We start from the raw sequence: 144,179 nt of genomic DNA, 5'->3' as shown, positions 1-144,179 counted from the left end.
TCTAGTAAGCAATATCTTAGAGCTAGGTAGATCGGAACATGGAGAGGGAAAGTTACAACACAGGGCAGCATACAATGCAAGACGAAGACTACCACCAGTTGAGATAATATAGGCCTGAATTTATGATGGTTTATAGATGTACACAACAAAGCCACTGATGCCCCTCATTTTACAAAAGCAAAAAGAACAGATGATGCACGGAATTATGAACAATGTATACATTAAACCCCAGTCACAAAGACTGGGTTTAATCCATCGTTTATTTGCTTTCCACACCACCCCAGTTTGGACCAAGCCATATGCAAACAGTCCAGCCCAAACTGCCAAGCCATGTCCTCCCTGGACCATGAACAAGCATCCTGGGACTGGTTTCAGGGTAACACCCCTCATCAGCCTGACTAGCTTGGATTCAGTGGAACAGTGAGCAAGGGACCCACGTCTGGGCATACCCATTCCACTTAGGATGAAAAATGCTGCGGCAACAAATGAGGATTGGAATGCTGAATGAATCAAACATTCACCCCCGTCAAGTTAAATCCATCATTCTTTTGCTCACAATGCCACCCCAGTTTAGACTCAACCATATGTAAATCAGTCTTGACCCTGTTCCTCCTGGGAACAGTCCAGCCCGAACTGCCAAGCCAGGCTCTCCCTAAACCAGATTAAAAGCATCCAGGGACTGTTTTCGGGGCATCACCCCTCATAAGCAACGCTAGCTTGAATCCAGTGGCACAGTGAGCACGGAACCCACGTTGGGCATACCCTTCCCGCTTAGGGCGACAAAAGCAAAAAGAACAGATGATGGATAGAATGCTGACCAATTCATACATTCACCCCCAGTCACAAAGATCTGTGTTTAATCCATCGTTCTTTTGCTCACCACACCAACCCAGTTTGGACCCAGCCATTTGCAGATCACTTGAACCTGTTCCTCATGGGAACAGTCCAAGCCAAACTGCCATGTCAGGTCCTCACTGGACCAGAAACAAACTTCCTGGAACCGGTTTTGGTGCATCGCCCCTCATCAGCCAGGCTAGTTTGAATCCAGTGGTGCAGTAAGCACGGGACCCACGTCTGGGCATACCCTGCCAACTTAGGGACGGCAGTCCAGGAAAAGTGAAAAAACAACATTACGATGATTTGCCCATTCCTTGATGAGTTGTTCCAGTTACACCCAGCAGTCATTTTCAGGGATCATGCATATCGCGCCAAGAAGCTGAAAGTCTTTTGTGGACCACACTGTCCTCAGTGTATCAAAGGCAAATGCCTTGCTGATGGCAGCCTGAGGCGTAGTACCGAATCTTCCCACATAGACAAAGGGGCCAAATTTCTAAGGAGCTTTGGAAATAAATAATACCCATAAAACTGTTTATCAACAAGACAAGCTATCCTCATTGCATTTGTGATATGCAATGGTCTGTGAAGCACAATATGGACTGATATGTGTCCTTCTTGCCACCAATGTCGAAGAGAACGATATGATCAATCAGGAAAAACACTTGATGGATCAAAGTCTACTGATGTTCATTTATCTCAATGTCACAGCTTCCGGATGATGAAGAACAGCCTTCCCTTGCATTGGTCAGTGTCTATCCTTAGACTTGAAACTGGACGCCCAGGCTGAAGTCATTGATTTGCACTTCAGTGGGAAGACTTTATCGCATCCCCTAATAAGTGAGCTTACTTTCAAGGCTAAGACACATTTTAATCCGAGGCATTGGCCGGCGCCTTTTCTTCTGCCAAGAAAGAGTGACTCGAAAATCGCCTGAAAGATGGAGCCAACTTTTTTAAATCTGCATGTATGAGACTTGGCAAGTGAATTATTATTTATTTATTTTTTTAAAAAATGTTCAAGAATCTGCTTAGCTTGCTGATGTAGGCAGGTAATATAGTCCTGCGTAATAAAATGTTCCTAAGTTTACAGAGGTTGCCAAATAGACTGGAGAGTTCAGAAAGAAAACTTATCTCAAAATAATTATTTTCAAGACAGTGCTAATGTTAAAGACAATCAACAACGTCACTTTTATTGGTATTGTGTTAGTAAAACTTTGGACCAACAAACAAGGTCAGATAATGAAAATTGACAGTAATGCAGGCACTATCAGCAAACTTTATCTTAGGGGCACCAGGGAATTATTTTTATATTAAAAGTCTCTTGTAAGATTGTAACAACCAGCTCGCCGCATTCCTCGAAACCAACAAATCCCTCGACTCCTCACAATCCGGCTTTCGAGCCAAGCACAGCACGGAAACCGCCCTCATCGCAGCAACAGACGACATTCGAACTCTACTGGATAATGGAGACACAGTCGCCCTCATCCTCCTCGACCTCTCCGCAGCCTTCGACACGGTCTGTCATAGCACCCTTTTACAACGCCTCAGAAACGTCGGAATCCATGGAAAAGCACTGGAATGGATCACCTCGTTCCTCACCGGAAGAACCCAGAGAGTCCGCCTCCCACCATTCAAGTCAGAGGCCACTGAAGTCTTCTGCGGCGTACCCCAAGGGTCCTCACTCAGCCCCACCCTCTTTACCGTATACATGAGCCCCCTCGCGGCCATCGCACGCCAACACAACCTCAACATCATATCCTACGCCGACGACACTCGACTGATCCTATCACTCACCAAAGACCCGAACACAGCCAAAACCAACCTGCATGAAGGAATGAAAGAAGTAGCCGAATGGATGAAGCACAGCCGTCTAAAACTGAACTCAGACAAAACAGAAGTCCTCATCCTAGGCACCTCCCCCTCCGCCTGGGATAACTCCTGGTGGCCAGAGGCCCTTGGAACAGCACCTATCCCGACGGACCACGGACGCAACCTGGGCGTCATCCTGGACTCCTCACTATCGATGAACAGACAAGTCAACGCCGTTTCTTCATCTTGCTTCAACATTCTTCGCATACTCAAGAAAACATTCCGCTGGATCCCCACCGAAACTAGAAAAACTGTCACTCACGCTCTGGTCACGAGCCGACTGGACTACGGAAACACCCTCTACGCCGGTACCACCGCAAAAATCCAGAAAAAACTCCAACGCATCCAGAACGCTTCAGCCAGGCTCATATTAGACATACCGCGTAAAGAACACATCTCTGGCCACCTGAAAAACCTCCACTGGCTCCCCGTCAATAAGAGGATTACTTTCCGGCTCCTAACCCACGCACACAAAGCACTCTACGAAATCGGACCCGAATGCCTCAACACACGACTGTCCTTCTACACCCCCTCCCGCCAGCTACGATCCTCCAACCAAGCCCTTGCCACTGTACCTCGCATCAACAAAACCACCATGGGAGGTAGATCCTTCTCCTACCTGGCAGTCAAAACCTGGAACTCACTTCCCACTCATCTTCGCCTTACTCAGAACCACCTAGCATTCAGAAAGCAACTTAAAACGTGGTTATTCGACAAGTAATTCCCCTCCCTTCTTCAAGCGCCTTGAGACCCTCTGGGTATGTAGCGCGCTATATAAATTTATTTACTTGACTTATTGACTTGACTAAATGTAAGAAATATTAGTATAAATCAGATTAAAGACCTAAGTTTGGGAAGTAGTTGCACTACATTTTGCTCAACAGTCTGTAATTTGAAAAAACAAAATTTTTCATTAATGTTTACAGATCTGGTGTATGTTTTCATGTTTGAAAATTTGTTCTCAGCACATCTAAGAAAAATGAAACAGCATGGAAGATGAATTCGCAAGTGAACCCCATGCGTTGGCTCTGTAGATCGTGTTAAAAGCCGTCGTCTTTCTGCATGTTGGCAGCTGGCTGGCTATAGTTGCTCCCATTTGAAACACAATTTTGAGTAAGAAGGGATTTGAATGTTAAATGAAGATTTGATTTTAAATACTGTTTAATTGTGGCCTCAAATAACATTGCAATTGAAAAATTTATTAAGGCAGGCCCAAAAACATTCAATTGTTGATTTATTTTAAATTTGGCCAGGGGTAATAATAAGACATATAACGTTTATAAGGTTGTTCAACCAAACACAATAATACATTATTCTAAATTGAAAATTATGGGGCTTATTTACAATCCCGTTTCACCGCCAGTGCGTCACGGTCCGTGACGCACCTGCGGCGCAACCTACTGCGTGATATTTACAAGCACGCGTAAAACCACCCTGCATGCCTTTATGTGTGCTTGTAAATATCGCACCTTTTCAGGCAAAACTTAGGGGCGTGACATGGGCGTTGCTGTGGGTGTTCCCATGCAACACCCATGTCCACTGATGTATTTCCAGATTTTTGAGCAATCGTAAGCCTGGAAATGCGTTGGAATGCTACGAAGCGGGGTGCAACGAGGAGAAATGTTTTCATTTCTCCTAGTTTTTTCCTCTTTCAATGCATGCTGCATTCTACAGCACGCATTGGAAGAGGAAATCACCTCAATTGATTGCTTTTGTGCAGGAAAAGTGCGAGGACGAGATGATAGGGTCTTGCTTCTCTTGCATGATTTCATACTGGACCTTGGTATATTGAATTATAAACAGTCATGTTATGATTAGTTCTGCTGTGCTGCAATATTGCCCTCTCTTAGTCTCGGTGGTCCTCTCTTGTTAGGCCGCTTCTACTGTTGCCTGTATGCTTATTAAGAATGCACCTGGGATGACCCCTATGCCTTATTTGTTTGTGTCTATTAGGACAGTCATAAAAACAGTGCTTCATGTTTTGAGCTGGTGGTTATGGCAGGTGAACAATGTTCATTGCAGTAAGTTTGGCAAATTCATCATGACCTGACAATCATCATGTATTAAGTGACAACAAGAACCTGCGAATAATAGAGAAAAGTTGATTCAGGAAACTTGTCTTATTACTGTTATGTGAATAAAATGCCACAGTGCAACCTGATATTTACCATGTCCCACTCCAAGGCTAGCATCCCAGTGGATCTTACCAGTAGATGTTCGTTTCCTTGGTGAAGAGCAACCACAAAGACCAGTAGCGGGGCTGGCATGGCTCGCGGTGGGGTCGCGTAGAAAGGGATTGTAGCGCAGTGGGGAAATCATAATTTAAATAAATATATATATATATACACCTTTCCGCTGGGTCCTGTGTCTTCACTGCTCCTGCTCTCCTTCCTCCAACAGGAACAGGAAGCAGGCAGCCAGGCTCCCTCCCCTAAGGTAATCACAATGCTGCATGCGCTCATCCAGGGGTCATTTTTTCCAAGTGGATTTTACCTTCGATCAAATATGGGAGTCCTCCCATCCCTGGGCACAATGCAATATATTCCTCAGGCTGGAGCTTAGCTGACCTTGAAACCACTACGGCTCTAAACATTGCTTTTTTCTAGGGGTGGCTGAGCAATACTCCGCCCGCACGCGGAACTCTGCAGAATTCAGCAGCATTTTTCTGTAACTCCAAGGAATTCCGTGAAGTGAAACTCCACGAGCTCCGCTCAGGCCAACTCATTATGCTTTCTCCCTTAAACATGATGAAATTGGCTTATATCTAATTGATACATTTAATGTACTTGTAAGTCCCTAGTAAAGAGGTACTACATATTCCCAGGGCCTGTAAATTAAATGCTACTAGTGGGCCTGCAGCACTCATACTTCCACCCACTAAGTAGCCAACATGTCTCAGGCGTAAACATTTCTTTTTAATACACATACTTCAACCAACAAGACCTCTTTTCTGACCTATATTTCTTTAATATGACATCTTAAGTTCGAACATGCCAACAACCCAACATGACAATACAACAAATCAGGAATTACGAGAGAAAATTGTATTAGTCAGTATATTGCATCTCTGTCAATTATTCATTATATTGCATTTTTATCCATTTTTATTTCATATATACATTAAATATATATATATTTTTATGTGTTATTTTTCTCTCTTTTTTTGTGTAAAAATATACTATGAAAATACATACATATGGCATTATCTGAACATTTAATTGATTTAGCTTTTTTTTAATAGTACAGTATACAATTTATTAAAGAAAACATGTGTATCACCCCACAAAAAATTGTCAACAGAATCAAGCTCACCAGTCACACTACTCTCATACACTCTCATTCATAGTTAAAAGAAGAAGAGATTCAACCCTATGAGGAGTTCCCCAAATGCTTAACTACTGGAAGATCTGAAACATCAGTTGTTTGTGATGACATTGCCTCTCAGGGGCCGTTCCTCATGGGTAATGTGTTGGTCTACACGCGTTTCAGTGCCAGACCCACCTTCCTCAGGACCAATATTTGTTATAAAATGAATCTCAAACAACAAACCAATGGGTTGTTCTGTAGCTATCAAGCCAGTGGGTAGATAGTTTCAAGTTCGGCAATTCAGACGTGTAGTCTCTAGCAATGCCTCTAGGTATTTGAACAGCGCACTGCCTGTGCAGGGAAGCGAATTATTATCCTATATCAGGCCTCATCAGGTTGAATCTCTTCTTCTTTTAACTAAAAATGAGAGTGTATTAGAGTAGAGTGACTGGTGAGCATGATTCTGTTGACAATTTTGTGTGGGGTGATACATATGTTTTCTTTAATTAATTGTATATACTGTACTATTCAAAAAGGCTAAAGCAATCAAATGTACAGATAATGCCATATGTATATATGTATGTATTTTCATAGTAAATGTTTACACACAAAAAGAGAGAAAAATAACACATATCAAAATATATATATATGTATTTTTTATGTATATATGAAAGAAAAATTGAGAAAAATGCAATATAATGAATAATTGACAGAGATGCTCTATAATGAATAATATCATTTTCTCTGGTAATTCCTGATTTTTTGTATTGTCATGTTGGGTTGTTGGCATGTCAGAACCTAAGAGGTTATATTAAAGAAATATAGGTCAGTTAAGAGGTTTTGTTGGTTGCTAGCTCTTGTTTCCCCCCTCCCTTTGGACCTAGAAGCAATTTAGGGGGGGCCTGTTTGTCTCTTTAGAATACACATAAGTCACCCATAGGGTAGGGCCTAAACAGCCCATGGGGCAGTGTGCATTATAATTAAAAATGTGAACATGTACTTTTAAGTTTTAGGCATCCTAATAATGAAAAACTCTCAAATTCATTTTTCACAATTGCAAGGCATACCTCTCCCTTAGGATAACATTGGTGTTACCTTATTACATTTAACAAGCTATGATTTCTAAATGTTAGCAGGTAACCAGTGTATGTTTGTTGTCTTTGGAACTGAAATAAAAAATCTTCTCTCATGGTGTAGTCAGATTTTAAATTACAATTTTGAAAATGCCACTTTTAGAAATTTGGCATATTCCTGCATTAGTCTTTTTATGCCTGCAGTGTGTCTCTGGTTAATATGACTTGGTTTCGCTGACATTTTGGCTTTGTAAATTACTCCCAGACAGCATCACAATGGAGGGTCTGGTTGTTGGCAGGATGGGCCATCTCTAACTTGATAGGGGCGGGCTGTCACCTACCACACTTGCACTTCAAAGAGACTGGCTCAGCTCACACACAAAGGCCTATTGTGCCCACAGACAGACTGGGACAAGGGCAGGGAGACAGGAAATTCCAAACACCTCTGTTGGGGGAAACTCAAGAGGCTTACTTCAAGCTGGCACCAGGTATAAATATTGGACCATCAGACCCAGTTCTTCAGATTACTTCTGGACTGTGGAAGTCTCAGAAGAAGGACTGCTCTTTTTGCCTGCTGCTCAGCTGCAAGAAGTACTGCCCAGTTGCTCTGCTGCTCCTCTGTCCTGATGCTCTGCTGCAAGAAGGACTGCCTAGCTATTCTGATACCACGCTGCTCAGTTGTAAGTAGGGGTGCTCTGCTGCCCTTCTGCCTGAGGAAGAAGGACCGTAATCTATAACTTGAACCCAGGACCACCAGAGTGTTCCCAAAGCTAGTTAACTGACCTCCTGTTCTGAGCTACAGGCACATAACAGGCTTCTCTGCACCAACGAAACCTGACGCATCTCGACCCAGCATCACAGCTCCAGTACAGCGGACTCACCTAGCATGATGCATCTCGACACCAACACCTGGCCCAGCTCAATGCAGCTTGGCCTAGGACCACGCATCGCAGCTTCTGATCAGGAGCTTTGCAAGCACCGTCCCAGCACGATGCATCTTAACACAGACAGCCAGCCTGCTAGATTCATTTTGGTTCAGTACTGATGCATCTTGATGCAGGTCCTTTCAGCAACAGGGGCTTCATCGACCTAGATACAGCGCATCCCAGCACCAGACTCTGCATCACTATCTCCCATTGTTTGCTCCCTCAACCTTGACTCAGTGTGATGCATATTGATGCAAGATCTCACATCGCAGCTCCCGTCAATGGATCCTCAATTCCAGCACCCAGCAAGCCATTGCGAGGACTTCGCATCTCAACCCACCAGGACACTAGGTACTTTTAATAGCAGATTGAAAGCAGTCCTATGTCCGGCACACGCTTCATTGCCATCGGCATGACTTTGTGACTTGGACACAGTCTACCGTAACCAGATAAGTACAATTGGAGCTTCTTGCTCTAAGTGCTATTTTTGTTCGAAGTCTTTAAAATTACAAATCTGCGGTACTACTAATTCGATTTTTGTCATTTAGGTTTCAAATAACTTGTTACATTTTACTCCATTTTTCTAAATTGGTGTGGGATTTTTTCTTGTTTTGTGTTTTCACTTTACTACTGCTTAAGTGTTGCAGAAATACTTTTCACATTGCCTCTAAGTTAAGCCTGTCTGCTTTTGTGCTACGCTAATTTGAGGGTTAAGCACAGGTTATTTTAATGATTTTTTTGCTCACCCTGACAAGGACTGTGGCTGTTGCTTGAGTAGCAGGGCACAAGTAGAGGGTACACTTGGGTGGATGGCATCTTCCCACTCTTTTCACAGGGTAGACATCGTCTCCCCTGCCAAGAAGTTGGGCCTCACAGAAATATGCTGAACTTGTCCCAGTATAATTTTGAGACACAGTACACATTAAGCAGCAAATGCATGTTGTCTGCTTTCATTTAGAGCAGCAAAGTGCAGGTGGCAAGAGGACTTTGTTATTTCAAATTCTAGCTGAGCCCAAAACAAAGGCCGAAGTTTAGGATCCATCAGGACTCCTTTTGACTGCGTATCCTGGCTGTGAGCCATTTGAAACATCACACCTAGCTTCAAATGCAATGGAGGGGAGACAAAGGCTCACAGCTTGTTGTTATTTCTCAGGAACTTAAGAGACACATACTTTTGACTTTGTTCAGTCCTGTATATAAGACATATGCATGCACTGTAAGAGGGTCACATGTATTGTTCTGTTCCAGTATTTACACAAATAACAATTTAAATATTACTATTTTGATTTATTTCTTTTATAGCGCTGCTCATCTCAATTCAGGATGTCGGAGCACTTTACATCACACATACACATATATATTGACAACAGATCATATGTGTCTAATTCAATGTACAGAATGATTACATAAGACAGTGAGGGTCACATGGTGTAGGCATCAGATGTCCTTGTTATGTTAATTTTCCTTATTGAATAAAAACGTATCACCCTGGGCAGCATCTCTAGGAGTTATTGCAGCTCAACAGGTCCTTGGTCTGCGGTATAAAATAGATATATGAATCTAGTGAAGATTACAAAACCAGGTTTTGAGAGATTTTTAAAATTGTTTAAAATCAGGGCAAGCCTGTAGATGTAGATTGCAGTGCTGTGCGCCTAAGTATGAAAAAGACCAGCCCACGTATCTGGATGCGCTGAGGATGTAACAGAAGTTTCCTACTGGATCTGAGTCTCTGGATGGAGTTTTCTCTGCAGATAGAGAGGCTCATTTACATGCACGGATTTATGTACCAGACAAAAAAGTTTAAACAACGGTGCATTTTTATAGGCAGCCAATGAAGGGTTCTGAGAATGGGTTCTGAGGGCGATCGAGGTGGGAGGTGAAAAATTAGATGTGACGCAGTATTTTAAACCACCTCGAGTTTGGAGAACAGTCCTTCATTCATGGCGACCATTTGTGCAATGCAATAGTCCAAGTGACTGACTATAAGGGACTGGACTAGGGATTTTCTTGACTGAAGCAGTAACCACTGGAATGCTTTCCTGAGAAGGTGCATGATTCCAAAGTAGGAGCCCGAGATGGCATTCACATGTTCCCTCATGGGGAGATTATTCTTCCTTGATTCCCAGGTTTCTAACTACTGCTTTCGGGTGAGAACCAGACCCAGACCCTGGGGCCACCACTCCTCAGACCATACAGAGTGGGTTTTTCCAAAGAGCACAATCTCTGTTTTGCCCATTGTTTGACATGGGCCTTCTTAGGGGGATTTCACTAAAATGTTTTGCTTTTTGTCCTCCTGGTTTTGCCAACTCTCTTTTCCTGACCTTAGGGCTATGGGCACTTTCCCACTGTACTGCAGCAGGAAAGTGAGTGTGCCCTTCCTGCACATGTCAGAATAGGGGGCGTACTTGATTTGGTTAGGTGTTGCACTTGTGCAATGTAAAAAGATACACTACATACCCAGGGCAGCTGCGACTTTGGCTAATAGGGGGATGCCACACTGATTGTGTCGCCTACCTGAATAGCCTATCAAAAATATCTCTAAAGCAGGCTGTCCGGTCTCACTCCAGAGCCTACCCTGATGAGGCTGATCACCAGCACCAAACTGGGGTAGATGAGTGACCAGGTAGGTCCATCCGTACGTTTTTTGCCTGGGTAGGGATGACCCCCCCCCCCCATGTGGGGCTTCCCTACCTAGGGGGTCGGCTCTCCCTATGAGATACTTCCTGGGTGTGTCTGATTCTCTTGTTAAGGCCTTAAGGCCTGGGGCACTTTCCCACTGTAAGTGAGTGTGAAAGCGCATGCGACTTTCCTACACATGTAAGAAAATGGTGCTCACATAAGGTTTCTACAAAATGTCGGTCAGGTCTACCATGGCTGGCCAGTGAGAGCCCACTCGCAACTATTATGTTTTAAGACCTGGGTCCAGCCTGCCATTGCAGGCTGGTGTGAGCACTGGTCCGATGGTGTCTTTGAATGCTTGTCCAGCCTGCCAATTCAGGCTCGCAAGCTCTTAGCGCCAAGGGTGTACAAAGCATGGGTCCAGCCTGATATGGCATGCTGGTGAGTGCAACAAACAATGTTATCCCGAGCACTCTTTTAAAGTATGTTCATCTGGTTTAGAAAAGAATCAAGGTAGGTGCCCTCGTCGTCGCACGTAGCCTGAACGTGCCTTTGCAAAACAATCAAGTGTTGAGGTTAGAATCACTAGCCTCTAGACTGGGCGCCAAATTCACAACGAAAACAACGTTTTCTCTTTGAAGATCATGAATATGTATTCAGTTCATCAGTATTTTAAATCACTTCGTCTCAGCAACATTATATTGTCTTGCTTGCCGACATAATCATCTTCTTATGTCGCACTGTGTTTAGTACAATAATCCACTTAATGATAACACCCAATGCATTTCGGGTCGAACAAAACCATGACCCTTTGTCAGGGGTCTGTAAATGGAAATCAAACAGGACCAAATTAGTCACCCTCTATAATAAACAGCTGTTACAAGCTCTGTGTCATAATCTCACAAGCAACTACTCGGAAAAGAAAAAGGAAAAAACAGTCGTGCTGATTAGACAGTTTCCAACGCACCAACAGAAACAAGTATCACAACGCGCCGTTTGGTTAAATTAAATAAATGAGCAGAAGAGTGCTCCACCATCATGATCAGTGAACCCGGTATGCCATTAACTTCCCACCCAACTGTGTTGCTAGTCAATATCACACGAGCCGACAAAAAAACAACTTACGGGCATTCGCACGCATTCGCGCTTCCGTGGATTCTGAAGTTTTCAACATACTAGCTACCGTGATCCTAATAGGAAGGAGGCTGAGTCACGTGACCGCGACCGCAACCAATGGGGTTGTGGTGCCCCGGTCATGTGAGGCGGGTACTGTGGCTTCACAACAGCGTTACGCATGGGGATGAAATCTCACGTCAAAACACAACAATAACAATGCAAAAATAATGAAATAGGCGGCGCATTACGAGATACTTATGAAGGCAGATAATACAAGAACGTAAATACACCATATGCAGTAATAACAATGAATATAATGCTGGTGAGTGCCCCAGCAGCTATGATGCTCCTGAATCCGTATCCAGCCTGCCATTGCAGGCTGGTGTGCACTCTCACACCGATGGTGCTCCTAAATACATGGCCAGCCTGTCATTGTAGACTGGTGTGCACACTTGCACCGATGGTTCTCCTAAATATGTGGTCAGCCTGCCATTGAAGGCTGGTGTGCGCAATCACACTGATAGGGTTCTTAAAGCATGTGTCCAGCCTGCTATTGCAGGTGGGTGTGTGCACTCACACCGATGGTGCTCCTAAATATGTGTCCAGCCTGCCATTACAAGCTGGTATGTGCTTTGCACCGATGGTGCTCCTAACAACATGTCCAGTGTTCTTTACACCTGTGGTGTTCTTAAAAACATTTCCAGCCTGCTATTGCAGGCTGATACGCACAATTGCACATTTTCTCAGACTGGCTTACTTAAGTCACTAGCCATCCTGAGATGACCTTTCACTTCCACCTAAGTATCCCAAGAGTATGTCCTAAGGGGTGATGTAAGTGGTAGGTGAAAGACAGGGCAGGCCAGGTGTGTCCCTGCCTTGGTAGTAAGGAACAACCATATGTGTTTTCGCTACCTATGAGGTTTGGTCTTTCCATAAGCCAACATGGAGAAATGGTTGCTATTACTACAGGCTGCAATGGTGGATTGCAGTGGAGCAGTCTCATGATGTTTCCTCTCATTGGATTTGCAACGACAACCCCATGCCAATTGTCAAGGTGCCTTTGTCATTATTTGCATAGAAATGCCACTACTGAAAAGTGCTTTTTCTATGCTCTAAAATTCTTTATGTACCATGTGGAAACACGTCTTGGAAACCACTAGACCAGTTAGTGACCCAAATCTTAACCTGGCCATTGAAAACTTGAATCTATAGATTCTAGGCTCCCTGGATGCAGTACTCCCCAAGAAACCAACCCACAAAATCAGCAGGAATAATACCGCTCCCTGGTTCTCACCCAAGCTAAGAGAACTAAAACAAGTGTAGGCTCAATGGTTAGAGCGGCAGACCCTGATGCAGAGTTCTGGCCCGGGACCAGGGTTCAATTCCCGCCTTGGCGGGGTCTCGGGCTCAATTTCCTCGGACCTGACAATTCTCGCCTCGGTGCCTATTCTATTCATGGGTCCAACTCTGCAAATCTGGGCAATAGCTTGCTTAACCTCCACACCGGCCCCAACAGCGCTAGGATGCCTGGCTTCACCCTGGGGGTGTCCAGGAGTGGACACTTCACAGGGAAAGCCAGGAAGGGTGCCACAGCGGTATGAGTAATAGCACGAGGAAACGGCTTGGTGGCAGTGCGCTCTACAAATACCTTGACATTTACATTTTATTTACATTTACAATCCTGCAGAAGGCTTGATAGGAGATGGAGACGGGATTATACAGACCTTAGCAAATTAGAATATAGGAAAGCAATTAGGTCCTGCATACTTTAAATCAAAGTTGCCCAAGCTGCTTTTTATTAAGATAAGTCCCCTAAAGAAATCTTTTGTATCGCTAAGACCCTCACCAAACTGTCCTCAAAACAGCCTTCGTCTGACGGTGCTCTTGCACGCTGCAATAACTTGCCAGAATTCTTTCTACAGAAAATTCAAAACATGTATTTGTCTTTTCCGATCTCACAGAATAATCATATTATGTCACCTATGCCAGAATCACAACATGGATCCCAAATTTAACTAGAGCAATTTCCCCCCATTGATTCTGTGTTGCTGGGCCCAATTATGACTAAACCGGCTCTCCAGCAGACTCTCCCCCCCCCCCCCCCCCCCAGATCCTCATAATAGCCACGGATATCATCTGTCCTGCTATCCTTAACCTCGTGAATTCCTCCGTCTCATCTGGTACAGTTCCTCCGGCCTCGAAATGCGCTATGGTCAAAGCCCTTCTTAAGAAACCCAATCTCAATCAGGATGACTTTGCCAACTATCGCCCCATTTCTCTCCTTCCCTGGGTGAGTAAGATTCTTGAGAAACACAAACACAATTATGGGGTTTTTCTGGAATCTAATGATTTACTCCATCCCTCTCAGACTGGCTTTCCTCCCCAATTTGGGACTGAAACCGCCCTCCTCGCAGCAACTGAGGGGGCAAGGAGGACCCTGGATCAAGGGGGTACTGCAGCGATTATCCTCCTCGACTTCAGTGCATTTTTGACACTTTCAATCACAACACTCTGATCCTCAGACTCAAAAATCTGGGAGTATTGCGCATTGCATTAACTTGGTTTTAGTCCTTTCTGAGTGAGCGCTCCTTCAAGGTCTTCGAAGGAGATATTGTTTCCAATCAGTTGCCTCTCAGCTGTGGGGTTCCTCAGGGCTCCTCCCTGAGTCCCACGCTGTTTAATTTGTACATGAGAACCCTGGAGGAGATTGTCCATCCAGTTGGCATAAAAATCATCACCTATGCAGATGACACGCAGCTCGTGGTGGCATTAAACCACCGAAAGGTCATATAGCACCCTAGGCTCTTGCCTAGAGGAGGTTGCCAGATGGATGGAACTCCTGTGCCTCAAACTCAATGGGGACAAGACGGAGCATATGCTCCTGGTAAACTCCCCCTCCTTTAACTCTGACTTGCTTTGGCCTAACTGTCTTGGGCCTGCCCCAGTCCCTAAAGACCAGATTAAGAGTCTTGGCATCTGGCTCGATCGTTCCCTCACCTTCAATCATCAAGCAGCGAAACTCTCAGCTACTTGTTTTGGCTTGCTTAGGATGCTTCATGAGATCCTTTCCCTCCTCCCTTTTCAAGCTAGAAGGGTCATGTTCCAGGCCCTTATCCTTTCCCTCCTGGACAATGGGAACATCCTCTATCTGGGAGCCCCACAATACACCATCAATAAGCTCCAGATTATCCCAAATTGTGCTGCCCGCCTGCTTCTACAGATCCCTCGCCGGCAGTCTGCAAAGCCAGCACTGGAGACCTTTCATTGGCTGCCGATCAGGGATAAGATCCAGTTTAAAGTCATGTGTCTGGCCCACAAATCTTTTTGGAAGAACGGCCCAGCTGTTATCCAATCCCTGGCTACCCCTTACCATCCTAGGGGAGACCTCCGTTCAACGGCCGCCTTTCTCTCTTTACCCCCAGAATAAGGAGAGTCAGACGTGGCGGCGGGCTTTTTCCTATAACGCTGCTATTCTCTGGAACGCTCTTCCACTTCACCTTTGAAATGAGCCCAACCTGTTGGCCTTCTGAAAGCTTCTAAAAACATGGCTCTTTAGGAACTGTATCTAACTCTCACCTGCTTGGTCCTCTGTTGTGTCGTCTGCAGCGCTGGGAGGCCTCAGGGTACTGATAAATAAACAAGGAGAATCCTACTTCCAGTGTGCACCACGAGGATGGGGAAACACTCAGTGTTGTGTAAAATACCCCTCACACACCAACAGGCCCCTTGGTGTCATGCTTCATCATCGGGGTCTTCGCATCCCGCTAAGGGGATGCGGCACGCTGCGACCTGCGACTACGCGGGAGCGTTGACTAGAATAGACTATGTGTGGTGTGTGTTGAGTGCAAGTGAGGGGATTAATGTGAGTGAAGGGTGTAGTGAAAAGTTAAAAAGTACCTGGCTAGTGGGTGGTGTGAAAAAACTTTATTCCTTACCCCTAGCTGGTGCTATTAAAAAGATGTGCAAAAAGGCGAGGTTAGTTGTCTTAATTAGGGACAAAACCTCTGGTGTGCGTCGACATGTTTCGGAACTGGTGTTCCTTCTTCAGGACGGGGCACAACTTCCCACCCCTACTCACGTATTTCTATAAAAAAGTGTTATCTTAATTTTCTTTTTACTAAAAAGTGATAACAATCTCACGAAGGCTAACAATGTGCCTACAGCGGTATTTTAGGTTCATGCAAATGCATGCCTCATAGTCACTGTTGTATATTGCATCATGAGCATATCCAGAACATCAAGGTAGGTAGGTGGATCCACAATGAAATCCGCCTAAATTGGCCTCCTTCGTGGTAGAAGGAGGCCAATTTAGGCGGATTTCATTGTGGATCCACCTACCTACCTTGATGTTCTGGATATGCTCATGATGCAATATACAACAGTGACTATGAGGCATGCATTTGCATGAACCTAAAATACCGCTGTAGGCACATTGTTAGCCTTCGTGAGATTGTTATCACTTTTTAGTAAAAAGAAAATTAAGATAACACTTTTTTATAGAAATACGTGAGTAGGGGTGGGAAGTTGTGCCCCGTCCTGAAGAAGGAACACCAGTTCCGAAACATGTCGACGCACACCAGAGGTTTTGTCCCTAATTAAGACAACTAACCTCGCCTTTTTGCACATCTTTTTAATAGCACCAGCTAGGGGTAAGGAATAAAGTTTTTTCACACCACCCACTAGCCAGGTACTTTTTAACTTTTCACTACACCCTTCACTCACATTAATCCCCTCACTTGCACTCAACACACACCACACATAGTCTATTCTAGTCAACGCTCCCGCGTAGTCGCAGGTCGCAGCGTGCCGCATCCCCTTAGCGGGATGCGAAGACCCCGATGATGAAGCATGACACCAAGGGGCCTGTTGGTGTGTGAGGGGTATTTTACACAACACTGAGTGTTTCCCCATCCTCGTGGTGCACACTGGAAGTAGGATTCTCCTTGTTTATTTATCAGTGCCTGTGGAGTAGGAATCCTATCTTTTTACTCTACCTCCCTTCGTTGGTATTGCAGGCCTCAGGGTAGCCATTGCGCTCTATAAATGTAATTTTATTCATGGTGCTTGGCTCCAGTCCATGCTGGATATCTGGGCATTCCTCAGCAGCAAATTTAAAACACTGGGGAATCAATTGCAATGACAGACTTCTGCCATTTGTGGGCCTGGTGGCAAAGGTTGTGGGAGATTTTGACACTTTCCCTCCGGAGCCAGACATGGCCCCTCTAAAGATTAAGATCTGCATTCCAAGGCCTCATGGCAGACAGGATTTAAATTTAGGTGAGACATCTGTGGTTCGAAGGGAGACCCTTTGAACGACCCCCAAGTTCGAAGGCACACTTCAGTATAACTATTGGTGCCATTCTGCAGCACAATTGTGGGGACGTGGGACCATAGAACGTGGAACTGCCTTGTGCACATTGCCAGAGTATTCTGTTGTGCACAATGAGGATTACTACCACTAAAAGGGACAGCACGCCCTTCCTGAAGAGTGGCTGGCCTGGGCAGACTACCTGCTGCTGTGTGGCACCTTGAAGTGTGCTCTCCAAGAGCTTGGTGAGCTTTCTCCCTGTTCTTTTGGAGGCCTCAGGTATATCAATGATCTCCAACGAGGGACAAATACTGTCTAGCTATGACTTCTGAAGCATGATGCCCTCTCAAGTGCCCACATCATCTGCTGGATTCCAGCTGGTAGTGCTGCGTGGGCGTGGATCTAAGACTTGTAGCTGGAGACCGGGTCGCATTGTGCAGAGCCCCCAAAGTATGACCTGCATCTAAGGTGTATGGTCCCTGCATCATGGGGACCTTGGCATTCATAAGCATCTAGTTGGTGGTGAGCGGATTCATCATTTATGGGACCCAGAATGGCCCGCTTGGTCAATCGTGCTGCATGTCTCTCATGTGACAGGCCCACCTCATGCTCATTGTGTCCAGTGTCAGATTTACAGGTTGTGACTCTCAGAGATTGGGGCTGTACCTGTAGTAGTTCCTCATTCCACCTCGTGAGGCATTGCTGAACTTGCACCTGTGTGTGTGTGTGTGTGTGGTGTGACCAATATTGACTTGCACCAGACGTGCCTCATTTCCAGGGAGGTACATATTATACAACTCTTCATTGTGTGTGTGACCGGAACGGTCTGGGTGCCACCTGTATCAGTGTATACCTGACTTTGTGCCCGGTTGCCTTGGTGTGACTTTGATCAACATGGACCTGCCAGCGTTGCTCCTCCTTCAGAGAGGCCCCCCTTGCGTCATTCTCCATACATCTACTGTTCCCTTGCTTGGACCTCAGCGTGGCGAGCCAACTGCCCTCTCCTCACCTGAGCTAACCCGATGACATCATGTTGCCAGATGGTATTGCCTGGCTTGGGCCTGGGAGGTGAGAGTGACTGGCTGGGCTGGAGGAACACTTCCAAGAAAGATCGGAAGCAGAGACTGTGTGAACCCCTGGGCTTCAAAGAACTGGGATGGTGCCAGAAGGCCTTGGGGACCTCTTTGGTGTGACCATCTATTGCCCACGGCCTGTGTCTGCTCTGCATCCTGCGGGTGAACTTTTGAGGGGCTGCCAAACTCCTTTTACCGACTGCCTCCAAATTGACCTTGTTGACTATCCCCACCTGCTTCCTGAGACCTTGACTAAGAGTGACTCAGCTGCATGCAGCCTAGTGTCCGGGGGAGGATGGGGGTATCTCCAATCTGTGGGTGTAGGATAGTCAGTGTGAGTTGGAGGGCTTTGGGAGGCTTGGGGCCACGTGGTCTGCAGGGTGTAACCAATTGACCCGCTGGGTAGCAATTGCTCTTCATTAGTGTGCAGTGTGTGTAGGTGTGTAAGTGCTTCCTTACAAACTTATCTGATGTCCATTGCACTGCATAGCGGTGCGGAGTGTGTGTGTGTGTGTGTGTGGGAGTGACAGTGGGGAACCACCCGTGAATCACACCACTGGACGGTGGTTGGCCCAATACGTTGATTCCCTGCCATAAAAGTATTACATTTGACATTGGTTTGACCCACATGGCCTCAACCTGCGGTGCTGCTAAAGAGGGTTTTAATTTGATGTATGTACCTAGGTCTGATATCGATGTGACCTAGGGTGCACCCTATAACTGTGTGGTATTGAATTATAAGAATTGCTAGGGTGGACCTGGTGCGGACAACGTTTTGCACCACCAAAGGGATGAATAGATCTGGATCTTTCCCAAGCGTGCGTATTATTGATGTCCTTTAAACACGGCTGGGCCTAGAACTGCTAGTAATAGTTCCAAACGTGATTTATGCCCAGAAATAAATGATGTTCATGTTGTGTTTGGTAATATGTGTGTTCAATAAAAACTTTATTTACATACATCACATGTGGTCTCCTTCGTGATGCTCAGTGCATTTATCATGAGTGAGTGCTGTGCCAATGCTTTACGCATTGCTTCAGTGCCAAGCTACACAAGGGTGAGCACAGGTTAAACAGTGTGTGAAATCACCCGCCCCTGACGGGAGTGGTAGGTTCTGTCTGGCTGGGGCATCGCCTTAGCCAACCAGAAAGTGCCTGTTCAAAAATCCATATTCAGTTGAAGACAAATGCGCTGCATCCAAGCGGCAATCTTTCCCATACAGTCACTGAATCTTTCTTTAGTAGAGTCCGGATCAAGTCCCATTGTGATGACAAGTTGTCCTGCATATCTCACTGGGCTATATGCATTACAATTCATGAACTGGAGTAACAAAAGAATATTTGTGTTAAAAGCAGTAACCCACTTACCCATCCTACATAAAATAAAAATTAGTCATCTGTGTGTCGCATGATGTGCTTTGCAGGGGACATATTATCCTTCTATGTTACTTTGATTCAAAACTGGCACTAGACAAACACAGACCTCTCTAGCACGTGCATTAACCTCCATAGTTATCTTACCTTTATTATTGTTCCCTGAGATTTACTGGGCACACAAAGATCTATGCAGCAGCTGCCTTAGCTCCATTGGATATTTTAAAATACAGACTTTGCAACCAATTAAGCTGAACAGATTTACAGCCATCTTTCTCCTTGTTGCCAATTTCTTTGAGGCAGACTTTTTACAAATAAATGTATAAATTGAGGCCCAGATTTTGCTTTGGTCTTGTATCACTTTTTTGGTACAACTGGGACACAAAATCTCATTGCTTAAGTATTGTAATATGCTCAAATGTACTCATTATAGACCTGCTAAACATATGTGTGAGGTATTAAGATCTGATGTCACTTCTTGCAATATCACTTCCTTTAAGGACATAGGATGTGATGCCACTTCCTGTGATGCCACATGCATTGTTACAATCTGTGATGTAACGCACAGTGATGTCACGCGCATACTGCCTCACTTGGTTAGTCGCCTGCTTCTTTTTTTTAGGACTTGTACCCTGTTCAGTAGGGTTTACCCCCCTCCACCAACAACCCGTAATACCTCACCCTCCATGCTCAGCCACCCAACATCCGCAGGACACTCAATCCCCCTCCTCTTCCCCCTCCTCCAACCACCTCACCTCCCTTAACACCAAGCTACGACAGCCTCCTACAGCAATCACCCCCACGCCAGCAGGCTGCCTTCAGATAACGAGCCACTTCCCCTCTAGTCTCCCTACATCCCTCAATCCACCCCTGTCCAAGCACCCCCCTGTCCTCCTCCCTTCCTCCCCCCTGTCTAAACCCCCGCCGGACCCTCCCCTGAACACCTCCCCCGTCCTTCACCCTATCTCCCAACCCACCCCGAACACCCCCCCGTCCTTCACCCTGACCCCTATCTCCCAACCCATTCAGAACACCCCCCCGTCCTTCTCCCTGACCCCTATCCCCCAACCCACCCTCTCGAACCCTAGCACTCTCGGACCCACCGCGGATGCCCACATCCCCTTCCTTGAGGCCATATCAAAACGGCTCGCAGCCCTGGAAAACCAGGTCAACACTATCACCCATGGTCTTTCAGAAATCATCTCTAACCTTGGAATAGTCTGTAATCCCTACAAACTCTCCCCCCGGACCTCCCCCCACGTCAAAACGTCCTCTACTTCCTCTCCCACTCCAATGGGCTCAAATCACCCGACCGCCAGGTCCCTTAGATCAGAAGCTCCTATGTCAGACAGGGAAGCAGCCTTACTTGCCGCCACCTATGACTCCTCCCCTACGGAGTCACCCAAATCTAAAATTCAAGTCATCACAGGTCACCGGAAAGACCGACCCATCGTCAATACACAGAGATTACCAGTCCTCACCGCTATACCTAGAGAGACTAAAGAGGGAACCACCAGTAATCAGGAGAAATTCACCAACTGCCTCCTAATCAACTGCAGATCGGCTTCTCTACACGCAACTGACCTAGCCGAAGCCATCCTCACCCATGACATTGACGTTGCGTTCCTCACGGAGACTTGGCTTAATAAGACATCCCCTCCCTGCCTAGACATGCTGGTTCCACCCGGCTTCTCCCTCATCTCCAAAGATAGGATTGAACAACGAGGAGGTGGGGTCGCTATCATCCACAAGGACAGCTGGAGCATCACAGAAACCGCCTCCTTCGAGTATGACTCCTTTGAATGCCTATCCACTGTCATCAAGACAAAAGACAATGACTCTCTACTGTGCCACCTACTCTATCACCCCCCGGGCAGAAATAACGAGTTCGGAGACCAATTATCAAACCTGATTGCACAAGACACACTGGGCGACTCCAAAAACTTAATTCTTGGCGACCTGAACATACGGTGGAATGAGACCCACAACCCTCTAATCAAATCGCTATCTAGCCTCCTTGATGAGAACAACCTCACCCAACATTGTACCGAGGAGACTCACTACAAAGGAGCCACACTGGACGCCATCATTGCCCAAAAGAATTCTATCACGGTCAACCACATACTACCAGTTGACTGGTCAGATCACCACATGATCTTATTCCACATCAATCACCCCATCTTCTCGCTTAAACCTCCGCAAGACCCGCCTAAATGGTCGAGAAACCTCTCCCAAGTACCCCAAGACATCTTGGAAGGTCAACTAAGCGCTCTTCTTTCAAATAACACTATGCACCTCTCGACCAACGACCTCGTCGACCACTATAACTCGGGGGTAGTCGCCATACTTGACAATCTAGCTCCTCTTAAACTCAAAAGAAGCCGAGCCACTCCATCCAGAACCTGGTTCACTGCGGACCTCAACGCAGAAAGAAGAAACCTGAGAACCAAAGAAAGAAAGTGGAGAAACAACCCAACCGCCACTCTCCGCCTTCAACTAAAATCAGCCCGTAGGAAGTACAACAACCATATCAAAAACAAGAAATCCAGCTTCTTCCGTGAGGCATTGGCCAAATCCAAAAACAGACCCAAAGAACTCTACAACATAATCAGACAACAAACAACAAAGCCCCTGCCCTCAACCCTACAGGCTTCCAAAGAACTCTGTGACAACTTTGCCAACTTCTTCAACGTCAAAGTCCAAAAAATCGAACTATCTCTAGACATCAACAACCCACACCTCCAGAAGAGCTACTCGACCTCCCCAGTGTCACTCCCATCCGACTCCATTCCCTCCCCCTGGCTAAGCTTTCGCCCCGTCCAGGAAACTGAGATAATCGCGCTGATCTCGACCTCCAAACCTTCAGCACACATCTCAGACCCCATCCCCCCATCTTTAATCAAACAAATGAAGCTTACCTTAGCGCCTATCTGGGGAAGAATCATAAACAGCTCCTTACAAAGCGGTGTGGTCCCCGATTGTCTAAAAATGGGACAAGTCACTCCCCTCCTGAAAAAACCCGATCTCGACTCAACTGACCTGAACAATTTCAGACCAATATCTAACCTCCCTTTACTCTCGAAAACACTTGAACGCTGTGTACTCCTGCAACTGACGCAACACCTGGACAACATCAATCTCCTGGACCCCCTCCAATCTGGCTTCAGACAAGGCCGCAGCACTGAAACCGCGATGTTGAACATCATAGATGACATCCATGGATCTCTTGACGCTGACAAGTGCTGCCTCCTCATACTCCTTGATCTCTCAGCAGCGTTCGACACGGTGGACCACAAGCTCCTCATCACGACTCTCCAAGAAAGAGCCGGCCTTGGCGAGGTAGTTCTCAAGTGGTTTTCCTCCTTTTTACACAACCGTTCGCAACTAATAAAAATCAAGAACTTCACCTCCGATACCCAGCAAGTCAACAAGGGTGTCCCTCAAGGATCGGTGCTCTCCCCCCAGCTCTCTAACATCTACATGGAGCCACTCGCTAAGTTACTCAGGAACGCCAACATCAACTTCCACCTCTACGCGGACGACACGCAGATTTACCTGGAAATCTCCTCTCTTAAAGACATCCAGAGACTCAACGATATCCTAAATGAAGTTCAAGACTGGCTGACAAAGAATCACCTGAAACTCAACCCCGATAAGACAGAAACACTCCTCATCTCAAACAAAGAAGATAACCCTCAAATCACCGAGTGGCTAAAGTCGATCGATGCTCTCAAGGGTAACCTCACGCTAGCCGACTCCGTTAAATCCCTGGGCTTCACCTTAGACCCTAAACTAACCCTGACAAATCACATTAAGAACTCGGCGAAAAGCGCATTCTTCAACCTCAGACTTTTGAACAAAATTAAACCTTACATTCCCAACAAGGACCTCAAACTAGCCACGCAATCTCTAGTTCTATCAAGACTGGACTATGGGAACTCAATCCTAACAGGCATCCCCAAATCCCACCTGGCTCCACTAAAAACAACACTTCACGCGGCAGCAAGAATGATCACAGGCTGCAAAAAATATGATCGCATCTCCCCGGCTCTTAAAGAACTCGAATGGCTCCCTGTGGAAATGCAAAGTACCTTCAGAACGGCCTGCCTAACCCACAAGGCCCTCCACACCGGCAAACCGGAATACCTAGCTAACAAGCTCAAAAAAGCAGGCCAAGCCAGAAATTTGAGAAGCTCTAATTCCCTACTGCTCATCCTACCAAAAACCAGAAGGAAGAGAACTGCGGACTGCTCTTTCTCAGGAAATGCCCCCAAAATATGGAACGCCATCCGCCCGCACATCAGAACTCTACCGTCCTATGCAGAATTCAAGAGCCAACTTAAATCCTTGTGCCTGATCCGCTCCCTTGGTTATGGATAACTTGGAGCTGCAAACGTCTCAGAATCCATGCGGTATTGTTGAATCCAGTACTGAGAAGCCCTGCTGTCCGAACTTTTCTTCTTTCCAAATTGTCTGTCGCCGATTGCTTTTATTGGGTTTGTTTCATGTTGTTCTCTTTTTCATGCCCACTACTGTGAAGCGCTCTGATACCTTCGGGTCTTGTTAGCGCTATAGAAAACTTCTAAATAATAATAATAAATAAATCAAAGAGTTGCTAAGTGTTCTTGGATTTGCAAGTAGTGATTGGCTTAGAATGGTCATTCAGGCACATCATTTGGGAGTTCACTTTTATTTAAGAGTTCCATAACAGTGCAAATTCTTCTAAGTTCGTGGATGAGTCATCAAATCCAAAGCTTGTGGAGAGATGGGCTGATTACCAGATGCTCTAACCAGAATCTAACCAGGTCAGGTGATCTGAGCACCTACAGAGCGGGCCTAGTTTTCCGCAGGATGCTATGAGAACAAAGAGTGTGCACCACGGTTCCTATGTGGGGATCTAGGTCTTATAATGTGGTGAATCAAAGGGAGTGCTGCTTTTTGGAGCAAGGGCCCTCACACATCCTGTGGGTGTCATGCTTCATCATCGGGCAGCTCCTCATTGGGCCGGCGCTGCAATGCCCACCGGGTCCCTGGAGGGGGCTCTTTACCAGAATTATTTTCTTTTTTGCCTATGTGGAGTGTGAGGGTGAGTGAACGGATGTGAGTAGAATGGGTAAAGTTGTGTATTAAAAGTGACTAAGGGATCCAAAGATAATTTAATTGTTTAGTCCCTTTGGTTAAAAATGTGAGTGGAGTATATAATGGATGTAATTATCTATTTTAGCTACAGTAAGTGTAAGTCAAAAGGTCAACATGTTTCATGCCTATTATTGTCCCAGATGACCATGGCACTTCCTCAGGACCAAAAATACCTTATTCTACACCAACAGGGATAGACATGTAAAGTATGTATGTCACATCAAATCCCCTTCCCACGCCCCTCCCCGACGTCCCACGCTAAGGAGGGGGCGTCCAGACAACAGGGAAATGCAATGCCCCGATTTTGCTGCGGCTGGGCCACGGTGCCTGTGGAAAGAGGCAACTAGTTATTCTCACCTCACCTCGGTCTGCAAATATTCCCGGACCGATTCTCCTGCGCTTTACATACAGGCATCAGGAGTGAATTAATGATACAAAGTAAACATATGACGTAAGCCCCACATATGGGCGACGGGATAAACAGATGGCGCAAAGGGGGCATGAGACGCAGAACGTTTCCCGGGCGGGTCCAATTCCACAGGCTTCGTGTTGGTCTCCGTGTTTTTCTCTCGTTTTGCCACATAAAATTTCGAGCTTTGCTCTGCCGTAAACCCCCTCTCTGACTTTCAACAAACCTGAAATGTACACAGTGCGGATTCCTTCACTTAAGCGCCCCCTAGTGGCATATCGTTCGTGTTTTCTTGATGTGTCTAGAATCAAACTTCTCTACATCGCACGAGGTACCAAGCAGCAAGCAGCAAGCTGCAATCCCCAAAAGCAAATTGAACTGACAGGTTTATGTTTTTTTGCAATTTTATGTAGCGCAATCTCCACCGAAAGCATTGCATCACTTTACACGAACAACACTTAAATTACACGACATATTATTTTTTTGATAGGCACGGGACTACGTGGTTTGCCTAGAATCACAGATTTTGAGCTGACGTCAGGACTGGAACGTGGCTCCCCCGTGCCAAAGTTGGCAGTTCTGACCGTTACGCCACCTCCTCTCCCCTCCAACAACCATCTCTCCCCTCTGCCTCCTCTCAGTTTTTCGCTGTGTCAGCGACCAGGCGATACATCAACATTATGTTCGTGATGGCCTCATCGGCAGCGCACGGTGACTTGGAATAACGGCTTCCAGGGAAGGCGGGAAATTCATCTGCCCTCGTCTCTGCACCATAGGCGTGAAGAGTGATGGGCCCTTCACTGATGAGGAAAGGTTTTTGGCGAACACGAATAGTGCTGAACTAATGGACAGGCCCCGTTCTTCATCCGTGTGATGTGTAAGCGCCCCATGCATTTTAGTCAGAAGCTGCTAGCGACATTCAATGCTGTGTCTGCAGTGGCGCCAAGATTCGTTCTCAAGGACACTGTGCCTGAAGCACGCCTTGTGATTAGTTTGAATGTAAATGACTCGCCTGAATACAATTGACAAAATGGCCGCCCCCACGAGGCCCGGGCCTAATTGATGCAATATGTTTCGTGTCATGTCAGGTGATGATGGGACGATTAGTCCCTTGTCTGTGACGGGTGATTATTGTGTTCAGTGTTCTTGGCTTGCAGCCCCCCCTCCCGTTAGTCTCAAAGACGGTGGGGGGCGTTTCACCTCTTCCTTTATGATGAGCAATGACAAAGGAGCCCTTCTCGTCATTGGGGTCACCTGACAGCGCTTCCTCTGCAGAAATCTCTTCCCAGAATCCCGCTGTGACAAGCCTCCCCTGCTCGGAACGCGTTAATTTGCCCTGAAGGATAATTTTCCATGCGGAACCAGAGACACCTCTCTCCTGGGGAGAAAGAAATACTGTGTTTGCTAATGCAGCAGAATACCACGTAAGGGCATTTTAAAAAGTCTTGGGGTTGGGGAGGGGGCGGAGCTTTAGGAACTTTCCTCACTGTCACGAGGGAGAGGGGTATAGACATTATGAAATATTTCATGTTATGTTATCTGTGTTTGTAAAGCTCACCGGTGCTTAAATTGAGCTGGTGGGTTCCGGTGCACAGCACTGGCACTTGATTGGTTTCTGGTGCTCGCACCTACACTTAATTGCAAACACCGCACTTAGGACAGTCTGCCACATGGTGGCGCTGCTCATCTAATTGCAGAACAATGGTTGTTTATGAAGCAATATACATTAAAAATGACTAATACTGGTCTCTCCAGGCCTTCCTTTAGCTTTGGGGACCTGGAATAATCTGAAGTGTCGCCCTTGGAGACGAGAGAGGTGGTTAGTGGTTGTTTTAGCAGCGATGACGGGGGCAAAGGGTGGTGCAAGCTGCAGTGGTCTCCTGGTCAGGAGCCCGGCACCTATTATTTTACAAATTAAGCACTGAAGCGCACCTCAAGGGCATCCTGGCGCTGAGAAGGTGCATGTGATTACCCCTGCCTATGGCAGATTAGTTAATTGAAAAGCCAGGACTTCAGTTTCTTGCAGAATTCAAGGACAGAGGAGGAGGCTTTGGTGTGGAGTGGGAGGCGTTCCGCGTGTTAAAAAGGGTTCCAAAGACAACCGGTAACCAAAGACCCTTTTATGTTGCCCGGCGGTATCGCCTCTATGACCCACCAATATTAATCAATGAAGAAGCAGGCGCTGGAGACTGGAAGGCGGGAAACGAGGATTTTATTCTCTCCGGAGGAGAACACATCAATTCAGACAGCAAGTATCGTCACGAGGTGCTCTAACCACATCTCTGAGGCCGGGCCTCTTATACTAGAGTTTACAACCTTTATTGCACATAACACATTCTCGTAATATTTTAATACTTGAAAGAACATCCTCGGAATCTCCCCTTCAGATCCGTTCCCACATACATTTACAGTTGGATTCCCCACCCCGGTCACAACAGGTGATGTTTGTCGCACAGCAGGGCATTCCGCCGATTCACGGAATGCATGGGGTTTGGTCGGATCTCATGGGGTGGGGGCTTTGATCGGTTCGGGGGTCTTTTGATGGGGAGGGGAAACTTCCTACTGTACGAGGTAATAAACAGTATCCGCAGGGTCAGGTGGCAGCCTGGGAACGAGGAAGACAAACGGGGACACAGGAAAAGGGGGTTTGCATCAAAAGGGATTGAGGCCATGAAAGGAATGAGGGGAGGTGTCGCGCTGGGAACAGGATGGGATTCAGTGGTGGAGCTGCGCTGAAGAGGGGTTTATGACCCAAGGCATGAGAGAGCGGGGGTTGTCAGCGTGCGGGGGAATGCTTGCGAGGTTAAGAGAGAGAGAGAGATGCGCTGGCTATTAGCGAGGGGCAGGGAGGCCATGGTGCTCAAAATGGCTGCCGCTTACGTGCACGAATGGGCCTGGAAAGGGGCAAGATGGCGCAGATAATGTTCACTAAGTTTGTATTTATTTTCTACAGTCCTCCCTTTAACATTTCCAAGACATCTTGCTGGCCTATTTCCTATCTACATCTATATGCAGCGATCATAAGTAAGGGAGAGGGGACTTAGGCGAAGGAATTGTACATAAACATCACATTATAAACATCAGATTGAAAAATCTCATCATTTAGTAGGCGGGTTCATTGTTAAGTTGGTTGCAGGAAAAAGTCATCGTAATGCAATATCAGACTAGAATTATGTAGCGAGGGTGTTGGGTACAGATCATAGAATAAGAACTGGTAAGTTATCATATAAGTAAGTCCTTTTTGTATACGGCGGGTGCATAGTCAGTCCAATGGTGATTGGGAGAGAAAGGAGAGATAGAAAAAAATATCAGAGTTCTCGTTGTCTTTTGTCGTCTTCTGTTGGCACTGTTAAGCACCTGGATTACAATTCGGTCTGTCAACAGGAATGTTCATGTGGATTGAGTCGTTGGAGGTCTGCGGGCAGGGGCTTGTTTCGCCAGGCCTCATAGGAGCAATGCGTTACTGTTTTGGAGCAGATGCATCTTCTTCCGTAATGCAGAGCATAGATTTGCAATAAAAATGCGATTGTTCCTGAATTGTGAGATCTGTTTGTTTCTTGAGTCTCTGTGGTGGGCATTTCCTGTCGCTTCCATCATCTTCGAGGCGTTCAGCAGCGGGTAGAACCACATACTTCGTTCATCTTTTCTTTGGAGGCGACCCTTGGTGGAGTTCTAGGTCACCGTTCTAAGATTAGCATAGTTCGTGGTCTACTTAGTCGGAGCTCCCTCCCTTCTGACGTAGGGAGTACTCTTCTCTAGGTAGCTCAGTAGGATTTGGAGGAACTTGGGAGTTCGGGTGGAAAGGTGCGGGTGTGAACAGTCCTTATGGTAGGTCGGAGGAAGAGGGGATGGAGCAAGGCCAAGTCGGGAACAGATCAGGGGGAGGCGGAGAGTTTTGCGTCAGGCGAGTCCGAGACCATGTTCAGAGAGCGGGGGCTTTTTGGCACACGTTGATCATAGAGCAGGGGCTTCAGGTCAGCCCTTTCCTTAGCTTTGTTTGAAACAGTGCCCCGTCCGGCGTCTCCTTACTGCTGGGGTCTCGCCTCGGCCTCCTTCGCTGATGTTCCACAATCCGCAGTCAGGCCACGTGCTCCCACATCCGGTCTCTTTCTCCTCCGACAGTGGTACCCTTAAATGAGTTTGAAAAGACAGTCTTTAGAGATTTTGCAGAAGAAGGTAATTACATAAATCTATTTCTCTCCCAACACCAAGCAGCAGGGGTAAGCACTCGCTACATTTGAGATTTTTGCGGCTTACGTATAAACAATTGATGATGGGTTTGCTGGATTCCTTGCACTTCCTTTTGTTGGCTAATTCTTTGACGCTTTGATGATTATTACGTTCATTTGTCATATGTCTATTATAGTAGATGTCAGTTCTTCTGGCAGAGACCCATTTCCCTAGTACGAGTCTTACAAGGCTAGGCTAGTCTTCAGGGCCTTGTATTTTACAAAAAGTGCAACGTGCTATTCACCATAGTCTGATAAGCATCCTTCTGAGGGATGAACATAGGCTAAACGAGTCTGCATTACATAAAAACATCTTATTTTCAACCATGCCTATTGCAACAAGTTCTTTCGTTTTTCAATCTAATTTTCAACTTTGCACACATCCTTCTAACTTTCTATATAAATCCTCGCAACCTGGTTACTACAAAAACTCGGGAGGGGTGGTTTGCAATAATTATTAAACTTATCCTCGGGGAAGGTGGGATCTTATGAAAAACGATCAGGAACGTAGTGAATCGGAGCAATGTGCGTTTTTCAAGTTCTCGTTCAGGGCGGCTGATACCAAACTGGGGGCATTTTGGGTAGATGGGGGTGTCTCGATCATTTCTTACAGCTTGGGGTACGGAGACAATTTGCAATGGGGATGGTCGTATTACTACAGACATATTTTATCATAGAAGCCACTGACAAATAGTTCCCTGAGAGTGGGTCAAATTTAGGGAACCTTAGTCGTCTTACCTGTCCCTTTCCTATCGGCCAATTTAAATTTCATCCATATTTTAGTAGAAAAGGAGAGGTAGTAACGTGGTACCAATACAATTTTATTTAGGACAGATTTGCACAAATACTTGTGGTATTTGGGGCCAATCAGGAGGTGCACCAGGTTCGCCAATTAGGTGCCAGTTGCTAGGAAGAGGGAAAGTGTGGAGGGGTGGAAGAGTGAGTGAGAGAAAGAGAGAGAGAGAGAGAGAGAGAGAATAGGCCGAACAGTACACGTGTGATATAGAGAATGACCGTGTATTGTTTGGGCTATTCAGTGCGTTACCCAACGTTAGACGTTTCGGGTCTGTGTTAGGAGGTGGGAAGCATGCAGTTTTGGGACAGAAAAGCGTTAGATTTGGTAAAAAGGTCGTGAGAGCGTCCTTGTTGTGCCATTTTGTAGCGCTAGTCCGTCTTCATGCATCGGGCGTGACGAGGTTCCAGATCCCTTATGATACTCTAATCGGGATTCTAATGTAACCTGCAGAGGGAAAAAAGGGGGGGAAAAAGGGGAGGTAGGGGGACAACATTCGAACACATCAAATGTAAGGGCACGAAAATCCTTTACTTACCACATACTCGTACTTGTCTCTTCGGGATATAATCCCTTAGGGTTCTGGTTTCTTAAAGTCATGGGGGCAGGCAATGTGATAGGTGGTTCATGGGGAGGTTCGAGGATGGCGTTAAGGATCGTGTGTAGTGAAAAACGCTAAAAAGAGGAATCAGAGGTGCCCAGCGCGAGGTACCCGGTTTCGTAGATGTATCCGGTCGTCGGGGTCCCAAAATCATTCCCAAAGCTGTGATGTTCTTAAGGCATACCAGTTCTTCGTTCAACCCTGTACCTTAGTACCTTCGACCACCATATCCTTATAGCAATTTATCAATCACACCATTTTACTTTACCCATTCTCTGAAGTCGAGGTCCTTCTTCATAAGCAGCGTATCATACCTTCGTTTTGACCATCAACCCAGGGCCGAACAACCATTTCTCGGATAACCTTAAAAAGAGAGCAGAACAGTTGCGCACAGAAAAACCCTCCCACCGATACCCGTATTTACAAAAGTACGCGGAGCCTATCCATAGCTTCTAAGACTTTTATTTGTAGAGTTATTCAGTACGTAAAAGGTGAGAGCGCAATTCATATTTTGGCCTGACATGTCGTCGATGGAAGCACATACAGTAGGGGGTTATTTTGTAGTACAAGAACATGTAAAAAGGTCTAATTATTTGTAAGTAACCAAAAACATTTCATTGCGTGACGAAGGAATCAGGGGCATTTCAGTTCATAGATGGAAACACAGTCAAGCTCATCGTAATCACATTTCCTAAATGCAAAACCGCGGGCGTGCATCATGAGCGACGTTATGTATCAGTTACAACAAATATCAAAAATAAATTGTTCATTGGAATCAACATTTTATGGAACCCTTCTTAAATGTTCGCCAAGTGAACCCTCCTCCCTTTAACATCGAGTGCGCAATGGTTCGTATATATATATATGTATATCTTAGTACATCAAGTTTCATTAGTTAAGGAACACCACGAGGCATTCATTAGTTTCCATTGGTACCAGCGCCATTTTGGGCGAGGTCGGTTTAGTCCGGAAGTAGCATCAGGGGCAAAAAAATATCCCCGGCAATTGGCGGTTGGACCAGAGTCCCTTTCGGCAGTTCAAAAGAAAACTGTGCTAACAGAGGGGCTGGTGGTGCGGACCATCAATCAAGAGAGGGAGGGGGTAAAGTCTCTCTTACCGGGTCATGTTGATGTTCAGCCGGAACTTGTTCAAGTTCGTTAGCCCATAATGTTCCTGGGTGGTTCAGACGGAAGCTGATGCAGACACGAGGGCACCGCCATCTTGTTGCTGTGCCGTGGTTATTTCATTTGAGATCAATGCAACTGTTCCTCACCGGAAGCCTGAAGGGGCCGAGGGCTCTTGGGACTTTGGTAGAATCTTCAAAGTCGAGGGGATGTTTGTCGATGGTGGGGGCTTGCGCCCAGGTGGACAAGCGCCCGAGTTGCAATTTCGGACAAAGTTACTCCAGCGGCCTAGACCCGCCTTTCAAGGGCCCAGACGCCATTTTGAGGCCCTGCAGCAACCTTTGCCGTATCCATCAGGAGCAGAGGAAAACTTCTTGTGATGGCGAAAAACAGAGCATCATGCGGTTGGAGCAGGACATTTTGGTTCGGGGCGCCAGGGTGCAGCAGTGGAGCCTTCATCTGGGGAGGTGAGGGAGGCTCACCGTGCCGTCTTCCTCTCCCGGTGCATCCTACGCCGTCTCTTGGAATCAGGGGCGCACATGATGACCACCCTACACCCCTGATTCCGACTCTTGGGGGACCACTGTACATCCGGTACTCCGGAAGTATGCCCATCGGACATTGTGTGTCCTGTACCACGCAAGTATACCAGCCGGGTCTTGTATATCCTGTACTGAGAAAGTATACCAGTCGGGCATTATATGTCCTGTGTTACGGAAATATACCAGCCGGACATTATATTTCCTGTGCAGCGTAGGTATATGGCCGTCGTCCGGCTGGAGGACATCGGCGTCGGGCCAGGGCAGGGAAGCCTCCTACCTGTGGAGGTGGAAGAGGCTCGTCCGCGTCGCCTCTTCCTCCCTGCCCACCCTGCATCCGTTCGATGGAGGAATTCGTGATGGCCGGACCAGGAGATATGAGGGAGGGGGTCATTTTCATCCGCCCCCCTCCCTACTCGCGGCCCGGGGGACGCCATCCCTGGAAGGGCAATATGGGAAGACCATTTCATTGCCCGCTGTGTGGAGTCTCCAGTACCTTCTCGCCAGCGATCTCTTTTTGGCCCATGGTTGCTGGCAGGCCCCGCCCCACACGTGCTATGTGTTTCGGATGGGCGGGACCATCGAACTGTTACATTTCGAGGACTTCCGGAGTGAGCATAACATGTTTTGTATTTTTTTTTTTTATTAGTCAAGTTTGCTTTTTAGAGAGTTCTACTAGTTATTCTATTTACTGTTGGTTGTGTGTTTTACCGTAATTAAATCCTAAGTTATATAATAGACGCTTGGCTTTCTTGAATCTTTTCTCTAACGGGGGGGTTGTTTACCCTGACCTGCAGTTGTGTTTGTTTTTCAGAGTGGGGGAGCAACAGAGAGCAATCAGTCCCAGAACTCTAACATGTCGTTAAAATTGGTCTGACGAAATCTGTGCCACCGAGCATAATCGAACGGGGTGGTCCTGTCTGCTCTGTCTGCACTAGTCTGATCGGTTTTTATCTCACGTCTTTTTCCTTTCTGTCGGTCCGTCCTTTCTGTCCACCCTCCATTCTTACCTATGCTTTGCAGAGTCGGGCATCGGGCTTTCCAGTGTCCAAGACATTTACAGAAAGCGCATTGGTTTTGTTTTAAATCTGTCCGTCCTGTGCGTAATGTCGGGGGATTACCTTCAGGTCGTTGTGTTCCGGGGTTGGCTTGTCGGCACATCCCCTTACACCATTCGCTTTTCATGTCTACTCCTCGGGGCTGTGCCATCGCTGGCCCTTCCCTTTGCCTACTAGACGTTTGGAGGTTTGTCCGTCGTGTCCCTTCACCTTTTCTAAATTCGTCGCTCTCCCTTCGTTGCGTGGCTTCTTTGCGCCACATACCGAGACTATCGAGCATAATAGGTGTTGTTTCATTCCTACGAAGGGCTATTTCTACTGTTTCTATTTTGTCGAGATCAAAGGATCCTCTCAGTGGCCACTGTCTTTCTCGATCCCTTTTCGTATATTTATGCCACAGCTCACTATAGGCTATAGCAATTAATCCATGCTTCATGAACATGTCCTTATTAGGGGTGCCTTCCAGCGGAGCCGGATGGTTCATCTCTAATAAGCGGTCCGGGTTAAACAGGCTACTGACCAGTGGGGAGAAGACAGGCATGACGGATCACAATGGGATAATAATCAGCACTACCTATCTTATCACTGCGCGCAAAGACTAGACAGAATATTTCTATTCTACGTTGTTTGCACGTAGTGAATACCTCATGAACCAATTCTGAGCAATCGATCAACGTTAGGTCAAAAATAAAAAATCAATATGGTCAATGGGGAGAATAAGTAGGCTCGCAAAGGTTCGCGTCACCTACCCTTTCACTATCTGCAAAGAGGGGACCTAATCTTCCCTGTTTTCAGACAGAGAATCTCCAGAAAACAATCTATAACAGTTAATCAATGTTAGGTCAAAAATAAAAAATCAATATGGTCAATGGGGAGAATAAGTAGGCTCGCAAAGGTTCGCGTCACCTACCCTTTCACTATCTGCAAAGAGGGGACCTAATCTTCCCTGTTTGTAGACAGAGAATCTCCAGAAAACGATCTATAACAATTAATCAATGGGGGGGGGAGGGGGGCAATTGTTCAATGGGGAGGGGGAAAATAGGTCCGACGGGTGCGTACCTATCCTTCGCTGTTTATAAAGGGAGAGCCTGTTGTTTCTCCGTTTGCAGACAGCGAATCTCCAATAAATTAACAAAGAGTAATACTAGTATTTCACAACAATTATCAATTTCTTTCAATTATCTATCACTTTCGCAATTCGTCGTGTTTACACGACCTTACCCGGACCGCATGGACAGTTTCTCGTCTTCCGAATCCAGCGCCCGATCGTCCTCTTCTCTTCGTACTTCTCGTGGCACTCCTGATGGTTCCCAGTCAGGACCGTAGATCACTCGAGAGAGGTCTGTTCGGAACCAGTGAAGTTCGGATGATCGGCTGTCAGACGAGGGTCTATCGGACAGGGTACCTTCCGATCGTTGCAGTCGTTCACTCTGTCGTCAGGACCTCTCCCACTGGATCCACGAGTCGCTGATGGGCCCCACGTTTGGGACGCCAATTGTTAAAAAGGGTTCCAAAGACAACCGGTAACCAAAGACCCTTTTATGTTGCCCGGCGGTATCGCCTCTATGACCCACCAATATTAATCAATGAAGAAGCAGGCGCTGGAGACTGGAAGGCGGGAAACGAGGATTTTATTCTCTCCGGAGGAGAACACATCAATTCAGACAGCAAGTATCGTCACGAGGTGCTCTAACCACATCTCTGAGGCCGGGCCTCTTATACTAGAGTTTACAACCTTTATTGCACATAACACATTCTCGTAATATTTTAATACTTGAAAGAACATCCTCGGAATCTCCCCTTCAGATCCGTTCCCACATACATTTACAGTTGGATTCCCCACCCCGGTCACAACAGGTGATGTTTGTCGCACAGCAGGGCATTCCGCCGATTCACGGAATGCATGGGGTTTGGTCGGATCTCATGGGGTGGGGGCTTTGATCGGTTCGGGGGTCTTTTGATGGGGAGGGGAAACTTCCTACTGTACGAGGTAATAAACAGTATCCGCAGGGTCAGGTGGCAGCCTGGGAACGAGGAAGACAAACGGGGACACAGGAAAAGGGGGTTTGCATCAAAAGGGATTGAGGCCATGAAAGGAATGAGGGGAGGTGTCGCGCTGGGAACAGGATGGGATTCAGTGGTGGAGCTGCGCTGAAGAGGGGTTTATGACCCAAGGCATGAGAGAGCGGGGGTTGTCAGCGTGCGGGGGAATGCTTGCGAGGTTAAGAGAGAGAGAGAGATGCGCTGGCTATTAGCGAGGGGCAGGGAGGCCATGGTGCTCAAAATGGCTGCCGCTTACGTGCACGAATGGGCCTGGAAAGGGGCAAGATGGCGCAGATAATGTTCACTAAGTTTGTATTTATTTTCTACACGCGCTTTAGGAGCGATGTAGGAGAACGCTCATCCTCCTGATGTCCTTCTGTGTATAGGTGGGATGTATTGTATGGTCAAAGTGTGCTAGTAGGAGCCCTGCGGAGCAGAGGTGTCTGGGTGGTTGGTATAAGGAAAGGCAGCTGGTCAGGTAGCTGGGATCTGAGTTGTGCAGTGCCTTGAATGTGTGTGTGAGGAGTTTGAATTAAAGCACGTTTAAGTACCAGGAGCCAGTGGAGTTCTCTTAGGCGAGGAATGATGTCAGTTCTGTGTGGAAGGTTGACAATGAGTCTGGCTGACGTGTTTTGGAAGGTTTGTACTCTTCTAGTCAGATGGTTGCTGATCCTAGCATAGAGTATGTTCCCAAAGTACAACTTGCTGGTTACTAGTGCCAACCAGTCCTTGTTCACCACCTGTATTTAACAAGTCTACATTCCTGCACCTACCTGTGCTCCAGACCCTACAGGCTCTACTTCAACATGCCCCTACCTTGTCCACACTGTAGTCAGCACTGAGTCATCCTGCATATACCCTTCCTTTCTCTTTGGTCAAACCTACTGCTCCTCTCTATCCTCCAAGGGACCAAGAGTATGCCCAGGGGTGAGTCCCATGCTCAGTGTGCCACTGGAATCAAGCTACACCTGACTGACAAGCAACGATCAGGGCTAAACTGAATCTGTGTTGGTTGCATTCTGGTTCAGGGAGGACCTGGCCCGGCAGTTCGGGCTGGATTTTTCCTATTGGAGCTAGGTGAAGATTGATTTGCATAGGGATGTGTCCAAACTGAGGTAGCATGATGGGCAAAACTACGATGTGTTGTAATGCTACCCTAGAAATTTCAAGTGGATCAAACTTATTGTACGCATTCCTCCCATCATCTCCTTGGTGTCTAATGTAAGGCCATAAGCGACCATGGGTGTTTCCATATATGGGTCTCATTCTCACTGTGCTACACATTGACTGATGAGCCTCAATCAGGGTGAAACGAGTCTTGGGTTGCTTGTGTTGTGGTTCAGGGGGGACGTGGCTGGCACTGCAGGCTGAACTGTTCCTATTGGAGCAGGGCCAAGACTGATTTGCATACGGCTGTGTCCAAACTGAGGTCGCATGGTGGGCAAAAGAACAATGGATTGGAATGTTCGCCAAAGTGATTAATAGTGGTCAGACTTATTGCAAGCGTTCCTTCCATCAACTTTATGTGTGTCTTGTTTACCCTGGAAACCTTGCCAGCTGACACTAGCTATCTCTCACAAAAGCAGCCAAACAAGCAATCAACTCCTACAAATCACCCCATATGTGTTCTTCCTGGCTGTCTTGTCACAGCGGTGACACTGCTTAGCAATACAACAACATCATTAGGCAAACAACACACTTTACGGTTTATCAGGCCAAGAAATAGGAAATTGCAAAAACGAATCTCATCAGCATGACCCCAGGCATAGGGTTCTAAACAAAATAAATTCAGCATGGTTGCAGCTCCTCAGAATCTGTCAAGCAAAAAAAAAAATACAAAAGGAAATCCCTAGCTTAACAGACTGATGGTGAATGGTCTTTTTAGGCTGGTTGCTCTATTTGCTGAAGTACTGTGTATATAAGAATACAAATATATATGTATATTATGATTGCATCCATACCTAAACCAAACATACACATTCTACATTTTCCATGCATGTATAAACATCTAGGGTCTGATTTAAAGTTTGGCGGACATGTACTTTGTCGCAAATGTGACGGATGACCCTGTCCACCAAACCCTCTGCCTAACCACCTCATTTCGAGATGGGCATGCCTTCAGTTGCCTGTTGATGGAGAACTTGTTGGCTCCGTCGATACAATACTTACTCTGATGACCAAATGGAATAGGGGATACTGGAGGATGGATATTTTACCACCCACCATATATAGGGTGAGTGGTGTCATGTCTTTTTGATCTGTCTTTCTCTCTCAGAAAAAAAACATGCAGTGAGGAACAGGAAAAAACTGTACTAACACCCCCACCCCCAGCAGAAAACTCACAGGTTGTGGGTCAATGACCGACAACAGCCATCTACCAAACTTTTAGTACATTAAAATGAGTTGCCATGGTGATGGTTCCCTTAAATGTACAGAGATGACCACTGGAGCGGCATCCTCTCTAAATTTGGTGAGCGGTAGACCATCAGGGTGGTGTAGGTCATGTTTTTCATCACCCTGACGGACTGCACTCTGCCACCAAACTAATAAATCAGGCACTTAATCATTTGCTTAGTATGGACTTATTGACTTCTGTATATATTTGACGTATAAATAAAAATGATGCATGTTTGTTTAGAGCTAATGAAGTTGGTTACAGCGATGATATCAGGGGTGGGTGGAACGTTGCATTCTGTCTGCAGAAATGGCAACATTTGGCAACTCCACGCTCTTTTGTAACATGGAGTTCCGGCCAAATTCCACAATGCGCCTTATCGGTGACATATTTTCCCATGAGGCTCCAGAAATGTGATCACGAGCAAGATTTGGCATCCTATAGTGTTATTTTCTAATGCAGGCGGTCGCAAGCATTCGCGGTCAGAGGGCTGCTTTTCGAGTAGATTTGCTGTGCTCTGGTAAATATTCTACTTAAGAGGAAGCACAATCAACTTGAATGTCCTTGTGCACCACATGATACAGTTTGTGCTGATTTTTCAGCATTGCTTGCACCACTGTCCCTAAATTCCAATGCGAGCAGTGCAATGTGCATATTTTTCACCCATTTGCAGAGCTCCACAGAATCTCATAGAGCTTATATGTAACTCTGCAGAATTCCACGGAGTGAAACTCAGCGAGTTCCTTCCACCCTAAGATGGTCTGTGACGGTAAATCAGTACTCAATTTTTGCACTTTTTACTGGGGACAGGGACTCTTGCATGTAGGTCCAACAAGGAGTCTCAATCCTGAGTTAGCCTTGATTTGGCATTGCCTGTCTTTGTCCCATTAGAGTCCTGTCCAGGCTCAGGAATTAAGTGGACTTTGTGGACAATCTGCCACCTGGAAAGCCTGGAATGGAAGCAGTTGAATTACACAGACCCAGCATGGAAGGAGGCGAGAAGGCCGACAGATTCGCAACAGATCCCTCCTTGGTTGGCCTGTGGACGGGGAAGGTGAGGGAAGGATTACTATGCACAGGTTCATAGTGCTGTGAGCCTGTATTATACAGTGGGCCACACTGCACAGTGGGGTGTGTATTGTGGGAACCAGTGTTTATAAAGCTGTCAATACCACGCAGGTAGGTAACAACGTGAATGTTACATCGTCCGCGTTGTTACCATGCATGGCATTACATCGCAAGTCGTTTCTACGACTTGCGCTAGATGGCGCGCAACACCAAGGAATGGGTTGGATTTGAAATCCAACACATTCCCTACTGTTGCGCTAACTGGAGCAGGAATAGTAATTTATTCTATTCCTAAATCCAGTGCGCCACCTAGTGGAATTCGTAGAAATGACTTGCGATGTAAAACCATGCGTGGTAACAACGCGGACGATGTACCGGCCGCATTGTAACTTGCTGCGTGGTTATGTATGTTGTAGTAACGTCATACATTTATGTATTGTGCAGTGTGTTCGTACAGTAAATGAAGCATATACAGACATGGACTAGAGTGTAAGGGGCTTATACTGCACAGGGGTTTATATAGAAGAGGGACTATCACAATGTTGGGGGTAAGTGCATTGAGGGCTGTATAGAGTGCAACCATTTATGTGAAAAATACATATACTGGACAATAGCTCATACAATATAGGGGCTTAAATTCTACAGAAGTTTAATATAATATATGGGATTAAACCTGTACCTGGGTGTCTATACATCCTCATTGCGCCCTGCACTTCTTACCAACCCCCCTGCAGAAGACCCACCTCTATTGCCCGCATGATGGGCCCGATTCACAGAACTAACTTAAGACAAAATCCAAAACTTAGTTTAGTTAGGATTTTGTCTTAAGTTTATCTTAAGACAAACAAGACAGACTTAAGACAAACTTAAGACAGACTTAAGACAGACTTAAGACAGACTTAAGTTAGGATTGTGTCTTAAGTCTGTCTTAAGACAAACTTAAGTTAGGATTTTGTCTTAAGTCTGTCTTAAATCTGTCTTAAGACAAACTTAAGACAAAATCCTAACTTCTGTGAATACCAAAAGTAGTAAGTTTAGGATGTTGTCTTTAGTTAGTTATGTGAATCGGGCCCGTACTTCCTACTGACTCTCCTCTCTTGTAAACATCCTGTCCAACATTGCTTAGCCCCAGATAGCAAGTCCTCTCACTGGAGTGGGGAATTGCACTTGAAAGCGAACTGTAAATGTTACAGCCATCAAACACCTCTAAGGAATTAAAATCGAGACAGAAATGTGCTAATTCTATCCCCTCCATGTCAAACAATGTTATGCAGACTAACGCTCCCCCCCATGATCCCCCTAAGGATTCTGCGGTCTGGTTCGCTAAATTTAAGGCCTCAAAATAAAAAACTGCACCTGATAAAGACACACTTTGCTGTATTATGTGACAGGCACTTAATACGCTTTTTGCAAAAAATACTGTGGCCAGATGTGGGGCCAGCAAACCTGCACTGCACAGCGTGCAGAACTGGGAGACAGATGTTTGGTGAGAGAGAGAGTGCAGATCTAAAGTGTAAAGCTGTGCTCTCTCTGTCACCACCGTGCCCGTATGCTTCTCAGCATTAAATACATGGTAATGGAGGGAGCTGTTTCTTTCACCCCCCCTCTGCCCTTATATCACCTCAAATTATGGTGTGAGGAGGGTGGAGGGGGCTAAAGTAACAGATCTCCACCAGCACAATGTATTTCACGCTAATTGTGCATGATGGGTGGTTGGGGAAGTGTGGTGTTGAGGCATCAGGATGGGGAGGGAGTTGTTATTAATGGTTGGGAGTGGCTGCATATACGTGCCAGCGTGTAGGTGAGGCCGGGACATTAACATATTTGTTTAGTCCTGGTCTCCTGCAGTCTTTTGTTTTGGACCTGGCTGGGAAAGTAGAGAGAGTAGGAAAACACACCTCTCCTGCCAAGCCTCCTTTCATTAGCCTAGCACCCCAGTGCAGGGTCAATAAAAGTAAGTTTAAACCAAGAGTTTAATTAAAATTTTGTGGGGACTTTTGTAAAAATTGCAGCATTTTAACAAAAGTCGCAATTTTGTGATTTTTTTTGAAAATCGCAAAATGCTGGAGGGTCTGGTTATAGGGGAAACCAATTTACTAGGATGGGGTAAGCTCAAGGGATGGAGGCACAAGTCATGGGTGCACCTATTGTAATTATGAACATTTCAAAAGCTGATATTGAGACAGCTAGCGTACTTTCCATACGAGCCTGGATGGAAACATATGAGGGTGGGGCTAAGGGAGATGAGAGAGAGAGAAAAGGATGAGCAAATCAATGATTAGAGAAGGCAGGACAGATGTAACAAGCATTGAACAAGCATTTACAATGCAATGGTCTCGGCATTATTAAAGGTAGAGCTATTGGCATTGCTCATGACGTTTTTTTTTTTAAATCATACATAAATGGCATTGTCATTTATAATGCCAATAGCTTAAACCTTAAATAAATGGCATTGTCATTTACAATGCCAATAGCTTAATCGCTCGCAAATGCATGACCTATTGCATTTACACCCACACAGAGCCACACACACAAAGCCACCCACACACACATACAGAGCCACCTACACAGAGCCACCCTCACACAGACAGAGCCACCCACACATAGTCACCTTCATAAAAAGCTATCCACACAGAGCCACACACACACAGAGCCACACACACACAGCCACACACACATACACAGAGCCACACACACACACAGAGCCACACACACACACACACAGAGCCACACACAGACAGAGCCACTTATGATCCAAGCTTCTGCTAACTAAAGGCATAATGCCATCACTGATAGATATATGATAGCCCATCTCCCCCTTGGAAATACATACACATGGTAGCCACTCAGGCAAGAGACATTATACGCGACAAAATTCATCAAAGACTAGAAAATCCAGGCATCAAGCAAAAGAAAACAACATGTTCCCTAAGTAGGCTTACCAGTATAAGACTGTCAGCAGGTCTGCAAGAGACAAGACGTCACAGCAGGAAGGATGGGGGACGAATAGCTTCACCCGGCAAGTTTAAACACTCCCGGCTGATGAAATGAAAATGCGAGTAGTTGTGTACCAACACAAAATGTCTCCGTTCGACATTCTAACTAGGCTGCACTCCATGGCGGCCATCTTGTAATAGCAATGTCATCCTATAGTGAACAATTGATGAAAAACGGAGCCTCATAAACTCTTTCAGCCTGAGAAAGCACGATTGGAGAGGTAAGTAGAGAGGACCTAGTCACTTGTATCAACATGCCACAGAGCAAAGTGTGAAGTCCTCGCACCTCAGGCAATTCACTGACCTGTTCGAGGAGGTCCAGACCTGATTGGAAAGATGTTTTTACTCTTGATGATGTGATTCTTCTATACGAATTGCAAAGACTGAAGTTCAAGAAAACAAACATTCATTCACAAATATCGGACAAGTAAGTTACACATAATACAGTGCTGTGAGAAAGTGAATAACTGAAACAGCAGCATCTGCAATGTGCACTTCATTCCCCCTTGCATTTTTCGGCAGCTCAAACCTTATAAAAATGCATTGGAGGCAAATATGAGGCAAATTCTGCCACACGAGAAATGCAGCGTGTATAATGCCTGGTAAATATCGCTCCTCGGGGCACTGGTATTTACTGGATGGGATAAATACGTAAATATTTTCCCCCCACCATCTAATCAGATAATTTGTGTTTTATGGGTGAGTTTCACAACTTTAGTTAGGAACTCGTGAGAGCACTGTGTTTTAATTTGCTTTGAGCAGGGGTGGCAACTGAGCGTAGTCTGCCGTAAGCTCTTAAGACAGTACATTCAGACCTACCACTAAGAATCACTGGGCGCCACTGCTGAAGTACTCGAACCGTGAGGTGAATGGGAGAAACTGTGAGGTTGGGATGTACAGGGACTTAGCATGCATGGGTCTTGGTGGTCCTATGGCTGAGAAAGTCGGGTGTCCGTCAGGGAGGATAGTTGGATTTTGGGACAAAAATAAAATCCGCTCAAGGATCAGGAGTGAGTAAAAACCTTGAATATTCCTATTGGAATTCCTAATGAACTACCCTTTTAAGAGCACCGGTGCGGAAATTCTCAGATATGTAATAATTTTACTTAAAGTGCGAGGGAGACTAAAAATGAACAGGGAGTTCAAACAAAGTTCAGAGTTTGCATTCTAGTTGTCCTTTGACACCGTGTAATCACGGAAAGTGTGTTAAAGTGATCTATACATCTGCAAATTGAGTTAGTACGAAAAAGTTCATCACATGATGTTAAATCTGGTGAAATGATACCACATATTAAGCAATCAAAGCTATATTTGCACAGTTGCCAACTGGCTTTCTTCGAATAAAATCAGAGGCTAGATATGCAGGTCAAAGATGGACAATCGTGGCTAGGCTTACAGTTTTTTTTGCGGATTTATATAGCGCAAACTCGACCCGAAGGTATTGGAGCGCTTTACATAGGCGGCCGTTACGTTACACAAGGACGCATACGTTTTTTTTGTTGGTTTTTTTGGTAGGCACGGGGAGATTAGGTGATTTGCCCAGCATCACAGGGTGTGGAGCTGACCCAAAGAATCGAACCTTGGTTTTCCATCTCCAAATTAAGACCACATCCTCTCCCCTAAGTGAAAAGTTTTCTAGGCTGTGTGAGGGGGGTCTGATTATTCTGTGGGGACAAATGGTGATCAGGGTCCATGCCTGGGGCAGTATCAGGTTTGTGGCCCAGGGGTGAGTGAACACAATAATGACACGGACACTGTGTATGCTAGGCTGGACCGGAAGTCCCGTGCGACCTCCGTCCGTTTATTTATAGCCTTCTGGCCACGCCTGGCCAGAAGGTGCTAAAAAGTGTGGTAGTGCTTCCGGGGCACTGTGGAGACCCTCGGAGCACTAGAGCGCTACATCCCTTCCCAACTTGGTGTTTTGAAAAGAAACAGTTCACTGCTTAACATGCAAAATCTGCTAGTCTCTGATTCGGCCTTGGGTTTGGCCTGAGGTTGTAGTGCCACTTTCCTCTCGAAGAAATGTGTCCTTGATCGCATCTCTGTGGCGATGGTGGTGTTGTCACTGAGGTGTCCATTGGTGAGTGAGGGACAGCCTCTTCGGATATATCTCCTGCCTCCACTCTGACCACGTGTGTTCTTGGACGGATGGTATGCGCTTGAACAACGAAACATTTCTGGTTACTTCTTCTCCATTGCGATGCGCTGTTATCGCTGTGCCATTAGTCTCCTTAATTATCCAGGTTTCAGGTTCATATGGAGTGCGGAACTTGCCTCCCGGTCTCCGAGTTCGAATGAGCACTGAATCTCGGGGAATCAGTTCTCCCTCCCGAGCTCGCCTCTTCTGACTTGGGTAGTTTCCGGCATGTATGGGTCAGGTATCCAGTTTTCCGCCACGGGGAGTAAAACCCTTCTTGGTCCAGCCAACATTAAAGACCAGGGAGACCTTTGTGTGGTACTGTGTGGGGTGCTCCTGTCCTCTCTGAGGAAGTGTTGGAGAGCTTCCTCCGGATCCTTTCCTTCCACCGTGGCTATTCGCAGAAACTTGTTGATGGTCCTCATAAATTTCTCCACCTCTCCATTAGCCTGAGGCCACTGTGGTGTGATCCGATGGTGCTTCATGCCCAGGCCCTGCAGGAATTCTCTAATCTCGTTCCCTTGGAATGGAGGGCCGTTGTCCGTTTTGAGCACAAGTGGAATGCCAAACATGGCAAATGACTTGTTGAGAATCGGTTGAATGTTTGCGAAACTGGTCGACGCTGCTAGATCCACAATTGGATACTTGGCGTAGCTGTCGACTAGCACTACCGTGACCCTTCCATCCGGGAAGATGCCAAAGTCTAAACTGACCCACGACCAGGGAGATGGAGCCGGGTCTTCTGTGATTATCGGAGCCGGGGTATCAGGTGTGCTGGTTATCTGACATGCTCGGCAGTTCCGTATTACTACGTCAATGCAGTCTTCGAGGTTGGGGAACCACACCTTTTCACGCATTTGGGCCTTCATTCTTCGGGTTCCCTGGTGTCCTTCATGGGCGAGGGTTGTTGCTTGCTGTTGTAATGCTAAAGGTATCACCACTCGAGGCCCTCTCAGTATGAGCCCATTGTCCGCACTGCTGAGCTCATTGTGAACTTTCCAGAACTGGGTTAATCGTAGGTGGTCCGCCTCATTCCATCCACTGACATTTCGCAGGAAGGTTTCCAAGAATCCTGTCGTTATCGCTTCCTTGACTCGTTGAATGACTGCATAATTGGCGTATTGAGCTATGATGACATCAGCTGTGAGCGCTCGGGGACAAGCCCATTGAGACATCATGTTCACAAATTCTTCCGTTTGCGCCTCCTGGTCTGTTTTGGGAACCTCGTCAGTTGATGGATGGCGTGACAGAAAATCCGCGGGGTTCTTCGCCCCTGGTCGGTATACAAGGTCCATTTGGTATTGTTGTATTTGGATGGCCCATCGTTCGATTCGAGGTGGAGGATGAGGAGCGGTGCCTCTGAACAATGGTATCAATGGCTGGTGGTCAGTTAATATACGAAAGGGGTGCCCGGTGATATAGGTGAAAATGATTACAGGCCCATTTCACAGCTAAGGCTTCTCTCTCTATTTGGGAATATCTGGATTCTGTCGTGGTGAGGGCTTTGCTCGCAAATGACAGGGGAGCCCATACTCCGGATTCCGTCTCTTGAGTGAGCAGAGCTCCGAGACCAACTAGGCTTGCGTCCACTAATATCTCGGTAGGTTTAGCTGTATCGAAGTATGCCAGGGTGGTCCTGTCTATTAGCGCTGCCTTAATTTGGTTGAATGCTTCCTCCTCTGTGTTAGTCCATGTCCACGGGCTCTCCTTCTTTGTCAAATTCCGCAGAGGTTCAGCAATCGTGGCCAGATTGGGGATGAATCTTGCACATTACTGGGCCATGCCAAGGAAGCTTCTCACTTCTGATGCTGTCATGGGTGCGGGAGCATGTCTGATGGCTTGAGATTTTCTGGGGTCTACTTCGACTCCCTCGGAATTAAACATGTAGCCAAAGAACTCTATGGACTTTTTGAAAAACTGACATTTTTCCTTATGTAATGTCACTCCATTCTCGGGCAGTCTTTAAGCATAGCCTTCAGCCTTTGGTGATGTTCTTCGCTCGTCTTGGCATGTATTAGAATGTCATCACTGACATTTAGCACCCCTTGTAGTCCTGACAGAATCTCTTTGATGGTATTCTGAAAGGTTTCTGCAGTGGATGATATGCCAAAGTTTAATCTCTTATATCTCCTTAGACCCAGATGAGTCGAGAATGTTGTTATATATCGGCTTTCTTCTGCCAATCTTAGCTGGTGGTACCCTGCGTTGAGATCCAGCTTCGAAAACCACTGGGCTCCATTGAGGTCTGTCAGAATGTAATCTACCGCGGGTGTGAGATGCCTTTCTCTCTTTATCGCTTTGTTAGGCATCCTCATGTTTATACAAATCCTTATTTTTCCTGGCTGCCGGGGTTTCTCTGCTATCACCATGGGGGACACCCATGGGGTTGAGCCTGTCACCTTCTCTATGACTCCTTGTGCCTCTAGCTGGGCAAGTTCTTGTTCTACAGCTGCTCGGAGATGAAATGGAATTCTCCGGTGCCTCAACGCAACAGGCTGTATGGCGTTGTCGATGTGGAGCTTTACGGGCGGTCTTTTAATCGTCCCAAGATCCTTCAACAGTGATGGGAACATCAGCAGGATGTCTTCTTTTTGAAGAGCTTTTATGGCATTGGCAAAAGCAATGAGCCTGAGGTCTTCTGCCGTGTGGCTCCCAAAAAGCAGATCAGCTTCTTCGTCGATTATGTGAAATGTAGTCGTCACTTCCTGGTCCTCCGCCTTGACTTGCACTAGCATATTTCCTCGTAGCGGAAGCGGCTCTTGGCAGGATTCGAGCTTTGGAGGGCATCAGTCGTGGTCTCGGCTTTAGGGACTTGTAGTGCTGTATGCCCATCACATTTACGGTGGCACCTGTGTCTATGACTCCGGTCACAGGTGATCCGTCGATTTGTATCTGACATTTGGGTTGCGGTCTTCGCCTTCTCTTCAACTCGGGGACGAATGACACGTAGTAGCATTCGTCTTCTTCCTCGGTGGAGGAGTCATCAATCCGTGGTTGACATTGTTGTTGCGTTCTGGGAGATCGCGATGACTGGGCGTCATCTAGGGAAAGTTGTCTGATGACACCAGTGCTTGTCTTCTTTCCTGAGAAGTTTCGTCCGCGAAAACCACCTCTACACACGCTCGCGAAATTGTTCTGCACCCCACATTTGGAGCAGGTCTTGCCTCGGGCTGGGCAGCCATCTTGATTGTGTTCGTCAAGTCAGCAGTATCCGCATGGCGCTCGTCGTTGTGTTCTGGTCGGCCATCTTCCTCGTCCTTCTCGACCAGCATTGCGGGTTGCATCTACTCTCTTGGTCTTCACAACGGCTCTGGTGTCTGCTTGTGGATTAAGGGCAGCTTCCATCGCCGTGGCCCGGGCATCTGATAGTTTGTGCGACCGGGCAAGAATTAGTATTTCTTCTAGTGTGATGCGGGGTTGACGCAGAATCAGAGTCCTCAAGTGTTTGTTGCGACACCCGTGAATCAGTTGCGCAGTTACTTCTTTCGCCTGGTCATCGTATGGGCAGGTGCTTATGAGGTCTCTCAGCCGCGCATGAAACGTATCCATCGTTTCTCCTTCCCTTTGTCTTGACTGTCCAAATTTGAAACGTTCGTAGTGTGGGTTTAATTGAGGGTCAAAGTGCGCATTTAGTGCCCGGACGGCGGCGTCATAATCAGTATATGCTCCTGTATTTGGCAGGTGCTTAAATAGTTTGTATAATTCTGTTCCTCCAAAATACAGGAGTAAAGATCTTTTGACCTCACCATCTTTTTCTCTGGCGGCGGTGAAATAGTTGTTGAGCTGCCCTAACCAGATCGCCCATCTCAGCGCTGCTGTTCCTGGATCAATTAACTCACTAAATGGCGGCAGAGCTTGAATCTGCGAGTGGGCTGAATGAGCTGGTGGTTGTGCCGGGGGTCCTGTCAATGGTGCGGGGGGTGCGGCTTGCTGTGCTCCTCCCACTGCAGCATTTGGCTGGTTGGACATCGTGCTTCCTGTTGTGTACTTATCGAGTCTGCGTGATCTGCCTTCTGTGCTTTCCTCTATTGCGCTTGCTACTACTTGTTTATTGGGGCTGCTTCCCTCTGTCTTGTAGTGCGTGACCCTTGGCTGGTTAACTCTTGCCCTCTATTCATCTGAGGTTACCGGTCTTCCTTCCTGTGTGTCTCTTGCCTTTGCCAGTGTTTGCTGTCTGTGCTCGTGGGGGTGGCCTCATATACTGTGCTGTCGGCCTCTGCTTCCCTCGTTGGGTGCCTTCGTGCCTGGGCACCGTCTCTGGGCCCTCTGGAGCACTTCACTCGCTCGCTGCCTTGTCTTGGGCTGGGCTGGGCTTCTCCTGCGCATGCGCGCGTTTCTAGATCTGCCGGTCGGGCCGTTTTTGCTCGGCTCTCCGCTCCGCTGTTCTTGCGGTCCAGGCGCTTCTTCTCACCGCTGCCCCACGCAGCTTCTGCCATACGCTACTTACCGGTAAGTGCTGTTTCTTCTGCTTGCGGGTCCCGGCACCTCCGACCGTTGCGCTGGCGTTAGACCGGCTGAAATCGATGTTGCTCCGCTGTCAGGGTGAATGGCGGAATCCCACCCTCGTCGCCAGTGTGAGGGGGGTTTGATTATTCTGGTGGTGACAAACGGTGATCAGGGTCCAGGCCTGGGTCAGTATCAGGTTTTCGGCCCAGGGGTGAGTGAACACAATAATGGCACGGACACTGTGTATGCTAGGCTGGACCGGAAGTCCTGTGCGACCTTCGTCCGTTTATTTATAGCCTTCTGGCCACGCCTGGCCAGAAGGTGCTACAAAGTGTGGTAGTGCTTCCGGGGCTCTGTGGAGACCCTCGGAGCACTAGAGCGCTACAGGCTGGTAGTTCAGTGTGCACACCCGTGCATGGCAAGTACGAGTCGTACTTGGAATCCTCGCATGCAGAAGTGACAGGGAGGGAATTCATGATGGAGAAGGGGGTTACGGTGGAGATTGCCCAAAAAGACTGTCGTAACGTCCGTCTTCAACAACACTCCCCCCACGAAAGTTCAGGTCTAGTTGCCCCCGCCATCAGGTGTTCCAGTAAACTGAAGACAACACATTGCACAGTTGGACATGTTGGATTTATTAGGGGGTCAGTGACAGAGGGGGGCCCCTGCTGCGTACAGGCTTCATGTGCACAGAGCTGTCCATTGGCACTGCTTGCAAGAGGCCGTAGGTGGGGAGTCGTCCATAGCCCCCCCTTTCTTTATAATTATTCTATAGTTCTGCCACGGGACCTCAAAATAATGCTACTGAGACACAAACAGAAAGTAAATGAAGGGCTGAGTAGGCCCTAGTTTTGGACGGAGCAGCAGTGTACTATAATACATCGCCTACGTACTGGCTCCGGCCCACTACTGCTCAAGACTGAAGGCGCCCAGGCTGCGGGAGCGCTTCGAGGCTATTCGAGTTGTAGAAAGTGCTATATACATATGCCAATGACATAATGTCAAACAACGCGACAGTCTCATAAGCTGCAGATACCGGGGCCCGTCGAAGGGCCCGAACACAGCGCTGCGCTGTGCAGCGACAACGCACACAGGACAGCGCTACAATTAGACAGAGCGATTTCCAAAGGGGTTTTCACTGTTCAGCGTTTCTGATGGGACCTCTGAGGTCCAAGGGGGTGACAGGGGGGGTCCGCATCTGCCGTAGGACGCTATAGGGGTCGGGGGGCCCCCACCTCATGTATGGTCGGACGTGGATTGATGAGGTGTGAATGGTAGAGTCGGGGGTGGGTCAGAGTCACAGCCCCTGGTTGCACGCCGCGAAGCCCCGGGGTGGGTGTCATGGCACCTGCAGACGCGGCTCCTTAATTCTTGCCCCACTAGTTCTCAGAGCTCGCACTGGAATCCCAGCACGTCCTGCCCGGGGCGGGGGCGGTTTGTTGGGGTCTCTGGCTGTCGCCTTCGCTGGGGCCCTCGGCGTGTTTGGGATTTCCATGGCCCAGGGACGCCGCCATGATGCCTCCCTTCTGCCTCCCTCCTTTGTTCCTGCGCTGCCCCCTCCCTCCCTCCCCCAGCCCATCCCACCCCACTCTGCACGGTTGAAGCCCTCGCATCTCCATGACGACAGCAGCGGGAGGAGCCCAGTATCCACTGCCCCCCCGTATCCAACAACACAGCACCTGACCTCTGGGCGCTATAAAAGAGGAGGTGGCAGAGCAGGCTCAGATCACCGCAGCCCTCGCCAAGCCCTCACCCATCGGACAGAAGGCGCCCCGGGACCGCAGTTTTTATCGACCTTGGAAGAGCGAAGGGCTGAGTAGGCCCTGGTTTTGGACGGAGCAACAGTGTACTATAATACATCGACTACGTACTGGCTCCGGCCCACTACTGCTCAAGACTGAGGGCGCCCAGGCTGCGGGAGCGCTTCGAGGCCATTCGAGTTGTAGAAAGTGCTATATACATAAGCTGATGACATAACGTCAAACAACGCGACAGTCTCATAAGCTGCATATACCGGGGCCCGTTGAAGGGCCGGAATACAGCGATGCGCTGTGCGGCGACAGTGCGCAAGACAGACGGTGGTCTTGGGTCCCCCCCAAGCGGGAGCAGTACTTTATCGCTCACACCCCCGGGCACCCCCTCTCTATCTCCAGGCAGGATAATTCATTCATCTCGGAAGCTCTCAGCGAGTCTGCAGCAAACCTTCCCGGACGCCGTTTCATCCGTTTCCAATGCACGTCGAGCCGCACACTGATAGGAGCCAGGAGCCAGGAAGCGGATAAAACAGCTGCACAAATAAACCACTGAAAACGCCAACAATCTGCAGATTAGCCAGGAACAGGGGTGCATTTTTTCCAGATGAACAAACTTTACTTTGCGAGCAAGAAAAAAATAAAAACTTACCTGGAGTGGCAGCGGGTCTGTTCCTGACAACAACAACAACAACAAAACAAAGGCTGCGGCAAAGCTCGGACATTTTCGTGATTCGGGGCGTTTTTTTAGCAGTTGAGTGACGGATGACGTCACGGTTTAAAGACTGCAAAAAACACGCCCCTGAATCGCAAAAAGACGGGGCTTGAACAGAGTGATACCCCTCTCCTCCAATGGCTGGCCTCTGTTTAGGAAGCCAGCCAATGGAGAAGAGGGGCGGGTTCAAGCCCCACTGTAGCCAAAACATAAAATCTCGGACTATGCCCACTGCTTACGCAGTGCGACGCAGGCCGAGACCTAAAAAGCCAATCTGTCTGGCATTTAACATATGTTTTCACAAACCTGCAATCCCTCAAGTAGATACTAGAGGTCCCCCTTGAGTCAGAAACAAAATCTTCAAAATTCTTTTCCAGAGCTGCAGTTCATCAAAACATTACTAGAGGTTGCCCTCAAGCCAGATGCAAAACAACTGAAGTTTGTTCATGAGCTTGCAGTTCCACAAATCATTGCTAGAGGTCCCGCTGAGGTCTAAACATTAAATCCATGGAGTACTATTTTGATTTTAGATACAATATATACCAAGTTTGAGGGGAAAATGCAGTCACTCAAGGTGAAAGCATCTAGTGGCTGAAGTGGGTTGATCTATTGGTCTACACTTTGTACTGTGGTGGGAGGGAGCATATTTTGACTGACAACTCAATAGACCAATGGTGAAAGAGTGTTGATTAGGAGCCCTTATATATGTATCCATTTTTGTATGGTATTGTTTTTAAAATCTGAGATTAGAAAATTTGTTAAAGCTTTCTTTAGGCCAAACCTAAAAAGGGAAGGAGGGAGACCTGAACTAAAGAGAGATGAAAGGGACAAGGGCATAAGGATGGGAAAATAGATTGATGAGGAGATGCACACATGTGTAAATGAAGGGAGAGTAAGGGGGGCTCAAGTGGAAAAGAGAAGATGAAAGATATAGTGATAGAGGAGAACAGAAAGATGGAAAGAGGGGGTCAGATGGAAAAAGTGAAAGACAAACTGGTAGAAGCAGAAGAGAAAAGGGAAGGAAACTGATATAGGGCTTCAAACCAGGGTTCAAAGCAGGGTCAAAGGGAGTCCTCAGGCGGGGGACTCCAAATAACCCTAGTTTGATCCATTCCTGTTGCGGGCACTAGGCCTAAGCACACAAATGGGGTAGCATTTCTATCGGGACAAGTAGGGGAATGATGGGTGGTATGGAATTTGTGGATCCCTCCAGATTCAAGACGTTGACATCACAAAAATGCAAAGAAAATGAAAGATTTTTGGAAACATTTGAGGTTTGTAGGGTATTGTGGTAGGAAACCTTTGTGGGATCCACACGTGGCACACCACCATGGGCTTTGCCAGGTCTCGAGTTTTCAGAAATATCTGGGTTTAGTACAGAGGTCTTCAAACTTTTTGATGCCGAGACCCCCTTGTAAAACCTTTTTAGGGGTAAGGACCCCCTTCTGACAAAAGTTTCTAGAAACTGGTACTCCTCATCATCATCTTTTGACAACCATAAATGCGCCTGTTAGACCTCATCACATCCATCCATCATTCATCCACCCACACTTTCACACATCCATCCATCCTTTCATCCTTCCATCCATCCATCCATCCTTCATCCATCCACCCTTTCATCTTTCCATCCATACATCCATCCTTTACCCATCCACCCTTCCATCCATCCACCCATCATTCATCCAACCACCTTTTCACACATCCATCCATCATTCATCCATGCAACCTTTTATCCATCCATACATCCACCCTTTCATCCTCCCATCCATACATGCATCCTTAATTCATCCACCCTTTCATCCATACATCCATCCATCCACCCACCCATCATTCATCCTCCCACCTTTTCACTCATCCATCCATGCATCATTCATCCATGCAACCATTTATCCATCCATACATCCATCCATCGGTCCACCATTTCATCCTTACATCCATACATCTATCCTTCATCCATCTATTCTTCACCCATCCACCCTTTCATCCTTACATCCATACATCCATCCTTCATCCATCCACCCTTTCATCCTTCCATTCATACATCCATCCTTTACCCATCCACCCTTTCATCCATCCACCCATCATTCATCCACCCACATTTTTACACATCCATCCATCATTCATCCATGCAACCTTTTATCCATCCATACATCCATCCACCCTTTCATCCTCCCATTCATACATCTATCCATCATCCACCCTTTCATCCATCCACCCACCCACCCTTTCATCCATCCATCCACCCATCATTTATCCCCCCACCTTTTCACTCATCCATCCATGCATCATTCATCCATGCAACCTTTTATCCATCCATACATCCATCCATCGGTCCACCATTTCATCCTTACATCCATACATCTATCCTTCATCCATCTATTCTTCACCCATCCACCCTTTCATCCTTACATCCATACATCCATCTTTCATCCATCCACCCTTTCATCCTTCCATTCATACATCCATCCTTTACCCATCCACCCTTTCATCCATCCACCCATCATTCATCCACCCACATTTTTACACATCCAACCATCATTCATCCATGCAACCTTTTATCCATCCATACATCCATCCACCCTTTCATCCTCCCATTCATACATCTATCCATCATCCACCCTTTCATCCATCCACCCACCCACCCTTTCATCCATCCATCCACCCTTCATTTATCCCCCCACCTTTTCACACATCCATCCATGTATCATTCATCCATGCAATCTTTTATCCATCCATACATCCATTCTTCATCCACCCACCCTTTCATCCATCCATCCACCCATCATTCATCCCCCCACCTTTTCACACATCCATCCATGCATCATTCATCCATGCAACCTTTTATCCATCCATACATCCATCCATCCTTCATCCGTCCACCCTTTCATCCTTCCTTCCATCCATCCACCCTTTCATCCATCCTTCATCCATCCACCCTTTCATCCTTACATCCATACATCTATCCTTCATCCATCTATCTTTCACCCATCCAACCTTTCATCCTTACATCCATACATCCATCCTTCATCCATCCACCCTTTCATTCTTCCATCCATACATCCATCCTTTACCCATCCACCCTTCCATCCATCCACCCACCCATCATTCATCCGCCCACTTTTTCACGCATCCATCCAACATTCATCCATGCAACCTTTTATCCATACATACATCCATCCACCCATTCATCCTCCCATCCATACATCGATCCATCCACCCTTTCATCTATCCACCCACACACCCTTTCATCCATCCACCCATCATTCATCCCCCCACCTTTTCACACATCCATCCATGCATCATTCATCCATGCAATCTTTTATCCATCCATACATCCATCGTTCATCCATCCACCCTTTCATCCATCCATTCACCCATCATTCATCCACCCATCTTTTCACACATCCATCCATCCATCCATCATTCATCCATGCAACCTTTTATCCATCCATACATCCTTCATCCAGCTACCATTTCATCCTTCCTTCCATCGACCCTTTCATCCATCCATCCATCCTTTCATCCATCCACCCTTTCATCCACCCATTCATCATTCATCCACCCACCTTTTCACACATCCATCCATCCTTCATCCTTACATCCATCCATCCACCCATCATTCATTCACCCACCTTTTCTGTGCCTTTCTCATGGGGGGGGGGGGGGGGTCAGTATCTCTCTGCGAGTTTTTCCTACTTTCCCGATCATGGGAGGGCATCTCTGTGCCTCCCTGCTGGGGGCGGGGGATTTGCCACGGGACCCACAGCTCCAGGCGCCGCAATATCCATTGACCTCAAAGGGCAGGCTACACTACAGCCTGCTCCCCCAGCCCCCCTCCCCCACTTCCCCCAGCTCGAAACGGCTTCAGGGACACGCACAGCCACACCCGAGTACTTGACAAGTCTTTTACTTGTTAATGAGGCTTCGATGTTTTTCACACCTCGGTGTGAATTAGGCCTCGCCATGAGCACCCTCATCAGCCCAAGCCAGGGACAGAATCTGCGACCCCCTTCAAAGGACTCCACGACCCCCCTGGGGGTCGCGCCCCACAGATTGAAGACCTCTGGTTTAGTAGGTTTCTCTAGGAGGCTGCCGATCCCGGGCCAAAATACCACAGCTACCCCCTTTGCCAAATAAGGTAATTCTTTTGTAAGAAATGTTTCTACATAGCGTTTTGGGCCCTTTCCTGTAGCGGTCTCTAGGCCCACCAACACAAGTGATGTACTATTTTTATCAGCAGTCCTGGTGGTAACTCTAGGTGGTACAAAATGTGTGCCTCCTCACAGATTCCAGAACTTTACGTCACAGAAAAATTACAATAATGTGTGGTTTTATCCAAAGTTTGAGGTTTGCAAGAGCTTCTGGGTTAAATTACCTGGTGAGAGCCACGCCCGTTATGCCACCCTGGACATTGCCGAATGTCTAGTTTTCAGCAATGTGCAGGATTGATAGGTTTCCGTAGGCCCTGGATGAGCTAGGGCTCAATATCCACAGCCACCCAAATTGAAAAAAAGGGGCGATTTTCAGTGGAAAAAGGTGACATGTCCATTTTGCTTTTTGGGCAGTTTCCTGTTCCAGGGCAAGGCCCACACAAATAAGTAAGGTGCCATTGTTATCAGGAGACTTAGGGGAATGTGATGTGGTAGAACATTTGTGGCTCCTCATAGATCCCAGAACTTTCTGTCACAGAAATATGAGGAAAATTCGTGTTTTTAGCAAAAGTTTGAGGTTTGCAATGGCTTCTGGGTAAAATGATCTGGTGAGAACCATGCAAATCATTACACACTGAACTCTGCTGGGTGCCTAGTTTTTAGAAATGTGCAGGTTTGGTAGATTTTTCTAGGTCTCTGGGTGAGCTAGGTCCTAAAATCCACAGCTACTCAAACTGTAGGAAGGGACTAGTTTCAGTGGAAAAAGCTGACGTGTCCATGTTTAGCTTTTTAGGCCCTTTCCTTTCACGGGGGTAATGCCCACACAAGTGAGGTACGATTTTTATTGGGAGACTTGGGGAAATGCTGGGTGGTAGGAAATTTGCAGCTCCACACAGATTCCAGAACTTTCTGTCTTAGAAATATGAGGAAAATGTATGTTTTTAGCTAAAATTTGAGGTTTGCGAAGGATTCTAGGTAAGTTTACCTTGTGAGAGCCATGCAGGTCATGCCAACCGGGACTCTCCTGGTTGCAAACTTTTCAGAACTGTCTGGGTCTGGAAGGTTTTCCTCAGTGTTGTCTGAACAAAAGCACAAAATCTGCAGCTAACCATGCTGTAAAAAAAATGGGCTCGTCAGGGTAAAATACGATGCCTCCTTGTCATGTTTTGGGGTGTTTTGTGTCACAGGTGCTAGGCCCTCCCACACAAATGGGGTATCACTGGGATCGATTCACAAAAGTAATCTGAGACAAAATCCTAAATTTGCCACTTTCGGTATTCACAAAAGGCATTTAGGAGTAGTAAAGTTAGGCTTCCTAACTTTACTACTCCTAAACTGAGACACAATCTTAACTTTAAGACTTTCGGTATTCACAAAAGGCATTTAGGATTAGTACAGTTAGGCTTCCTAACTTTACTACTCCTAAACTGAGACACAATCTTAACTTTAAGACTTTCGGTATTCACAAAAGGCATTTAGGATTAGTACAGTTAGGATTCCTAACTTTACTACTAAATGCCTTTTGTGAATACCGAAAGTAATAAAGTCAGGATTTTGTCTCAGATTACTTTTGTGAATCGGACCCACTTTTATTGGGAGACACGTGGAACTACAGAATAGTAGGATATTTGTTATTGCCAAAACAATTTATTTGCCTTTGTGCCTTCCAAATGAAAGCCAGTGTGTAAGGAAGAAGGCATTTTGCAAAATGTCCTCTGAATCACATGCTAGTATGGCTACTCACAAACTCAGAGATGTACAAATAACCGTTGATCCTCAACTCAGCAGCTGGTGTACATTTCATAATTACAAAGGTTTCCTTCATGCCCATTTTTTCACACTTGGGGGCTCATTAGGATGACTGGCGGACTTTGTCCGCCCGCCATCCTGTCGGAATTCGGGACCGCCCGCCATTAGGGCGGGTGTCCGGTGGGGGGTATTAGGATGTGCCCGTCACAGTGGCGGGCACATCTTGCATTTATAGCATTGTGGCGGGCGGTGCTCTCTGCACCGCCCGCCACAATGTTATAAATGCATAAACAAAGCAGCAGGCACCGCGCGGGGCCTGCCGCTTTGTCTATGCAAATGAAGGGGGGTACCACAGGTACCCCCCGTGTGCAACCCCCACCCCTCTTTCACTCTAGGGGCCCGCAGGGGGCCCCCAGAGTGAAGACCGCATGCCTTTCCGTGGCGGTATTTCCGCCACGTAAATGCCTTAGAAAAAAGGCATCCTAATATGGCAGGCAGTGTCTGACAGACACCGCCACCATGGAAACCCTTCAACCCTTCAACCCTTCGCCTTGCGACCGGGGTGGAAAAGCGGCAGACGGTCTTTCCGTCCGCCGTGTTTCCCCCCGCCATTCTAATATGGTGGGGGGAATTCTGGAGAGGATGTCGGGCGGATTGCCCCCGCCAGCCTGGCGGGGGCAATCCGCCCAACATCCTAATGGGCCCCTTAATATCTTACTATATGAAATGCTCTTTGCTCGGTTCACAATGAAAAGCCATTATACAGTGCAGCTCAGTTGTTGGCACTGGGTACCTTGCGTTGTTAAGAAACTACAATATGTATATATCCCTACGAGCAGAAAACTAGAAAACATGCTGGTGTATTTTATTTGTTAAACGGCTATTGTGACAAGATGTTACAGATGATAATGCTGTCACAAATGGCTGTTTTTTCCTACCCATTCATCTTATATTTTTCTTTCAAGTTACTTTCTATGACAAAACCTTGAGGGATCTACACAAAGGACCTCTTGCTGAATTCAGAATGTTGTCTACCTTTCAGAAATAGACTAGTGTCTAGCATCACCCATGTGTTTACCACCTGTTTCCAGCACAAACTGGAAATAGGTTGAAACTACAGCAATTCGGAAAAATTAGCTACCTCTTAGAAAAATGCCAATACTGTGGTAAAAAAATGTTTTTCCCATACAGCTCTGCATGTTCCTGCAAGCTGAGAAGATGATGATTTTAGCACACCAAGCCTTTTATTGGTGCTGTTTTGAGGAAACAAGCCAGATACTTTTCTATGGAGCACTTTTCCCATTTTTCCCAAAAGCCCCAACATTTAGCTTTATTTGAGCTGTTTTCTTTATCCCATCCAAGGCAATCTGCAAACCCTGGGTACATTTAAAATCCCTAAAATGTTGGGAAGAAAGAATTCCAATTTTTTGTGGATACCTTATGTGAAAAAAAAGTTATGGAGCGCTAAACGCAAATTTATCCAAAAAAGGGCTCAGCATTTGGATCTAAAAGCCTCAGCAGTAAAGGATTTAAAAAGGTGTTGTAATGTAGACATGGAGTGACACATCCAATGAGAATGACTTGTAATGGAAAAGTCCAGAACTTAAATCTTGGTCCGCTAACACCACAGAGTTAGGTGGCAACTTAATTGTGAATAAGAAAAAAGTTGAAGCTCAGCACAACATGAGACGTAAGAAATACAGAAGTGGCGAAAAGACAAGGACAAGAAAGCCTGAGAATGCAGACTAGAAGCACTAAACTGCAATCTGCATGCATGGGCAATAATAAATTCAAAGAGAAGTCACTGTGCAGCAGCATGCAACAGTAAATAATAGGTACATCAACTATTTCTCTGCTTAAATACAGGGGAACTCTGATGCCCTATCTACAGTGGTACAAGAACCAAACAGAAGGATCATTTGTCAGCTGTAAACACAACTAGAATATGTTGAGAATGGGTTGGGATCGTTTCGGCCCCAAGACCTCTAATCATTCGCTTTACCAGATACAATTAAAGTATAGGGTGATGAAGGATGTTTACTGAGAGCTGATGTCATTGACTAGAGTGCCCAAAGAGATCAGGAAAACAGCTACTAGATAATATTCTTCTACTGCTTGCTAGGTAACAAGTCGATGTAAATTACGAGCATGACTTAGAAGTCCTAGCGATGCACCAATATGGGCGCGCTCCTTGACTGGTCCACCGAAACTTTCCATTCAAAATAGCCATTGATGCATAAAAGTGTCAAGGATATAAGATGGTATAGTCTATATGGCTAATGTATAACCAACTGCTAATAACTATAATCACTTCCCAAAGGCCCAACATAAATAGTGACTAACACAACCACATACAAGAAAAACACTTAGAAAAATCACTTTTATCTGGAAAGGGTAGTGCACAACTAAGGACAAGAGCAAGATGTTCAGGGCTAGCAGGACTGAGGGACTGAAGTGAATGACCAAGTGGTGGCCAGACAGCAGAGAACTGTTCAGTAATTAAACGCATACTCTGCCACATTAATCCTGCTAGATTTCCATTCCCTGACCTTTAGTGTGGCACCTAGCCCACACTCACATGCAAAACAATGTGGAAGGGAGAAGGCAGTGCATGTCAATTTACAGCCTGCATCATCTGGTTTCCCTCACTACTTTGTGCAAGGATGAAATTCCCAACAAGCAACATCCCCAATGTATTTCACTTTGTTCTGGGAAGTTCTCCACAGCATTTGGAATCCCAAACTGCAGATTTAGCGCCTTAAGGTCCTCCCTTATGGGGGTGCAATGCACCAAAAGAATGCCTCAGGGTTATCCTTTATGGGGTATTACACGGCAATAGAATGCCACAGGGTCCCCCCTTGAGGAGTGTTGTGCGCCAACTGAAAGCTAGATCTTTTTTACCTGAACCCAAACAGGGGATACAGCCTACTGACCCTCTCTGATAAATCTGATTAAGATGCCATCACTGGACCATTCATTCCCCCTGAATGTAAGTGAGGTGTGGTTGCAGGTGCTTAAGTGCAGGTGAGGTGTGGCTCCTTTGTTGAGGTCTACACACCATGTTTGTATCGTTCCCAAACATTTACAGGGTGCTCCATTGGATTAGTGATACCAAAGGGGATGATTTGCATATAGCCATGTCTGAACTGGGGTGGCGGAGTGGGCTAAAGAATGATGATGGATTAAACCCAGATCAGTTGACTGGGGGTGAGTGTTTGATTTGCTCAAACGCTAAGTCCATCATCCCCTTTGGTATTGCTTTGTTCACCCTAAGTTGTCAGGGTATGCCAGACGTGGGTCCCTTGCGCACTTTGACACTGGATTCAAGCTACCCTGGCTGATGACGGCTGAATAGCCAGAAACTGGTCCCAGGATGCTTGTTTCCGGTCCAGGGAAGACATGGCTTGGCAGTTCGGGCTGGACTGTTCCCATGAGGCACAGGGTCAGACTGATTTACATGTGGCCATGTCTGAACTGGGGTGGTGGAGTGAGCTAAAGAATGATGATGGATTAAACCCTGATCAGTTGACTGGGGGTGAGTGTATGATTTGCTCAAACGCTAAGTCCATCATCCTCTTTGGTATCGCTTTGTTCACCCTAAGTTGACAGGGTACGCCCAGACGTGGATTCCTTGCTCACTTTGCCACTGGATTCAAGATAGCCTGGCTGATGACGGTTGAAAAGCCAGAAACCGGTCCCAGGATGCTTATTTCTGGTCCAGGGAAGACATGGCTTGGCAGTTTAGGCTGGACTGTTCCCATGAGGCACAAGATCAGACTGATTTGCATATGGACATGTCTGAACTGGGGTGGTGGAGTGAGCTAAAGAATGATGATGGATAAAACCAAGATCAGTTGACTGGGGGTGAGTGTTTGATTTGCTCAAACACTCCGTCCATCATACCCTTTGGTATCCCATTGGATTAGTGGCAGCCAGACCTAGCTGTCTCCCCTCCATCTGCACAGCTCATAACATTTTCCATATCCACTGGAATTCATTGTGAAGCCAAGTGCATTGCTTGGCTATTATTCATTATTTAGAGGAATGAGTTTTTTTTTACAAGTGACAGGAGGAATTCAATGTGTCTGTGACCTGGTCAGAAAGCAGCACTGAGGCAACACTTGGGTAATTACTGTGGCCTGGAAGCCTGGTCAGGTGCATACCATGATAGGAATGCTTCAGTGCCCATCCCCAGATCATTGGACTGAGGACAAGAACTGCATACCTGGAAATCTACAAAAGTTATTTTTGCAATTGAGATGTGCCCATGAAAAGTAAAATGCCCTTCGCTCAGATTTTTTCCCATCAATAGTTTGGTGTAAATAATAAAAGTGGTTGGAAATCTGGACCCTTATTATGTACTGGGTGCGCTGTTCCTGTTTATGCCACAGTGCACCTTTAAGCATGTGTGCCAGAGGGCAACAGTGCACCCAAATACAAGCAATACGTTGCCATCAAAGCAGCTGTGAACTTGTGCCTGTCCTGTGGTTAGGTTATTAGTGAAAAATGGAAGCCACTGGTCTGTCTTTTACCACTGAGGGAGCACCTACATGCACTTTAAAGGGAACAGAGATCACCCTGCAGGCGGGTGCAGTGACTGACTACATGTGCCTGTATAAGGATGCCTAAAGAGTCCATAGGCCCTCTTGTCCCTCCTCCAGAAGGGTCGCTTCTGGGACACATTGAGAGTGTGCCACCTTGTTGCGGAGCACTGTCAGTGCAACTCCCGAAGGTGTCTTTGACTCTGCACCTCCATCCACAATACAGTTTGGGTACAGGGGCAAAGTGTTCTCATCATTTGCATGGGACCACAAACCAAAGCAGCACCGGTATGACAGAAGGGGCACACAAGCATCTGTGTCCCCATCTGTAATATATCAGTGACCTGTGGGCACAGAAACAGGCACACATGTCCGTTTGCACCCACAGTGCACTGTCTGTAATACAGTCCTGGGCTCAGACAACTGTTTCCAGGACTGTTAGACCTGGTCCTCTTTGCAAGGTTACCCCCAAACATTTTGCATTCACCACTTTTTTTTTGTTTTAGGACCCTGTGCATTTTACCACTGCTGAGCAGAGCTAAAGTGCTAGTGCTTTCTCCTTCAAACATGGTGAAATTGGCTTACAGACAATTGGCACATCAAATGTACTTGTAAGTCCCTAGTAAAGAGGCACTACATGTACCGAGGGAGGATAAATTATATGTTACTAGTGGGCCTGCAGCACTTACTGTGCCACCCCATTGATTAGTCTTTTAAAAGCTGTCTCAGGACTGACATTGCAGCTTGTGTGTGCAGTTTTAAACTGCCATTTGGCCTGGCAAAATAAACCTTTTGCCAGGCCTAAACATTCCCTTTTAATACATATAAGCCGCCAATCAGGGTAGGACCTAAACAACAAATAGGGCAGGGTTTGTAGTATTTAAAAATTTGAACATTTGTTTTTAATTTTTTTATGTCCTAGTAGTAAAAAGCTCTCTAATTTGTCTTTCACGATTGCAAGCCTACCTCTCCCAAAGGATAGCATTGGGCTACCTTAGTCCATTAAAAAGTGATACCTTTTGTTTGGGAGCAGGTAGGAATGTCACATTTTGAGTCTTTGGATTTGTAATTTAAAACCCTCTTTAATGGTAGAGTTAGATTTTAAGCCACAATTCTGAAAAAGCCACTGTTAGAAAGTTACCATTTTCTTGCTCATTCCGTTTGGTGCCTGAAGCTTGTTCCGGGATCACATATGTAAGCGTAATTGGCAGTTGGTCTTTATATATTCCTCCTAGGCAGCGTCAAAATAGAGGGTTTGGGTGTTGTCAGGATGGGCCATTCTGACTTGATGAGGGTGCGGCGGTGTCACCTGCCACACTTGCACTTTAAAGACACTGCCTCAGCTCACCCAAAAAGGACTTCACACTAGCCTATTATGCCCGCAGACAGACTGGGACCAGTACAGGGAGGCAGGAAATTCCAGACACTTCTTTTGGAGGAAGAATCCAGAAGTTTCGGCAACTTGCCAAAGTGGGCACCAAGTATAAAAAGGGGAACCTCAGACCCACTCTTCATTAAACTCCTGAAACTGTGGATACTACTGAATGAGAACTGCCATGCCACCAGAGGACTACCCTGCTGCTTGAGGCCTGCCCTGCTGTCTAAGAAGGAATACTAGACCTGTACCCTGCATCCCAGGGAGAAGCTACTCTCAGGGGCACCTTACTGGCTCACTGTTCTGACCTACAGGGACAAAACAAACTCCAGAGGCTTCTCTGCAATTGTCCAGTGGAGCTGCTATATTGGACCTGTCGGTACCTACAGCTGGATCTACCTGAGTCCTGCTGGCCTCTGCTGGAGTGAGTTCCTGATCCTCAAGAGGTTCCCCTCAGGTCCTGGACTCTTGGTTTGGCATCAGTTACGAGCCTCCTACAAGAAAAGGAGAAATCCTGAAGTTTTGGGCTCTGCTCAACTGAGAAGGGGCCCGTTTGTGTGAAGATCTTGCCGCCCATGCAGATTGCCAAAGCGAAGCTCCGGTGAACCCGACTCTTTGCACTAGAGCGACCACCAGCGACGACTGGCAATGTGAGATCTGCACTTTGTACTACCGATTCGACAGCCCATGGTGACCGCCAACGCAAATCTCCAGCAATGGCTGTCAACGACGCCCCACTGAATTTCCACACTACATTGATGACCGTCCTCTACAGCTCTCCTGCTGTTCACTCTACAGCGACCAACATCATTTACTCGCTCCCTGATCCTCATGGTCCCTTGCTCCTCGTAGCCTTCTCCATCACAAATGGAACTTTACGACCTGGACTTTACAAGGTAACTTTTTCAGTTGTCCCTGCATATAGCCCTCGCTCCAATGTGGTAGACCTAAACTTGTGAGTTTCACCCGGTCTCGCACGACTAGATACCCGCAAGTAGCACTTTGTACTTTTAGGCACTATACTTACCTCAAATCTTTAAAGTTGCATATCTCTGTTCCACTAATTGGATTTTTTTCCTTTTTATGGCAAATTATTTATTACGTTTTACTCTATTTTTCTAAATTAGTGTGGGATTTTTCTTGTGCTGTGTTTTCACTTTATTACTGTTTGGGTGCTACATAAATAGTTTACACATTGCCTCTAAATTGAGACTGACAGCTTTTGTTCCATGTTTCTAGAGGGTTAAGCACTGGTTAATTTAGTGAATTTCTGTGATTCTCCCTGACATGGATTATGACTGTTACCTGGGTAGGGTTTCACCTCTCCTCACCTGAGAACCAGGGGGCATATTACCAAGCAATAGCGATAATTATCGCTATTGCTTGGTTAGAGACAAAATTTACCGCAGAGCTGCGGCGATTTTTATCGCAGATAAACCTTGGTATTACCAAGGTTTATCGCAAATGCGATAAAAATCGGCCGCAATGCATGAGTATCGCTGAAAAGTCAGCGATATTCATGCATTACCGAGCTAATGCTCTTAGCCATGTTATCCACCTCCCATTGGATAACATGGCTAAGAACTGCTCAGGGCAGGTGTTAGCTTTTGGAGATATTCGCGCTTAGCTCAAATATCTCCAAAAGTTGGTAATAGGAGATAGCGATGTTAGCGACTTTTTCCAGTCGCTAACATCTTGGCACGCCCACTTTGCATGTCATTAGTGATAAATATCACTGACATGCAAAGTAAGGCCCAAGATGGTCGTTATCTCCTACTAGCTGTCGGTAACTGGTGTTTGCGACAGCTAGGTAATAGGGAGATACTTTTATCTCCGCTTTCTTGGATTTTAAAGCCAAAAAAGCGGAGATAAACCCCCTTGATAATATGCCCCCCAATTACTTAAAAGGACTGATTATTTGCACCGCCCTCCAGCTTATGCTGATTTAATTTTTTACATCTAAGAGTCCTGCACACCGTTTGCAGTATAAGGCAAGGGTGAGAGTCAAAAACTTTGTTTGCCATCCATGGGTAAGAACTATACCCTGAACAATGAGAAGAAACTCTGCGATGTGCTTAGTCCTGTGACCCGAGTGAGAACATCATCACCTGCATCATATGAGAGGCCAGTGTTCTTGAATCCTGTACCCCTGCCTTTTCACCCGCATCCCTTGACCATGGCAGTACCATGTGGCTGCGCTCTGCAATCCTGTATCTTCACCAGCACCTGAGGATCGCGAGAGGTCCATGTGCCTCAACCCCACATTTTTGTGTCTTCAACAGTGCCCGACTACTACGCATATGTCTGAACCGTGCATCACCTCAGAATTTCTTTACCCAAGTAATGACCACTTGTGGCTGGTGTATCTGACCTTACAACACTGCTTCATTTGTTTAAGCATAACACAAAGTGTGTCATTGTTACTGCATCATTTCACGAAAGGGAAGATGAAAGTGCGAGGCACATGTGGTGGGTGTAGTCTGGTCGTCGTGCACCTTCTCCCCTGAAAATGCTGCACACCCCTTCTTCCACTCATGGGAGCTGGCTCACAAGTGAGATCTGGGTCTGGCCTGTTCTCCCACATGGCCTAGACTATTTATGTATTTATTTATTTATAAAGCGCCAGAATCGACCCCCGAAGGTGTTTCTCCACGATTGGGCAGGAGGCATAGGTAGGACTATATACTGAAGATCAAAAACAGAAGAGAGAAGTCTTGAACTGTGTCCTGTATTCTCCGGCCTCTGACCATAGTCTCCAAAAACAGTGTGATCCTTGCCTGATGCCATGGCCTTTAAATGCAGCCCCACCACCACACCCTGCAAGAAGACAAGCCGAGCCTGGTATCAAACTGTGATCGTTCAAACACCTGTCAGTATGAGCCGCGCCTGGGCATTGATTGGAGATTATCCTTGTGAATGTCTGTAAATCCAGGACACAGTTTAGCTGCAAACTGACTTAAAATGGTCAGATGATAATGTTAATGCCATCAAACATTGTTAACTTACCTGTCCAGTCACTTTAATGATAATTAAGCTCTAATTTCTTTTTCTAAAAACTAACACTTCTCGGACGTTGGAATTAATGCAAGTGATGCCTGAGCGACCTGACCTAGAAGTTCTACCCCACCACTCCCTCGAGGATTAAGCCTTGATCTTTTGACCTTGCTGCCCCATGAAAGTCAAACCCCTGGACGGTAGGTGCTTTGCCTTTCGGTGAGCTTGTAGCATGTCAAGCCTCCGCCTTTCCAGGGACAGAAGCAACACTTAACACAACGGTTGTATCACAGCCCAGGACATCAATTTCAGCTAGATGCCAAGGGTAGAGGAAGTGACATCACATGGCCTTTGACCTTTACATTCACTCACACACACATACTTACACATGCACACACATTCACACATATACACTCTCTCTCACACATAGCCTACATAGCTGCACACAATATACATTTAGAAGCATTTTTTACTTACCTCAGCTGGTATGGAAGGGCATATTCCATCCTTTTGCATTCCATTTTTATTACACCATAAGTGAATAATATATTTTATTAATTCGCTATAAGTATAATAACAAAAAATGACAGAAACTAAAGAGAGTGGAGCCCCAGCTGCTTCTGTGTTCCTGGCACTGAATTTGCCACCTCTGTGGAGGCTAAGGGTTGCAAAGGCAAAGCTGAAGGTAGCACAGGGCAGGCCAGGGGTCGCAGCTGCGACCTCTGACGACCACTAAATGACTGTCTATGCACACACTACCCTTGAGATGGGCAGACCCCGGGGAACTGAGCTGACCGAGTGGGTGAGATGGGGGTCAGATCCTTCTGCTGATGAAAGTAGCCAGGCCGTGGAGGGAGTGACAGGTGCTCTCAGTGATGGAGTGACCCATGCAGCACTCCTTGCCTCTCTGTGGTATTCCGTGATCGCCAGGGGTCCACTTTCCTGGTCCTGCGTGCAGTGCCACCGTGCACATCCACTGTGCCCCTTCTGTGGCTGCAATGGGTTTAAATCACACTTGGTCGCAAGAATGGGGAAGCCGAGCCAGGTGCAGCAGGAATTGTAAAATCAGCGTTTCTAAAGCACAGTACGATAAATTCAAGCTGAGGTCACACCGCGACACCTGTAGCCGGAGAATGCTATTCTGCAGAGTGCAGCTGCCTCCCTAGCAGTCAGTCATCAAGACTGACAGGCCTATTATGTTTATTTATATTGACGATGTCAAGCAGGGGATTTAATTAGGAAAGGCAGTCGAGGAAATTGTGCTGACTTCTGGAGCCAATGGACGGTCACTTGCGTTCGCTTTTTTTCTTGCAAGTGGTACTGATGGCTTTGCTCAGTTTAAGTTCTGTGTGGTGGGCGCTGTCTATCCATGCATCTAGCAGTCCGTCCGTCTGTATGTCTGTCTGCAGGGCTTTGAATGGGATGAAAAAACTGGGGAGTCTCTCAAAGGGGCGTGACCGATGTATTTAGGGGCATAGTTTAAAAAGACGTAAACTAAAATTCTGTGCTTATCATAGTGTGCCGCCCGACTTGTATTTTGCTGTTTCTGTCTTTGCATCCAGATATATGAAGCAACAAGAAACCTCAAACCTACTACAAGTCAGGACTATTGGCTTTGTCAATGGTTGTTAGTTGCATAAGATAAATAAGCAGCAACTATGGCTTGTATATAATATTGAAAAAGCTTCCACTTAAAGCCCTGGTGACACCAAGGCAATGCTGCTGCTCCTGAGTTTCAAAAAGAGAAGAGAAATTCAGAGAGAAAATGACTCTTCAAAGGATTTCCCTTCCCCTACAACGCTCACCAGACATGACGTCATGCCGTAACTTCTCCACTTGTGAGAAGTGAGCAGTGTGAGCAGCGCACATCGGTGGGCAGCTGTCGCTGCAGTCCAGAAAAAAACGGACCCCTGTGCCGGGGCACAAAACAGAGCCCGATAGAGACCCGTTTCAAGGCCTCCTTTAAAAAACTGCCGGTGCTCAGCATCCGTGAGACCCGGCCCACTGAAAGCCCAGTCTTTCTGTCTTTCCCCCTATGTCATATGTGTCCTGCTCCTCAGTTGTCTGCCACGTGCACAGTGTATATACACCTAAGGGGTTCTATGGCAAGAGCAGTTTACGACACTGACGTTTCTTAAGATTTACAGAAATTACTACTCTTTTAACCCTGCCCTGAGTAAAACATGAGGCTAGAGTCAAACTGTCAACAAATACTTGTTAGCACTAGTGCTGTGTAAACATTTTCTGGTCACAACAGTTCAACAAAGGTCCCAATTTTCACCTACTTGCAAAGTTTATGTTTTCACCTTAAAAGAGCAAAGTTGTTCGAGCCCTTCAAGATCCTTTTCACCATATCATTTTCCTTTTATTCAGTGTTAGCAGGACACTTTTCTGCAAGTTTACCTTATACATAGTTTCCCTCTACACAAGTGGTAACAATTTTTTTATTTAAGGAGTTTTATATAGCGCTGGCCAGACCCGGGGGTATCGGAGCGCTTTGCAACTGTTTTTTGCAAGAGTTATATAATAGAGCAGTGTTACATCATGGTTCGGAGGTCCAAGTGTGTTGTGCAGTGTTGAGGTAGTAGTGAGTCCTGAGGTAGCCTCGTTGATTGCACATTGTCTTCGGTTGAACTTAGGCGGTCTTTGTGATACAGAGTCGGAGACCAACGGAGGGTTTGCTTAAGGCGGCGGCTATCCATTTGGGAGGGAGCGGTTGAGGAAGAGAACTTTTAGGTGTTTTTTAAATTTTGTAAAGGACGAGATGGTTCTGATATCTGCTGGGATGGAGTTGCAGATTTTGGGCGCATTTCCGGCGAAGGACCTTGCAGCGTTTTTTTGTTCTCTTTTAGTTCTCTTAATGCTGGTGAAATGTGACCGTATTTCCTGATTCCACTGACCATTCTGGCTGCTGCATTAAGGGTTGTTTTGAGGGGAGCTAAAAAACTGTTGAAAAACTTTTCAACATTTGCAAAGTTGCGAAGCTTTTCATAGCACTCAACAGAAAAAAAGAGACCTAGATTAACAGCACTTCGCAACCACACAAACACCCATCTGGAACTTACAAGGAGAGGTGTCTTTTATAGCATTTAAAAAATAGGGACTAACTACAATATTCAGATTTTTCCAGCAGACAGCTTGGGTAGGGAATCCAAATAACAGTGTGTCTCTTCCAAAAGGGGGTGGTGATGGACGGAGCATCTGAATCAATCAAACACTCACACCCAGTCAAAAGATCTGGGTGTAATCCAACACTGTTCTTTAGCCCACTCTGCCACCCCAGTTCAGACATGGCTATATGCAAATCAGTCTGGCCCTGTGCCTCATGGGAACAGTCCAGCCCGAACTGCCAAGCCATTTCTTCCCTGGACCGGAAACAAGCTTCCGAGGACCGGTTTCTGGCATTCCAGCCATCTTCAGCCCGGCTTGCTTGAATCCAGTGGCAAAGTGAGCAAGGATCTCACATCTGAGCATACCCTGCCACACTTATGGCGACCAAAAGCGGTACAAAAGGGGGTGGTGATGGACGGAGCATCTGAATCAATCAAACACTCACACCCAGTCAAAAGATCTGGGTTTAATCCAACACCGTTCTTTAGCCCACTCTGCCACCCCAGTTCAGACATGGCAATATGCAAATCAGTCTGACCCTGTGCCTCATGGGAACAGTCCAGCCCGAACTGCCAAGCCATGCCTTCCCTGGACCGGAAACAAGCTTCCGAGGACCGGTTTCTGGCATTCCAGCCGTCTTCAGCCCGGCTTGCTTGAATTCAGTGGAAAAGTGAGCAAGGGACTCACGTCTGAGCATACCCTGCCACACTTATGGCGGCCAAAAGCTGTACAGAAGACGGCTGATAGCCAGAAACCGGTCCTAGGATGCTTGATTCCGGTCCAGGAAAGACATGGCTTGGCAGTTCGGGTTGGACTGTTCCCATGAGGCACAGGGTCAAGGCTGATTTGCATATGGCCATGTCTGAACTGGGGTGGTGTGGAGTGCAAAAAAACGATGGATTTAGGCCCAGATCTCTGTACTGGGGTGAATGTATGACATTGTTCTGCATTCTGTCCATCAATTGTTGTTTTTGCATTTGTCACCCTGAGTGGGATGGGTATGCTCAGACGTGAGTCCCATGCTCTCCACACCACTGGAGTCAAGCTATCCTAGCTGAAGACGGCTGATAGCCAGAAACCGGTCCTAGGATGCTTGATTCCGGTCCAGAAAGACATGGCTTGGCAGTTCAGGCTGGACTGTTCCCATGAGGCACAGGGTCAAGTCTGATTTGCATATGGCCATGTCTGAACTGGGGTGGTGTGGAGTGCAAAAAACGATGGGTTTAGGCCCAGATCTCTGTACTGGGGTGAATGTATGACATTGTTCTGCATTCTGTCCATCAATTGTTGTTTTTGCATCTTCCAAAAATTAGGCAGGCTCCAAAATGGAACAACATACAACGCTTAGAACTTTGAAATAAACACAACCCTCCACAGGATGGAAATGGTTGAGTTTGCCAGAGACATGTTCAAATTAGTAACTTAGAGGCTGCATCCTGGACCAACTGCAGGTGCGGAGTCTCAGTGTAAAGCATTGCTAAATTCAAATCATATTCATAATCTCTGTGACCACAGAGTGCAGTCATTTCTGCAGGAGGATGAGAAACCTTATCCTAATATCTTATGTTTATAGAGCAGAAGGAATACATTGTCTAACCCTGACCTATGGAAGAAAACGTAATGTGTGATGCCAAGGTTCTTCCATTACCTAAGAGTGTAGCATATTTCTCTTGTACAGTGCATACTTTTACCTGTCTCACCTCTAGGTGTTTATAATGGGCCATGATTGAGATCTCTTGAGTTGAGGCTGATGGTAGTGTGAGTTTCTCACTGTGCCTGTCAGTGGGTAGAAGGGTGTTCGGAATATGTGGTCATCCAGTGGCCTCTCTGCAGAGTGCACAGACCAATGGGCATGTATTCCAGTTGCAATTGTGATTCTGTGCAAATGAGTTTGACGAAGGTATACAGTTGTCAAAATATTGCCAAGGCGATAGTAAATGAAAAGGCAGTGCTTACATTTCAGTGGGTGCATTGGCTGTTCAGGGGTGGTGAAGGCAAATAAATCCATTCAGGAGAGAGTGAAAAGAGGGCACCGAAGAGGAACGAGATGAGCTGTAAGGGTATAAGTCCTGCAGATGGATGAGATGTGGAGAGAAACGGGGCATACATGTCTAATGCGGAGTGAACATAACAGGAGTGATTGAGACACTCTCCACAGGCCATTTCCACGAGCCTCGGTAATGTTTGATTCGCAGTCTTCCAATTTCAGAATTGAAACATTTTCAATATTAATTATTCACAACACAATCATTGTTATTACTCATGTATCTTAAGCAGCTAACAACCTCTGAAAAAGCCAAAAGTCCTAGATAGTTTTAGGTATATTTCAGTTGTTGTATTAGGTATTTGGATGCAATAACAGAAAGCTCAGAGAGTAAAGAATATACCGGTTGGTTGGTACACTATAGGACTTACATTGATTTAGTTTATGTGTTTAAGCCAGCCCTGTAATTATGTAGGACACACCCCTTTAGAGACCTCTCCACAAACACTTTTTTCATCTCACTTAAAGCCCTGTGCATAGGTCATGCCTAGGTGGAGATCAGCAGAACCCTGTACACCAATGGTGAGGCATGAATTTAAGATTTGTACGTCAAGTAGGATTTTACTTTCTAGCATTGCACTTTTTTTTACATTACGTAAATACACTGAGAATTGTTGCAATTTGAGGCAAAGAGACATTCGCGCCTCATTACAGTTGCACAGAATCACTATCTACTAAAAGAACCACTGAATCGTTTGTCATGGACTATTTTTTCACCCTACTTTATGATGGATCAGGATGTGGGAATAACTGGTCATAAGGGGTTAACCGACCCAAAATCTGCAATGTTTTCCAATTACAAGCCTCCATTCCTCATATGTTCATTCCTCCATGTTGTACCTTGAGAATTTAGAGTAGATAAAAGTCAAAGCAACTACCTCATGAAACAACATTGTTTGCACCCATTACCAGTTCTTTACACACATTTCTAGTGTATTCCTACGGGACTTGCTCTGAATGAAGCAATGTTTGGTCAACTGGTGAATCCAAGCGTTAATGCCCAGGGGCCTGATTCACAGAACTAACTTAAGACAAAATCCTAAACTTACTACTTTTGGTATTCACAGAAGTTAGGATTTTGTCTTAAGACAGACTTAAGACAGACTTAAGACAAAATCCTAACTTAAGTTTGTCTTAAGTCTGTATTAAGTCTGTCTTAAGACAAACTTAAGACAAAATCCTAACTTTTGTGAATACCAAAAGTAGTAAGTTTAGGATTTTGTCTTAAGTTAGTTCTGTGAATCGGGCCCTACGTCTCCAGGCACCAAGGTGAGCAATTTAGCCAATGGTCTACATAACCTCCTAGTTGAATCTGAGTGTGGCATTGCAGTGGCTGGTCAAATAGGGGCTCTAATGTTGGACGCCTTGTCTACCGTCTACTGTTATGAAAGCAGCATCCATGTGTATGAAACGAAACATCTTCACAGATGAAGATTCAGACCCCAACTGTGGAAGGGTTCCTAACTTTAAACTACTCAAGGGATTGTTGTGTCTAAGACTCACTGTTAATCTGATCAGTCCAGCAAAAGAGAATTAAGAAGGAATAGTAAAATATCACCATGAATCCTTGAAACCCACCTTAATAGTTTTTCAGAATCTCTATTTTCATTACATTCCTGCCCATCTCACTTGAAAGGGGACTGAGTCTGTGGATGGTGTGCGAAAGTTAGAAATGCATCTGGAATCTGGCTGCCATAAAAAGATCTCTGGCAAAGAGCCCCCTCGAGTGGCCCATTGGGCATTGCAGTGCCAGTCCAATGAGAAACAGACCCTATGATGAAGCATGCCACCCTCGGTGGGTGAGGTCTTGTGCTCCACTGTGCAGATACTCCTAGTGACTGCGTGGGTACCTGGTATTTAATATGCTACCGTCAAGCAATATTGGAACAGTATACCTCATTGAATTTCCAGCTTAAGTGGTGTCAATGCGTTAAGATGGGGAAAACTCTTAACCTGGGGCGTTTGAGGTTTCGAGTCATCAACAGCATAATCTTTATGATTAGTGGTGGACCACAGGCCACAAAGGGCACACACTGGACCACTTAGGCCATTCTCGGTCAAAATAGAACTCAGGGCAAGTGTGTGCTGCACATCTGCACGGTTAGCATCATCAAAGACATAGGAAAAGGTGGTACGTAGGGTCACCACACAACTCCCCTACACTTTTAGGAACTGGGCAGCACCCAGTGGCAGAGCTGGGGTACGCCACAGCAGAAGGGTTCATACAGGCATGTCAAATAGGGTGTTCCGGAAGGAATATAACTCATTACTATGCGGGTCATTACATCATGTGGCATTACAACGCAGTCGTTACAACGACTGCGTTGTTAACACGCAATGCCATTACTATGCAAGTCATTACATCAACTTGCAGTAGATGGTGCGCTGACATTAGAAAGATATCATTTACCATTCCAACTTCAGCCTACGCAACAGTAGGGAAAGTGTTGGAATAGTAAACTATACTATTCCTAATGTTAGCATGCCATCTACTGCAAGTTGATGTAATGAATTGCGCAGTAATGGCATTGCGTGCTAACAACGTGGTCGTTGTAACAACCGCATTGTAATGGCATTGAGGTGTAATCACTGCGATGTAAAGGTCGTTTCCCATAGTAGGCTGGGTCATAGCTCCAGTTCACAGTTTCAAGTCCAGGCATCTGGGCAGGAGCCACTTGTCCACTAGGGGTGCGCGGAAGTCGCGGAAGGGACTATCGTGGAGAGGCACGGAGATTGAAGCAATCCCCGTGCCTCTCCACGATATTTCCGTTTCGCAAGGCCGCCCAACGCCCGCCGCCCGCCCGCTTCCCACCCGCCTGCCACCCGCCTGCCATCCGCCTGCATTATTAAATTAAATTAAAAGGATAAATAAAAGTTTAAAGCAAACCTACCTTATTGCTCGGCATCTTCCCGATCCCGGCTTCATTTTTGTAAACTCTGCATGCGCGGGAGCCTGCGCATGCGCAGTTTACAGAAATGAAGCCGGGATCGGGAAGATGGGGCGCAATAAGGTACGTTTGCTTCAAACTTTTATTTAGCCTTTTAATTTAATTTAATAATGCGGGCGGGAGGCGGGTGGCAGGCGGGCGAGAGCGGGAGGCGGGCGGGCAAACAACTTCTGTTCCGCCGTGGAATGGGCGCAAATTTGCCCCGTTTTTCCACCTTCTTTGAGGAAGGCGGAAAGTGCAAATTGTGGGCAGAACGGAAATGTCCGCCTCCCCATTGTCCACCTAACTAGAGAAAAGTTTCCCGCCTTGGAGTGGCTTCTGGGAAGGAAGTCACTTGTCCTCTTCCTAGAATGCACTATAGTAGTCACCACCTGCGTGCAGCTGGCCAAGTAGAACCTGTCAGGCCGATTTCAGAGCGAAGCACGGAACATAGGGTCACACACATTACACCAACAGTTAAAGCATCACAAAATCCTATACTCTGCACATTCCATTCGGTCAATGACTCGTTACACTCGCATTGCCTCTAAAGTTAACAGTTCAGAACCATGAAGAATGTGGAGAGTGGCCCTGTGGTGGATGGACCGTCAGAGAACATACATGGGGCAGGACCTCTGTGTCACACTGGTTCCCTTCCAGAACAATGTAGTCAGAGTCAGCACAAAAGCGAGGTCGCTCAGTGCACCATTTTCCGGAAATGTTTTCGCCTTCCCACTCCCACGAGTACATCACCTGGCTCCGCACACCCTCCCATTTATTCTCTTCTCCCATTTTTTTGTTCCCTTGTGTGTAGGTTCCCAGGTAGTTAGTTCCGCTGTGCTGTTGTACCTTTCTCTTGGTGTTATCCCCACTTCCCTCCTTAGCTGCAGTACTTCAAGACCCCAGGGTTTCTGGGGTCCCATGGATGTCTCCTTGGCATTGCCTGGAGACGGTGAATTGCTCTGTCACACCTACCAGCTAAAACTCAATATTCACTGCTTTGTTTCCCAAACCCTAAACCTCTTTCCTGAATGTGTAAAGTCTCTATTGTGCCTGTATCCTGCCATCTACTTACCAGACGAGGTGGAGCCCTGCTCTGGCTACCGACATGGGTTCCTGGGTGTGTCCATCTCTCTCTGTATCCCATAACCAATTGTCCCCAAACTCCGGAAATGGATTGTTGCCCTTTGCCTGATTAACAGGAACTATTGTTTTAAAAAAAAAATGTTTTATTGATGACAGTGTTTCAACAATTCAGACATCACAATGGTTATTCATGTAAAAATTGTCTGGGTTATATACTTATGCACCCTTTGGTTATCCATTTTAGAGTTCATTAGTCCAGTTCTAAATACCACGAACAGGGAATGTTGTTCAATTCACTCTATAATTTCGTAAGTCTGATGTTTCCAGGGTCTGCTCTGAGATGACACCTTGTGTAGGCCATTGAGGCAAAATAACAGGAGCAGTAGAGGTCGAGGGTGAAACTGCCCTCATTGTCAAAATGGCCGCCTCAACCCTACATCCTGTAAATGGTATTCTCAGAAACATAAAGATATCTGCGATCAGATGAAAAGAAAACCTAATGAGCCGTGTAACTTGCTTGGAAGTGTTGGCAATCATTGAAAAACCAATCCATATAATGTTTGCAAACATTTCAAAACATGCAAAACAAACAAACAAGAGGTGGCAGCCATCTGCCCCAAGCAATTCTCCTAAGTATCTGGGAAAGCCAGTAGAGGTCATATCTTACTGATGGTGCTGCATCCCAAAACCTAAAATTGGTACCAACAGCCAGGAACTGTGCATAAGGGTTTGAGGAAGCTACTTCTTCGAAAGTATAGGGTGGGCAACCCAGTGGAGGTCTCCCCAGACTCAAGGCGCTCCAATGGAGTTCCTAAAGAGCAACATATTTGCCCCACTACAGGTTCCGAACCCAGAAAGACAAGGGAGCAATCTGGATAGAGGAAAGAAATAACTGATGGTACAACTGCACCCGGGTCAGGGGCTTTCGTCATTACAGCATGTTTTCAATTGTAAATGCAAAAAAGGTGGCCCTTTGCTCCATTGCACAGCACTGTTGATGCATTTACTGCTGGTTGCAGGGACGCTTATGAATACTGATGAGGTAGGATTTCTGCAAATCTGTAAGTCCTCCCTCTTAGCACGGGGGGTGACACTGTCCCATCATTCAGAGCGAAAGAAACGCCAAGGTTGCACTTTAGTCATTACTCACACACAGTCGAACAAAGTGACCCTGCCATATATTTGGCCCCTCTTACATTGGCCAATGGCCTCCAAGGGCTTGTAGCGCCCTGTCCTTAAGGGAAAACGTGAAACGGTGAGCAGGGTAAGTGCCTTCGCCAGAAAAAAAACTCACCCTCATGGCTTTGGGCCAGTAGACAGCAATAATGGCAATTGCCCCAATGTATTTAAGGTAAGTGCCCCCCCCATTCAATCAAGGTAAATGGGCCCCTACTCATTCAAGTTAAGCGGGCCCCCATTCATTCAAAGTAAGCGCCCCCCATTCATTCAAGGTAAGCAGGTCCCCTGTTCATTCAAGGTAAGCGGGCCCCAATGTAAGCAAGGTAAGCGGGCCCCCTGTTCATTCAAGGTAAGCGGTCTCCTGTGCATTCAAGGTAACTGGGCAGCTCGTTCAGTCAAGGTAAGCGGGCCCCCCATTCATTTAAGGTAAGCGGGCCCCCCATTCATTCAAGGTAAGGGGGCCCCAATGTAAGCAAGGTAAGGAGGCCCCACATTCATTCAAAGTAAGCGCTCCCCCATTAATTCAAGGTAAGGCAACCGCAATGTAAGCAAGTTAAGCGGGCCCCACGTTCATTCAAGGTAAGCAGCCCCCCATTCATTCAAGGTAAGCGGGCCCCCGTTCATTCAAGGTAATTGGGCCCCCCATTCATTGAGGATAAGCAGGCCCCAATGTAAGCAAGGTAAGGAGGCCCCACATTCATTAAAAGTAAGCGCTCCCCCATTAATTCAAGGTAAGGCAACCGCAATGTAAGCAAGTTAAGCAGGCCCCACGTTCATTCAAGGTGAGCGGGCCCCCCATTCATTCAAGGTAAGCGGGCCCCCCGTTCATTCAAGGTGAGCGGGCCCCCCATTCATTCAAGGTAACTGGGCCCCCCATTCATTCATTTGATAGTAAAAAAAACAGCCACTAATTGGTGTGAAATTGGAACTTTGCTCCTCTGGACCCTGGTTCCACTGAGCCTCCTGCACTCTTGAAACAATTGCCTTTGGACAGCTGTGAAAACAGCAGACCTCTTGCCCTCTCCTCCACTGCAGACAAGGATGGCTCTGCCTTCCCTCCACTAGAAACATCTTCAGTGAACATGAATTTTGCTGAGAAAGCCTCTGCCGCTCCAGATTAGAGAAAGGAATACAAATGAATCGCCCTCTTGAAATGTGTGCACAAACAGATTTTAAATATATATATATATATATTTTTGTTCCGCACTCTGCCTTTCTAATCCCTTGAGGCAGAAATGCCAATTTTCTGGTATTTTGGCATGACTGCATAAGAATTGCTTCTGCTAATAAACTGCAGACGGTAGCTCAGCAATTAAGCAATTATAGCGTTTCAAATTTAATTTAAGGCACTGGCATTTTGCTTTTGTTTTTCTTCATTTTTTGCGATGTGTTCAGTGCAGCATGAGATACCGCACTGACAGAGGGAACAGTACGCCTGCCATGAGAGGAGTACACTGGGTTTTAAATAAGTTACATTCCTAAAATCTGAGCCGCACAGCCGAAAAGGCAGGGTGTTCTGATAAGTGTCTGTATTGCTGATGTTGTCCAGAATGAGAACAATAATAACTTACATTTTATATAGTGGTTCAAACAACCTTTGGCGTTTCTAGGCGCTGTAATTGTGCAAATACTGCATGTTATGTGTACCGTGTTTTAAATTACTGGCTGAGGGCCAATAACAATAGCTCTTTTGCATAACTTTATGCCTACTTTCAGTGCAAATAATGTTTTGCAATTGGAAGCAAATCCAACTTTAACCCTTTGTATGCTGGTGACGAACCCCAGCCGTCACGCTCCGCGGTGCTCGTATGCTGATGACGGCTGGGGTTCGTCACGGCCCGCCCTGTTCGTTTGTTTACCGCACAGCAGCGGAAACGGGCCAGCAGCGAAGGGGTTAAAACATTCTGCGCTTTGTGTGATTTTGCGCAGCACAAAGGTTTAGTAAATCTGCCCCGTAATCAGTGGCAGCCGGCACAGGTAAGAGCGGTGGGCGGGATGGAAGCGGGCGGGGTCAGGGAAGTTGACTCGGTGATGCAGCGAGCGCAAGGTAAGTGGTTTTATTTATTTTTTATTTAATTCAACTTGTCCCGTCGTATGTTGACTTCCCCGACCTCCCACCCCTCCTAACCGACCACCACTCTTACCTGTGCTTGCTGCGACTGCCGTAATGTCTCGGCCCTACACAACTGACAAGATACAGTTATGACAAATACATAATGGGCTGCCTACTCTACACATGGGATTATGCTACGGTTGTGGTGGCAAGAGTTCTATGGCTGATTACAGGATGACCCATTAAATTATCAACTTTGTTTGGGATCTGCCTGTTATTAGGCCACATATAAAGGCAGCAGGGCAGACGTACTAATATATCGTGCAACACAGTCCAGCAACAAATGATGCTTTGCGTTGTGAGAGTGAGAAGGCAGGACAGTGCCCTCACTATCAAGACATGGCAGTGTTGCGAACACTTTCTGGATGGCTAGTGCCACAGCATGTCTAGCATCTACCATAGGTTTTGTACTGGAAAGCTATCCTCACAGTATAACATATTAAGCTCAGACATACTATAAAACGTTTCCTACTTTGTATGTGTCATACACATGCAGCATGCATGCAAAGGTGGCAAAGTTTGTAGAAAATAAAGGTTTTCTCCTACTTTGCACCTGTCTCAAGGAGGTGTTCTTTCTGACACAAAACACTGCCTACAAATGTTAAAAAACAGAGGTAGTTGGATAGGAATGCACCTGTACAACCCATGGGAGGAATGCCCACTTCATGCAAAGTAGCACCAAGCAGGGTAGAGTGCTGTTCTGCAATACTTTATTATTACTTCCCAGTGCAAAACAAGTCTTACAGCTTCTCCTGCTGCCTCGCTGCTCCCGCGGACCGCCAACTGCCGGGGCACTACAACCCCTAGAAGGCAGTGCGGTCTCGCGAGAGGGGCCGCGAGAGCCAGTGCCTCCCTTCATAAACAGCTGGGAGCCCCCGTGGCGCGGGCATCCGCGGGCCAAAGGCGGGCCCGTCCTAGCCCATCATCGCCAGGAAGAGGCAGGGCTGGCCCCCCTCTCTTTCATCTGGGCCACGGACCATAAGGACCCAAGGTACTTTTTATAATATCTAGCTGGGCCAGGTGGGCCGCACATTGGGAACCCAATTTAAGAGGTGACTGTGTAAAGAGAACTGTCTGCCTACATTCGGTGCAAATCATCTCGCAATGGGGAAAAGTAAGTCAATGGAGGGCGGGGGACCAATATTGAATACGAATAAGAAAGAGAAAAAGGCCAAGAAAGCACTATATGCCGCAAGCAATTGTGTTCTCACAAGAAGTGAAGAAATAGGTGATTTTGGGAGTCAATAACACTACTAACTTGGACTCTAATACAAATCCCCTTGATGAGGTCTTAGCACAGTGCAAAAAGAGAGTTATCCCTGCATTTTTAATAAACAAGCTCAAAAGCTCCCTACTGTTACAGTTCACATGCCATCGGCTGAGGGTTCAATGGCAAATCCTCCAGATGAAACTCCACACACAAGTATAGGCTCTATTACCCAAGGGGCTTTACACGATTGTGCAACTGATAAACAACTTGTTTGCACCAATAGATTTGCTATTTTAGAGCACATCACTGAGGGTTCGCTGCCTGCTGCACCCAGCGAACATATCACTTCAGCTCCTATTACTAAACCAAAAACTGGCTGCAATTGTGGCTTCGTCAATGAGGGTCTGTCGCAGAAAGTTGAAACTCTTCAAAGAGAGGTGGAATCCCTAAAGGTATTGCTTGAAGAGCTAACACGCAGAGTTGACCAGCCCCTCTCTATACCGGTGTCATTCCCACCACCTATCCCTACTACTCTAGCAACTAGGGTATCACCAGGGGTTGCCCGGGGGGGGGGTTAGTCCGAGTTCTGTGCTAGGCAAACAAGCCCAGGGCTCCCCCGATATGGCAATAGCCCCAGAAATACCAGATCTTATGCTGATACTGCTAAAGTACGAGGAATTCTGGATAAATATCCAAGTATTACAAGTATTACAAGACCTCAGCGTTCACCCCCCTATAATGAAGTTCAAGCTAGACTAAATACACAAAGAAGTACTACCCGTGTAGGGAGTAACCTACCAATAGTTTATATGACCAAAGTCCCTAAACGCACTTACAACCAAGGTTACGAAAGTAGCGAATCCCTACGTAACAAAGCTATTCATTGGCTTCGTCATGTGAGGGGTGTAGGTCAATCATACCGGATGGTATGTTGGATGTAAGGAGGATCATATTGGACAACTCTCACACTGATTGTATTGAGCTGGGGTTAATAAATGCAGGACTCGCCGAGAATCTACTGGCCTTAGAGTTTCGCACTTCTCCCCCAGAGCATTCTGCCATCCAGATTAGACGCTCCTGAAGGACTGGGTTCTTTAAGACCCAGCGGTGCCAGGGCACAACACCTGAAACCTTAGTGGGTAACCTGCTCCGGCGTACGAATCACAGAGACACGGGACACTTCCTTCGGCGTCAAAGATTCAAGGTTTATTTGCTGCAGGGAACACAGAAGTCACGACAAGTACACCACGTGCAACTTGGGGAGACTGCTTCAAATTGGTTCTGTGGATCGCTCCTTTTATACAGTTTTTACCCATACGACAACATGATACACAAAGGTTTACAACCCGGTTCCCACCATCATCCCCCAGAGGGGTCGCTTTTGGTCACTTTGAAACACATGAGGTCCGGAACATAAGTGCGGAAACATTTGGCGGTTCCCAACTGTAAAAACCCATCTTCCCACCATTAGCGAATTCCAATCAGCAGTAAACAGATCGAAATAGGAACAAGGACAGGTGCAGAGGAAGAGGGAAACAGTGGGGAGATCGGAAAGGGTGTAAAAGGGGAGGTATCGGGAAACACGAGATACAGGCATCAAAGGGACGTGCCTAATGAGATGCACGGCTGAGACAATAAGTCCGTGCGGCAAGATGAGCCTCGAGCGGCGCCATCTGCCTTACAGTAGCAACCCCCTCGTCATAAAGACACTTACAAAGAACATGTGTCTTCCGCAAATATCTTGGGAGTCCCAGGGTCGCGAAGCGGACAACGTCCGTTCGCTGGCTACTTGAGGGCAAGAGACAAAATGGATGCCGTATCTAAGATGGAACCCGTGGGTGCAGATAGAAATACCCACGTAACAAACGAACGGTTTAGGTTAGCACAGCGAAACTGCGTACACCCACTAAACTCGTCATTTGCGGTTCATAGATACCAGACTCGACTATATTCGTGCGAGTCAAATGCACCACAGACAATTGTCACGGAACCTCAGATGCTCCTTTTGCCCTCATGTAGGCAAGCACTAGTCGGAATCATATTCGATATTCATCAGACCATCGAGATGTTGCTGTAGCATAGCTCTGTCCAACCGAGTCCCATTGGTAACAGGCGGCTGTCTCATACACGTTGTAGCACAAAGGCCACATAAGGCAGGACCACACTGCACACAAAGGCAACACGTGAACAGGAACACTACAACAACTCCAATGATCATCAGAATTTTCCAACCCCAAGTCGACATCAGGTCCCAAAACCATCCAAGCAGCGTCCAATCCCCTACATCCACGTGTATGGATTCGGAGATCTTATGCAACCTCGAGATGGCTTGATAGACAGTTGGAGCATTATCTGGAATAAAAATGCAGCAACTCGAATGGATCACCTTACATACCCCACCTCGATCTGCTAAGATGACATCTAAAACCATACGGTTTTGTAACGTCATAAGTCTATCCGCCTGAAGTTCTGTGGTGATATTACCAAGGGCACTGGCAGTAATATTAGCTGTCGATTCTACCACTCGAGTCAACTGTCTCAGGTTCCTACTATTAACCATAGGTCCCCAAAACGGGAGGAAACCCTTGAAAAAGTCTCCTGCCTCTTGACCGGCAGTGTCCTCTTCGCTAATTACGCCTCGTACAACTCTAGTCTTATGATAATCGGCATCTACAGTGAACGTCGGAGGCAACAAATTTGCAATGAAGCATGAGCCCATGAAGTCAGCGGGCAACCATGCATATGCACGATCATAGCAGATAAAGTATGTACCCTTGGCAGCCAGAAACACAGGGGACGAGACCATCGGCAGCATGTAATTTTCAGTGCAAGCACTCTCTCCAAGTCGGGCTTTCGATCTTCGGCCACGACCCATGAGACAAAAATTACCAGTGTGGGGTACGACCCATATTGGTGGCGAGCTTTTAAGCTGCTTTTCGCTGCTGAACACACTATATTCACCTCTACTTAGGACTCTATAGGCTTGTACCTCTTCTTCGGGAATAAGCGAGGGATCATAGATATCGCTATCTAAATCCTCTATTGCTATTGACAAAGGCTTTTGATACGAGGTAGGACCAGAGTAGGGGGAACGTGGTTCTCGAATGGGGTGGAAACCCAGTGCGCTTCGAAACATTGTTTGGAATGCTCGAGCTGACCCTTGGGAACTATACGGTAACACCAGATATGGAATTCCCTTATCCGTAGTATGTGGCATCAACCCACATACCCAACAATTAGTAGTGTTAACCACTAACTGATGCTGATGAAGGAGTTGAATAAAGGAATTGTTGCGGAATTCTACACGTCTAGCCTGTTCGTGTTCCGGTAACATGTGAAAGGAATGAGGAGAAACAGTAGAGACAAGTTTAGGGTCAGGAGTAGGAGTAGGTGTAGCAGGTAAGAAGTAAGACATCGTGTAATACACCCCACCCGCCAATAATGCAGAAGCAGTCAAAAACAATGCAAACAGTTGAAATATGAAACATTTGGTACGACTGAGTTGCTGCAGCTTGAGTCTGTGCGCCTTAGCTCCCTCCAAATCATTCAGCTTCGAGAATGCCATTCCCTACGACCGTCCGCAACGTTTCTTGACGCACTTCGTTCTGTGTAGCAATAGTCAATCCCTAGGAGTTCCCAGGAACCGACGGCCTTTAACCTAGCGTCAAGACCTACTATCCAGAAGGAAGTACGCGCGCGGCCCTACGGCCTTCAATACACAATATGTATGTATGCAAAAACAAAGTCTCTCAGCTGTGGAAGCAAAAAGATACAAGGGAGGAAGTTCAATATATGTACAGGAATAATTACAGTAATACAAATGTTCAAAACTGATCACGGAAAACGGGATAATGCAGTTGTCAATTCAGCAAAGCAGAATATTTTATTTGTCCTTAGTGCGAGATCGCAAAAAGTATCGGGTTTTCCCAGGACGTGTCTGCTCGTCAAACAAAGGATCCGTTGAAGAGACAGCGTCCTGCTGATCAGTTGAGTGTTCTGGTCTTGAGTCTTTTGATGACAATTGTTCAACAGTGTCTCTCTGCTGCGCTGAGGATTCTCCAACAGGCTGTGCGTCGCTGAAAGGTACAAACGCCGGCAATGTTTCTGTTTCTGTTGACGCAATGCCTCTCCTTACCCACGGGTCTGCCGGCAAAGGGATGGGGACTCGTTTAGTGTGGGTGGCATGCACCCAATTCTTACGTCCCTCAAGACAAACGGCAGTCCTCGTGGCCAGGAGCACTTGATAGGGTCCGGTGAACCTCGGGTCCAGATTATTCTTGCGTGAAAAATTTCTCGTCACCACCCAGTCTCCGGGCTGGAGCTGGTGGCCTGGACCCTCCGTCTGCGTCGGCAATGCGTCGTAAACCTGTTGGTGAATTAACCTCAGTTTAGCAGTCAAGTCATGTAGATAATCAATCAACATTGGGTACTCAAGATCAGAAAACATTCCTGGCCTAGGAACCCCCCACACATTCGCAGGACGGCCGAACACTATTTCATAGGGACTAAGCCCTATTCGGGAGTGTACAGTCGCCCTAGTTGACAGTAATGCTAAGGGTAAAGCATCAGGCCACTAAAGACCAGTCGTAGCCTGAATCTTTGCTAGCTTTAGTTTAAGGGTGCCGTTGTATCCCTCAACCAATCCAGCTGACTGGGGATGATTGGCGCTGTGGAATTTTTGATTAATTCCAAGGCCCTTACACACACTCTTCATCACACTTCCAACAAACTCACTTCCATTATCTGACCACACGACTCTAGGCATTCCATACCGAGGAAAATATTCCTTCAGTAGGATTTTCGCAGTAGACAAAGCAGTATTGTCTTTGAGAGGATAGGCCTCAATCCATCGGGAGAATGCGCAAACCACAACTAAAACGTATTTCAAGTTATTGCATCGCTCCATATGGATGAAGTCCAATTGAATCACCTCAAAGGGATACGAAGGGGGAGCAAAACTGCCAGGAGGAGTTGGGGTTCCTTTGCCAGGATTGTACATCATACACACCATACAATTCTTCACCAAACGTTCAGCACATTTCGTAATGCCATCATTCTTCCACACAGGAAACAATAATTTACAAATACCTTTCACGCTGATATGTGCTAACCCATGTGCCATTGTCACAACGGCCAGCACATACGCATCGGGCAACAACCATCTTTTCTGATCTGACAAATCAATCCAACAACCACTCGCATCCAACTTTCCCGTGCTTTCTTTCCACTTCGCCTTTTCAGTCTCGGTGGCCTCACTCTGAATTTCCTTCACGCTTTCAATAGTGTTTTCACACATACTCGACTCTGTAGGCCACCGAACCGAACTCGTCACATACATTCGAGTGCTAAGGTTCCGGGCAGTCTCCTTAGCAATCTCGTCCGCAAACGCATTACCACGACCAACATCATCCGTCACCTTACGATGCGCACTACATTTAACAATCGCTACTTGCGTAGGCAACGTCAGTGCATCCAAAAGATCATTCACAAGCTGGCCATGCTGAATCTTCGTACCATGCGACGTCAAGAAACCTCTCTCTCTCCACAATCGTCCAAAGCTGTGAGCGACGCCAAAAGCGTATTGGCTGTCGGTAAACACATTCACACGTTTCCCTTTCGCTAACACACATGCTCTAGTGAGAGCAATCAATTTCGCAGCTTGGGCAGAATTCTGATTCAATCTTGCAGTCTCAACAACAGTGTTCAACGTTACAACAGCATAAGCGGTAGTCACATCGCCATTCGGCAACTTAAAACATGACCCATCTACATACAATGTACCATCTGGTTCTTCCAATGGGGTGTTTTTAAGGTCCACTCGACCTTTTGTTTCTTCTTCGGTCCTCAAGTAGCAATCATGTTCTGCTACTTCATCTGACTCTGCACTAATTGGTAACAAAGTTGCCGGGTTCAGAACATTACAACGTTTTATCTGAATATGACTTGCCAATAACGTCAACTCGTACCCAGACAACCTCGCACTCGTCAAGTGCTGAGTTTTCGTACGATTCAATAGAGTATCGACTGCATGCGGAACCATCACCGTAAGCATATTATCCATGACCAATCCTGCTGATTGTCGGATGGAGACCGCAGCTGCCGCAGTTGCTCTCAAACAACTCGGCAATGCTCTAGCTACTGGGTCCAAGGTCGAGGAAAAATATGCACATGGACGCTGTTTACCACCAAAAGGTTGCGTTAAGACGCTCAAAGCACAACCTTCCCTCTCGTGAACATATAATGTAAACGGTTTACTGTAGTCAGGAGTACCCAACACAGGAGCCGAACACAATGAATCACGCAATTCAGAAAAACTTTTCTGACATTCTTCCGTCCATGGTAAAGGAGTTGAAACATCCTTGCACGTAAGAGCCACTAATGGTTTCGCTAGCAGTGAAAAATTAGGAATCCACTGCCTGCAGTACGGCGTGATACCTAGAAAGGCACGCACATCTCTTTGGGTTGTTGGCACAGCCATTCGCGCAATCGCTGCAATTCTCTCTGGGGTCAACCTCCTTCCCTCCTTTGACAATAAGTGACCTAGATAGGTCACTTCTTGACAACAATATTGGAGTTTAGAAGGGGACACCTTATGATTCAACTCACAGAGATGTTGCAGCAACGACACCGTAGCAATTTTGCAAATGTCCTGAGTGTCAGCAGCCACCAATAAGTCATCGACGTATTGGATTAAGGCCGCACCAACCGGCAACCGAAACACATCCAGTTGACCCTTCAAGGCTTGACTGTAAATCGATGGACTCTCACAGTAGCCCTGAGGAGCGCGTTTAAACCGGAAGCTACGTCCACCGAGAGAGAAACCGAAAAGGTCTCTGCTCATTTCGGCAATCGGGATGCTAAAAAACGCATTTTTCAAGTCAATCACCGAAAACCATGATGCAGAAGCTGGAATCAGAGTCAGTAGCGCCGTGATGTCAGGCACAACAGGAAATTGAGGAACCACAATTTTATTCACCTCCCGTAAATCGATAACAAAACGATAAACAGGCGGTTTTGCAGGATCAGTACGTTTTAGAATGGGCAGTACAGGGCTGTTGCACACGTATCCCCGAGTCTCTTCAATAACGTCTTTCTCGATAAGATCATAAATGATCGCTAACAATGCTCGTTCACCATCAAGAGAGATACGATACTGGGGAATACGTGGCAATCGCACATTAGATTTCAACTGAACAACATAAGGGGAGATATCAAGTAGGCCCACGTCATTTGGACCCGTCGCCCACAAAGACGCAGGAAGAGAACTCAATTCCGGAGGAAGCTTATCGAGGGACAAATACATAGGAGAGACAACCCTCTCTCCTAACGTAAGCTTTACACTCGCAGGAGAACAATACAAAGTTGCGTACAAACGTTTAAGCAAATCCAGGCCCAAAAGATTTTCACCACAACCAGTAGTCAAAATCAACGGAGCTTGGAGCTCACGTGGCCCTACGGTAAGGGGCAAAGGGCGCGAAACTGGATTGCTAACGGGGGCGCCAGAGAATCCAAAGGAAACATTTGTTAAGCCAGACAAAGGTGCGCCAGGGAGTTTCGAATGCATGATAGAACTTTTCGCTGCACCAGTGTCCAACAGAAAAGGCTCAACGACGCCCGATGTAGCAACTGCGACGTAAGGCCCTCTCTGATCAACCGGAACTGATACCACTCCCTCTCCTTGTCTTTGGCTGTCCTAGTAATTACTGTTGTCAGTTCCCTGATCGACGTAATAATCGTCTACATTGTACTGCGCAGATCGCCCTTGCGACGATCCACGTTGATCAAAACAATTATTAGAATTAGATGAGTTGTCTGAGCGATCGTTCTGAGCACCACGACCTCTACCACGTGATGCCTGCTGGGAACCACCACGGCCTCCTTTAGACGAATTACCACTATTACGTTCGTTTAAAACAGGGCAGTTGAATTTAATGTGTCCCTCCTGTCTACAATAAGCACATTGATTGTACCCCAACGATGATCTTTGGGAGGAGGAATCATTACGCGGCTGTGATCGATTCGATTGCGACTGCGATCTATTCTGTTGGGATGCATTCTGATTCGAACGCGGAGGATACGCTTGTTGCAGCAGCACTTTAGTTTTCAGCTCCTTCGTCTTTTTGTCAGCACGGTCGTTCTCCTCTTTCTCTCTATTCTCATAGTATTGTGCCGTAGCCAATATCTGAGCAGAGGTAGAAACGGCCCATGCACTTTCCGAATTCTTTAATTTATTGCTCAAATCGGGCAATAAATTAGAAACAAATTTATCCACGAACAATCTCTGGCCACCCTCAGTACCCATATCCTGTCCACTATGGTCAATGAATGCTTCCTCGAACCTCGTAAAGAAGTCGGAAACACTCTCATCTTTCTTCTGCTTACAAGCTGACAATTTGTCCCAATTCACCCTCATAGCTGGCATAAGAGTTTTCATTAATGTTATTATCCGCTGGGGAAGAGCAGTAATCAGCTGCTCGGGTTTAGCAGCAGCCGTTTGTAAACCATCTGCCGCTACAATGGCAGCCCAATCACCACCTAGTTCGGTCGCGTGATTTTCCTGACGAATCTTAGCCCATACAGGTTGCGGTACGATATTGCCGAACAACATATCGATATCGGCAAGATTCATGATTGTAGCGTCTACAAGCTGCGATAATTCTTTGTAATAACCTGTAGGATTTTTGCGAGGGTCAGGCAAAGATTGCTTCACCTGTAACACTTCCGATCGTTTCCACGGGAGATGTATCCATACTCTCTGGAAATGTGGCGGAATAATAGGATTTGCCTGTGCATCACCTGGCATCCACACTGGTGGAACTTCCCGCATGGGGTATTGGCCAGACTCGTCCGGTTGCTTTTCAATATCCTCGACAAACAATGCATGAGGTATCGGAGCGGGACGAAAAGATAGCAGTCGCTCAATAGCACGTCGAACGTTAGTATCTACTATCAGTCCATTTGCGAACTGAAGCTGAAGCTCAGACAGAGCGGTCAGCACCTCGTCAGGCGCATCAGCCGCTATCTGATCATGAAGGAACTTACACATTTCATTAAACACATATCTCTGGGTTGGTATATTGAATTGACAAAATGTCTCGAGGACAACACGGGGTGGATTTCTAAGAGGGTTTACCATCCAACCCATCGCCATATTATACAGCGCAACACGTTCTCTGTTTCCAGGAAGCTGACTACGTCGCTGAGGACCATCGAAACCAGCGGACCCATGAACAGGTCCGAGCGAATGAAAGAAGCTAGCCGCAAGGGGAGAATTACGACTGCGAGTAGAGGGAGAAAGATACGACACAGGACTAACAAGAGAAGGAGTAGAAACAGTAGCAACAGCAGGAGTTAGCAAAACAGGAGCAGTAGCGGGAGCAGGAGTATGTGGAAGCGGAGGAGCAGTAGGGATAGCAACAGACAAAGGAGCAGGAGCAGTCGGAAGGGCAGGTACAGGTTGAGGAACAGGCGGAGGAAGAACAGGTACGGCAGGGACCACAGGAGCTGCGGTACCCTGTACGTACGGAGGTGGCGACTTCATAAGATAAGACATTAAAGGATCCTCAACTGCCTCTTCCTTCTTTTCCGACTCCGTAGGCAAAGCAGGATAACATTTATCTATAGTCATACACTGTAGTCTGTCAAACACTTCCTTATCCTTATCCTCCTTATCACGCTGAAACTGCTCTGCTTTCTTCACTATGGTAGCAACATTATCTCGCTGACTACGTTTGTTCTGTCTGATTTCTTTCTGTCGGGCTTCTTTGCGCCACAACCGAAAGGCATCAAACATGGCCGGCCTTGATTTTCGTTCGAACAATTTAATCTCTAGATTATCTAAGATCGGCGCCTCGAAGCTACCATGAGGTGGCCAACGAAGGTCGCCGTCCTTCTTTGTATATTTAATCCAATAATCGTTAAAGGTAATTGGGCCTAGCCCATGCTTACTGTATAGGTCATAAGTGGGAGTTCCAACCGGAGGTATCGGACACGAGTCCTCCAGTCGGGAATCCGTACCACAAGGTCTGAAACAACTAAACAAAGTACTGCGGCCAGGCATCTTGCACACTAGCCGAGTTTCACAAACTTCAAGGGTTACGGGATTTACCAAGTCCCAGCAAAGAACAAAACCCTCGGTTTTTGGCGGCTGCAGTCGTCAAACAACACAACAAAGTACCAAGAACCACAAATGCAATGGAACCATGCAACCACTAAGTAACCACAACCAAGAACTCTGGGAGCGACCCACAAATACTTAACTCACAGATCGATGGCGTCACCAGGAAGGCCCGTCAGTCGTCTCGCTATACCAAGGTCTACGCCAGGCGCCAAAACAGGTCTACAGTCAGGGCAGCAGTCCGTCGCAGCCGTCAGGAGGCGGGAATCTTCGCGGGAAAAGTCTTCGGGCCACTTATTTCGACAACAGGATCGATGAAGCGGAGTGCACCTTCCCTCGGAGATTTCACACGAAGTTCCTCACGATCGTCGGGCTTGGACCGGTACCACTGATGCAGCCCCACGTTGGGCGCCAACTGAAGGACTGGGTTCTTTAAGACCCAGCGGTGCCAGGGCACAACACCTGAAACCTTCGTGGGTAACCTGCTCCGGCGTACGAATCACAGAGACACGGGACACTTCCTTCGGCGTCAAAGATTCAAGGTTTATTTGCTGCAGGGAACACAGAAGTCACGACAAGTACACCACGTGCAACTTGGGGAGACTGCTTCAAATTGGTTCTGTGGATCGCTCCTTTTATACAGTTTTTACCCATACGACAACATGATACACAAAGGTTTACAACCCGGTTCCCACCATCATCCCCCAGAGGGGTCGCTTTTGGTCACTTTGAAACACATGAGGTCCGGAACATAAGTGCGGAAACATTTGGCGGTTCCCAACTGTAAAAACCCATCTTCCCACCATTAGCGAATTCCAATCAGCAGTAAACAGATCGAAATAGGAACAAGGACAGGTGCAGAGGAAGAGGGAAACAGTGGGGAGATCGGAAAGGGTGTAAAAGGGGAGGTATCGGGAAACACGAGATACAGGCATCAAAGGGACGTGCCTAATGAGATGCACGGCTGAGACAATAAGTCCGTGCGGCAAGATGAGCCTCGAGCGGCGCCATCTGCCTTACAGTAGCAACCCCCTCGTCATAAAGACACTTACAAAGAACATGTGTCTTCCGCAAATATCTTGGGAGTCCCAGGGTCGCGAAGCGGACAACGTCCGTTCGCTGGCTACTTGAGGGCAAGAGACAAAATGGATGCCGTATCTAAGGTGGAACCCGTGGGTGCAGATAGAAATACCCACGTAACAAACGAACGGTTTAGGTTAGCACAGCGAAACTGCGTACACCCACTAAACTCGTCATTTGCGGTTCATAGATACCAGACTCGACTATATTTGTGCGAGTCAAATGCACCACAGACAATTGTCACGGAACCTCACTCCCCTCTTTGGTCACTGGTCAGCCTGGTTGAGCGGGAAGCACAAGGGAGGGTGGGGAAAGAGTCCGGACTTAACTCTGTAGACTGACTAGATACAGACCTACAACAAGATCTGTCTAGTGTTCCAGCAGGAGCCAACCGTGGTGTGATTGCTCCTAACTTAAACAGTTCAAATGAGAAAAGAATAGAGGGGGTCAGAAGCAACGACAATCTGGTAGGGAGTGCAAAGATAGAAAAGGGGGGATGACGGGCGGAACACAAGGGTGATCCATTTTCTCTCCTGGAACATAGCAGGTCTCCAGAAAAAACTGGTTCTTCCGGAGTGGAACGAGTTTATTGGGAAACATGATGTTTGTTTGTTTCAAGAAACTTGGAGCACGGCCCCTTTGCGCAAATCAGGGTACACTACATATTTTGTTCCAGCCACAAGGTCAGGAAAAGGTCACCCCTGCGGGGGTCTACACATATGGATTAACATCTCTTTGCATTGGTCTATGGCTACACATAATTTACTTTCACACGACATTTTACATTTGATGATTAAAGGGCAAAATAACGGTACAAATGTGGAGCTATTCAATGTGTATGTGAGAGGGTCTCAAACATCTTCAACTCTGTCAGTATTGGAGCATGAATTATCATGGGCCCGATTCACAGAACTAACTTAAGACAAAATCCTAAACTTACTACTTTTGGTATTCACAGAAGTTAGGATTTTGTCTTAAGTTTGTCTTAAGACAAACTTAAGACAGACTTAAGACAGACTTAAGTTAGGATTTTGTCTTAAATCTGTCTTAAGACAAACTTAAGACAAAATCCTAACTTCTGTGAATACCAAAAGTAGTAAGTTTAGGATTTTGTCTTAAGTTAGTTCTTTGAATAGGCCCCCATGTCTTTTGCCTCTTTCCAATATTGTTGTAGCAGGGGATCTTAACTGCACCTACGAACCATTGAGCAGGGAGGATTTTCTGAGCACAAATGAGGAAGACAATAAATGGGCTATACCAATCCTAAATATTGCCCCCATCAAGAAATGGTCTCAAAGGGCTATCCAAATCAACGCGTTAACCCTTGAATATAACCTAAGAGTAGTAAACGGTAGAACACCCTCAGATCAGTGCGGGGCTAATACCTTTAATAGGATTAGTTCCCCATCACGGATAGACTACATACTGCTAGATGTACGTCTGTGGGGTGACCTTGTAGACATGAAAGTTAGAGATACCCTGGTTAGCGACCATAATCCCCTATGCATGCAAATTAATAACAAATGGGCACCTACTGCTCTTAAACCAGCTGAGGGTCGTAGAATGACAACAAAAGAGATTGTGCCCTCTAACTGTAACCGACAACTTAAATGGCACAAGGTTTTACATCAGGACGATAAATTGCTTAGCATAAGAGAACTTATTTAGCAGAAGATTGGGGAGCTCGTATTGATCAATGGCAATCCTGAGAAAACCCATGCTTTTCCTTTTCACAATGTTTATCAAAATATTATAGAAAGGCTGGGAACGTTCTTTATTTTTAAAGAAAGTAGGGCAGTGAGAGGATGTCCACCAAGGCCCACTAATCCCTGGTATTCGGCTGTATGCAGGGAAAAGAGGCAGGTGTTATCTTTAGCTTTAAGGGAGAAAGATCCTGTAATCATAAGAATGGCAAGGAAAGAATATGTCAGGGTACAAGAGGTAGCAAAGCGGAATTGGGAAGAGTCCCATTGGCAGGACCTCAAATCTGCTTCCCAGCAGAAAGATCCTACCCTGTTTTGGGAGTTAATTACCATAGGGTCTCGAAAGGGATCTGACCCTATCCCTAACCACATCACGGGACAACAGTGGCACCACCATTTTCATAATTTATACTGTGGCAACGCAGATACTCTGCTTTCACAGAGTGAGTTTCATTCTCATAAGTCAGGGGTTTTGGCACCATCAGGATTCTTTGATATACAGGAGGTAGTCCGGGCAATAGAGAGTATGGCTCCCGGAAAGGCGGCAGGTCCTGATGGCCTACCCGGAGACCTACTTCTGTATGACCCAAAGCCCTGGGCGCATTTTATTCTGCTTCTGATGAATCTTATAGCTAGAGGCCATGCAGTTCCTGAATCTTGGAGGGGTGCTGAAGTGGTTACAATATATAAAAAGGGGAATAGGGAGGACCCTGCCATCTACAGGCCGATCAGTTTAATCGACATGATACAGAAGGTGGTTGGCAGGGTGCTCCTTATGAGGATGAGGTCTTGGATGGAGGATGGGAATATCCTTTCGCACTTCCATGCAGGCTTTAGGCAGCGGGTGCGGTACAAAAAGGGGTGGTAATGGACGGAGCATCTGAACCAATCAAACACTCACACCCAGTCAAAAGATCTGGGTTTAATCCATCTCCGTTCTTTAGCCCACTCTGCCACCCCAGTTCAGACATGGCTATATGCAAATCAGTCTGACCCTGTGCCTCATGGGAACAGTCCAGCCCGAACTGCCAAGCCATGCCTTCCCTGGACCGGAAACAAGCTTCCGAGGACCGGTTTCTGGCATTCCAGCCGTCTTCAGCCCGGCTTGCTTGAATCCAGTGGCAAAGTGAGCAAGGGACTCACGTCTGAGCATACCCTGCCACACTTATGGCGGCCAAAAGCGGTACAAAAGGGGGTGGTAATGGACGGAGCATCTGAACCAATCAAACACTCACACCCAGTCAAAAGATCTGGGTTTAATCCATCTCCGTTCTTTAGCCCACTCTGCCACCCCAGTTCAGACATGGCTATATGCAAATCAGTCTGACCCTGTGCCTCATGGGAACAGTCCAGCCCGAACTGCCAAGCCATGCCTTCCCTGGACCGGAAACAAGCTTCCGAGGACCGGTTTCTGGCATTCCAGCCGTCTTCAGCCCGGCTTGCTTGAATCCAGTGGCAGCGGGTAGGCAAGATAGATCAGATATTTAGATTTTTCATGATCCATTGGAAGACTGTGGTCATAGGGAAAGGCAGTCTATATCTGGCCTTCATTGACTTGAAGACCGCCTTCGACCCGGTCCCACGCTCCAAGCTCTGGCAGGTGCTGCACGAACTGGGCATTCCCCCATTGATCCTCGACTTTATCAAATGCCTACATGAGAGAAATTACGCTAGAATTAGGTGGGGGGCACAGGGACAGCTAACTGAGAGGATCGAGGTGAATAGGGTGGTACGCCAGGGCTGCGTATTGGCTCCTACTCTGTTTTCTCTCTTTGTGAATGGGGTGGTAGACCATTTAAGAGAGGACCCAGCCGATGCCCCTACCCTGGCTGGAGAGAAAACCCCTACACTCCTCTATGCCGACGACACCCTCCTGATATCGAAAAGCCCAGGTGGCCTCCAAAAATTGCTAGACAGATTTAGTCTGTTTTGCGATACACTGGGATTATCCATAAATACTACTAAAACTAAGTTAATGACATTATCCCTGTCGTAGCGGTTCAGAAACAGCATTACCCTCAACAGCACCCCATTAGACTTAGTTGAGTCTTTTGATTATCTGGGAATCCGGGTTACCAATTCAATGAAGTGGAGTTCCCATATGGCCAAAATGCTCCTAAACCACAAGCGGGTGTCCGGGGCAATTTTAAGAGCACAACAACTCTCTGTAAGCAAACCAATAGCCCTGGCCTTTGTGGTTTATGATGGTAAAGCGCTACCCACGGCCCTGTATGGGTCTGAACTATGGGGTTTCGAGAAAACCACCGATCTAGTAAGATCGGAAAACAAGTTTTTAAGAGGTATGGTTTCTCTTCCTCCTTCCACCCCACTGAAGCCGCTTTACCAAGATCTGGGTAAACGCTCCATCAAGGACATTGTACGCCTACGTCCCCTTTTATTTTGGGCACGCATAAGAACGATTCCCGAATTGGCTAATTATGCTGCTGCCCTTAGTGAAATCATTATAGCGGATACAGGCCAGAAGATCAAATGGATTTCCAATCTTAGGTGACTTGTATCGGATATTGGGTACGGGGAGGCATGGGCCAACCAGATTCCACCACCTAAGCAAGATATAAAGAAAGCATACTGTGAATGGGTGGAGGCGGAACTGGTGAGCAATTGGAATAGGGAGACTCTTACAGAGCGGTTTTTGGATCATAAGCCTGTCCGGAAACTGGAACCTTATTTAGATTTTATTCAAACTCCAAGAGACAGGTCGCTCTATATGAAATTGAGAATTGGAACCCTCCCACTTAATGATCTAACAGCAGGTTGGTTGAGGCGTGGTCCAACGGCTGCAGTAGCTACAACAGTTTCTTGTCCTGGCTGTGCAGCCCCCAAGGAGTCCATTACACACTTCCTTTTTGCATGCCCAGCATATAGATGTGCAAGAAGCAAATGGCTAAAACCTATTTGTATAATGCTGGAATCAAGGCACTACCGGGTAGCCTTAAGTATTCTAAAAACTGACACCACCTCTCTCATCGTGGTTTGTGGGGTAGCTAAATACCTGGGTTGTGCATAGTTAACACGCTCGAAGCTCCTAGCGAAAAAAAACATGAGTGAGGCTTTGCACAGGCTAGTTTTGTGAGGTACTGTTTTATATTGTTCTTAATCTATCTAAATGTTACTGTTTTTATTGAATATTTATTTATAATGAATTCTATATTGTTAGTTGTTGGAATAATGATTTTTAAAATGACGAACTTGGAATGTACATGCTTTTATGATATCTTTTGTATCGAATAAAGTACAACAACAACAACAACAACAACAAAGTAAATGCCAAATCAACACTTTGTTTCAGTTTGCATCCCTTTTGGTGACTTTGCACCAGCACAAACTGTTGATGAATTTGGCCCAGCCAGTAGCACAGAGGTGACTTTGAATCTTGCTTGGTTGCCTGCAAAGTTCAGGACTCTCCCGCCATTCTTAAATAAATGTATACTCAATTTACCTCTTTTTTTTTTACCACCAAGCACGTCTTCTGACTTGGGTACCTCAAGAGCATCTCAGAGTATCTCAAGAGCCTCAAGGCACACACTGAGAGCTGCTACCTGAGCGCATACCAAGAATACGCCCATGGCAAATCTCAGCTACGTGCTGTGGGTATATTCTGAAATCTCAGGAACAACAAAGGAAATCAACACCAACTTTGGTAGCATCGCCCAACAAGAAGAGAGTTTCCAGGATAATGAGGCTCACATCAGTGGATCTGAAGATGACAGTGCCACTAAGGTACAAACAACTGATGTCACTACCTGCGAGATCCTGTACCTAGTGTCCAAAGTTGAGTACTGTGCAAGCACATCTTGCCACAATCATGTCTACTGGTGGGGGTAGAACTAAATGCCGAGTACTCAGATGTGGAAAATTACTTCCAAGAGATTTTTGAGGTGGCTTTTCATCCAGACCCATTGTCTAGTATCCTTGAGAAGAGAGGCTTTGTTGAGGAGGAATTGGCCATGGATCCACGCATCAATATTGAATTTTTCAATGTATTTTAAATATCGAGTAACTTACATGTTTTCAGTCAAGCACTGCCTCGCTGGAGTAACAATATTAAAACTAAGGAATATGGCAGAGGTTGGAATTCCACATCCTCATTCCATAATCCACTGTGCCCTTTCGTTCAGCCAATCATCTGATATGATCCATAAATAGTTCAGTGATCCACAACAATCTCGTCACCTCACCCCTCGACCTTCCCGGCTGACCTAGACACCACTGAGTTAAGAACCCTGCTTAATTTACTGCTTCTCAGTCAGTTCTCTTCTTTCCAGCACTATGGCCCTATTGAAAAAGTCTCAAAGTCTCCTCATCTAAATATCTATATTCCAAGCAGGACACTGAGATCAAGAGAAGCTTTACTCCTCACCACTCACAAATTTAAACTAAAAAGGAAGGGTAGCAGAGCCTTTTCTGCACTGGCTCCAAAGGTATGGACCAGCTCACTCGGGGCTGAAAAAATGCCTAGATTTCTCACTGGAAACGTGTCTGTTTCAAAGGGAATAGCTTCAATTATTCAAATATTTCAGTAATTAGCACCAAGACACCCTGTTTAGGTTATGCAGTTTGCGCTTTATAAATATTTGTCATCATGGTCATCAATTTATCATTTCATAGCCATGGTTTCCCACATTACCACAGCATCATAGACTAAGTAGCACCCAAAACCCACTTCCAGCAAATGGCTATCACATGCAAGTTGTAACCGGTAGTTAAAAGATTAAACTCTACTCCACTTTCATCATTTCACCCCAACGGTAGGTTTGCTCTCCACTATTGCCCAACATCTATTGTCTGGGATCGGAAAATACAACATATCTTTGATAGCTGCTATAACTTCTTTCCAAACGTTGTCTACTGGGGAAAGATTAAGGGAATTCGGTGCTTCGAGACAGTGCACAAAATTGATGTAACGTGTTATATTGGTGCTGTGTTAAAAGAGAAAGGATGTCATTCCTGCATCCCTAACACAAAAGTAAGAACCTAACCACAAGTCTCCCAGCACATACATAGTCATGTCAGCACAATTATGTTTGAACGCCAGAACGACACACACGCCGAGACTGTGGCTGAGGATTTGCTGTACCTGTACAAGAGTTGATAACCGAAAGATATAAACGAGGCACCACTCCCTAGAGAAAAAAATATTATAAACTTAGGAATATGGCAGAGGTTTGCATTTCACCATGGATAGTATCCTCGTTCCACTGTCCACTATGACCGGCCATTGTGACCACCATTTAGCCGATAATCTGATATGATCCAGAAATAGTTCCTCAATCCACAACAATCTCCTCACCTCACCCCTCAACCTACCTGGAAGATGCCAAAGTAAAACGCTTCTATCATGATAGGGAAAAGTATCCAGAATTCATATATTTAGATCCTCACATGTTGAGCAACCATCAACTTGAGATAAATACCACGGAGTACAGCCCTGAGGAAGTCATAGGGTGACAAGCCCATTGATTAAACACGTGTTGGCTGGCAGAAGAATGTGAAGAACCCAATAAAAGAAAAGATTAAAGAACATAAGAATAAAGGAATGACTCAAAATTGTGCTTATATAATCCACATCACCCCCTCCTGAAAAACCTGCACTGGCTACCCGGCAACAAGAGGATATCCTTTAAACTCCTCATCCACTCACACAAGGCATTCCACAAGACCGGCCCAGCCTACCTCAACAAACGACTTTCCTTCAACACCCCCAACCGCCAGCTCCGCTCCGCCGACCTCGCACTCGCCACCATCCTGCGCTTCCGAAGGAAAACCACAGGCAGGAGGTCCTTCTCCAAGACCTGGAACACTCTCCCACTGAATCTACAACAGATCCAAGACCTGCTGAATTTCAGGAGGCTACTCAAGACCTGGCTGTTCGATCAGTAGCGCCTTGCCCCACCCACAGTGAAATGAGACCCTCACGGGTATGTAGTGCGCTCTACAAATGTTATTGATTGATTGATTTATATACCATTGAATGTGCTAGGAAATTTGTGTTTAGGTTCTTTCCAATTAGTGGCCAATTTAGGACAGGACCACCAAATGTGTTTTTGTGGGGGTCTCTGCCATGATATTCCTTCCAGAATCTGTTGAGCATCCAGGTTCATCTTAATGCGTGTGTCAAAAATGAGATACCAACCAGTTATTTTATGTAGTAGGGATTCATTTTCGTACTACTCAAAGTGTTCAGCCTCGGTTAACCCAAATCCCCTTTAATACCCCAAAAATTACCAAAGGTTTGGACTCTGTAGACTCTTGATATTATGAGACACTCACTATCTCCTCATCTGCTGCCTGGGAGAGATCTGGATTATAAAGTATCCGATTCAGGGGAGAGGGAACTATTGTGATGCTGTGAACAGCTGGCACTGAGTCCCACTTGTCTAATAAAATGTTCACCACTTGGCTATAGTAAAGGTTTCCTTGTCTGATCTTCCATTGGAGCCATATTTCAACCCAAATTGAATGGCCTACTATTGGCTTGTTCAAATAGGCTCAATGTTTACTACGATGAGCATTCGACCACTCCCCTACAACCCTTAGTTGTGCTGTTCTCTCACATCTTGGAATCTCCCTCCACTTCTCTTGGGACCCTCAGAATTTCCCCCCGAAGATTTTACCTATCCAGATAAAGTTTAAGAAGTCTCTCTGAAATCCTAGAGATACATTCCTTTCAATATGTATTGTCACCACCTGGAGAACATGTTAATTGTAGCCACAGCAATACACCTAGGGCCCGATTCACAGAACTAACTTAAGACAAAATCCTAAACTTACTACCATTTTGGCATTCACAGAAGGCACTTACTCATTTTGGTATAGTTCTGTGGCTCGGGACCCTAGTTCTCTTAAATAGTTCCTTCCTCTAATGCAGGTTCTAACAGACATGAGACTAGGAATGCTAACTCTACTTGTCTTGATAATTTTAGGTGTCAGGTTTATCCCCTAAAATCCCACTGTTCTCTCCAACCTTCTACTTGGTACTCCTTGTTCCAGTGCTCCATCTTCGGCCTTGTCATCTTTATCCCATGAAGAACTGATTTGTTGAGGTTTACCTCGGGAGCTGACACTGTTCCTAAACCTTTTGGTGCTTTCAGAAGGGCAGCAGTGTTGCCAGTAGGCCTGTTCAATAAAAATCTCTCTCTTAGCTTATTCGTAGTCTGGAATATATTTATTAACCAAAAGCAAAGGAGTTAGTCATCACGAAACAAGCTAACGTAGGATCGCCCTCACAATATTATTGTTCATGTATAGCTGGTGCACCCCAAAATTGCACGTTTTGTACATTTGCTGCACCTATACAATAAAAAGAGTCACATCAACGACAAAAACACTCTGTTGATATAAGATGGAGCAGGTGCCTCTCATTCACACGAGAAGCAATCGCAAGAACTTGAAACTGAAGTTCACAGCAGAAGCTTACCTGCAGAGCTAACAGGACTCTCACTTTCTCGCTTATGAGTGTCAAGGTGAAAATGAGTCTGCGGCCCTCAGATGAGGATTGCACATCTTGGTACAACATAGAAGTACATTGAAAATGCGGGTTCAAAGCAACATGGCTGATGGAAATCAGCATTCTAATAAATGTAGTACTATTCGCACGTTTACAGGTCTGCTATGGACACCATTATGTGTCCTGCAAATAATTACACTTTATGGTCAACCACAGAGTTAATGCAATAAGATGATTAAGATAACTGCATTTATCTAAATGGGGATGTGCTAAAAATATGGCATGGATCCGGCCCTCCAAGACTGACTTTGGAGAAGCCTGGTCTAACACATAAGCTCTAATTCCTTTAATAAAGGCATGTGTCCTCACCATAATCGCCAATGGTTCAACTGACAGACTGAAGCTGGCGACATCAGCTGCCCTGTCTCTTCTTTCTTTCCAATCTGTTTTAGGAAAACTAGCCCGTTCACTCCCACAAGTACCAGAGGTATTCTTTATCCTGTGATTATCATATCAAATAATGTTGTCGCCGCCCTGAAGGAAGGACCAGCTCACACTTTTGAAATCTCCATCCGCGTCTATGTCGCCAACACAGTCATAATCTTCTAATCGGCCTTTCCAATAAAGTGAGATAGTCTGCAATACATTCTCAAATATCTGTGTCCACTCCTTTAATCCCAATGAATCTTCATGTGCTGCAACTGGAGCATTGGTGATATTCAGAAGCGCTATAGGCCTATTTGAGGAGCATTGTTGAATGTTTCCTCCAGACTTAGGAAGGATAAGCATATCTGTCTCTATCATTGTCATTGTAAACAGTCCCTTTGAGATGCAGTCGCTAAACACTTCTTTGAAAATCATTGTGTCCTTGCGTCTGTGACCAGATGTCTCCAAAAGAGACAATTCCATTATACAATGTTTCGTAAGTTTTATGATGAGCCAAGTAACGTTTGTATTATTCCCTTACTGTAGGCCATGAAATGTATTCAAGTTGTACCCACTCTCATGTTTTTACAATTACTGTCTTGTGAATTCCTTATTTTTAATGTTGCCTGTTTTTAAATCACTACAATGAGACTGAGGCTTATCTGGGAAGATTGATTGTGGAATGGATTTTTTATTGCATTTTAATGATTATGGTGTGTTGTATTTATTGTTGTGCTTTCATGGGTTTAAATGGAACCGAATAGAGCTTTATTTGATTTGATTCTTTGAGAATCGGGCCAAGAAGACACATAAATGTTTTATAAAATTCCCTCGAATTACCATCAGGATCTGAAGCCCTGCTACATTTCATATTATGAAGCCCTGCTAGATTTCATATTATAATCACCTGTAATATCCCCTTTGTGACTATCAGGTTGTCCAGTTCTTCCCTCGGCTCCTGGGTTGCTATCGGGCATCGTATCTTATCCACTTCAAAACACAGAAAAGAGTCTGCCCCCTGTAGTTAATCTAGCGGCTCAATTAGAGTCCAATATATGTAAAATGCAGGGATGAGCTCACTGAGACATGAAACCAGACCACATAGTCAAAATCACATTTTTAGAAAAATATATAATTTTATTTATTTTCTTTCAATTTTAAATAAATCGTTTCATTCCAAGAAGGTAAGATCAGCACATAATATACACAAAAAATAATTTCATAAACATCCCACACATACCTACATCTCTTCAGTCCAACTTCACAGCACACAATCGTTCTAGAAAATCACAAATCTCATACTGCCAGTCATACCCATGCATTCTTCTCTTGTTCTAAACTCATCATACTCATCAACCCTCTCATTAATGCATCTTTGAAGTCGGGCGAAGTCCCCTCCTCTTGGAAACAGGCCCTAGTTCTTCCTCTCATTAAAAAACCGAATGCAGATGCCAAACTGCATTCCAACTATAGGCCAATCTCGCTGCTTCCTGCCCTGGCCAAGGTCACTGAAAAGTATGTTCATACCACCCATACCAACTTTGTAGAGGGTAACTCCCTATTACATCAGTCACAGTCTGGTTTTAGATCTAACCTGAGCACCGAAACCGCTCTACTTGAGGTAACTGAGACTGTGAAGGAGACCCTCGACAGGGGTGGAAAGGCCCTGCTTATCATGCTTGATTTGTCGGCGGCATTCGACACCGTCCCCCACGACCTCCTCCTAATTAGACTCTGGGAGATTGGGCTGCGGGGAACGGTGTTCGCATGGTTTCAGTCTTTTTTGGCCGATCGGAGACAAACGATCTGGGCTCCCCCTTTCTCCGCCCTGATGCCGCAGCTTGAGGTAGGGGTCCCGCAGGGCTCCATACTTAGTCCCTCCCTCTTTAATATCTTCCTTACACCTCTTGCGGCACGGGTGGAGGAGCTAGGGGCCCAGATCATATCCTATGCGGATGACACACAGCTCCTGTTCACTTGTGACAGGGGCTGTGACTTCGATGGAGCAGCCATTCGGAAGTGTTTGGAGTTTGTGTTTGACTGGTTCGGGAAAAGTGGCCTCAAACGCAACTCCGACAAATCCGAGATATTGTTCTTTGGTTGTCCTGCAGACCCAAGATGGAAGCAATGGTGGCCTTCGGCCATGTTTCCCCCTGCCAGCGATTCGGTCACTGCTAAGAACCTGGGTATGATGGTTGACAACACTCTTTCCTTCAAAGCCCAGGTTGCTGGCTTGACTGGGAAGTGCTTTGCCATCTTAAGGATGTTGCGTAAGTTTTTGCCCTATTTATCTTTGGAGCATAAGAAAATCACGGTGCAAGCATTATTAGGCTCGCGCCTAGACTACGCCAACATCCTTTACTTAGGTCTTCCTGAATATCTGCTGACTCGTCTGCAGATAGTTCAAAATTCTGCAGCCAGGGCAGTCTTCGGTCTAACTAGAAGATCTAGGGCCAGCAATCTCCTTGTCTCTCTGCATTGGTTGCCGATTCGTAAGCGCATCTTCTTCAAGACCCTAACTACAGCTTTTAGGGCGCTTCACAATTTCGGCGCTGAATATCTGCAGAGAAGGGTCAATTTCTATCTCCCATCTAGACCTCTGAGATCTGCTGCCCAGGCCAAGGCTATCGTCCCAACAGTGAAGCGTGCTCGCTGTGGAGGTCGCTCCTTTAGTTACCTTGCACCCCGTCTCTGGAACACACTGCCCTTGACGTTGCGGACGTGCACCAATCTCTCGGTTTTTAGGAAGGGACTTAAAACTCATCTGTTTGCTTTCTAATGCTACTATGGTTAATTCTGGTTATTTTTTTCCGTTATGGCTGTTTGTTTGCTGCTGGTATTAGGTGTGATGATCTTTAGCGCCGGGACGCTCTTTGGAGCAGCTGAGCGCTCTATAAAACAAACAGTAACATAGCATAACATAACTTCAAGAGTCAGATGTAGCACAAATAATCTGTCCAAGGAGGTCTCCCAGACACAGGATAGGAGACCAGATGGCAAAAATAACAGGACAGACTATAAAAACGCCAACGCGCGTTTCGGTGCAGACTGCTAGTCCTTGCCATTTTCCGGAGCAGACGCATCTCCCTGCTATTGTGGATTGGGTGCTCCCTGCAGACCTCATCATTGATTCTGAAGCCGTTGCCCCCCTCTGGGTGCGTTTCGACCGTAATTTTGAAATTCGTTGATACAATTTCCCGGTCCTTTGCAGCTGTCTAGCTTTGTTTACTTTTGAAAAGAATTGGGATACACGACGATATGAAACTGTGAAACTGACTTCCACTGTTTGCTAATTGTATGCTGTGTCCTTTCTTCTCCGCCCCTACTCTGACTGCCCTGATGAAGGTGTGGCCTTAGACCTGGCACTGCACCGAAACGCGCGTTGGCGTTTTTATAGTCTGCGTGTGTGTGTGCGTGTTTGTGTGTGTGTGTGCATGCGTGAGTGTGGCTGTGTGTGCGTGCGCATGATTGAGAGAGGCGAGAGGCTTACTTGTGGGATGGAGCTTCCGAGTTGGATGTTTCATTTCATTTGAAGTTAAAAAAACACTTTGCTATCGCCTGCCCCCCCATTGGCCGGCGCGCAGCGGCGGAAGCCAGGAACAGGGGGGGGGGCGAGTCCGGCACCTTCCAGGGTCCCCCTGCTTGCTCGGGAGACCCCATTTTCCCGCACTTTGCTCCATTCCCGGGCCGTCTTCTCCCTTTTGTTGCCCCTTCGGGGGCTCGCCGTATGGTTATGGCTCCGGCTCCCTAGCCCCTACGGGGGTCCGCCTCTGCAATATCCAGGACACAGTATTCCTCCTCTCAATTACAGAATTGGAGGAGGATCCAATGACAATATCTAAAGTCTTGGAAGACTTAGAGATCTGGCCGGATTTATCAGTATCCAGTGGTCTAAGGAATAAGTCTAGATGGTCACCAAACATGGCAAGTGGCAATAACATTGAGATTTTTCATAAATTGGTGATTGCAGATCTAGATGCGAATGAAACAAAAGCCTTCCCGGGGGGTTTTGTGAAAGACAATTTAACACGACAAGAAAGGAGTGCTCTGAATGACCTAATAAATAATATGGAGATAACCATCAGAAAAGCAGACAAAGGGGGGAACATAGTGCTGATGAATAGAGTTGATTACGAGCAAGAAATCTATTCTCAATTGGGCAATAAGACTTGTTATGAAAGGGTAAGCCAAAACCCAATGTCTTCCCTGACTATCACAATTAATAATCACCTAAAACAATAGTATGATACGGGTATGTTGTATGAAGATGAATATCTCTTCTTGAAGGTTAATCGCCCCAGATACCCTTATCTTCATACATTACCGAAGATCCATAAGGGCCTACCATTTCCACCAGGGAGGCCAATTGTATCAGTCATAGGAGGGCCAACAGAACGCTTATCACAATTTGTTGATGTCTTCCTTCAACCAATCATGATTAATCTACCATCATATATCAAGGACACACAACATATCCTTAACATCCTAGGGGACATTAAGTGGGAAACAGGAATGACACTGGTAACCCTGGATGTGATCTCGTTATATACAAGTATTAAGAATGAATTGGGGCTGAAAGCCTTATACCACTTTTTTTTCGAAAAGACCAGCTAGTCACTGGCAACATACACAAATGACACTAGCCATGACTGAGCAAATTTTAGACAACAATTATTTTTTGTTTAAAGGTGATTGGTTTAAACAAAAACAGGGTGTGGCCATGGGCTCTAAATTTTCACCAGCGTATGGAAATATATTCATGGGCTGGCTAGAAGAGAAGTTTGTCTGGGGCCCAGGAGCGAGTGAGTGGAATGGATCTATCCTATTTTGGGGTAGATTCATTGATGATTGCATTTATTACATTTTAATGATTATGGTGTGTTGTATTTATTGTTGTGCTTTCATGGGTTTAAATGGAACCGAATAGAGCTTTATTTGATTTGATTCTTTGAGAACCGGGCCAAGAAGACACATACATGTTTTATAAAATTCCCTCGAATTACCATCAGGATCTGAAGCCCTGCTAGATTTCATATTATGAAGCCCTGCTAGATTTCATATTATAATCACCTGTAATATCCCCTTTGTGACTATCAGGCTGTCCATTTCTTCCCTCGGCTCCTGGGTTGCTACCGGGCATCGTATCTTATCCACTTCAAAACACAGAAAAGAGTCTGCCCCATGTAATTAATCTAGCGGCTCAATTAGAGTCCAATATATGTAAAATGCAGGGATGAGCTCACTGAGACATGAAACCAGACCACATAGTCAAAATCACATTTTTAGAAAAATATATAATTTTATTTATTTTCTTTCAATTTTAAATAAATCGTTTCATTCCAAGAAGGTAAGATCAGCACATAATATACACAAAAAATAATTTCATAAACATCCCACACATACCTACATCTCTTCAGTCCAACTTCACAGCACACAATCGTTCTAGAACATCACAAATCTCATACTGTCAGTCATACCCATGCATTCTTCTCTTGTTCTAAACTCATCATACTTCAAGAGTCAGGTGTAGCACAAATAATCTGTCCAAGGAGGTCTCCCAGACACAGGATAGGAGACCAGATGGCAAAAATAACAGGACAGACTATAAAAACGCCAACACGCGTTTCGGTGCAGACTGCTAGTCCTTGCCATTTTCCGGAGCAGACGCATCTCCCTGCTATTGTGGATTGGGTGCTCCCTGCAGACCTCATCATTGATTCTGAAGCCGTTGGCCCCCTCTGGGTGCGTTTCGACCGTAATTTTGAAATTCGTTGATACAATTTCCCGGTCCTTTGCAGCTGTCTAGCTTTGTTTACTTTTGAAAAGAATTGGGATACACGACGATATGAAACTGTGAAACTGACTTCCACTGTTTGCTAATCGTATGCTGTTTCCTTTCTTCCCCGCCCCTACTCTGACTGCCCTGATGAAGGTGTGGCCTTAGACCTGGCACTGCACCGAAACGCGCGTTGGCGTTTTTATAGTCTGCGTGTGTGTGTGCGTGTTTGTGTGTGTGTGTGTGTGTGCATGCGTGAGTGTGGCTGTGTGTGCGTGCGCATGATTGAGAGAGGCGAGAGGCTTACTTGTGGGATGGAGCTTCCGAGTTGGATGTTTCATTTCATTTGAAGTTAAAAAAACACTTTGCTTTGAATCCAAAGAAAAATAAAGATGAAACTCTGCAAACAAGCAGTATGATGTCTGATTCATATACCATAAGTAATATCCAGGACACAGTATTCCTCCTCTCAATTACAGAATTGGAGGAGGATCCAATGACAATATCTAAAGTCTTGGAAGACTTAGAGATCTGGCCGGATTTATCAGTATCCAGTGGTCTAAGGAATAAGTCTAGATGGTCACCAAACATGGCAAGTGGCAATAACATTGAGATTTTTCATAAATTGGTGATTGCTGATCTAGATGCGAATGAAACAAAAGCCTTCCCGGGGGGTTTTGTGAAAGACAATTTAACACAACAAGAAAGGAGTGCTCTGAATGACCTAATAAATAATATGGAGATAACCATCAGAAAAGCAGACAAAGGGGGGAACATAGTGCTGATGAATAGAGTTGATTACGAGCAAGAAATCTATTCTCAATTGGGCAATAAGACTTGTTATGAAAGGGTAAGCCAAAACCCAATGTCCTCCCTGACTATCACAATTAATAATCACCTAAAACAATGGTATGATACGGGTATGTTGGATGAAGATGAATATCTCTTCTTGAAGGTTAATCGCCCCAGATACCCTTGTCTTCATACATTACCGAAGATCCATAAGGGCCTACCATTTCCACCAGGGAGGCCTATTGTATCAGGCATAGGAGGGCCAACAGAACGCTTATCACAATTTGTTGATGTCTTCCTTCAACCAATCATGATTAATCTACCATCATATATCAAGGACACACAACATATCCTTAACATCCTAGGGGACATTAAGTGGGAAACAGGAATGACACTGGTAACCCTGGATGTGATCTCGTTATATACGAGTATTAAGAATGAATTGGGGCTGAAAGCCTTAGACCACTTTTTTTCGAAAAGACCAGCTAGTCACTGGCAACATACACAAATGACACTAGCCATGACTGAGCTAATTTTAGACAACAATTATTTTTTGTTTAAAGGTGATTGGTTTAAACAAAAACAGGGTGTGGCCAGGGGCTCTAAATTTTGACCAGCGTATGGAAATATATTCATGGGCTCGCTAGAAGAGAAGTTTGTCTGGGGCCCAGGAGCGAGTGAGTGGAATGGATCTATCCTATTTTGGGGTAGATTCATTGATGATTGCATAATGATTTGGACGGGATCAGAGCAGGCCCTGGAAGGATTTTATGAATATCTTAACAGCAATGATATGAATATCAGATTCCCCACGAACCACAGCACAGCTAGAATTACGTTTTTAGATGTTGAAATGTATATAAATAATGGTTGTATTGAAAGTAAAATGTACTGTAAACCTACCTCGTGCAACACGATTTTGCATGCAAAAAGTGCTCACCCACATCACCAGGTGAAAGACATCCCGTTTGGGGAAATGTTAAGGGCCAGACGAAATTGTAGTGAAGCCCAGCAATTTAATGACTGTATTTGTGACATTGAAAAGAGGTTTATCAGAAGGGGTTTTGATAAACGCAATGTGAAGTTGGCAAAACAGAGGGTAATGAATGTCAAACGGTGTGTAACGCTCAGACCTATGAATAGGAAGATAAAGGACGAACAACCCATTAGACTGATCACAAACTATACCCCAGTGAGTAATGTGTTACTGCAGAGTATGAATAAACATTGGAGCATACTGAAAATGGATAAAACCCTTGAGAAACACGTGGGAGGGAGACCACAAATAACATACAGAAGGGGTCAGACACTGGGATCTTTACTAAGCCCCAGCTATCCAATATCTTAACGACCTTTAACATGGCTTGATGAACACTCTAAGGAGTTCTACAAATGTGGCCATTGTGGCATGTGTAGAAGTGCCAAAGACAAAACAAAGTGTTTTCAAATAAATGATGGTAAAACATATGACATAAGAATGAACATCACATGTAGCACTAGATACGTCATTTACATCATTGAATGCAAATGTCTACGAATTTATGTGGGGAGTACAATTCGTATGTTAAAAGAAAGAATGAGTGAACATTTGAGAGCGGTTAAAAACAATGATAAGAGGTATCCGATAGCGGAACACATACACAACTGCGATAAGCAAGATCGAAGCAAGAGTTTCAAATTCTTTGGAATTGATCATGTACATGTCGACCCACGGGGTGGGAATAGAGAATTAAGATTAAGGCGGCAGGAGGCAAGATGGATCATGCGTTTACGGGCCGTAGAAGATGGCCTCAATTTTGATCAGGAGCTCCAATATTTCCTTGGCGATTAAGATATAGACTAAAAATATTTATTGGGTGACATTTACTGAGGTAATAATTATTAACCCGGGTGTTACTTTGAGTGCAACTGTATTTGTTGTTTAATACAGCGCGAGGTAGTAATAATTTTCAGTACTGCAATTATTACCTGTATCAGGAATGGGCAGGGTTGGAACACTGCCCATTAACTGAATGAATTCGATGTATTGTTTATTTTTATGCATGAGAAACCTGGAGTTAATCGCAGTATGAAACAGTCAGATCACTGAAATAACCCGTTTAAAGATGGCGGTTACTAAATAGTAGCGGTTAGTCCTTTGCTTATGTCTCTTGGGGCTGACTTAACTGGAACCAAGAAGTAGCTGTGTGTCGCCTGTACTCGGGATAAACACGCAACTCAAAAGGTAAGCAGCTTGAGAAAGGGACTGAGGTTAAGCTGAGAAGCAAGTTTCTAAGTGGTAATGGCGCGCTATGTTTCTAAATTTGGCAGGGAGAATTGTTTGGTGCACAGGTGGTGGTAAAACACAAGACTTTGAGAATCGGCGAGATAAAGGTATGATATGGGGCTGTAAAGTGTAGCTCAGGCATGGTTCTGTTTAGCACGGTTTCTGGAATTACGATTGCAATTTCTGTAATTTACAGATGGATCTCGTTTAGTCAGATACAAAAGTTGGATATTAGGAACTGAAGCTTTATTATCGTTTTGCACGCTGTGCCTGATTTATACAGGTAAGACCGGACAATGGTGGCGGCTTTTACCATTGTTAGAATCTATAGCTTTAAGAGATATCAAATGTACTAAGGCTTTGGTATGCCTTTGTTTGTCTTAGAACTTCGGATGCAATTGATTGAAAATTGTGACCTCATAACATAAACAAGGCTACTGGAGCCATTTTCACTTCCAGAATAGGAGGTAGGAGATCCTCGGGTTAATATGTAGACTATGGAGTAAATGCGCAAATGCGCATTGATCCAAAATTGTCCTTCATGCCAGAACCTGAATGGTAAAATAAATGATTGTGTTTTCCTATTAGGTCCTAAAGCGAAACAAGTTTGAGGTAAATACATGTATAAAATTCTCTATCACTTCTGGGGCTATAAAAAGAGCAGCAAAAGCAATCTCAGTTGGAATAATCACTCTTTTTCACATGAAGCAATATGTGTGAAATGGAATTTTAAAAGTGCACCAATTTGTGATATGTTCATGAGTTTAGCACCTCTTACATGGATTTCATTGGTGTTTATATTTTTTCACATTCTGATTGTATCACAAGGTGCAAAATGAAAGTAAATATAGATTCTGTGCATGTTTTTACTGAATATGAAATGTATGAAGAGCACAGGGTTGTTGTGGCCATATGGGGCTCTGCATTTGAAATTTGTTGCGCTATACAATGTTGTCTTTTAAAAAAAAGCGCATTTTGTATTATTTCCAGCCCTGAGGAAGCCGTTGGGTTAAGAATAACCTCGGCGAAACGCGTTGGCTTGGGATTGGAGTTGGAAACTAATTAAATAAGAATAAACTTTCAAGAGCCTTTTGGATTATTTTGTGTTTTGGACCATAAAGAAAAGACTGTCAATGTTGTGATAAGCGGTGTGCTACAAAACTTATCTGATTGTCATTTGTGCCTAATCTTTTGATTACGCAGTGAGAAGTGGGGTGTTTTTCTTCTCTTAAAATTATTGTAATCACCCAGGTACATGATATTAGTAAACAAGATACTCTAGTGTATTTCTTCATGAGCGCTATAAATCTCCATTAGCACCCAAACTGGGCCCGTATCAGTCGGCTCCGGTGGGTATGACCAAGGGAGTACCACAGGGCTCTTGTTTGAGCCCAACTCTTTTTTAACATCTATATTGCTCCCTTGGCCAACCTTATGAGGATGTATGGGTTCATCCCCATATCATATGCCGATGATACTCAGCTTCTCTTTCCATTCAATACATTTTCATCCCCAGTGCAACTGGCGTTCTCTAACGGTGTGAGGGCCATATCGCACTGGATGCAGAATAACTTCCTCCAGTGCAATGTAGGAAAAACTGAGATCATGTTTCTGGGAGAAGCTCCCCTCCTATGGATGCCGGATTGGTGGCCAACGGATTTGGGCCCTCTTCCCTCTCCTAAGCTCACAGTCAAAAACCTGGGGATTCGCCTTGACCGTGATCTCAGTTTGAAAGAACATGTTACCCAAACAGCGGGTTCATGCTTTTATGTAATCATTCTGCTACGTCGAGTCTTCCCCCTACTCCCCGACTCTGCTCGAAAAACCTTAGTCCAGGCGATGGTCTTAAGTCGCCTGGACTACTGTAATGGTCTGCTGATCTTGGCAAATGATGCCTTGCTCAGCAGACTACAGGTGGTGCAGAACACGGCAGCTCGGCTGGTCCTCAATGTTCCACCTCGGACCTCTTCACTACCCCTTCTTGTTAAATTGCATTGGCTCCCGATCCGCCAACGGATTAAGTTTAAAACATGTTGTATATCCACAAGGCTTTGGTTAATTTGGGTCCTTCCTATCTCGCCGAAAAATTCTTACCTTACCTTACCCCCAGATCCCTACGTTCAGGTGCTAAACACCTTCTGGTGGTCCCGCGAGTAAAAAGGGCCAGATTAGGAGGTAGAGCTCTCTCATATCGCGGAGCACACTTATGGAATGAACTTCTGCTCCACTTAAGACAGTGCTCTGAACACTTGCAGTTCAGGAAAATGCTTAAGACCTTCCTCTTCTGCCATTACTGATCCTGTTGAATGTGCTGCTATCCCTTCACGGTCCTGCTGAAGCGCAGAGATACCCCTTCGGGAGTCGATTCTAGCGCTATACAAACATATACAAATACAAATACAAGCAGTGCAGTATGCATATTTCTGACCACTCACGACATTCCGCTGAAACTGGCTGAGAGCTTTTGCAACTCTGCAGAATTTGGTTTCTCCCAGCCTAATCTTCACATTTAAGCTTGATGGCATCCACGTTCGTGTCAGATACTTTGAGTCTTTCCTCAACTGATGCTTAACTTGTAGCAATTTAATCTACTGCAGGCAGGTCAATTATACCATTGTGGTCTTGCTGGTGCCTTTGGATTCTTAAGCAATTGGAGGTCATTTTTAACAGTCCACAGCCATCTCTGGAAGTGGGAGAGATAAAGAGAAAGAGCAAAAGAGGGAGAAAGTGTGAGAGAGAGGGGTGAGTGAAATAGATTCGATGGAAAGAGATCAGAGAGAGCCTGAAAAGGGAGAGGAGAGAAGGAGAAAGACTAAGAAGGGATAGACGAAAACTGAGTGAAAGTGGAAGAAGGAAGCAAAGCTGGCTTGAACACTTTCACCAAGTCCAGTCCTGCTACTGTATGTTCTACTCCAACCACCCTACTTCCCACATGGTGCACATCCTGCCTCAGGGGGGTAGCCAGTGCTTCTGTAAAGTCCATTCATACTTGCTCCATTTCTTGTTTCAGGTCTTTCCTCCACTATTTCTGCACATCTTGTGCACATGCTTAAAGAGTCTCTTTAGTCATGTGTGCTACATTTTGTCCATACGCCGTCTCCCACCAGGTCCCACCTTTAGCGTCTTCTCATTCAGCCAGAATCTTTCTCCGCTGTAGAAGGCCCTATATGAGTTGATATTCTTGATGCCCTTCTTTTTCAACTTCAGCTTGGGATTTTCCCACAGCCGAGGATGCCTGGCAGACCACAGTCATGCTTGGAAGGTGTCAGTACTGGTTTCCACACCATATTCAAGAAAGAAGTTACAATTCCACCAGACAATAGCTCCCACCGCTTTACTTGATTCCTACACAGTATTGTTTATCCACTGGTCTTCTAAAGGATGGTATACATAGCATAGGTAACTTACAGAAAACCTTTGCAAATCAGATCGGCACCTCTTTTAAACCCCATGGTACTGTGTACTGTATAGACGCCAGCCCCTCTTGCAGTACATTCTGAGAGCAGGGAAATCATTTGCACTGGATGAGTTGTGGCACACCTTTCCTTGTATTTCAACCCCGGGGATTAAAATTGTGCGGGTTCAATGCATTGCCTGCCATCTCAAGGCCTCCTTATTGCCCAGGTTTAAGGGTCGACCACTTTAGAGACTGAGTCTCCTCTTATCTGAACCTAGGTTCTTGGGTTCTGCTTTCACTGAGGCAAAGCCTGGTGGGTTCTACACATTCAAGACCTCCATGCCACTTTGTCTGACTCCAACAACCTTTCAGTGCTTAAAGGATTCTCACTCAGGCTGGCTGTCTCTATACCAGTGCTTTACGTCTGGCCCAACGCTTTTATTTGAGATCAACAAATGGCAAACTTCCCTTGCTGTGCAAACCTCTTGAGCCTCATCACTGCTTATCAGCCCACACTCAGCTCCCACACAATCTCTCTCGTTCTCTCTCTCACACACCTCATGGGTCCCATATCTCCAGCAGTACCATATTTTCTGAGTGTGCTCAGGTCACACACATTCGATTGAATTTCGTTTGGATGATCTCCTGCAGATCTGAGCATCACCCTGGTTTGTTACAACGTCTCCCACCCTCACATCTGCGCTGTATCCCATTGCAGCCCTCAGATGTTCCTGTGACAGTCCTGGTCTGACAAAACACCTGGGAATCTCCAGCAGCCACCACAGTCAGCCTCGCATCCCTGGCCATGTCCATCTCCATGACTTTTATGGAGATTTTATTCTGGGATTTCGACATTTTCTGCTGAAGTATTCCTCCTCCTCATCATCCTCTTAATGTACCACTGGAGCTCTCATTGTCCTTACCATGGTCATCTGGCAAAGCAAACTGATGTGTGAACTCTTGTAGGGAATTAGGTCATCATTCCTTTGAAAAGAACCCTTATTCCAGTCGATGGACCCTCTGTTCCCTTATTTAGTGCAGGATAGTTCAATGTATTTCCAAAAATCTGCCTGCTCCTGGGATACTTTCCTAAATGGCTATAGATGAGCTGGCAGCCACTCCCAGGCTGGCATCCACTCCCAGGGCATGCTGCCAATGTGCATGGGAACCCGCCAGCTGCATCCAGGAGGGGTCAGACCCAACCATTGTTGAATGCCACAGTCACCAATGAAGAGGAAGCACAATATCAAAGCCAACAACCATTTTGAATGTACATCCTGCAGCCAAACCTCATTGTATCAATCTCCTGACATTTTGCAAAAGTGTGCCCCACAGCTATTAGTCAGCAGGGCCTGCCAATGGCTAGTTTAACTCTGACTCTTATAAACGAGGACGGAATAAACTCACTACAAGCTGATACAACCCCAGTTTCCCCATGTCATAATCATACTACCAGAGAGGTCAGGCCCCAAGAGAACTTAGTGATAGTTTTCTAATTTCCTTTTTCTTCCAAAAATTTTAAACAATGACTGATGAGAAAATAGAAGGGGTAATAATCATGGTAGAGAACTGCAGACATGCAGTTATTCTCAAATGATTCAACGTTGGTCTCAAGGCTTCAGTTTGAGACGTTACCTTCATGGTTGAAGCACACCAAGCATTCAAAACAGAGGTATTCTATTCCTGGGTTAAATTCCCAGCTGCAATTTTCATACACAAATGATACATACTTGTTATACTGATTACTACCGTGTACTATATGCCTGCATATATACACTGTCTTAGCACAATGGTGGAACTCTATCTTCTAGTTACTGCACCTCTACAAATCTACTGATTGATCTGCTGCGTGACCTCACACTCTTTTCGCCTCAGAAACTTCCACCATTATGCAGCACCCAGGACTTAGCTATTGTTTTCTTATGACAACAACACTTGTCCTGCTGTTTCTTATTAGTATTTCTGACTTACCTGTTTTTACTTTCATCATGCTGTGTTGCAAAAACTGGAGGTGGAGACTCACTATATTAGAATAGCTGAGCCTGAATAAACCAGAATCCTGGTCCAGACAATCAAAGCAAGAAAAGTGCCCCCTTAAATATGGAATGACCTTTTAATTCATACATGTATTTACACTATTGCCTTCCCTTCACTTAATGCTTAATATGATCTAAAAATTTACAGATGAACAAAGATCATTACAAAAGTAGTACTTCTCACTTAAAGTAAAAACACAGTCCACACATGAATGAGCGTGTTATATTTTATATAATTCATATTTCAGCATGCCTATGTTCATTAATAATGTAAGGCTCTGTCTGGACCTTACTTTGCATTAAAACCCTATGACAAATGAAACTCAGCCCAACCACAGACCCAGAGTGAGATTTCATCTTCAGATTGTTATCCTTTCGAATAAAGTAGTATAAGTTTTACTTTTAACATTCCATTGCATTCCTTTTTCCAATGTCACTTTCTTACCCTATACAATGGTAAACATTCTGCTTACCCATGTGAAAGAAAATGCTTCTACTAGTTAAGTATAGAAAACTGCAGTGTTAGAATAAATAGGCATGGTCAAACAGAAGAGTAACAATGTTGCTTGTAATAAAAACATTTCTCAAACAATGTTATACACAACTTAAAATGCACTAGAACACATCCCTTCATGTTGTGAGTTTCACAATCCATCTAGGCTTAGCCACCTTCCTCTAACATTTGGATGAGCTTAAATCACTATAATCACAGGATTTGTTACCACATCCTCAGTGAAATCGCCCAGTCTGACCAGAAATGAGTCTGACCACTGAAAATACATGTAATGCACTGTCATCCTAACAAGGGCTGGCGCTTCCATAAGGAAGGGGCGCTGCTAAATTACTACAAAGCCGCAGTCAAAATGTCCGGATGGATATGGGGAGCATTTTAGTAGGACTATTTCTATTCAGTACTGAGAGTTGAAAGTTCTTGCACATTTCCTACGGAAACAACTCCATCCATCCATCCATTCACCCACCCACACACCCCAATAGAGATCTCTTGCTGCTATAGTAAAAACATCCTGAGATAAATTGAGGCATATCTACAGCCTAGGATAAAAAGAGTCAAGACACAGATTACTAACCTACTGCTGCTCCTCAGTGGAGCAGGCACTCACGATATGCTGATCCGCAATCCACTTCCAAACTGACCACACAGCTGGTGATACACACAGACTGAGCAGCGACGGCCCGTGGAGGGAGTTACGGTGGGGCAGGAGGGCGCGGAGGGGGAGGGGCAGGGCGGAGGTTGCTAAAAACCGGCATATGGATAATTGCAGGTAAGTAAACAATTTAATTAATAAAACGAATTTCGTAGTGCGCCTTGCATCGCAAAATGCAATGCAGTGCGAGCTACGAAATTCGTTTTATTAATTAAATTGTTTACTTACCTGCAATTATCCATATGCCGGTTTTTAGCAACCTCCACCATGCCCCTCCCCCTCCCCACCCTGCTGCCCCACCGTAACTCCCTCCACGAGCCGTCGCTGAGACTGAGATGTGTAGTAAGAAAAAGCTGGTGTGGATGAGAGAAGAAAGGAGGATGTGGATTGGACCTCCACATCAGTGCCTACAGTATTAGCTGAACACCAGGAACAATAATTGTGGTAACAAATGTGAAAACAGTTTATTGTATTCTAAGGTTCTCGACCTAGCTGGAATTTCATTCAAAATCTACTTCATAGCTGACACTCACATGTTCTCAACCGAATGAATGACCTCTGGCTTTTCAACAAATTAATTAAAAAAACAAATGATCCATTTATTTTCTGTGGGTACTTCAAGGGAAACTCTCTCAAATGTTCCTTTGCTCTTCTTTTAGGTCTTTGGTTTGTCCTTCAAAGGTGGCCAATATCAACACATAGCCAGTTGGGTTAGTATCAGGTTACTTTTGTAACTGCACTAGCGCGTACCTCTTTTTTTTGTTGCAGGGTTTCATATAGAGTAATCTTGACCCGAATCGAGTAACAGAGCGGTTTACATAGCACCAGTTATGTTACATGAGGACACACATTAATTTCTGTTAGGAACGGGGAGATTAAGTGATTTGCCAAGAATCACAGGATGTTCAGCATCATTGCAGAGACTTGAACCCAGTTCCCCAGATTCAAGGTTGCCCGCCCTAGCTGTTAGGCCAACTTCTCTAATGTTACAAATAATTTTTACTTTTCCTGCGGGTCACTTGAGTCAGCTGCTAAGGTCTGCTTAAGTTTGACACTACATAAAAAGTAAACAGGTAAGGGCAAGGAGCTCCTCCTCCCTAGCAATGCTGCATAACAAGCAAGGCAGGAGGCTTTGGAGGCGGCTTAAACATTCTAGCCACACTCAACATGGCCGCCAGTCCCAGAAGGGGCAAAGATCTCTCTAGTGCCTCTGCCTCCCAGTCTGGATGCATATAGTGTGATCATGCACATCGCCAATACGCGCTCCCCAGCACCCAAGACTCACACAGCGCTACACCAATGCACCACTCAACTACACAGTTCATAACACTAAAGCCAACACACCGAGGGGCATTACCTTGCTATACATTGACACCTGCTGCAATGCACGTTAATACACCCTTGGAAAATACATCAGAATTGCACAAAAACTCTATAATGCACCCACACAATGCAGACTTGGGGCCAGATTTATGAGCCAGTCAACTTGCGTGGCATAGTAAATCTGGAGTAACGCAGGCAAGTTGCTGCCTTGTGAGACTCTGCCCTGGGAAGGCATTCCACGGGTGGAGAGCGAGGATTGCCACACATCACCCATGGATTTCACGCCTTCCCGGATTTCCTGCCAGTATTAAATCTGAAAATGTGTCAAAAAGGTATGCCAACCAAGGGACGCTCGACAAGAAGAACCAATGTTGTTTCTCCTCGTTTTTTTCCCTCTTTCTACATGTGCTGCTCCCTGCAGCACGCATACAAAGAAGTAAAAGCCTCAAAGAATTGTCCTTTTGCAGGAGGCAGTCCCTTAACTCAGGCACCCATGTACCATTGTGCGAGGGTTTCTGCGTTGGCACTAGGCTGCACTGTGTGCGCAAGCGCAGGGAGAGCAGGTATTTGCCATGTCTTAGTAGATGCCGTGCAGCAAGTTGTCTTGCTGCTTTGCTCTGCGTCACATCTTCGTAAATCTGGCCATTGGTGTGTGCACTAGGATCTCGACAAAAAGTGTTTTTAAAGATTTACTGAACTTGAGTGAATTGCATTTAATATTTAGAAACAAGGGGAGGCTATTCCACCATTTTAACACCAGCACTAGTTTGAGCAGTGCATATTTGGAGACTATACACAGTTTTCTCGAGGCTGAGCGAACTTTTGGAGCAACATTGCATTTGAAAAATGTTTAAGCCAAACAGAAATGTTGCACAGAATAAAAGATTCTGTACATTACACAAAGAACTTTAAACAATGTGCACTTTTTAGAAATCAATCAATGTAACGCTCTAATTTTGCCTGAGATGGAGTTAGATTTACTCAGCACAATCTCGTATGAATGAATGAATGAATGACTATAGTTTTATAAAGTGCAACTTATGCCCATGGACGTCTTGGCGCCATAAAGGGCAGGGCCTTCGTGTGACAGTTATGCATGTTACATGCGAGACAGGCCCGATTACATGTACACATCACTGCTTTCACTGTTAGAAAATGCATTAAAGGAAAAGCACCTAGTAAAGCAGACTGTTTCAAGGGTAAAGTAAACAAAGGTGAGCTCAGTTACCATGCCTTCTAGAAACTCCATGGGGCGTATTTACAAGGACGGCGATAAATAAACGCAAAGCACGCTCAGCGCTTTTCTATTTATCGCCATCTATCACTGGATTATATCGCCCTGTTAGCGCGTTATTTACAACACGTTTCCCCAGGGTGATATAATTACCAGCGATAGCGGTTAAATCGCCGTTTTGCAGGGAACATCGCTGGTTTTCCAGCGATGTTCCCTGCAAAACGGCGATAACCTTGCTGATACGACAGGGTCGTATCAGCACAATCCAACCCCATATTAGGTATGCCTAAGTCTGCATTTTAGCTGACGTTAGTTTTTGGCGAAAATACCATCTGCTAAAATACGTTGGCAGCCTTGTAAATATCACGATATGCACATCAGCAATATTTACAAGGTTGTACTGCCCAGTGACGCCCACTTTGCATCTCATTAGAGATGCAAAGGGAGGCGTCGGGTAAAAGGGTGCTAACATGCGCTAATGCATGTTAGCACCCTCTTGCTAATAGGGCGATCGTTTTATCTCCACTTTTTTTGTATTTAAAAGCCAAAAACGCAGAGATAAAGCCCTTGTAAATATGCCCCCAGGTTTTCATTTTAACAGAGTAGAAAAGGAAAACTTTCCACTTCTGTGCTGCCTGCTCGTGTAGCCACTGCAATGTAAAGAGATCTGTTTTGGAAGGACATTACAAAGGAAAAAGTAGTAATAACACCCATAGTGTTCTTGCCCTCCTGCAAAGGCATATTGTTTGCACGTTTTTGTAGAATAGAAGGAGGCGAGCGTGAGTGATGCCTCCTTGCTCCATAAGGCTCCATCAGCAGTAAAGATATATAGGGTACCAGTGCAGGGATGGGGTTATATATTTCAACTATTTCCTGAGTGGTGATGGTGATGGGCTAAGTTCCACCTGCTGACCTGATGATAGCAGAAAGTTTGCAGGGAAAGGCATGTAAGTTAGATGGCTGACAATATTTAGATAATTAGGCTAGGAAAGAAACTAATAAGGAAGGGTGATGAAATATGACTGCGGCTTATCTAATATTCGCCTTAATTGCGTATTATTTTCTGAGTTGCTTATAACAATCGCAATCATACTGATACCTATGATCTGAAAGCGCCTGCAGCTGAATAACTCATGGAATAGTGAAATGCCAATAAATGTGTATGAATACTGATTTTGGGGTAAAGGGGTGGGGCTCCATTTGCAGTTGTCATCCATCCATGGTCAGAGCCAAAGGCAGCTTGCCATGCTCAGAAGGTGTTGGGCGTCAACATCACACTTGGAAAGAGCAAAACCATTTCCTTCTTTCATTGAACAGAAAACTGACAGATCCGTTTAGTCGATTGAAGCAAATCTACACCCTTAATTTTGTCACAAAGATGAAGATCAATCAGAAAATGCTCCTGAAAAACCTAACATGCCCCCTGCCACTTCTCTTTCCGCCATCTTGATTTAACAACTTGCAGTTATCCTAAGGAGGGACAGCCTTCTGATTTCAAACAAGGCATTGCTCCCAGGCCTCCTCTTGGCTATTAATTGAGCATTCACCAGTGTGGCAGCAATGGTTAAAATCTGCTCTGCCCTTTTTGGTTTGAGGAAAGCCCGAGAAGCGATTTTTTTACAGAATAACTGCAAATTGTTTTTCTTTTCCAGTTGCAGCTTGTCTGGGGTCACTGAGGGCGCAAGAAAAATGGAAAAGACCGACAAGGAATTTGGTGCATTGGGTGGGGGGAGAACAGGGACACCCAGGTTCTGTCAGGAATGGTCACAGAATGAGTTTGCCCTTGCCATGCTAAGGCCCTCATTAGGATTGCGGTTTTTCCGCATCCTCCGGCCCGGAGGATGCGGAAAAACCGCTGCAGACACTTCAAAGACCCCCCGCCAGATTAGGATGGCTGGGGGGTCAGGAAGACCGTCCACCGCTTTTCCGCCGCGGTCGTAAGGCGACCGCAACGGAAAAGCTCTAACATAGAGGCGGTGTATAACAGACACCGCCAGCCATATTAGGATGGGGGAAAAGTGATGCCTTTCCACGGCAGCTTCTCCGCCGTGGAAAGGCAAACGAAGATGTATTTGGGGGCCCGTTGCCGGCCCCCAGGGTGACGGGGGGTGCACATGGGGGGTACCTATGGTACCCCCTGCATTTGCGTGCACGAAGCAGCAGGCACCGCACGGTGCCTGCCGCTTTGTGCATGCAAATGCGATGCATGCATATTTAACCTTGCGGCGGGTGCTGCTTCAAGCTGCACCCGCCGCAATGTTAAATATTGAGGATGTGACCGCCAGGGTGGCGGTCACATCCTAATCTGCACAGAGGGACCGCTGCTGCAGACGGTCCCTCCTACTTTGGGGTGGCAGACGGATGCAGGTCCGTCCGCCATCCTAATGAGCACCGAAGAGCGGTCCTACGGCTCAAGTCCGTTCATTGCAGTAGCATAACAATAGCTCCCGCAGCCCCTGCGGTGCGGGTGGGGTGGGGCTGAGCTCCAGGGGGCCATGTCTGGTACTGTGCATGGGCAGTGGACCCCTGGGTTGAGAGCTCCTGACGGGGTGCACAGCACTTGGAGCCCCGTCCATGAGTTTTGCAGGGGGGACCCCTCAAGTTTCAATGGCCCACAGTCAGCTGGCTCTGCTGCTGCAGTCTGAGCAGGGAGAAGCTCCACCTACCTCCAGGCAGGTCAGGCAGAAAAGTAGACCAATGAAAGAAAATGTCAAATAAAATGCCTAAAATAAGAATGAAATCAAGCGAAACAATGGACCAGACATAATTAAGAAATACGTCTTAACTATTTTGCATTCCACCCTCTTGGGTACCTTGTGAATCTGCATTACACAGCATCACCCCATGAAGTTACAGAACTAGTATATCATGGAAAACATATGCGATACAAAAATATCTTAACAAAAAGATAGACTGGCAAAATATTATCAAGTTAAGAGTACATTAAGTATAGTTTTAAAATATAATTCCACATACATGTATGGTAACTTCAAGGTAAGTAGACGTGGAACTAGGAGTAGTAATTCTATACTTGCTGACAAAAAGTTTAGTCACACTAATAAAGAAAATATTAAAAATAATAAAAGAAGGGAAAATGAAAACATCCCATAAAGGGTGACAACATGTCATTGAGTGGTGATTTAAAAGCACGTCCAGGTGCTGGTAAATGTGTGAAGATGTATCCTTTGACGGCCTTTAATTTTGCTTCGGTGATTGTCGCCCAGTGCTTAATTTGAGTGTGTGGTTTCCGGTGCTCAGTACCCGCACTTAATTGTCCGCAAGGACACTTATGACAGTCTGCCACATGGTGGCACTGTTGTAGCGCAACAATTGTTGTTTATTAATTCAATGTACATTAAAATGACTAAAGCCTGCCTCCCAAGCCATACTTATAGCTTTGGGGGCCTGGATTAGCATGAATTGTCACATTCGTAGGAGTGTCGGGGTTAGTAGTTATGTTGGCAGTGTCATTGGCAGGCGTGCCTTTGGCAATGGGGGGTCCAAGCGGCAATGGCCCCCTGACGAGGACCCAACATTTATTTTTTTACAAATTAAGTACTGCTGTCCTCATTTAAGGGCTCACAGTCTATCGACTCTGTCAGGATGAAAAGACAAGTTACACACATTTCCAGAGGGGGGGGGGAGGGGTTGGCAAATGTGGAGCAGTCAAAGAAAATACCAAGGTAGGAATTGTGAAGTGTAAGAAAGACATGGAGTTAAATTACTGTTTTCTCAACAGTGTACACAGCGCCTGCCCAAACACGTCGCTGGCCAATTTAGAAAATAATCTCGTGGCATCTTTAATAATCGGTAAAAGAGAGTACGTGCTTCCAAACCTCATGTAGGGACATTTTCGAGCACGAAGAAGACTTTAAAGCAATAGTAATGCTTAAAATAGAAAGAAAGAGCCAAGTTGCTAGGTGATGGAGTCAAAATTGCATAAGCAATATATGTTTAATCACTTTCTGATACATTAAACTCATTTTGTTTTTAATCTAATCCAAGACGCCGTTTAAGCATTAAATTGGCAGGATAATTGGCAAGACAGCCAGTGCCTGTTGGATGCCTTTTCAGGCACGTATTCAGTGTCAATCAGTATTTGCGCAATTAATGACTTTCTAATTGGCTTGCTTTGACTATCTTGTTAAATACCAATTAGATTGCTAGACATTCTTCACCATTTTAGTGTGTTAATAGGAATGTAGTTACACGTGTATTGCTGGTGAAATGATCATTCCATTAGCAGGCCATGCCTACCCTCGTTAAAAGCCCCGATAAATTATCCCTAATCAATCACATCATCAACAAAAGAGACCAAGTCATTGGCTTGTTTTATTCAGAATTGCAGATCAGGGACAAGAGAATCTGCATGTGAAAGACTTAGGGAGAGATGGAGCAGATTTGGTGCTGGCCAGTGGAGGGAATACCTTGCAGGTTGTGGGCTATGATTCTGTTTTTCACTGAACCCACTTGTTTCAGCACAATTGGCGTTTGTTTGAAATCGATACAGTTGAAATGTTCAAAACTAGAGGACGTGGCCGTGGTTTTCAACTCAGCAAAGTTTCAAACATTTAGGTCCAGATTTACAAACATTTTGCAATGGCTTTGCGTCACAAAAGTGAAGCAAACCAGCGCAAAGTGCTTTTTTGAAATTTACTTTTGGAAAGTTGTTAGAAAGTAACGCAAAGCAATCCTTTTCATTGCTCTTCGTCAAGGTGGTGTTCCATGCGTAGTACAAGCGTGTACCCTTGCAATCCCTCGTGGCTTTTTATCTACTAACAATAGTAGACAGGGTTTTGCAACAAAAAATAATGCCACTTTGAAGCAGGCGTTGAAAGGAAACGTTTTTATTTCTCCTAACTTTTCCCACTTTGTATGTGTGCTGCACTGCATGGCACATGTTCAAAGTGGGAAACGTTTTAACGTTTATCTAGGCAAGTAAATCACTCTAATACAAAACCTATGCTAGACTCATGCATTCGCTCTTGCATTATGGTGCAAAGGTGTGTGTGTGGCGCTAGGCAGCCTAGTTGTGCGCCAGTGCTAGGGAGAGAGCAAGATAGTGCCATATCTCCGTAGGCATGGCGCTTTTCCATGCCACACAACACTGTGCAGCAACTTTGGGTGCTGTGTTGCGTTCCGTGCCATTTATATAAGTCTGAGCAACTTGCCCTATAAGTAACACTCAGTGCCTTCCTAAGAGAATTGGGGACTGGGGGTCAGTGCAGCATTTTATGCTGTAGGTTAAGGTGCCTTGCTCACTTAGCCACTGGAGTCAAGCTATACTGGCTGAAGACGGCTGATAGCCAGAAACCGGTCCTAGGATGCTTGATTCCGGTCCAGGAAAGACTTGGCTTGGCAGTTCGGGCTGGACTGTTCCCATGAGGCACAGGGTCAAGGCTGATTTGCATATGGCCATGTCTGAACTGGGGTGGCTTGGTGAGCAAAATAACGATGGATTAAACCCAGATCTGTGACTGGGGGTGAATGTTTTGCCATTGTGTAACATTCCGTCCTTCATCTTGTGTGTTGTGCTGTAGGTTAAGGTGTAGCACTAAAATATATTTTTAAAATGTTGTCATTTCCTGGGACAGAGGGCGGGAAGGTCCTCTCTCCTCTGAGCGATGCCACTATGTTATACTCATCATTGAGGTCAGGAACATTGTGAAGGTTTTCGGTGTTTCAGGCAAAATAAAACTTTTCTGTTGGATTGCTCCACGTAGCCTAATAAAAAGCACATTTTTAGGTATTTTCTTGCAATTTGGTGTTACTAGTGGTGGTGGCCCCTGATTTTCAGCCTTACCACGCTGAATGGAAACCCTCACTATTGTTAGTCTAACTTAAAGCATGATTCAAAGAAGCTGGCGTAGTCTGCAGAGCCATTAGTTACTAAATATTTTCTAGTAAGAAAATGGCTGTTTGGCAACCCCTCCCTAAATGATGCTCCTATGACACATAATCCCTAATGAACTGCATCCCTAACCCAAATACATCTTAATTTATTGGTGCATCCCTAAGCCAAATATATCTTAACTATCATGAATACTACTCGAAGGTGTAGTGGCAGAATATCATGGGGAAAAAAGTATGATTCAAAAGTATCTTAGCAAATATATCACAGGCCAAAATATCATCAAGTTAAGTATTTGTGGGTCAGGATAGGTTTTTAATAACTTCACATACATGTATGTTGTAGATTTATATGTGTATATATTTACCTGTGCAAACTTGCTTGCAAAATATTTGACTGTAGTTATATATTTCCATTGTGTTCTGACATACGACCCACATGAAGCACCCTACAATGTAGTAGATATCCCTAGCAGTAAACCAGTAACACCACGAACAGGGACTTTGGCCTTCTCGAAAGCAGTGTCTGATGTCTCCACCTCCTCATCTTCCTATTCAGTGTAGATCTTTTTAATGCACAAAAGGAACTTTGACCAACTTTTCGTCAAGATGACATCACCATCGTGGATAAACATGAACACCCATAAGTTTTGATGCAAAGGCTGATCTACTAAAATAGCCAGACAGCATCAAAAACACCTACTTCTTTGTGCAAATAAGAGGATATGTGTTCTTTTCTGCAAAATACGACACATTGCATGTCTTCTGCAGTGCATAGCACACATCCAATGCATGGGGTGTAGCTGGATCTTCCACTTGATCGCTCTGCTATACCCAGGAAAGATCAAGATAGACTGCCCGAAGATCTGAATGTTCTTCCACTTGGTCAGTTCTGTATCTGCTTCAAGAGTCAGCTCTCTATCACAGTCCATTTGAGTTCAATGTCCATCCTTTGTGTCCTTGAGCCTCTGTACCTTTACCTGAAAGTATGCAGAGAGCCCTTGTCCAGAAATCACTTTTTAAAAGGAACACATTGTCAGGGAGGCTAGTACTGCCTATTTTATAAACCCAGGGAATGCAGAGACAGGTTTCCAAAGACCTCCCTCCACTGGAGACAGTGATAGTCACATTATACTCAGAGGACATCCAAAGGTCATCTGCATCTATCAGATGAGGAGAAGTTGCTTGCCAGCAGCTTGCAGGCCTGTGTGGAGCTACCAGCACTACAGGGTGTAGCTATCCCAGGAGGTCCTCTGGTCTTTCAAGCCTCACAAGAGCGGCACATGTGGCACCCCTTCCACCATGAGGAGTCAGTCTGTCTCAACCCCCCGCCCCTCAATCCGTACAGGCTTCTTCAGAGTTGGCGTATCGCTGTAGCTGCATAGTCAAAAAAGAAAGTGATGGAAGCAACAGCATGCTCCGCAGGCATGCTATCATTTTCCCACTTGCCAGGGGAACCAACAAGGAGAACCCAGGGGCAATCTCCTTGCCATGTATTGGATCTCCTGTCCCCCTTTGGGTGGTAGCCATTTTGCGGTTCGCAGTCCAGTTGTCCCCTCCGCGGGACGCTCTAGCTGATGCCTCTACAAGGGGGTCCAGTGCTCACTCTTTTACCGCCCCTTCCACAGAAGACAGGGCGGAGGAGCCGAAGGAATAAATGAGTTGCCGCCAGGCCTTTGAGACCCTCACCTCTAACAAGTGAGATTTGGGGGGCCCAATAACAGTGTTCTCAGCTCACCCCCTTCCAACACCCCTCCGACCCCCTCCTGCAGTTTGATGACATGGCAGTAACCCCTTGCTCCGATGCCACGGAAGAGGCGCCTATAAGAATTTGCTTGGTTGACATGTTTTTAGCCATTTTTAATGTATATTGAATTTATAAACAGGTGTTTTTGTGCTGATCTACGAATTCGATTTACAGCTTTACCTTATGGCAGATTGTCATAAAAACCGGTGTCGACAATTAAATGTGGGTGCCGAGCACTGAGAACCACTGGCTCAAATTAAGCACCGGCTGTAACACTCCTTCTGTGTCTGGTCCTTGGTGGCTCTCCCCATTCTTGCAGTGACTGCACAAGCCCTCTCAAATATGCTGCCCGACAGATGCCGCAAAGCTTCTCCTCGTCTCAGCTCCAGTATGGATGCACACCAAGACGCGTTCCACTGCCACCCTGGCAGACCAGCTCACCAAGTTTGCCTTCTAGAGGTGGACGAGCCAACAAATTAACGGGGCGCGCTGATCCAGACTTGAGCCAAAGATCTGTCTTGGCTCTTAGAGTCGGTGCACAAGCCAAGCCCTGAAAATGTTTCCATGTAAATCATGCAACAAACCTCATGTAAAATATGACAGTCTCTTCATAATTCTAAAAAGTGTACTTTTTTAACATCTGCAAGCATGGAGATTAGGATGTTGCATTATATCACCTCACTGAAAGGTAACTATTAAAAGCAATATTTTGAAATCCAGAACTTAGAACCATTCACGCCCCTACCCAGGCGACAATGCCCTTAGTGATTTAAGAGGTAAGTCATTTGTCATGTTCACCCTGCATGTCACCAGAATTCTTATAGATAGAGGAACGCTATAGCCTATTAAATTAAACACAATACATTTATGTACTGCTTGTATTGTGAACTGTATTTGAAGGTGCACCCATACGCTGCGATAAAGAAAAAGGTGGATCGGGAAACAAAGGGGTAGATTTACAAGCTCCTTGCCACCTTCGTGTCATTTTTTGTGAGGCAGCTGCAGTGTAAAATGCGGCCCAATTACACTTGGCACATCTAGGGAGATGCATCACGTTGTAAAGCCCTGCGTCACATTATACCTGCGTCACGTATAATGTAAGCCTCCTAGAAGTGATGTATTGAAATCTACAAGATTTCACTGCACCACTTCTAGGACACCACTGCATCAAAACGTTATGCCTGCTTGAGCAGGTGTAAGGAGTGACGCAGCACAATGAGGATAGGCCTCCCCATGCTTTTCTGGAGTTGCGTTGTGCCTGTGACATGACTCCAGCAATGCATGACTTTTGCGCTAACAGATGCGTCAGAATTTCTGACGCATCTGTCAATCCTTGCGCCATGGTGCGCCGTATTGTAAATACAGCGCATCCATGGTGACGCAAGGGTTTCTCAGGGTGACGCAGGGAAAGCGACGCCGCATCTCCACAGGGGCGTCACTTTCTTATAAATGTGCCCCAAAATATTTGCCTAAGATCAAACAATTTGGTTAACTAGGAAAGCAGGGATTAATACAATGTTTTCTGGTTTCACTTCCTGCAAACCAGCCACTAAAAGGGAGTTTATTTGTCTTCTTTTTTTACCTCAAATAATCAGTGGCGTCACTAGGGTTGGTGTCACCCGGTGCGGGTAACTCATGGTGTCACCCCCTCACAACTTACCGGATGGACCAACTCACCCTCTGCCTGCATCATGTCCCCTCTGCCTGCACCATCTCCCCTCCGCCTGCACCATCTCTACCTCTGCCTGCACCATCTCCCCTCCGCCTGCACCATCTCCCCTCCGCCTGCACCATCTCCCCTCCGCCTGCACCATCTCCCCCTCCGCTTGCACCATCTCTCCCCCGCCTGCTGCTCTTTTAACCCTTTCCTCGTCGCCTTCTCCACCCCCATGGTTTCTCCCTCACAGTTCTCGGCTCTTCTTAAAGTGACTGAAATAAACTCATGAAATGCGCTTTGAATTCGTGCGCGTGTCACTGAGGATAAGTTTAAATAGACACAGAAGACACACTCGCCCTCAAGAGCGCAGCAGGGAAAGGGAGGGGGGGTTGGAGGGGGGCCTGGATGGGGGCAGATCATTGCCTTTTGAATGTAATATATTTTGGACCGATGTCATACTTAACCTCTGCTAAAGAAGGACTCAATTTTCTAGCCAACTATAAAGTAACCTCTTTGGTTGAATACTTCTGCTCAATAGGATTTACTTTTAAGATGTATTCCCTATAATGTCTGTCTTTAGAGCTCTGACTCATTACATACATCTGTGTTAGACCAGTTCTTCAAATGGCGATCTGTCCTTTCATCCTTTTGAGGTCGATAAAATGAGTGCTAGTGTGAGTTGGGTAACAAGAAGTCTGTTTTTCAGCGCCACGATACCCACAGATAAGTGTTCCCTTTACAAACACACTTTGCTAAAGTTATACACTGAAACCGAAAAATATCTAGATAGTATACTTTCCTGTAAAGAAAAGTTAAGATGCATTTTCTAATCTTCCCCGATATATCTATATAATTATTTCTTATTAAATTATGAATATCCTGTTATAAATGTGTACGTAATCATTTCCTATCCACATTTAAAATTCCACTTATTCTTCAGAATCAACCATTTGATTCCATAAAAGCCCGTCTTTTATCCAATATTAATTTCATATGCTAAAAAGCTGTTAAATACCTCATTAATTTCAAAGAACGATTCAAAAGATTGTCCGTTAAAACTGACAGCGCATTATCCAAGTGAAGACATTATTTAAACGCTCACATCAGCCTCTGCTTGTCAGAGAGGCACAATGTTTTATTAGGCTCAGGGTTCCTCCTGATAAGCAAAGCAGAGCAGAGGTGAGGCTGCAGAGCTGTGTGTGTTACATACACAGCATACCCAGATGGTGTCACCCCCATGTGAGGGTGTCACCCGGTGCGGTCCGCACCCCCCGCACCCCCCTAGTGACGCCACTGCAAATAATAATGCTTTGATGTTAGCTCTTTCTGTAAAAGGGTAGAACGATAGAGGAAGGCAGAAGCCAGATAAAAGCTTGGCTCGTTTTGGGCTCGTACCAGGAAGACCACGAACTGCAGGGTATGATGCTGCCTGACAGGAGCTCTGCAATCATGCAGCCATCTTCTTGTGTCATGATGTAAATTCGCAAAACAGTGGTAAGCATAAATGCTAAATTAGGGTTAAAAAGTGCCACAAAGCACCCATATCTCCTAGAGGGACAGGGAAAGACATTTCTCCAAACAGAAAATGCTCTTTGACTAAAAAAACAGGTAATCCTTAAACTGCAGATAGCCTATATATATAAAACAATGTCAGCGTGAGGAAGGGATTCGAAGTGGGAGCACATCCTGCTTTGATCGTTTTGGAGCACAAACTTTGTTCAGACCAATCGTGACATGCCAGCACTACGCAGGAACACGGACACAAACTCACTTGACTGATACCATCAACAGGTTCCACACCAACATCAGGGCAGGTACCAAATAAGAACTAAAATTGAACAAAATGAGGACTTCAGGAACTGTTTATTTGTATGGACTTTACACTGCACTATGGGAGTTGTATTTCTGAAATCAAGTCACGTGACCATACGTTTTTAAAGCACTCACAAGCGCACTTTCCAACATTTGACCGTTGTTTTCCACCCGTTATCAAGGCCATTTAAGCGCCGAAACGCGTAGGGAAATGGAAGCATTTTTGTGCGGCTGGGTGCTGAATTAAAGCTTTGTCTCCAATAATGGGCCTCACATTTCTTCTGTACACGGCTGTGTTTCGATGGGCTGCTCCGTACCCATTGTCTTGAGGCCTCCCTGTAGGGTCGGGGGCTCCTGTAATAGGAGGGTGGAACTGTTATTTATGTGTATATATATATATATATCTATACTACTATTATAAAGCGAGAACTGGGAACCTTTGAGGCAGGTAAACTCCAGAAGTACACCACCAATCAAAACACCCAATTCAGCGTTGGAAAGGGGAGGTCCAGGAGATGGACATAGGCTATAGATTTGTACAACATCTACATTACAAAGGTCAGACAACATTCGGGATAAAGTAGTTCCTTGTGGGCGTTGTTCTGCTGTTAGGGATTAGCATGGGCGTGTCAAACTAATGTGGGCGGTAACATTGGCAGAGGGGCATGTCCTAAAATGCATGACACTTCACTCGGTTACAGGGGCTGCGACCTGCAACCACACACAAAACACAGCCCCTTCAAACACACACAAAACACAGCGACTTCAGCAACAAAGGTGTCAGTGGAGACATAAACACCGTTTTATACACAGCGACTTCTGGAACAAACCTTGAAGCATTTACACGGCTGCCAGTGGTGACCTAAACAGCGTTTTTGCAATGTTACTGAGGACCGTGTCTATGTGGAACTCAACATGTCGGTGAATACATTGTGATAGGGGCATGCCAACAAACATTACAAGTTCGGTCTGTGGCATGGGCTGAGTACTCACTAACACATTCCGCAATACATTCAGCAGTGTTCGGATCATAAACAAAGGGGCGCGGCTTCGTGAGCAAAAGGGGTGCGGATATAGGGGCGCGGTACCACAACTCACAGCCCAATTCACAACGCGATCACGGTCACTCAAGTCACACCACACGAAAGGGGCGCAACTTCAACAAACAACCAATCACGCTACATTAAATGAAACAAGGGGCGCGCCTTACCCAAAAAACCAATCACGCTACATTAAAGGAAACTACCACAGTCATTGACACGAAAACTATGCTAAACTTTAACACATTGGTCCAACGCGCACGTGACAAAAAAAAAAAACACAAGGATTACTTAACACACTCGGACCATTATTTCTGTCGGACGCACAAATGCGGGACAGTTACGGAGCACTACATTTGCTGCGCAACACTCGACACACTTTCTGAAAGCCCTTCTTGGAGGGCTCACTAAAATTCATGCAGCAAGGCGACACAATTCCACACTTTGCGGTCCATTAAACCTGCGCACAGGGGGCGGGCAGGAAAACGAAAAAAAGCAGAATTCCAGAAGCCTCATTTACATTGCCGAAAGAGGCATGATCTATGGGAATTGACGGCGCTTTCCGTTGTCCCACAGTTAGTCACTAAAAGAACTATAATATTTTTTCGCACATTACTTTTCTCCCCCGAACAACGTCGGGACGGGCTGCTAGTATATATATATTCGGAATACCGCTTTCGTATTGCGCTGCAACGAATCTCGCCAGCCAACAAATGAAACTCGGACACGGACCAAATGGGCTCTTGCTTTTCCTTTATTGCAGAGGTACTGTCAAAGACGTTTCGGCTCAACGGAGCCTTGTTCACATGACAACGTTTTGATAGTAGGACAGCCCTTTTAAAGTGCTAGTGACGATAAATAATGAGTATCACCTGTGAATACCATCAGCATGGACATGGAAGATGTACTTCTAGCTACTGAATAGTAGCGTTAACTTTTTATAAAATAGATTACATAACAGTAAAATACCTTTAGTAGATACCAACGTCATAGATACATATGAACGTACCCGCATAAGAGAATCATTAATGGCAACAACAATCAATGTAAAATACATAAAGATGACCAGTCTGGATATGATCGAAAATATGAGAGTAAATGGAGAAATACGAACAATAAAGTGCAAGTGCATGGCTCATTATTTATATACAATATTGACAATTCTAATTACATGTGCAAATATCGCAAAATGTGCAAAATGAAGCAAATGTCAATAACCTATCTATAATAAATATGTGCAAAATACGCTAATTATTCTCCTCCTAAGGTCCAATATTCCTATTGGAACTCCAACCTCAAATTTTATAGTCAGACTTAGTCAAAACATAATGCTGTTATACCTTTCTACTTCTACTGGTCATTAATCTAATTTTGTACCTCAAGGTTAAGTACAACTCTCATGTTCTGACCGGGGTTCTACTGTTTGTAACCATAGTGCATGCTACTGTAGAAAAATAGTGATTACCATAACCAAAATAATAAACTAAACAATGCTAAAGAGTGCATAATGAATTTATATAATCATTGTTTGTGGCTTATCTGTAAGCAGCTAAAGTCGATCATATTTCTGGGATATCTATTGTGTTGCAGCCAATTCACGGTGCATGCACAAGCCTCACCCAGCCGGGTGTACCTCACGCATGACTACCATGAAGAGGAGACATGAATAGACTGAAATCAGGGCAAGCAAGTATAGAGATCCTCTGTGATGTTGAGGCCTGTTGGGGTCTTAGTGTTAAGTAATAAGATGTACTTGGTTTCAAGCCTCCTTAACTTGGTTTCCCTGTCACCTCCCCTTCTGCTGTTAATGATCGCATCAATCACCCAATATTTTAGATTGGTATTGTCGCTCTGGTGACATTCCCTAAAGTGGCGAGCCACCGGGTAAGTATTGTCACCATTGCTGATGGCGCAAAGGTGTTGGAGGATTCTTCTGTGCACAGCATGTTTGGTGCTGCCTACGTACTTCTTATCACAGGGACACTGTAATACATACACCGCAAATTCAGATTTGCATGTTAGTACTTGGTTTATTGGGTGTTTTGTATCAGTGAAACCATCTCTGTAACTCCTGGTGTTAATTCCATGTTGGCAGGCTTTACAAGTTTTGCACTTGTAGAAACCATTATTTTCCTGCCACCATGAGGATTTTACATAAGGCTCTGAGTTGGTTACCATTATATGGTCAAGCATAGATGGCGCTTTACTGAAAGTGAGCGATACTCTTTTAGGGAGGTCTTTATATATATATATATATATATATATATATATATATATATACATATATATATCGACAGTCACTCCTGAAGAACCACCTCCGAACCAGCAGGAACGGCGAAGCAGGAGACAGACCACAGCTTTCAGGAAAAAGATTTATTGTTCCAGATTATTCTGTGAGTAACCAGACATGACGCGTTTCGAGCTAAACAGCCCTTGTTCACATGCAAGGCAAAAGTGCAATGATAGTGCTTATAAAGTGCTAAAAGTGCTCCGCCCACCCTTCTGTTTCCCAGTGAGTCACGTGACTCGCATCACAATGGAAAACAGACTATCTCAAAAACGTATATATCTACAGGCATGTTGAACTTGTCACTGTGAATATTTACATTTCCTGCATCAATGCGCAATGTGTAACAAAGATCTAAAACCAATATTTAGAATCCATTTAAAATTATTGTACACACAAAAAATACATATTCTGAGGACATTTGTCCAAAGGAAGGAGTTATAACTGGATGAATCCAGATAGCAAGTATTCACAGCTACAGAATGGAGCAGTCAAATTGATCGTAAAGAGATAGTAAAAAATCATAAGGTGGCCAATATATACCTAATCATTACAAAGGAATCAACCTTTGACAGAGAAATATTGGCATGGCAGAGCCATATAACTAACAACCACAAACATGCTAGGACAAACCATGCCTAGTGTGCAAAGGAGGCTAAGAATAAAGTGCATACTGTCTGTTCAACTAGATTAAGCATATCAAGTTCATGGTATTATGTACATAGAGCACTCAAAAATGAAAAAACATTATTATTACCCATGATAAAATCAGGAACTATATCATGTTTTTCTGTCTAAAAAGTGCAATCTTAAAACCATGAAATTCATAAAAACCACATCCAAAAAGAACATAACAGACTATAATACAAACATTAAATAGTGTTAAAAGTGTAAAAAACGTGAAGAGAAGATATATCAACCCCAAATATAAAATTGGGGATGGCACACTATAAGAAAATTCAAAATACACAACACATAAATATGCAAATAAATAATCCTATTATACATATAAAGTGCTATGAACAGATGAGTGTCATATAAACCATGAAAGACAACAGGGAACCTGACTGTCTTTCAGCATTAACCAGGATCAAAAAGAGGCTCATACTATAAACATCCATCCTGTGTTATATATTGAGTTGTACTGAGCAACAGGGAACCTGACTACTCGTGGACACAGGGCAGATAATCCATACTGGAGAGAACCAAACAGCTCATTTCCAATCAACAGGTATAACAGGTATGGGCACGGGAAGCAAAACATGTAGCTGGAGTTCGTAGTACTTCTAGAGAAAGTTGTAAAAATCCTCAGTGTTATTGAGGCCATTAGGCCACTTACTATCGAACTTGAGTATAAAGCGAGTTTCGAGCTGTCGTAATAACAGCTCTCTGTTCCCTCCCCTGCGTAAGGGCAATACAGATCCTATTACAAAGTATCTCAAACAATTGAGATCTTTGTTGTGCTTAGCCGCGAAATGGCGTGCTACAGGATATGCTGTATGTAATATGGCCCTTAAATGCTGGAGAATCCTGACGTGCACCTGGGCAGTAGTACTACCGATGTAATGTAGTCCACAGGTGCACGTCAGAACATAGACTGCAAAATCTGTTTTGCAGTCATACCTGCCTTTGATAGGGATGTCATTAGAGCAAAATGGAATACGATAGTGAGTTTTGTTCTCCCCAAATTTACATGCTCTACAGTGTGAACATTTCCGAAATCCTGGTGTGGCCTTCAACCATATTTCCTTCTGTTTTAATTCAGGACTGGAGATGTCAAGACAACTACCCATGTTCCTTGCTCTACGGAAAGTCACCACAGGTCTAACAGGTAAAGTAGGGCTTAGAATATATATATATATATATTATCTACTGGCGGTCGCCAGTAGGTAGTTATAGTTAGGATTGGTTTCCATAGGGAATCCGCAACATTCTATTGGGAATAACTTTGGCGCAGGTTGAGGAATCTGCCTGAAAACTTCCTGAAATTTGCCTCGCCGCGCTCCGCTCTTTCCCTGAAAGTTTGGGGGGGATTCGTCGAGCGGGGGCCGAGATAAAAGGGGGGTCCCTAAACGTGTTTTCCCCATGTTAATTTCCATAGGGCGGTTGGACTCACCTTTAGCCCGAACGGCTGAATAGATTTCCACCAAACTTGGCAAAATTGTAGGGACTGGTAGCCCGATGTGCCTTTGCTATGTCTCAAGATATGTGCTCCAGTGGATTTTGAGTAATTTAGGTTAAAAAATATATATATATCTATAAGCGCACCCCGGTACGCGCACCGGGACGCGTACCGGGGCGCTACGCGAGTTCGCGCGCGGAAAGCTGATTGGCTTTCGGGTGTCTGTCAACATTCCAAATAGTCCGGAGCAGACGCCATCTTGTGTCTTTTTTTTTTCGATTTGCGCGGGGGGAGCGCCCGGTACGCGCACCGGGGAGCGTACCGGGGAGCGTACCATGGGGAAAACAAGACTGACAGAGTTTTTAAAAAATGTAGCATTTTTTTATAAATTAGAGGTAGTTCTAAAAAGAATTGTTTTTTTTATTCTTTTTTTGTTTTATATTTTTTGTATTGTTTTTTTGAACATTTTGTACTTTTTTTGGCTTTTATGTACAATTTTATATTTTTGGGGGAATTTTTATGGGGACAAACAAAAAACAGGAAATTGTAAACGGCTCAACTGGAGCAAAAAAAAACCAGGAAAAAATTAAGGTTTTTTTGGGCACTTGTGGTTGTCACCAGCACGGTTGATGAGTTTAACACTTTGCTCACCATAGCAAATTGTACGCCCACAAAATACGCAAACTATTTTGAAATTTCCAAACTGGGTTGGATGTTTGGGACCATCTCCCTTGTCTCTGGTCCCGATGGAGTGGGTTGGGTACTTTGGGAGGTGCTGGGAGAAGTTTGGGGAGGGTTTCTGGTCAGTTCTCTGACCTCTACCGCACTATAGTTGTTAGGGTGCCGGAGTTGCATGTAGCGAATCATGGTGTTGTTGCCACAAGAATATGTTTTGGCAGGGTTCCCCCTGGAAAGTTCAGTGCCACGGCTTTATCTATCGTCCAGGATTTTTGCTTTGCTGCACTGTTGGCTATTTTTTTAAATGCCGCAAAGGTGTAGTTGGTATTCCATGCCTCTTGCATATTGAGGTTTGTCAATGCTTCTTCAATTGCTGATTTCCATGCTTTTATTGCATTTGTTTGGTAGTTTATTTCAGTCCAGCAAAAGTCCATCAACGTGTCCTCTTGTGCTTCTCTTAGTTTCCAGCACATTTTCAGTATGGCTGCTTGTCTGACTGGTTGCTGATTTAGTAACCCAAATTCAAGTCGTACTTGCGCTTGAGATGAAAACCTCGGGATCTGAAAGATGTGTTTGCGTCTGTGCCTCTATATAGATCAGAATCATACGTAAGGGATGGTAAAAACTTTGCCGCGATCACCTTCAGTAAGTAGAAATTGGATCGACATTTCAGTTTTGTTTTTAATAAGTTTAGAGCGTAGTTTGTTAGACAGGGCTTTTCTAAGCTGTTGGTGCTCTTTTAGTGTCCACCTTGAGTCAACGACTACTCCCAGGTACTTGTAAGAGAGGCTTTGCTCTATGATGTTACCTGCGATCTGCCATTTAAATGATTGCCGCCCCAGGCGAGATCCGAAACAGACGATCTTTGTTTTATTATAGTTGAATAACAACCTGTGCGCACTGATGTATTCGTGCAACCTTTGTGATGGAACGTTGTAGACCCACAGGGGTCTGGCTGCAAAGTACGATGTCATCTGCGTACTGTATACTCCTTATTTTGTGATGTGCTAGCTTTGGGGGGTCGGATTGTATCTCCGAGATACACTTATCAAGGTCCGCGGTGAAGATGTTAAAAATGGTAGGGGCTAATACGCATCCCTGCTTGAGGCCGACGTGGGTGGGGATTTTTGCAGTTGTTCTGTCGCCATTGCCTATTTTTATTTTGACCCAGGTTGATGTACATAGGTTTATGATGGCCCATAGCAGCTTCGATGGTATCCCCCAATTTTCCATCTTTTCCCATAGGATCTCCCTTGGTACTGTATTGAACGCCGCTTTTAAATCGACAAAGCAGGTATACAGTTTTGCTGACTTTACCTTAGCTCTGTCGACAAGAAGGTTTAATGCGAGCAGATTGCATGATGTGTTGGTTCTGGGCCTGAACCCTGTCTGGGTGATTGGAAGAATCTTGTTCGAGCTGACCCAGTCTTCCAGTGCTCTCAGGAAATTCGATGCGTATATTTTGGCTTCCACATCAATGAGAACAATCATCCTGTAGTTGGATGGGTCAGTTCTTACACCTGCTTTAAAGATTGGATGCAAAATGCTCCCTCTCCATGATGAAGATATGCTTCCTGTTTGAAAGGCGTTATTGAATACTGGAGTAAAATATTCCGCCCAGAAGGGTTGGTCTTGTTTAAACAGCCCGTTTGGCAAACCGTTTGGTCCTGGCGCCCCTTTTGACCTCAATTTTTTTAGGACCATTTGTACTTGGGATGACGTGATCCAGTTTTCATCGAAATATTGATCTGCTTACTTTTCATTTTGTTGGTTGGACGGATGGTCTGAATTCCATGCTTAGGATTTGCTCTTTTGGGTTTGCTCTAAATGCGTGATCCAGTCTTCTTGTAGTATGTTTGCATTGAAGACCTGGGCCGCTCCGTTTGCCACTTTGTTAATTTCTGGCCAAAATGTCCTGTTATTATTAGAATTACTAGATTCTAATAGTTTTGCCAAATTTGTGTGAGGTCTTTTGACTTTTCTAACCAAACGTCTTTTTTGTATTTTTGCCTTAAGTTATGGATTTATTGCTTGGTGTCATCGCACTTTGTCTTGTCTTCTCCCAATAACTTTCTAATTTCTCGGTTTAAAATCCTTTTTTTATACGCTATTGAGCCCAGGGGCGCCTGGAGAGCTTTGCTTACATTCTTTTTGTTACTGTGAGTTTGATGGCCGAAACTGTCCGATAGGCTTAAGATCATCTTTCCCCAATTGCCCTGATATTCTGAGGGGCTAATCCCAATGATTTCTTCATGCACTTTTTTCACATGTGTCATGATTTCATCAACGTTCTTTCCGTTCCATACCAATCGTTTAAGGTTATGGAGACTCAGGGTTCGATCAGGTCTTTGCATATTGGTGCCCTTGTATGTTGGTAGCTAAGCTCAATTGATTGCAGACTATGGTCGCTCTCCAGTTTGTGGATTATTCTGAAGGTAATGATTGATTGTAATACCTCTTGGTCCACTATGGTATAGTCTAGAACCGCTTGAGCCTGTTTGGCAATTCTGGTCGAGGATGCTGGCTGGTCTTGCGGAAAACGGCCATTCAAGGGAATCATTCCAAAGTCGACGAACATTAGGGAACACTGCAGGCCGTGCGTATCCTTTTTCCGATGGTTTGTTATTATTGGAGGAATGGATTTACCCATCTGTTTATTTTGTGTGATATTTTCTGCGTGGTCCTTTTGAAGTAAAAACATGTTCAGATCTCCTGACACGACCAGCCCTGCCTGTGGGTAAATGGATTGTATGGATTTGACAAGTGCTTTCAGGGTCAGGGTTTTCTCTGATTTGTTTAGGGTTCTGGATTTATATAGATGTTACAGATGATCAGTGACCGAGCCTCTTGTACACCCTGCGGTCTTGGACTTGGGTCTGGCGGTAGCTTGTTTTTGATGCCCTGAATCCATGTTTGGCCCGTGTCAATGATGACATAGGACCAAGGAATGCTAGTGTTCAAATAGATTGATAGGCCTCCAGCAGCCCTACCTGAAAGGCCTCTTTTAGTGGCGTGTTAGTGGATTTCTTTGAAGCCGTCTATATGATCAGGTGTAATTGACCAGGTCTCTTGGAGTAGAATGATGTCAATAAAAAAAAAATTCTAGTAGATCTGCGTCATTTGTTTTGACCCCCAGTCCGTTTATATTCCATGAGCATACTTTCAAGTTCGGTGTTCATGCTTCCTCCATCATATAAACCTGATGGCTTGGCGTTGGTGATAGGATTTTCCGGCTCTCGCAGGATCCGCCTGACAAGCCTTGATGGATGATACGTAAGTTGGACAATCTTCCTTTAATGCTGTCCGAGCAACCAACTGCTCCCTGAAGAATTCCACAATCTGGTTGGGGTCTTTCCCCTGCAAGCGGGGATAGCGGGGCAGGATATCTTTCTACTGCTACTGGTCTGATTTCAATTCCCCATTTTGCGAATTCTTCTCTGTGTTGCCAGAAATCTTTGGCTATCATGGGATCCTTCCATGTTACCACTGTCATTTCTCTAACGTTTGCATTAGATATTGGCTTGAATTCGATGCTTTCTATGTGATTTGAGTTCACATGTCTCAACGTTTCAATCAAATTAGTTAGTTTTAAGATAGCGCTCCGATTGAGAATATTGTGCTTCCCCCTGGAGCTATAAAGCGGGACAATATCATGTTTCAATCCGCCTGATTCATGAAGGTAAATTGCGCCCGCAATCGCTGCGAAAATGCAATTGCAAGTGCAATATCCGTAATCGTGATTCAACAAGAAAATAGCGACTTCGCAAACCCATAATTGCGAATTCGCAATTAAATTCGCAGAATCCCAGTAGGAGAGCATTAGCGAATCAGAAAATGCGACAATCCACGGATTCTGCAAAATAAATTGCGAATTCGCAATACTATCGCAATCGGCATTCATGAAAAATCGCTAATTGCGAAAAACCCAAAAATCGCTGTTTGCGCGGCGCAAATTAAGGACAACTCAAAGCAGGTGGTAACCATAAAAGCCATCAAAAATTTCCATTTAAAAAACCGTTGGCCAATCAGTAAGAGGTACAGGCCTGACCAATCACACATAAGGACAATCCGCAGCAGCATTAGGAGTTCCACAATGCCAGGAATGTACATGGTGGTCAGGCGTCGAAGGCTACAGCGAGCAGCACGGAGGAGACGCAGGATCCAGAACAGGATTTTCCGCCAGCGGGTCACCTTGCTGGGCCAAACCAGAGAGCAGATAGATGCAAAATACAGGCTGAATGGGGAAATGATAATGCAGCTAACACAGGACCTTGACCCCCTGATGCAGCACCCAACAAGGCGTACCAATGCGGTGCCTACACATGTGCTGGTATTGTGTAGCCTGCACCTCCTGGCCTCCGGGAGCTTCCAGGGGATAGTAGCGGCTGCTGGGGGGATATCCCAGCCCACCATGTCACGCTGCCTTCAGACTTTTGTTGACGCCATGCTCACCCAGCTACACCGTCACATCACATTTCCCACCAGCCAACAGGATTTGGACTTGACCAAGCTACAATTCTACAATGTAGCCCATTTTCCACATGTACTCGGATGCATAGACTGTACCCACATCGCCATCTGCTCACCAGCTGCCACGGAGTATATGTTCCGCAATCGCAAGTCCTACCACTCCCTCAACATACAGATGGTCTGCAATGCTAAGACATACATCACTGACATTGTGGCCCAGTACCCAGGGAGTAGCCATGACTCCTTCATATTCCGGCACAGCGGCCTCCACACACGACTGGCCAGGGGAGACTTCGGGGAAGGACACCTACTTGGTAAGTACACTTTGTCGACAATGTCACATTGCAATTAGGTAGCAGCACAGCAATCACCCTCTGCTCCTCTCATTCAGGTGACAGTGGCTACGCCCTCCGTGAATACCTCCTCACCCCATACCTCAACCCTGCTACACCCCAGCAACGGCGCTACAATATTGCACACATACGGACAAGGAATTGCATAGAAAGGACATTTGGCCTGCTCAAGAGCAGGTTCCGCATACTGCACAAGACAGGTGGGGCCATGTATTACAGTCCTGCAGTGTGCTGCCGCATTGTGGCTGTCTGCGCAATACTACATAACATTGCAACCAAGCGCCGGATACCTGTCGACATCTCTGGCAGTGAATCTGAAGGGGACAACCGGCCACCTGCACATGCGCGCCATGCAAGCGGGGAGAACCCAGCTGAAGGCCACAGACGTCGCAACCACATCACAGTGAACAGTTTCTAGTGCACCCTCTTCCCTCACCCCACAAATCACTAATGCATGCAAAATGTAATAAGGGCACAACGCTAATGTGTGCTGCAAAATAAATATATTTGTTTCAATCACAAAAATGGTACCAGTTCAACTATCTTCTACTAACAGTATTACTGCATACTGCTGTGTCAAAGGACAGGGCAGGCTTATAGTCAGCCTGTGCCTGTAATTGTCAAAAGTAGTCAATTGCGCCTCCTGCGCGTTCCACCCAAGCGCCTCTGAGGCTCATCCTCTTCCGGGGCACCTGTACCTGCCGTGGGCCTGGTGCTGCGCCTGAGTGGCGGGACTTGTGAGGCAGAGTGGCTGCTGATGCTGGATGCCCCCTCACTGACATCATCACCCCCAACAGTGGCAGGTAGAGCAGGAGGGTGTAGTGCTGTAACCGCCGTGGTCAGGTGCTCCAGGACCCTGGTCATATCCTCACAGCACTGGATGAGTTGGTGCTGCTGTGCTAGGGGCCGCCGCGACAACTGTGAAGTTGCATTGGCTGCAACATAATTGGACCTGCTGTAGGCGGCCAGCCGGCTCATGAGCTGATGGTGGCGCCGGCGTGCTGCACTGCGCTAAGTAGTCATCGCTGCAGTGTTGGCCTCCATGGCTGCAGTCATGCGGGCCATTCCCTCCCCCACACCTGCCATGGCTGCAGTCATGTTGTCCATGCGGTCCCCCACACCTGCCATGGCCGCTGTCATGCGGTCCATGCGGTCACCCACTCCGGCCACATTGCGCCCAATCTTGTGGAGCTGGAGCTGAATGGCACCTTGCTGCCGTGCCTGGCGCTGATGGATACGCAACATGCGTCTTTCGACGCTTATACGCGCCAGCCCCTGTCCATTGCCCCTCCTGCTGATTGCTGCAGTGGTGTGCTGGCGAGACCTGCCACGCCTGCTCTGCTGGCCTGACACTGTCGCTGGCCGCTGTGTTGCCACTGTCGCGGGCCCAGATGTTGTAGCACCAGCTGCTGGTGGTGTCACAGCAGGCGTTGCTGGTGCGGCAGGGACTGGAGGCACACTAGTCGCGGGCCTGGCTGTGGCTGTAGGTGGTGCACCAGACGCAGGGGGCACAATAGTCGCGGGCCTGGCTGTGGCTGTAGGTGGTGCGCCAGATGCAGGGGGCACACTGCTGGTGGACCTGGCTGCTGGTGTTGTTACAGCGGCAGGGGCTGGTGCCTGTGTTTGTGGTGGCACCTCCTCCTCCTGGGCCTCCTCATCAATTAGCAGCCTTTCGCTGTCGCTGCTTTCAGTGCCACCTGTGAGGGTAAGTGGACGATCATTAGTTGCATGAATCTGTCAGACGTGCAGTTGCTACATGCATGCTGGGTGACATTCCCTGAATGGCTGTGGCTTTGCGTACTTTGGAACCTGTCTGGCTGCATTGTGGTACTACTACATTGTGGCCACACTACATCTCCCACAATGCTTCAGGGCATTCCCTGATGTGCAACAATGGCATGACTATGGGACATTATGGGAGCCTATTTGGTCATGGACATTCATAGGGGACAGGGTCGCAGTCGCATGCCACTTACCTTGGGTGTCTTGGGTGGGGCAGGATGAGTCCAGACGTGTGAAGCCAATGCACGCCTCCCTCTCAAGGGTGTCTTCCACCTGGTCCTCCAAGGCTGTGTTAGGAGGGACTGTATGTCCGCCACCTCCAGTGCCCGATGCCTCTCCAAGGCGCTCCGCCACCTTCTCTTTGGCACGACCTCGGAGGCCGTTCCATCTTTTTTTAAGTTTGTCTAGTGACCTATCGGCCACACCCACGGAGTTGACGGTGGAGGCTATTCCCTACCAGATCCTCCTTTTTTCCAGCTCCGGCACCCTCCTGGAGTCTTTGCCAAACAGTTTGGCGTGGTTGGCCACCACCCCTTCAACCAAATGTTCGAGTTCCTGCTCTGAAAATTTGAGCTTCCTCTTCCGCCCTGTGGTGTTGCTGGGGCCAGGAACAGGTTCCTCTGACATGGCAGCAATGTTGTTGCAGAGTACAAATCACCAGTAGAATAGCAGCAGCTCTCCCACTTGCTCCCTCGAGGTCTGCCTCACTGTGGTGAATGGGGGTGGGAACTGGCTGCTTCCTGGTTGTGATGTCATCACTGTGCTCGAAATGCGACTTCCCATTTTCCCGATCTCGCAATCCCGACGCGGGTAGCCGGAAATAGCGATTTTTCTGCGATTATCGTTATTCGCTAATGGAATTTGCGCCCACGTGCGAATCGCATTTTTTTATCGCTAATCTTCATGAATTTAGATTTGCGAGTTCTCAATAGCGAATCACAATTTTTCGCTATTTGAGATTCGCAAATCCCATTTTTCATGAATCAGGCTGAATGAGCCTACAGGGTAAGTAGGGTCTGTCTCTTCTTTTTGATCCTTCTGCCTGATTTGGATGTTTTTTTTTAATGTCTTGTCTAAATGGCCCTGATTTGAGAAGATGGTCTGGGCTACGGGCTCGGAGTTGGTTGCAGGCTGATGGGATCTTGAGCGCTCTTGGCCTTGAAAGGGAGCGCCTTGTAGTTGCTCCTTTGCCAAAGAATTTTCTTTTTGCACCTTGACCATTTTTGAGAAGTAGTGCGAGATGCTTTTTTGTTCTGCTTGTGGCTTCTGCACCGGTGAACAAACCACCGGTCGCTTATTTGTGTCATCTTGTATTGAGTTTTTGGCTCTTTGGCTACTGAGGTGTTCAGTTGCTGTAATTGTCTGGGACTGAGATGATGGTGGGGGATCCTGCCGAAAATCCTTTTGCTCTTCGTGGTCCTTTATACTTAACTCTTTCTCCCTTGGTCCTGGTGACGTTATTACTAAGGTCGAGTTTGTCTTTAGGTTGCTAACCATTGAGGGGTGTTGGACCAGATGCCTAATGGTCGGCGCTGTTGTATTTTTTCCTTGATGCTTTTTTTGTCTGGCTTTCTTCAATCTCTTGCGTTCTCGTTTTGTTAAAGGATTAATTTGTTTTTGTTGCCCGTTGGTTAGTGGGCTGGGATCTTCTCTCCATGGATTGACTGAATCATCAGTGCCTTTGTGTTGGGATGTGGTGTTTTCAGAGATTACTATCTGGGCAGTTGATGTATGATTTATTAGGCTGCCTTCCTTTGGGTCCACTCTTGTGTCCTCACTGGTTGATGTATCGCCGCTAACTATACTTATCGAATGTTCAGGAAGTTTTTCCATGCGGGGAGTTTCGATGATTTTATGTCGCTCCTTCGTGTTGGTTTGTACTTCCTCCAAAATGTCGGTTAGAATGGTCGGTAGCCCTTTGAATTGGTTCATTGTTTTGAAACACTGGCATTCGTGATACATTGTATGCGGGTCTTTCTGTACCCGTTCTATCAGGGAATTTAGCTCTAATATCTTTCTATCTATACCCACCACGTGGGATGCCAGAATTTGTAGAAGATCTATCTATGATTCCAATTTTTCAGAATGTTGGAGTAGAGCTGAAGAAATGGCTTCCATGATACTTATGAATGGGGGCCACAATGAAGCCTGTGCTGGAAGAAAATTGGCGGTTTGAT

Source organism: Lissotriton vulgaris, chromosome 9 (assembly GCF_964263255.1).
Source record: "Lissotriton vulgaris chromosome 9, aLisVul1.2, whole genome shotgun sequence".
NCBI classification, from domain to species: Eukaryota; Metazoa; Chordata; class Amphibia; order Caudata; family Salamandridae; genus Lissotriton; species Lissotriton vulgaris.
Note: the sequence above shows the minus strand (reverse complement) of the source record.